Raw genomic sequence first — 128,644 nt, 5'->3', positions numbered from 1 at the left:
CTTCTGCCTGCCAAGCAGAGGCTCTGCCCCTGAGCCAGGGTCCCAGATCAAGGCCTTCCCCATCCCCTCCTGCCTGGTCCTTTGACTGGAGATGCCGGGGATTGAACCGGGGACCTTCTGCCTGCCAAGCAGAGGCTCTGCCCCTGAGCCAGGGTCCCAGATCAAGGCCTTCCCCATCCCCTCCTGCCTGGTCCTTTAACTGGAGATGCCGGGGATTGAACCTGGGACCTTCTGCCTGCCAAGCAGAGGCTCTGCCCCTGAGCCAGGGTCCCAGATCAAGGCCTTCCCCATCCCCTCCTGCCTGGTCCTTTGACTGGAGATGCCGGGGATTGAACCGGGGACCTTCTGCCTGCCAAGCAGAGGCTCTGCCCCTGAGCCAGGGTCCCAGATCAAGGCCTTCCCCATCCCCTCCTGCCTGGTCCTTTAGCTGGAGATGCCGGGGATTGAACCTGGGACCTTCTGCCTGCCAAGCAGAGGCTCTGCCCCTGAGCCAAAGTCCTTCCACAAGCCCAGTGGACCTTGCACCCACCTTGTCCAAAATGTGGCAGTGGCAGTTCTTGCCCACCTCAGACAGGGTGAGCATCGCCCATTGCTGAACTCCCCCATGGCAAGGCGTCCGTAGTGCAGGAGGGCCAACCACGGCACCATGATGGTGTTCAAAGTTGGATGAGGCTTGTACAAACCTTAATGGTTCCCATCCCCTTCCCAGAACTTCCTATACATGAATATCCCCCCTTCCCCCCACCCGGTAACCAAACTTCTGCTTTCCCTTTGCCATTTCTCAATGTGGGGGGGGGCTTTCTCCCCTCCCTGTGCTGCCTCAAGTCACATTGCATGTGCCGCTGAATAGCCCTGCCCCATCCCACCCACCCACCTCTCTAACTGAGACATAGCTTTAAAAACAAAAACAAAGGACGTCGGGAAGAAGAGAGCCACGCAGACTATAATATCCCATTTCTTCCTCCGCCTTCCGCATCTGACAACGGGCTACGAAAAACTCACGCGGAGGCGCTTTGGAGACCAGTTAGTTTCCAAAGCGTGACGTTTTCTACCCCGGGGGAGTTTTAAAAAAACACACTCCGAAGCCCACAAGGCTCCTTCTCCCTCTGACAGGCAGTGTCTCTCTGTCTCTTCTTCCCCAGCCGGGAGGGATTCTGGGTTATTTCATTTCGCCACCGTTTAATTCCTTCTGACACGACTCAGCCAACATTGGCCCCTGGTGGTGAAGCGATGTGCCAGTGCGCCCGGGTGTGTTTAGTTCCCTCACAGCCGCACAACCTCTGACAGGATTAGCCGGGCCTGCGATAACATCCTTTTCTTCACCGCCGTGCCGAGGCAGAGGACGGACGTCAGAGCAGATTCCGCACCCTGTCACTCGAATGGACCCGCTTCTTTAAAAACAGAAGACGGGGGGAAGAAGCCCACAAAACGGAGGTTCATTCCAGGGCCTTGTGTCGTCTAGAAGTCTGCCAGGGCAACCTCCCTCGTTAATCTTGGAGGGATGCCAACCCCCAGGCGGCGACTGGAGACTTCCTGTTATGACTTGGGACCCCCAAGCGACAGAGATCAGTTCCCCTTGCAAAGGAATTTCAAAGGGAGATTCGGAAGAGGGACTGCTGCATTGCCGCTGAGAATGAAGCTTGAGGCGACGCGTCCTCCTGGACTGAATCAAGACCTAGGTTTTCTGCCTCAGGACCCATGCTTTTTTCTCCATGCTCACTGCCCTTCTGCATGTCACGCCTCATCCAGTCATGCCTGCTATTCCTCTGCCTGCTATTGTCAATTCCTCTGCCTGCTATTGTCATTCGGCATCTGAAACCACTCCACTCTCCAAAATATAAGGACAAACGGACTCCCGCCGACTTCTTGACATATCTGAAGAAGTGAGCAGGGACTCACAAAAGCTCCTCCCCTGCCACAATATGTATTAGTGTTGTATGGCGCTCCTTCAGTTCTCTGCTGCTTCCGACAGACCAACATGGCTACCCATCTCCTTCTGCCCCCTCCTTGGTCCTCCCTTTCCCTGGGATGCTCCAGCCAACGTCTAGGAACTGGCAATGAAGCCGAATCGTTCTGCCTGCAGTTTACACAGGTCGTTGTGTGCTGTGCGCTTCCCCGTTTCCCCCTCCCGAGAGGAGAAGAGAGGCCTGTGTGTTAATTAAAAAGACATCTTTGCTTGTAAAAGGAGATCGAAGACACTACGCACAAGGACACAGCAAAGCCCGGGCTGGAGAAAAAAGTATTTCTATCTCATTAAGACCCATTTGAGGTGTATCCTCCTTCTATTTTAATGCTCTCTGCCTCCGGAGAGAGATGGAAAGATGGCAGACGAAGAGCCAGCCAGGAAGAGGTCTGCGAGGCGTGTCCACCAGGCCGGCGAAACCACACTTGGGAGCGGTGCTAACTTAGCAACCGTGTTGATTTCTACCCCTGTGGGAACTTCCAACTCAAAGAAGCCAAGCAGAACGGCTTCTTCCAGCATTCCCTTCTGGAATTTTGCTCTGCATTTTTACATTCCAAAATACCAGGCTTTGTATCTGAATTGGAACCAAGGTACGGGGGGGGGGGGGGGGTAGAAGAATCTGTGTTTTTATTTTATTTCCCCCTTTCTGTGGGCAGAGTTTAAATAGGCAAAAGAGGGATACAGCACCAGCTGCTTAAACAACTTTGTGAAGAAGAGAGGAGAGAGAGACAGTCCTAACAGTCTAACTGACCGTTGTTTTGGAAGCAATCAACGTAGCGGGAAGTCGCCACACGAACCAATTGGGGCTTTCCTAATGGAGCGATGCTAAATGCACATCTCCTCCTCTGCCCCTATTTGTCATATGCCTCGAGAGTCAATGGCTCCCAATGACTTGGTGCCAACGACTTCCTTCCTCTCTTGCTGATTGCGGCTGGCTGGTGATCGCGGCCCCTCTCGGGGGACAGGTGACGGTGGGATCCTGAATGCGGCATTGATTGCAATCAGGGAGAAAATGCCGGAAAGTGACGATCGGAGGGGACATGAATTCTCCCCAATTGACACTGTTCCAGCTACAAGGGAGCCTTATGGAGGCATAGAAAAGGAGGAAGGAAATTGGCACAGGTGAGAATGCATCAGTCACTGCCATTGCGGGCAAAGGGGCATCCTTCTTCCTAAAGATGGGCACATCGCATGAACAAACACAAGCATGAAACTGCCTTCCATTGAATCAGACCCTGGGTCCATCAAGGTCAGTTTTGTCTACTCAGCCCAGAGTCTCAGATAGAGGTCTCCCCATCCCCTCCTGCCTGAGCCAAGATCAGGGTCTTGGACGGGAATGACAAGATCAGGGTCTTTTCCCATCCCCTCCTGCCTGATCCTTTAACTGGAGATGCCGGGGATTGAACCTGGGACCTTCTGCCTGCCAAGCAGAGGCTCTGCCCCTGAGCCAGGGTCCCAGATCAAGGCCTTCCCCATCCCCTCCTGCCTGGTCCTTTAACTGGAGATGCCGGGGATTGAACCTGGGACCTTCTGCCTGCCAAGCAGAGGCTCTGCCCCTGAGCCAGGGTCCCAGATCAAGGCCTTCCCCATCCCCTCCTGCCTGGTCCTTTAACTTGAGATGCCGGGGATTGAACCGGGGACCTTTTGCAGGCCAAGCAGAGGCTCTGCCCCTGAGCCAGGGTCTCAGACCAAGGTCTTCCCCATCACCTACTGCCTATGCATAGCAACCCAGGGTGTTCTTGTTGGTCTCCCATCCAAGCACTAACCTGGCGTGATCCAGCTTAACTTCTAAGATCAGGTGAGGCTGGCCTCACCTGAAACTGGCCAGTCCTATAACCACTATACAAAACTGTATTTGAGGGACTAATTTGGAATAATCTTCTCTCCTGGCACATCTGAGAAATTATGCTTCTTTGTGATAAGCTCATTTTTGCCACCTTTTAGACAATTGTAATCCTACAGTGGGGTGACCGGTTCAGGAACTTGCATATTTTCCCTTCTTCTTCTCTTTTTTTAAAGACATATCGCTGAATAGATTGATCAACGCAGCACATCCCACAACTTTCCTTGCGATACATTGAAGCGCTTTTACACGCGAGGATGAGCAATTGCCCATGTTCTGTGCGGGGAGAAATTATTGCCATTACAACCATCGGTAATCAGCTTGCATTGTATACTAAAAAGCAAATTTTTTTTGCATTTTCAACAGCTAACAATACCTTGTTTCCTTGATGCTTGCAATACTTCCACAAGGTTGATTAGGCCCAGACCGGAGGGCCACCCAAGAAACTCCATAACCGCTGCGGCAATCAAAACTCTCAATGTCGGTTAATAAACATGATGTGCGGAACCTTGGGAACAAATGAAGCTGGACCCACTTAGCTTCCCAGCTCTGGTGATATTGGGCTAGCCTGGGCCATCCAGGTCAAATGATCTATCCTGGGTGTCAATTGGCTAGCGCCCGTGAGCTCAACACACCTTATTCTTTCCAGACCCCTGAGATGACCTGCACACACACACACACACACACACACCAATCACAAAGATTCATAACACATAGAAGCAAGCTTAAAGATGGGAGAGCAATAGAGAGAGAGAGAATTCAGCGTCTTCGGGCTGCACCAGCGTCCTGCTTGCTGCGTGTCATAACAGAGCGTACACGATGTGTCCGTTTTCTCTGCATGCGCCTGTGGGCACCGTGCCTTTGTTTTACAAGGCTCTGCTTCTTTCGGTATGCTGCTGGAGTAATACCGTCTGGCTTTGGTGGGGAGGATTTTATAGCTTCCTTATAAGAGGCTGGCTCATCCCAGGAGGGAATGGAGAGGTGGGGTTGGATAGGAGCATGTGGAAAACGCTGTTTGGACCAAGCTGCTTTTGACAGCTTCCTTAGGGAGACAGAAATTCTGCACTTCTATGTCGGAGGAACGGAAAGGACTGAAATAATAAAGTCTGAGGTTCAATCCTCAGCACCTCCATTGAATATAAACAGAGAATAGGTGCCGGGAAAGACCTTTACCTGAGACCCGGGAAAGGGGCACACAGCCTTGAGTATGTAATATTTACCTTCGGGGAATGAGGACCGGATTCAGCATAAGCCTCTCAACAAATCAGAGACCACCAAGGGCCACCCAGTGGTCTTAAAAACCACACCCTCCTGGACAGGTGCCCCTCCAGTCTACTCCACTGGAATCTGCACCAACTTCTGAGGCAGATTATTGCATCTACGGACATCCCTCACCCTCAGAAGATGCTTTCTGATATTTGGGCGACCTCCTTTGCTGTCATTTGAACCCCTCGTTGCATGGCAGAAGAATGCAGAGGAGGGGGTCGAACTTAGCTTAGGGAAGTACCCCGGGACAAGGAAAGGGAACGGTAGCTTGATCTCGCCACATTGCAAAATCCCTTCTAGGATTCTATGGATTATCCTTCTGGTCTTGTGAGTCCACCGAGGAAGCAAGATGTGCCGAAACGGAGGCTTACCGGGTCTTCGTATCAGTGGGAAACCTGTAACATTTCGGATTATACTTGAACGTTCTTACAGGAACATACACATTCTTTTTGACAACTCCTGGGCATGCATGTTCAATTTCGTTGAGTTGGGCCAACTTACGCAGTGATTTGTGCCTGCTGTGTACCTGCTTGAGGACCGGCAAAACTAGGAGATCCCCGTACGGCCCATCCGACTTCCTCAGAGGCCGGCATGCCCGCCCCAGAGTTGGAAAATTTGCAATTTGCTTGCGTTTAGGTCCGCCATCACGGTGAGCTCAGCCCCCTCGGCTTTTTATAATCGCTTTGCAAGTGGAATGCTCTTTAAAGCGGGGAGAGAACAATGGGCAAGAAATCATTTCTGCGCAAATAAACAGCGAAAAAGGCCGGCCTTTTTGTCAGCCCCCGTACCAAGCACACAGCCCGCGCACGAGGCCTTCTCTCCGTGGCTGCGAAGGAATTGCCTCCAACTCCGGGTATATGACAAATGAAGGCGAGAGACGCTTGTTAAATCAGCGAGGGTTGGAGAGAGCGACAAAAGGCATTTTCCAGCACTTCATTAAAGTGGCAGCTCCCGTTCCGTTTGGCACTTTTCACACCCCCTCCAGAGGAAACCGGGGTCGCGGGAAACAGGAGCAAAGTTTGGGGAGGAAAGAGAAGAAACAGGGCCTGGTATAAATGGAGAGATCCAATCAGATTCCACCAGTCAACAAATACCGTGTGTAAAATGTCATGGGGACTATTGGTCAGTGGCAGAGCCTCTGCTTGGCAGGCAGAAGGTCCCAGGTTCAATCCCCAGCATCTCCAGTTGAAGGACCAGGCAGGAGGGGATGGGAAAGGCCTTGATCTGGGACTCTGGCTCTGCTTGGCATGCAGAAGGTCCCAGGTTCAATCCCCATCTTGCTTGGTTGTGGTCAGTATCTGGATGGGCGACCCCCAAGGCAGTCTAGGGCCTCAACGCAGAGTCAGGCAGTGTCTCACTACCTCTGTTCCTCTCCTGCCGTGAGAACCCTACGGGGTTGTGATCACTTAGCTGCGATTTGCCTTATGCTTCCCACCGCCCCCCCCCCATAATTCCTGGGGGCTGTTACTTAACAGCGCCTTCCCCCCGCGTAAAAGCGCTCCGAGTTATTGTTCTCATTAAGCACCTCAAAGAAAAGAAGAACTGGGCTCTCTAAAATACATATTAAAATATGCACCGCGCCATTCACGAGACCGCAGCCGGGGAAATTAAGGCGGTAAAGCAACCTGAAAATGACACCCCAGCTCCGAGGCCTTAAAATCGGCTCTTTAAGCGGCCTTAATAAACGGATCGTTTCCGTGGGCCCCTTAGGGATCTGCGCCTCTCCCCTTCCTTAAGGGGAACCGTCCGAGTTCTGTTTAGACGGGGGAAACATTTCCGGCGATGAAATCTCGGCAGAGACGTTAGCGATTATTTTCAGGTTTGAGTCGCTTTTATTACGCCGGTTGGCATTCCGATCGGTGGTTAACGCGTCCGGGACATATTTCTTTCTGCCCAATTTTACCCCCCTTTAATACGCTGGAGCTGGTCTCAGATTTGGCTCCTGGCGGAAGACCCACCGAATGTGAGTGCGAGCTTGACCTTTACAAAAAATCAGTCTGAGCTAATCTCTCCACGAGCTGCTACATCCAGTTTGGAATTAACAGGGAGGGCTGCCAAGTCCTGTCAGAAACTTTCGGAGAGGGGGCAGGAAGGAAGGGTAGATTTCCATGAGCCCTGAACGCCAAGAAACCACATCGTCTGTCCTGTGCTGGGCCTGCAGATCTCTAACAGAGCGTTTAAGATAAAAGAAAGGAGGGCCACTGAATCGATCCATTCCCCTGGGGCGGGGGATTTAAGCAGGGACTTTCTCCCAGGTGCTGGGATCATAAATCCCCGAGGAAGAAATGCCTGGTTGATCCCTGCCAAATAGCATTTGGAGAATCAAGGAAGATGGAGTTGGGAGGTGTCTCACGAGCTGTCGCTTCACACCCCCTTCTCAGGATCCAGGCCGAGGGCAGGAAATGGCCTGCCAATCAGAAGGAATTGTTGTCGTATTGATCGGAAGCATCCAATCGAACGCCTGATATTGAGATTCCCAACTTCTTGGGCTTGGTATGATGTATCTGATGTATCACCCTCACGGCGGCGGACTCAAAGAGGATGGCGACCCCCCCCACACACACACACCCAAAACCCACAGTGCTTCAAGCACAAGCCACTCATCTCGACACAACCCACACGGACACGGCGCAAACTCCCCTGCGATAACCAAGAGTTGCACAACAGCATTCCGAATCGGCAAAGGGAAAGCGGCACAATCGGATTTTCTATAGTCCCGAGATTTATTACAGGAGGCATTTGCTAAATCTCACATTCCAGCGTTGAACAATAACGAGCATGACGTTTTAGCTGGCGGATCTGCACGGTGCGGGGAACAGGTTTAATTCCGCGGCGCTGTCTTCTCCAAAGGAAAGGCGTGTTGAGAGCTCATCTTGATGTTGCAGAATCTCCTCTGTTTTCATAAACCTGTTCGGAAGAACGGCATTACCTCCCCTAGCTCGGCTGGGGATGAAGATCATAGAATCATAGATCAATGGACAGAAGAGAAATTCATCCGCGGCAACTTCCGAGGGCAGCCATGTTGGTGCACAGAGGAATTCAGGCCCAGTAGCCGCTCAGAGAAGTAGAAGAATCTCTAAGTGGCTCGCAATTGCCATCCCTTCCTCTCCCCACAACAGACACCCTGTGAGGGAGGTGGGGCTGAGAGCGCTCTGAGAGAACTGCTCTGTGGCTATCAGGACTGTGACTAGCTCAGGGTCAACCGGCTGGCTGCATGTGGAGGAGGAGCGGGGAATCAAACCCGCTGCTCTTAACCATGACACCAAGTTGGCCAACAAGATGCCTGGGTGTCAACTTTTGAGAATCAAAGTTTCCTTAGTCTTGGGTGGGTGGGTGGATGGATGGATGGATGGATGGATGGATGGATGGATGGATGGATAGATAGATCTTTATTTTTCTAATCCATCCTTCCCATTTGGCTCATATACCTCTTGTGTCTGACACAGGGAGCTTGAACTCCTGGAAGATCATACCCCACCCCCAAAATATCAGTCTCTGGGGCGCTACCAAATGTAGCCAACAACATGCCACGCGGATGTTAAAACGCTGACATTGGGTGCCGTCCGTTTCTCTGTCTTCCCTCCTCCCCCAAAATTGCAGGTGAAATGCAGTCGAAAGTCATCCTGAGGCAGGTGCGTAATTAATTGCATCTTTAACGAACCCCGCCGTTAATAGTATGGCACCCAGTGGCGGCTTATAGACATCCCTGTCAGGGAACAACACGCCAGGCAAAGAAGGGAGGCAGGAAAACCCAGGGGAGATCGTCCCCCTCGCCTCTCAGCAAGGAGGGAATCTGTGTTGCGGTTTTCTGCCGCTCAGCCGTCTCTGACAGCTGGGTGTCAAATCAATATTAGACTGTCAATGGCACACCGGGAGAGGGGGGGGATGATTCTATTACTGGTTGCAAAAATATTTATATTACCTCCTGCTTTCTGAGGCGCCGGCTGTTAATGGCAAGGTCTGGGCCTGCGGAACCCGGTCCGGAATCGACCGGTCGTATCACGATTCAATTGGGCGAGGCCGGCCCTGAAAATGGGAGGGGCCAAACTGGTGGGAAAGAGGGACGTGAAAGACCCGGAGGGTCCCGGGAGCATCAGTTGACCCTGATATGGCTCTGTCAGGCTTCCTTGGCTTCCCGTTGGACACTTTGCCTTCAAGGTCATGGTTCTTTAAGTTTCGATTCTCTCTTGTTGCATTTTGAGCAAGTTGTGGTGCAGGGAAGGGGCTGTGGCTAAGTGTCTGAGATTCTGCTTGGCAGGCAGAAGGTTCCAGGTTCAATCCCCAGCATCTCCAGTTAAAGGACCAGGCAAGAGGGGATGGGAAAGGCCTTGATCTGGGACCCTGGCTCAGGGGCTGAGCCTCTGCTTGGCAGGCAGAAGGTCCCAGGTTCAATCCCCGGCATCTCCAGTTAAAGGACCAGGCAGGAGGGGATGGGGAAGGCCTTGATCTGGGACCCTGGCTCAGGGGCTGAGCCTCTGCTTGGCAGGCAGAAGGTCCCAGGTTCAATCCCCGGCATCTCCAGTTAAAGGACCAGGCAGGAGGGGATGGGGAAGGCCTTGATCTGGGACCCTGGCTCAGGGGCTGAGCCTCTGCTTGGCAGGCAGAAGGTCCCAGGTTCAATCCCCAGCATCTCCAGTTAAAGGACCAGGCAAGAAGTGGTGAGAAATACTTCCATCTGAGACTCTGGAGAGCAGGGCGTTGTCTGGAGATTTATTGTAGCAGCAAAAGGACTCCAGGCACCACCTGGAGGCTGGCAACGTCACCCCCATGCCGGCTTTCCCCCATTTCTCCTGTTGGTGCTTGGGAGATATCCGTTCCCCACAACCCATGTGGCTTCTGACTCAAAGCCTCAACAATAACATCCTAGGCAAGGGTGCCGGGTAGGAGATTTGCTTATATGTATCTTCCCTATCGAACCGAAGGGACCTCCTGCTAAGACAGCAATCTGGCCTGCTGCGAGCTGTTTAAGCCTTACCGCATATCTTAAGCCCCCGCAAGCTAACCTCTCCCAGGCCCGACCGAAAGGAAGAGCGGGAAAGAATGTCGGGATTAATGAAAGAGGAAAACCCATGCTCTGACGTAAGGAGGGGTGGGGAAGAGGGGCCTTAATTAGGCTGTTCACTGCAAGGCATAAGCCCCCCTCCCTAATGGGAGTTCAGAAAGCGAGGGAGGGGGATCCCACCCTCTCTCTTCTTGCTGCAGGGTCCCCTTCCCAGAATTTTCTTTTTTCACTGTTCAAGTACAGAAAGTGTGCCCAGAAATTGGGCCTCTAGGGAACCGGGCCTGTTTTGCCTCAATCTGACTTTTTTTTTTCCTGTTGTGTCAGTGTGCTCCAAGCACTGTTTTTAATCCCCGGAGAAATCCTGTGCGGAAATTTCATTTCGCTGCACTCTAAGGAAATGGAGTGAAGAAGAAGAAGAGGAAGAAGAAGAAGAAGAAGAAGAAGAAGAAGAAGAAGAAGAAGAAGAAGAAGAAGAAGAAGAAGAGTCTCATACCAACTTACTATCACCTTCCCTTCCTCTCCCCACAACAGATACCCTGCGAGGGAGTTGGGGCCGAGAGAGCTCTATGAAGACAGCTCTAACAGTACTGTGACTAGCCGTAGGTCACCCAGCTGGCTGCACGTGGAGGAGTGAGGAATCAAACCCAGCTCTCCAGCTTAAAGACTCTTAGCCGTGACACCTAGAAGAAGAAGAAGAAGAAGAAGAAGAAGAAGAAGAAGAAGAAGAAGAAGAAGAAGGAGAAGAAGAAGAAGAAGAAGAAGAAGAAGAAGAAACAACTTTGTAAAGAAAGAAGGGGAGAGAGAGAGGGCCCTAACTGTCTAGCAGGAGCACATGGGCATTGTCTATGGACATCTGGAGAGCCCATGGCATTACACCTCTCTGAAGTCCCTCCGCTCCCCAGATCCCCACCCCCAAATCTCCAGGTATTTCTCAAGCCTGGGCTATTAGCTAGGGGCCCTTTTTCCTCCATGCTCTACTCCTGATAGAAAACTCCCACCCCAGCACTGGCACCAAGGAAGAGAGAAGAAGGCTTTGGAAGTTATCGCTGAAGAGCACGTAACCGCCGGAGAATCTTAGCTCGCTGTCTTTTTTAATTAGAGAACGTTTCAGGATTATGGATGAATTCCTCGAAGCGTGGAGACGGTCTTCGGAGAGAAGGAGGCTGGGCAGAAGTTCTGGTTAATTGTAACGGGGCATGGCTGGCTCCCGTCTTTCCCACCCTCCGAAATCCAGTACGGATTCCGCCAGTTTGTCGAGATCTCGGCACGGGTCAGCTGTTGTGTTTGAGTTTAATTCAGAATCGTGGTGGTTTCTTTTAAACCCTGTCCTGGGACCAAGGGGATTCTGGGAATGGGTCTAGGCTCAGCTTTAGAAGATCAAGACCTCCCTTTGAGGACGGGCCTAGCAACCCTAGATCAGACAGGCAAGCGTCTCAGTTTGGGCCAAAGTGCGTGTGGCTCTTAGCTGGTGGCTCTCAGTGGCTTTATTCGGTGGCTCCTGCCCCAGCCCTGGAGTAAACACCCTTCTTTCCCATTAGCTGCTTCGAGAGTCTGTGTTTGCCAGTATTTTACTCAGCAAATGCCGTTTTGCTTTGCATTGGCCAACAAGGCCTTCCTGGCAGCTGGAAGACACACAGGGTGGGGCAGGGTTGAAAAAGGCTGCCACAATGGCTAAAAGGGAGCCTCCAGCTTCAGTAGCAGTAGACCTCAGTGCTCCTGAGGGAGAGCCCTATGCTATCTTTATGAGCATCGTGCTGAGATAGAAGAACCGTCTGATCTGCCGAGTTGGGTTTTCCATTTGTAACTCGGAACATGGTGGGGTTTTTCGAAACCAGCATCATAGCGCTGGTTCTCTTCGGAGGCTCTGCGCCAGCCGCCAGCAGCCTGCCCTCCCCTGTGGCTCCTCCCTCCTTTCCAAACCTGTAAACAAAAGGCATTTTCAAAGGCAGGCCACGAGTCTCCGGTGTCCTCCCCTTCAAAGGGCGCTGCATCCCGAGCAGCCTGGCTCAAACTCCCCACCTACAAAAGAACAAACAAGAGAGACAGGGAAAGAAATCCATGCTACCTGTTTCAGAACCCGTCCATGTATTATTGGGAGGCCGGGGAAAGAACCGGAAGAAAGCACCTAATTGCGGCAAGCCTGGCTCCCCGAATCGCGTTAGGGCCAAGAGTCCGACAGGGGCGCATTAAAATTTGAGAATTTCCCCCGCTCCGGAATCTTTGAGACAGCCGGGAGCACGAAAGCTGTGCGGCACGGTTTCGGCGGCAGCTCCCTGGAGGTCTATCACTCAGCAATATGATAATATAGCGGGCGACGCCAGAAAAAAAAAATAATGTGACAAGGCTCAGGAGAGTTCTGGCTGAGCTCTCCGTGTTCTATTCCCTGTTATCTCTACCCTGGGGCCTTGTTAGACCTCGGTCGAGCCAGCTGGGGAGAGAGGAGGCTTCAGCCGCAAGAGGAGGGGGCAACCGGGGGTCCATCTGCCACAAGAGCAGCGGGAGAGCTCAGGTGACACCATCCTGCTCCCCGCACTTCCGTGCAAGGGAGCCTTCTCAGGTGTCGGGTGGGGGAGCAGCTGCCGAGGAGGACGGAGAGCCGTGAAGCGTGTCGGCAACAGAGGTGTGTCCTGCCAGGAGCGGCTTCTCCGAGAATTCCCCCGGTGTCCACGTCAACAGACTGTGATCCGCATCAGTCCCCGGCTAGGTGACAAAGATGTACCTCCGTGGATCGCCGGCGTGTGGAAAACCAAAAACACAGGGGCCCTCTCTCTTGAGTGGAAGCGTTGTGAGAGTTGTGAGGCATCTTGCACCTGCCCCGCCATCCCATCAGGGACGAAAAGGTGATTGTAAGCTCCTTTGGTACGGAGACTTCAAACTTCTGCAGGCCTGTTTGTGAAGCAGGAGCATCAGGGAGCTGATCCTGCCTGGTTTCGGATGTCCAATAGGAAGGAGATTTCAGCTCACTTTGCATGTGGTTGCATCATCCTTCAGCTGCTTCGACGCTCGAGATGAACAATATATTAGAAAGGCAGTCTTTGGATCAGAGAGGAATAATAGCTCAATGGAAGAGCCTCTGCATGGCAGCCAGAAGGTCCCGGGTTCAATCCCCGGCATCTCCACTTTAAAAGGGCCAGAGAATAATAATGAATTCATAATAATAATATTGTGGTTATTACATTTTATATTCTGCCCTATCTCTGAAGACCAGGGATGCCAGTCTCTGGGAGGAGTCAAATGCAATGAAGTCCCTCCCTTCTAAGCAGCCATTTTCTCCAGGGGACCAATTTCTGTCGCCTGGATTATGTAATACCGGGGGATCCCAGTTCCCTCCTGGGGGCTGGCATCCCTGTAATATTTGAGGAGCAGTGCCTCTTCTTTGTTTTGCTTTGTCACAATATTGAGATGTCCTTTTCCCCCTACTAACTCAACGAACACAGCTGAAGAAGCTACGGTGGTTCTTTATCGCGGTTTTCGGCGGTGTAGCTTTAATGACGTTTATTGTGATCAAGTGACTGCTGAGCGTTTTTCTTACACGGTTGGAATAAAGGAGTCTCAAGGTCTATTATATATTTTTGAAAACCATTCTATCTCTCAGAACTCACGTCCCTGGGAAGGGAAAGTAAAGAGATTTATGATCTCTTTTTCTTCTGGGTAGCGAGAGCATGGGCCCACCTTGTTCGGAAAATATGCATCGGTCTACCTGGAATATGGGTGTTGTGAGAAAGTTACTGTACGTATAAAGAACAACCTTGAAATGGTCTTTGGAAAGTTGGGAGGGGGGTTCTACCACTGAGCCACTCGTATAGTATCTGAATACAGCTGCTTTTTATTGACTCAGACCATCAAATCAGTATTGGCTACTCAGGCTGGCATCAGCTCTCCAAGGTCTCAGGCAGAGGTCTTTCACAATCAATAGCTGCCTGGTCCTTTTAGCTGGAGATGCCGGGGATTGAACCTGGGACCTTCTGCCTGCCAAGCAGAGGCTCTGCCCCTGAGCCAGGGTCCCAGATCAAGGCCTTCCCCATCCCCTCCTGCCTGGTCCTTTAGCTGGAGATGCCGGGGATTGAACCTGGGACCTCCTGCCTGCCAAGCAGAGGCTCTGCCCCTGAGCCAGGGTCCCAGATCAAGGCCTTCCCCATCCCCTCCTGCCTGGTCCTTTAACTGGAGATGCCGGGGATTGAACCTGGGACCTCCTGCCTGCCAAGCAGAGGCTCTGCCCCTGAGCCAGGGTCCCAGATCAAGGTCTCTCCCATCCCCTCCTGCCTGGTCCTTTAACTGGAGATGCCGGGGATTGAACCTGGGACCTCCTGCCTGCCAAGTAGAGGCTCTGCCCCTGAGCTACAGCTCTCCCCCCTCACCCTGAAGCATTCTTGTCCTAAACAACTGCTCATTGGATAATACAATCCTGGGCTCCGTCAGCCAATCATATGAGCCACTATAAAGGGGCCTCAGAGGTCTAAGGGAGAATGGTGACTCATCTTATGGGGGGGTGGGTTGCACCAATGCAACTCCCCAGCTGGCGCTTTTTGGTCAAATGTCACCTCCCATTAAATTTGCGAGGCAAAGGGAACGTTTCCTTTTCAAGGGCGGTGGCATGCCAATTAATGAGGCCCATTTCTCTCCGCTCTTCGTAGTCAAGACCTTATTACCCTTGCTTGGCTCTGGGGGCTGCCCCACGAGATGGTTCAGCAGCTTTCCCGGCCAGAAACCTGTTCGCCTCTGTGACACCGCCAGGGATCGAGTCGAGGCCTGCATTAGCGGCGTGCCTCATTACCGGCTAGAATCAACCCAGCCAACGTCGGAAACAAAGCCTTACAATTGCATTAGGGAGCGCTGCAGATAAGGAGCCGAATTCGTTGCTGGGGCAAAGAGGCAGGAGGCAAGGGAATGCATGTTTTGCAGAATCTGGGCAATGCGGTTCGCGCACTGCTGAGCATGGGGAAAGGATGCTCGGGAAAAATGCTTGCTGCTTCAGTGTTCACCCAGCTGGGCTGAGCATTAATGGCATTAATGATCCCAAATCCTCGTTTCTTAGTTTGGAATGCGGTGTTGAAGGAGAGTTGTACAGACACAGAGCCAGCTTGGCGTAGTGGTTAGAAGCACCGGCTTCTAATCTGGCGAGCTGGGTTCGATTCCCCGCTCCTCCTCCACCAGCTGGGTGACCCTGGGCTGGTCACAGTCCTGTTCGTGCTGCTCGGACGGAGCAGGGATATCAGGGCTCTCTCAGCTTCTCCCTGCTTTCTGTACCCACAAAACCAAAACAAATCATACAAGATATTCCTATGGGAGCAAAGAGGATGACGCTCACCGGCTCATTTTTGCCAAAGTTACACAGGTTGCAGAAGCCTGCTTTCCCCGCTGGAGAATTTGGCATGCACGGGTTCCAAATTTAAGGCCCTTTTGGCCTTACTTGGACGGGTCTCCTTTCCCGTTCAGTTCATCTTCCTTGGTTAGTTTGTGCTTAGCTCTCCAGCTCCCTCTGGAGGCCAAAGGCTGCACTGCCGGAGGTTCCAGAGATGCTAGTTAATGGATAAGGGGCGGGAGGAGGAGGTGGAGAAACCCGAAGCTTTATTTATTACGATACTCCCTAAAACGCAGCTCTTTCCTAACCAACCCCCTTGCAGCCTGCGCTGGAAAACACGGCCTTCAAAAACAAGTCCGCAGAAAGTCCGATTTGGGGACGCTGGCGCTCGACAGCTGCATCCACGGGCTGCCCAGAAGCTCCAGATTTTTGAGATTGGAAGGGCCATTGCAAGGCGGAACGCGATTGAGGCTGGATCCGTTTCGGGACACAAAAAGCTCGAAAAGCGAATGCACATTTTTCGCAGGGTTCGTTTTCTCTCTGGTTAAGCGGCCTGTCGGAGGCCTTGAGAGCTCTGTTTACAGCGAAGGTCCCGCCAGGTCCAGCAGGAGACCCCCCCTGCTCTTAGGAAGCCCACAAAGAGGGTATCTACAAGAGCGTCCTGCAGTCCGTACAGCCCAGCAACTGGTAACAGAGAGAGGGGAGATCCATGGTGGCATTTGGTAGTCCTCGTCCTCCCTGTGTTTGCCCAACTCCCCTTTCGAAACCTCCCAAGTGAATATAATAAGAAAATAAGAAGAGCCATCCTGGATCAGACCAAGGCCCATCAATTCCTGCGGTTTGTTGACAGAGCGGTCGGACAACCACCTCGGGGGAGTCCATGCGCAAGGTGACAGCAAAAACAACGTCCCAGCAACTGATGTAAGAATCTCAGGAGAGCCCTGCCAGATCAGACCATGGAGGGTCCATCTGTTCCGGCATCTTGTCTCACACAGGGGCAGGTTAGTCCCACTGGAGGGCCGACAGCAGGGCAGAGAGGCCGAGGCCTTCAGAATACAGGGAGGAGTGAGGGATGAGAGCCTCTGCTTGCCAGGCAGGAGGTCCCAGGTTCAATCCCCGGCATCTCCAGCTGAAAAGACCAGGCAGGAGGGGATGGGAAAGACCTCTGCTTGAGACCTTGGAGAGCGGCTGCAAGCCTCAGTAGACGACACTGACCTTGTTCAGACGAAGCCTCTGACCAGACCGAGGCTCTGATTCGGTATGAGGCAGTCTCACGTCTTCTTCAATCGCTTACTAAAATGCAAAGGCGACTGGGGGGGGGGGCAGAAATCCCCGCTGCATACGAGAATATCCTGTTCAAGATGCATCCACTGGGTAAATGTGAAATGGAAGGGAAGGGGAGATTGATTCTGAGGACCACTTGCTGTATTTTTGCCTGCCTGTCGGCTTGTCGCAGGGGATTTAAAAAAAAAAAAAACCCGTAGAGCCGGCCATCTCTTCTGGCTGAGTCAATAGTTTCCAAAAATCAATCGCTGAAGGAATACTGCCTCTTCTCCCAGCCTGGTGGTTATCTGCAACTTCTCTCTCCCTCCCTCTTGTTCGTCTCTCGTTCTCAGCCATTTCATTCTGTCCAGGGCTCATTTCTCTGGATCAATTTTGGGGCTGCAAAGCGCTCGACAGTCCAGAGTGTGAACCGTGCAGGGGAGACGTCGCTGGTTGGAGGAGAAACGTCTCCTGGTACATGTTCTGTGGGCTCCGATAGGAACTGTCTGTGGGTGAGATCGCATGTAACGCTGCAGGCTCCTTTATGTGCCTTTCAAAAACTGTCCGGGAACAAGAATTGGTGCAAAACGAGGCCACTCTAAGCCCCTGCCTTTAACTCCAACAGCAGTTTGTTGGGATGGCTAAGAGCGTCGACCTCTAATGTGGAGAACTGGGTTTGATTCCCTGCTCCTCCTCCACATGCAGCCAGCTGGGTGACCTTGGGCCAGTCACAGTTCTCCCAGAGCTCCCTCAACCCCACCTACCACACAGGGTGTCTGTTGCGGGATGAGGAAAGGAAAGTGATTATCAGCTGCTTTGAGACATGTGCAGGCAGCTGGGTGACCTTGGGGCAGTCCCAGTTCTCTCAGAGCTCTCTCAGCCTCCCCTGCCTCACGGGGTGTCTGTTGTAGGGAGAGAAAGGCAAGGTGATTGTCAGCCGCTCTGAGACTCCTTCGGGAAGATTCTGCCTGATACCCGTATGACAAAATGTAAATGTCAGGCATTGAGAGTACACAAAACCATGCAATGCATGCAGATGACATAAAGATACTGTTCTTAAAAAACTGTACAAAAAGAAACAAACCCACAAACATTTGCTTATTTTTTTACTGGAATTCCAAGTTGGCCAAATAGAGATAGGCAGACCAGCAGTCTGAATAGGGACGTGCACGGACCAGCTCACAAACAAAAGTTCATGATGAAGTTTGACTGGTTCATGGTTCGCAAACTGGAGATAAACTTCCAGAAATTTTAAGGCCGATCACAGCGGTTCGGGCTTAAAGGGCTTGAGGCCAACCTCCCACTTCCTGAAAGAGGATGTCGTGAACCAATACGAACCGGTTCGGTTTGCGAACCAACCTCCCTGTTTGTATTGGTTTGTCGTTCGTGCCGAAATCCGATTCGGCACGAGTTTTCTTGAACCGTCCATGAGACTCATAACTGGGGTATGCAGCAGCCCTTCTTCCCCACCAGGCAGGACTGCCTGTTACCCTCAAAGAAATCAGAGCCTTCTTCTTAATTGGAAGACTACTCTCTAACCCCATTGCCGAGCCCAAGGGGTCTCCGCGTATCTTTTGGTGTCTCCGCGTTATTAACATTGGAGATGTGCAAATTGGATTGAAAGCAGTTATTTTGAGTTCAGAAGCATAATTAACACCCCCTTAAATAAACAGAAACGCCCTTTAATGAGTAGAAACTTCCTCTCAAGTTGCCGTCCACAATTTACACGCGGTGACGCCGTCTGAAGCAGGGGACTGCGACATGGATCCAGTTAGGAAGGCCTCGGCCTCTCTGCCCTGTGGTTGTCCCTCCAGAGGAACTGGCTGGCCACAGTGTGAGACAGGAGGCTGGACTGGATGGACCCCTGGTCTGACCCAGCAGGGCTCTCCTGAGGTTCTTAAAGAGATGGGGTGACTTCTTCAGGAAATCCCAAACTGCACAGTTCTACAGACCCACATATGCCGAAGGGCAAGCAATCAAAAGACCCGTGCGTCCACCTGGCCGTTTCAGCGGCAGGCTGCCTCTCTCCCCACACCCCGCTAGCTTTTTGACGTCAATCTTCCTTTTATGCAAACTGATGCCTGTCAGATGCGGTCGTTCAATTTCCATCAGCCAGACAGGGCCCACATCCCCGGCAATGACATTAATTTGCTTGCTTGAGGCCTGTGGCTTTACCCCTTCCTAGTTGTGCTGCAGAGGGGGAAGGGCGGCTTTCTACAAGTTGCTTTTGCATGCCAAAAGGGTGGATGGGTGGGTGGGTGGGTGGTGGGGAATCCCCTGTTTTGGTAGGGACAGAAACCGGTAGGAGTGTGTCAGGGAACAAAAGGCTCTTTGACGGCCAAGGAGAGCGTGTGCGCGAAAGAGAGAGAGAGAGAGAGCGCGCTTCTATGCGCCAGGGACAAAGAGATGCTGCCTTGCGTCAGATCTGTTTGCAAAGTGCATCCTGCCTACAGGGAGCGATGATTACCAAGAAACATCATGCTGAAATGAAAAGGCAACTGGAGCACCAGCGGAGAAACAGGCTGGAAGCAAAAGCCCTTGGCAAGGAGCTAATCACGGACGAGGAAATGGCGTTTTTGTGCGGGCGCCAGCAGGTGGCGCACTTCCCCGCTGTGGCTTGGAGGGGCAACGGAGGATAATGCGCTCTGGCAGGGCCGATTTTGTTTTCTCCGTTCCGCGATATCTCGGCCGCCTGTGTTTATACGAGCGCCTGTTATGCCTAGCGGAGAGAAAATGGCACAGAGAACTCTTTTCCGGCTCCTGCAGGAAAGATCTTGTGGCCCCGGGGGAATGTCGGATAAACACGAGCCATCTGTGTGGCGCTGCGGCAAAAAAGGCGAAGGCGATTTCAGCATCACACCCGCGCTGCAAGATGTTGCGGTCGCACTGCACACTGCGTTGATCTAACGGATGGCTTATCCCTCACCGGCTCAGCGGAGGACTGGCTCGATTCAGAATCTGAAACCTCGGAGCCCAGTTCTGTAATCGAGACACGCACCCCCCCCCCCTTGCATCTCATATTTCTTGGCTCTGAAGTGGGAAATTTCTGGACATTTCAGGCTGGAGGGCAGGATTGAGGAAGAAAAGGGACCTCGGTGGAATATCAATACCATGGAGTTTGCAGCCATTTTCTCTAGGGGGACGGATCTCTTTGGCCTGGAGATCAGTAGTGGTTGCAGGAGATCCCCAGAGCCCACCTGGAGGTTGGCGACCTGACACGAATGTGTCATTTTGGGTTCCACCTGCAAGCCTCTTCTGTTGTCACACAGCCCCCCTCTCACGCATGGGCTGCAGCCACACTGGGCGGACCTCAATAAAAGCCTACCACCTCGCTCTTCAGTGGCTCTCTCTGCTTAGGATGGCTTCTAGAACACGGCTGCAGCCGTGGACTCTGGGAAATGTAGTTTTCCCAGCATGGTGTTCGTCCCGGTGATTCAAATAATGGGCAGATGCAGCATCAACGTATCTCAAGGTTCCTTGCATCTGGACTCCTGCCAGGAAGCCTTCGAACACCCCTAGCTCTGTCCTGCCAATAGGGATGCCACCGTCCAGGTGAGATCTTTGGGAATCCCCCGGAATTACGCTTCATCTTCTAGCTACGGAGATCAGCTCCCCTGGAGGGTGGACTCTGGGCCGCTGAAAGCCCTTGTCCTCCCCAGGCTTCATCCCCCATCTCCAGCCTCTCTCTTGCCACCCACGCAACCCTCCCCGTCACTGTCTTTTTGCCAATTCCCGGCGCACAGAAGGAGCAACAAAAGGCTACAAGCAGCAAACTGTGCGCTCCTTCTCTTCCCTTCTCTTCTCTTGCCAGCTGCCTGCTTCTAGCCTCTTAGGTTTGGAGAGGGGTTTTGAAGCCGTGGAGAATAGCGGGCCCTCTTCCTGAGCTACTCCAACCCTTTCTCTCTCATTGTTCGGCCCGTTTCAGCACGACGGAAAGGACGCCGGTGAAAGGAAGAAGGAGGGGTGGGCAGGAAGGTCGGCCCCAGAGGCAGAGAGCTCACCTTGTTGCGGTGAGAAGCCCCCTTCTTCCAAGGCCGAGCGGCTCAAATGCCACTTACGGGGAGGAAGAGCTGAGAGGCCACGCAAGGAAAGAGAGCCGCTCACAAAAGCTCTCTGCCTCTCACTCCGGGGGCTCTGAGAAGTATCAAACGGCATCCATACCTGCGTAAAAGGGACGAAAGATCCAGCCCCCGGTTGCCGTGTCGACCCTGGGAATATTCCAAGCACCTCCCAAGCAACTTCCGCCCTTCCGGTTTTATCGTCTCATTTTGTGGAATCCACATTTTATTTCCAGAGAGTCACCAGGTTGGCCTGCATTCGTTTCATGTGCATTAGCAGGTTAAAGACCTATAGAATTTGGGGGGGGGGGTGTTTTCAAAACTCGGTGCTCCCTCCGTGACAGCCTAATCTAAAAAGTACTTTCCGTGTCACCAATGAGCAGCTTGTCTGGTGTCATGTGTGTTGGAGGATGAGGACTTTATATCAATAGGAGAGACCTGTTCTTCTGTGGAAGGCCATGTGGAGAGGGGAGAGAGACTGAGCTGGGAAAGAGAGAAAGAGAGGAGGCAAATGGAAGCCGCTTTGAGACTCCTTCAGGTAGAGAAAAACTACATCTAAGAACCAACTCTTCTTCTTCTTCAGTAATCTCAAGGCAGTCTCAGCCTCCCCTCCCTCACAGGGTGTCTGTTGTGGGGAGAGGAAAGGGAAGGCGACTGTAAGCTGCTTTGAGACTCCTTTGGGTAGAGAAAAGTGGCATCTAAGAACCAGCTCTTCTTCCTCTATGCCTTGTACCCTGCTCCATCGCAAAGCAACAGCTGCACCCTGTTCCCAGAAGGCATCAGCTCCCCGTCCGCAATTCCACTCACTCAAACGCAGGCTGGCAGGTAGCAGGCAGCGAAAGAGACGGCACGAAGAAGAAGGGAGGAGAGACATACGGCTTCATTTCCTGTCAACTCATCCAACGAACGAGCGAGCAGACGGACAACCTGCCAATTTATTATGCTCCGTGTATCCGGAGTGGAGATAAGAAGGGAGGGATCTCAGCTGCTCTCGCCAAGAACTCGCTGCCGTCGTGGGTTGAAAGGGTTTGAGAAGCCCTTTTGCTGAGGCTGCAGGTCCTTCTCGCCCTTTGAAGACTTCCCAGGTAGAGTTAGCTCGCTGGCAGTTCTGGGAGACCTGCAGCAAAGACACAGCTGTCTAGTAGGGTAACATTCTCCGCAAAACTCTCAAGTCATAAGATCATCAGGAGAGCCCTGCTGGGTCAGACCAGTGAAGGACCATCTAGTCCAGCCTCCTGTCTCACACAAGGGCCATCCATTTCCTCTGGATGGCCAAGAACAGGGAAAGGAGGCCTTCCTAAGAACATCATGAGAGCCCTGCTGGGTCAGACCAGGGGTCCATCCAGTCCAGCCTCCTGTCTCACACAGGGGCCAACCAGTTCCTCTGGAGGGCCAACAACAGGGCAGAGAGGCTGAAGAACCTCAGAAGAGCCCTGCTGGATCAGTCCATTGAACCTCAGAAGAGCCCTGCTGGATCAGTCCATTGAGTCCAGCACCCTGCCTCACACAGTGGCCAACCAGTTCCTCTGAACATCCAACAGCAGGGCACAGAGGCTGAGACTTTCAGAAGGACATCAGAAGAGCCCTGCTGGATCAGACCAGTGAAGGTCCATCTCATCCAGCCTCCTGTCTCACACAGGGGCCAACCAGTTCCTCTGGAGGGCAAGTTGTCCCTAAATTTTCCAGGAGTTTCCCAGCATGGAGCTGGAACCCCTAAAACGTACGTCACATGATGCATCAGGAAATAAAAGTGCAGATAGCACTTTGGGGAGACGGGGAGACAGACTCTTTGGAGGTTTCTTTTGGGACAGCTCTGCGCTGGCACGAGCCACGTTAATCTTTTTGCCGAGGCAAGATGCTTCTGGCTTGTTCCTCGAGCTTGTTCGTGATCGTTACATTCCACCCACGACAATTCCTCACTTAAAAAATAAAATTGTACGCGGTAAAGCGTTTCCAGCTGAGCATGACAATGCGCCATTGAGGCACCATGTTCTGCTCAAAGGCTGCCAGATGAGATCCGGCTGAACTCTGATTGCCAGCAGGGGCCATCTTGCAGGATAAGGGGGTGTTCGTTGTTCGGTTCCTCCAAACCTCTAACCAAAACATTGTGCGGGTCTGAACTTTCTGACTGGTTTCCTGCTAGTAACATGGGATAGCCTTCCCCGCCACCACGGATCAAAATTGGAAGCTACATTTTAAAAAATGTGGCTAATTAATACCAGAAACACATAAATGCTTGAAGCTGCCTTACACAGAATATGAAACCCCTGGTCCATCAAGGTCAATGTGTCATCCCAGATTGGCCATGGCTCTCCAGGGTCCCAGATCAAGGCCTTTCCCATCCCCTCATGCCTGGTCCTTTAACTGGAGATGCCGAGGATTGAACCTGGGACCTTCTGCCTGCCAAGCAGAGGCTCTGCCCCTGAGCCAGGGTCCCAGATCAAGGCCTTTCCCATCCCCTCATGCCTGGTCCTTTAACTGGAGATGCCGGGGATTGAACCGGGGACCTTCTGCCTGCCAAGCAGAGGCTCTGCCCCTGAGCCAGGGTCCCAGATCAAGGCCTTCCCCATCCCCTCCTGCCTGGTCCTTTAACTGGAGATGCCGGGGATTGAACCTGGGACCTTCTGCCTGCCAAGCAGAGGCTCTGCCCCTGAGCCAGGGTCGCAGATCAAGGCCTTCCCCATCCCCTCCTGCCTGGTCCTTTAACTGGAGATGCCGGGGATTGAACCGGGGACCTCCTGCCTGCCAAGCAGAGGCTCTGCCCCTGAGCCAGGGTCCCAGATCAAGGTCAAGACCACCTTCCCAAGCAGCCCTTTTCTCCAGGGGAACTGATCTCCGTCATCTGGAGGGGAGCTGTAATTCCGGAGGATCCCCAGGCCCCGCCTGGAGGATGGCATCCCGACCAGGGTGGCTCCCTCTCAATTCTTATTCAGCCGCAAAATACAAGTGAGAACACAGAAGGGCTGCACATCCCATTGCGCTAATGCAATATATTAAAGTCCCCCGACGTGTTTATGGAGAAGTCCCGTTCAAGGTTCATTAGCAGTCTCTCTCCGAGCCAAAGGATCCTGTGGCTGGGCTCGATGCTAGCTCAGCGCTTCTCCAGCCTCGAAAAGGAAAATTCAATACCATCCAGTCGGTGGTTATTCTCTTCGGCTGTTGCTGGGGAAAGAGAGGGCAGAATTATTATTTTTTTTCCCCCTTGCGCAGCAAGGTGAAGTGCGTCTCCGTCAACGCAAAGGCAGATGGCGTGCAGGGGCGGAGGAAGGGTCTCCGTCTGGATGGGACCCAAGAGAGTAACACAGGCTGTAGCTACTGGACTAGCAGATAGGCTGGCCAACTTCCAGACGGGGCCTGGAGATCTGCTGCTTTTACCACGTATGGGGTGTTTAACTGGAGATGCCGGGGATTGAACCTGGGACCTTCTGCCTGCCAAGCAAAGGCTCTGTCCCTGAGCCAGGGTCCCAGATCAAGGCCTTTCCCATCCCCTCCTGCCTGGTCCTTTAACTGGAGATGCCGGGGATTGAACCTGGGACCTCCTGCCTGCCAAGCAGAGGCTCTGCCCCTGAGCCAGGGTCCCAGATCAAGGCCTTCCCCATCCCCTCCTGCCTGGTCCTTTAACTGGAGATGCCGGGGATTGAACCTGGGACCTCCTGCCTGCCAAGCAGAGGCTCTGCCCCTGAGCCAGGGTCCCAGATCAAGGCCTTCCCCATCCCCTCCTGCCTGGTCCTTTAACTGGAGATGCCGGGGATTGAACCGGGGACCTTCTGCCTGCCAAGCAGAGGCTCTGCCCCTGAGCCATGGCCCCTCCTCGACCCCTTTGCTCGCGTGCTCAAAGCTTATCAACAAACCAGGCTTATTAGTAAAGCATTCTTTAAATAAGGAGGCCGCCCCGGCCCCCGTCTCCCCTCAGTTCACCGCCCCGCCCTCTGTAGCCCCGTTGTTCTTTTCGAGGCATTTATTAGCACCTGCATGAATGCGCTTTTCACTCCTGACAATGGAAATGACGGACTGCGATTGTGTCCATGGCTCCCAATTTCGGTGCCAAGCAGATAGGGATAATTACTAGCACTCTGGAGCAGAGCCCTGAATGGCTGGGGGGAGGGCAGGTTATTATATTTTTAAAGGTTATGACAGCCGGTTCAATATCAATTTAATTTGCTTTTTTATTTTAATTTGATTTTCTTATTAAATGCAAAAATGCGAAACCCATGTGCAAGTGAGTGTGTGGAGGGTGCGCTTTAAGTGCTGTTGAATCGCTTCTGACGCACAGCGACCTTATGAATTTACGTTCCCCAAAACCTCCTGTCTTTTCCAGCCCTGCTCGGGTCTTGCAGACCGAGGGCCATTGGCTTCCTTGTCGGATTCCGCCCATCTCGTCTTGGGTCTTTCCGCTTTTCCTGCTGCCTTCGAGTTTACCTTGCCCTATTGGCTTTTTCAGTAATTCTCATCTTCTCATGATGTGACCTTTTTGGCTATGCAAGATCTGCAAGAGGCATGACTGAGCAGGGTATAAAGAGTGTCCTGCAGGGGGCGTCGGAAGAGATGTGTCTTTAGCATAGTGAGATCGGGAACTTCCTGATATTGTTCAAATTATCTCCTGATTGGGTCGACGGGATATTTCCTCCTCCTTTGAGCTCACTTCCCCCCTGCTTGATTCCAGAACAACAGAGGTCAATTGTGATTCCTGGTGGCTGTTGTGGGGAGAAGAAGGGAAGGTGATGGGGAGCCACTTTTAGGGTCCTTCGGGTAGTCAAAAGCGGGGTACAAAAAAACAGCTCTTCTCCTTGTGGAAGGGCAACCCATGGAAAGGAAGGAAGGAGCATGGGGGAAGCTCCTGTATTTGTTTGTCTGCTTATTTGTTTAATATTTCTATAATTATTTATGATTTAATTCGTTTGTCTCCTGCCTTTCACCCCACTGAGGAACCCAAATCGGCTTACTTGGTTCTCCTCTCTTTTGTTTTATCCTCACAACAACCTTGCAAGAAAGTGTGCCTGACCCAAGGTCACCCAGCGAGCTTCCATGGCACGAGTCAGGATTCGAACCTGGGTCTTCCAGATACTTGTCCGACACTCTTAATCACTGCTCTCACACCGGCTCTCAGATTTAGGTATGGTTTTTTTTAATCTTGCCGTGTGTTTACATGAAACACGAGTTTCCCATTTTGGATTCACACTGAGGACCCACTCTGGCTTTTGAGCACGATTGTCTTATAAGATCCTGAAAATGGAATCTCATGTAAGCCACCTTGATTAATAGGGTTGCCAAGCTCCAGGTGGGCCCTGAAGATCTCCCACTGTTCTGATGGATCTCCAGACGACAGAGATCAGTTCCCCTGGAGAAAATAGCTGCTACGGAGGAGACTCCAGGGAATTATACCTGGGTGAGGCCCCTCCCCAAACCCCACCCTTCTCAGGGTTCATCCCCAAAACCTCTAATTCTTTCCCAAACAAGAATTGGCAAGGCTAACTATTAGCAGTGGGAAAGTGACGGTAAGTAAAAGTAGGGAACCCAGATTCAGAGACATCAGCCCTAAAATGGCTTTTTAATGGCTTTTAAGACGAGGTTTTAATTTGCACGTTTTAATTTGTTAGCCCAAGGAGGGCGGGAAGGCAAGCAATCTTATAAATAAATGAAAGACGCGATAGGAAAACAGCAGATTCAGCCCAGAATCCACACAGTAAATGATACCAAGGGATAGCCAACTGGGAAGGGTGGGCTAGAAAAATACAATTATTATTATATTAGATATTTACTAACCGTAGGGTTGCCGGCTCTGGGTTGGGGAATACCTGGAGATTTGGGGAGTGGGGCATGGAGAGGGCTAGATTTGGGGATCGGGGAGACCTCAGTGGGGTAAAAAGCCATAGAGGCCACTTCCCAGAGTGGCCAGTTTCTCCAGAGAGAAACCCATTGGGCAAAACCGTCCATCCTGCTCCCTGATGCTCCAGGAAAGAACTGCGGGGAGCATAATGGATCGGTGACATCTCCTCCTGTAGACTGAACCACGTCGTATGCTCCCCTGTCAAACTGAATTACGAGAATCCCTGCGTAGGGCGAGCGCGGCTTTCAGATCGGGATGCGAGGCAGATGGCTTACGAGAACCTCGTTCCTCCGTTGTCGACAGCTCTGGCTAAAACTTCCCACCGTCGAATGCTTGCGAGTACCCTCGATTTGGGAGGGGGACTGCTTCATCCGGAGAGGTCGCCCTCAGCCACGTCTGTCAACAGGCCAGACTAAGAAGGGGTTGATGTGCGGCGCTTGTCTGTAATTAATTTGGATGTTACCCTCTGAATGCAGGAGACCGTGTTCTTCCCCTCTTTTATTCTCGTCCTGGGAGGACTTAATAAGAAACTTTCTCCCTTAAGAAAGAAAATGCTGCTTCCGGGCTTCCTATAGATGTGCGCGTTTGTTAGTGTTAATTCTCAGAGAGAGGCCCGGAGACAATAGCATTAAGTGGGCTCCATCTATAACATCAGCCCAAACAGACAAAGCTTTCTGACATCTGAGCTACCCTTTGGCGCATGGATAGGGAAGTGCGCTGCTGATCGTTGCTTGTGATTCACTCACAGTTGTGCTGGGGGCTTCTGTTATCTCCTCGATTCAAATCGGACCGTGAGATAACAGTGGCTCGCGGCCGAGGGTATTTTGTCCTCGTGCGGAGGCAGTCGATGTGGCACATCGGCGCAATGGCACACATGTGCATTCCCACATGGCCGGGTGGGATTCCTGGTCTCCCAGCCCTGCTTGCCATTACTTTGCTGTGCACCTCGGGCAGCTGCGTAAAGAAAGCAAACTGGCTGCGTTCGGTATTTATGAATAAACACTGCGGGTTTTCTTTTGCAAAATTCAATGCGCGTCGTCGTTATCTCAATTGTTCTGTGCCGGTGGACATGTGCAGAGCTTTGTGGCCAGCAGAATCTCATCACCGCTCAGTTGGTACTTGGATGCGATGCCAGCAAGGAAGTCCTGGGCGGCTACTGCACTTTCTTCTCCCTGCCCTGCCCTGCCTGGCCCGGATGAGCCGCATCAATCAATCCTGGCTGTTTCTCGGTAGAAAGGCGGCAGCTTGAGATCTTAGAATCACAGAATCATAGAGTTGGAAGGGGCCATACAGGCCATCTAGTCATAGAATCATAGAATCATAGAGTTGGAAGGGGCCACACAGGCCATCTAGTCATAGAATCCTAGAATCATAGAGTTGGAAGGGGCCACAAAGGCCATCTAGTCCAACCCCCTGCTCAACGCAGGATCAGCCCTAAACATCCTAAAGCATCTTCTAGGACTGCTAGTTCTTGCCCGGGGACAGCAGTCAGTTCCCCTGGAGAAAGTGGCCACTATGGAAGGTGGACTCAGGAGCACAATACCCCTTCCCAAACACCACCCACCCACCCAATCCCACCCACCCACCCCAGACTCTGCCCCCCAGATCTCCAGATATTCCTCAAACTTCAAGCTCCTGCGTTCGAATCTAGCTGTCCTTAAAACAGGTCCTTTCTCAACATGGAGTCCAAAGGAAATGACTCTACGGGAAGATGTCTTTTCTTATTATCATGGCCTCCTCGTCACCAAAGGGGAGACCGTCGTCCCCAACATGGCGCCCCTCCGGCGCCAGCGGGAGGTAACAGCTGCAGAGACATTTCGGCGCAAAGGACTGGCGAAGCAGGCAGGGAGAGCGTGACCGGCTAATTTCTTTCCTCCCTCTTGTCTCTTTTTAATAAGGTTTTAGTCAGTGCTTTGGGGAAGGGGGGAAAAAAGACCGAGAGGGGAGGCGGGAAGGAAGAGGTGGCCCAGTTACGCCCACGCATGTGTGTGTGTGTCCCCCCAAAAAAAGACCCAAATTGAGTCCGTATGCTCTTCCCCGAGGGGACCGGCTGGTTGTCATGGCAACAGCAGGGAAGGCGATGGAGGGAAACGGTGGCGAAAGGAGAATCAGGTCAGAAAGCAACTTTCCGCACGGCAGATGCTGGAGTAGGCCTTGGAGGGGACTCTGGAGGCCACAGCCTTCACCTGTCTGCCGCGTCTCCATGGAAACCGCATCCCTGGACCGGCTGGGTTCGGGTGAGGCCTGGTCCGTCATTGGGGGGCTCGTGAGGAGCTAGGCAGCAGATGCAACTGGATCGGGCTCTTTTCGCCGGTCTGCTGTGCAAAGGGGGATGGGGCAGAAATCCCGAGCAGGGGTCTCTAACGCAGTACCTGCATGCAATATTGCGCCCGCTTCATCTTTGGAGAAAATGGGCTGAGCCAGATGGAGCTGTTCCCCAGCAAGGCTTCTGATAGGCCACTGGAGGTTATATGGGCATTTATTTGGCAGTAGCGGCCATCCTTGCACAAGGATCTCCTTCACTATGTGACTGAAGGTAAGCTGCGGCAGCCATTTTGTGCCTGGCTCCTCCTTTGTGGGCAGCCATTTTGTGCCTGGCTCCACCTCTGTGGGCAGCCATTTTGTGCCTGGCTCCACCAATGTGGGCAGCCATTTTTGCCTGGCTCCACCTCTGTGGGCAGCCATTTTGTGCCTGGCTCCACCTCTGTGGGCAGCCATTTTGTGCCTGGCTCCACCTCTGTAGGCAGCCATTTTGCCAGGCTCCACCTCTGTAGGCAGCCATTTTGTGCCTGGCTCCACCTCTGTGGGCAGCCATTTTGTGGCTGTGCCCACAACACCACGTCAGAATTCCAAAGGCATGGGCTCAAAGAAATTGGATCTGAATGTTGGACTGGCATCTGGGAGACTCAGTTTTGAATCCTCACTGTGGGAGACTCAGATTCGAATCCTCCCTGCCACGGAAGCTCCTTGTGTGGCCGGCAGCCATGGTATAAATTGGAGTGTAAGACCTGGGAGACCCGAGTTCAAATCCCCGTACTTCCACGGAAGCTCAGTGGGTAATCATGAGCCACTCACTCAGTCTAACCAACCTTGCTGGGCTGTTGTGAGGACAGAACGGAAGAATGTTGTGAGTAGCGTTGCCAGACTCCAGGTGAGGCCTGGAGATCCCCCAGATTTGCAACCTGACCTCCAGACAACAGAGATCAGTTCCCCTGAGGAAAAAATGGCCATGTTGGAAGATGAATTCTGTGGCTTTCCACCCTCACAAGGTCATCTTTTCCCCAAAATTCCCTTAGCCCCATTCCTTCCCAAATACCCACACAACACTAAGCCACCTTACAAAAGCAGGCTATAATATCTGGGGGGGGGGGGATGAACTTGATTTGGCTGTCCAGAGATCCGAATATCTGCATAGACAAAAAAAAAACCCTCTAACAACTCAACTTTGAAATTTAATATCATAGGGAGAAGCGTTCAGTTCATTATTTCATTGTCAAAATGCCAGCTCAGGAAATGTCTAGCGATTAGGGGGGGCCGGAGTTTGGGGAGAGTGGGGTTTGGGGACAGAAAAGCCACAGCAGCCCTGTTCTCCCAGAGAACTGGTCTTGGTTGCTTGTAGATCGGTTTCCAAAGCAGGGAATCTCCAGCCCTCGCCTGGAGGTTGGCAAGCCTAGCACCCCACCTTTCCCTTTATTTAGATCATGTCCTTGTCTCTCCAAGCTACCAGCTAACAAGGCACTATAAAACAATGAGAGATGCAGATTCAAAGCCATGCAAAATAATTTTTAAAAAAGACCCTTCTCTGAATCCGTTTAAAAAACAATTCATTAAACTCTCCCCTGAGCAGTAAAGCCATCTAAATACAGGAGCTGAAAACCGGCAGCCCGTAAAACGATCATAAAAGCAGGCCATAAATTAAGACTACCGCAGGGGCCTACAATAGGACCCTTTAAAATGACAGCACAACAATCATGTAATCAAACCGGAAACCAGAGAAAACCTGCAAATGGTCATGCCCAACCCCGATAAAAAAAGGAACAGAGCTGCCTAGAAAGCCACCAGGGTCGGGAACAAGACAGAATTGGAGGGATCGCCATCGTCAGATGAGTCCAGATGCCCGGCAAAATGCCCAGTCGTTTTATTTCTCAAACCTTGGAAGGAAGGGGGCCAAGAAAACATCCCTAGGGAGAGGACACTAAGAAGGCCCTGTTATGTACACCCAACAGAGGAATCTTCTGTCATTGATTAGAGCCTTCCCAGAAGACCTAAAATGGGTCTGTAGATGTACTCCAGAGATATCTCTCATCATGTCTTCATTAGATTCAAATGGGTAGCCCTGTTGGTCTGAAGTAGCACAACACACCTGAATAAATCTTTGTTGGTCTTAAAGGTGCTACTGGACTCTGATTTTATCATGTCTTCATTGGACATTCAGTGCATGAAGTTGTCATAGCTCAGGCACGGTGCCCCTGGACGGGGTGTTCAGGACAAGAGCGGTTCAAAGGTCTTTTGCCATGGCCTGCCTCTGTACAGGGACCCTGGCCTTGCTGCTGAGAGAGAGAGAGAGAGAGAGATGTCTTTTTGTACCCCGCTTTTACTACCCAAAGCGGTTTACAATTGCCTACCCTTCCTCTCCCTGCAACAGACACCCTGTGAGGGAAGTGAGGCTGAGAGAGCTCAGAGAGAACTGGGCGTGGCTCAAGATCAGCCAGCTGGCTGCATGAGGAGGAGCAGTGGGGAACTGAACCCAGTTCTCTGAATTAGAGGCTCACAGCTAGCAGGGAAGGGCAGGTGAACAGGGGGGCTCTGCCATTTTCTACCCCTGCATAGCAACCTTGCCTGTCTCAAAAAGGCACTTCTTCAAGAACCAAAAAGGCTGTTTCCACACACACACACACACACACACACACACACACACACACACACACAGTGGAGTTGGAGCCTCTTTAAATTCATGACCGTGAGCCGAAAAAGCGAGGAACTTCTCCCAAATCCGTTTGCAGGTTTTGCGTACGTGAAATGGAGATTTCACAGAGGGCTGCTGGGGTTTGCTGAAGGGGGGGGGGGGGAGCCGTGCTTTGAGCTGTCAAAAGCAACGCTTCTGGCCTTCCATCCAGGGCTTTATGAGATTCACAGCCATTTGCATAAATCCCAATTAACAGCCCGCAAAGGCGGAAAACCAGGCTGGATTTCCATTCTGTAGCTGCTCTCCCGCTGAAACGGCCATTCAGTGAAACAAGGTTGCCTCGCTTTTTGTGTAATTACCCAAATTTAAACATTAGTTATACTAAAACAGGCACTAATGATTTTGTGGGTGGAGCGGCAGGGGTCTTCCAAAAAAGACCAGAAGAGCCCTGCTGGATCAGACCAGGGGTCCATCCAGTCCAGCCTCCTGCCTCACCCAGGGGCCAGCCAGTTCCTCTGGAGGGACAACAACAGAGCAAGGAGGCCGAGGCCTTCCTAAGAACACCAGAAGAGCCCTGCTGAGTCAGACCAGGGAGGGCCCATCCAATCCAGCCTCCTGCCTCACCCAGGGGCCAACCAGTTCCTCTGGAGGGCCAACAACAAGGCACAGAGGCCGAGGCCTTCCCCTGACGTTGCCTCCTGGCTCTGGGACTGAGAAGATTAATGCCTCTGAATGTGGAAGTTCCCCTCAGCCACCAGGACTAGAAGCCCCCCTCCCCAATCGTGATACCTTTGGCACCTTGAAAGCCAACAGAGTGATTCCGGGTATAAGCTTTCGCGTGCACGCACACTTCATCTGTTTCTGTCGCTTCAGACCAACCAGCAATTATTTATGAAAGGCAGGCAAATGAATTTTCGACTGAGAACATCAAAGTAAATCTCCGCTCCCAGTGCATCCGTCAAGGACTCTAGGGAGAAGCCGAGTCGTCGGTGTGCCTGTGTCCTCTCCCGTCAGCCGGGCAAGCTTCCTGTGATACTGCGGACGTCTGTTTGTGTGCAGACTGTACAATTTTCCGATGCCTCCAGACCTCCATCTGCTCACAGGTCAACCGCCATGCAATTTTAGCAAGCCCCGGCCTGAGAAGAGGGGGGAAAAAAACCCTCAAAGTATCTGTCACAGCTACAGCTATATTATTATTAGAAATTGTCTTGCTTAAGGAAGGAGGGGGGGGGGGCTATGAGCTGGGCCGAACCGAAGCGATCCGCACAGAATGAAGAGTCTCACGTCCGGCCAATTTCCAATTTGTTGCCGGCCGGATCGCTTCGAATTTCATTCCGGCGCTTGACCTTCCCGAGCGCCTTATAGATGATTTTCCAATTCGTGGCGGCTGGTGTCAGATCCAGAAGCGCCTGATATTTCACGAGGACTTTGCCTCGTTGAGACCTCTGGTAGACCTGATCCATCACTGTCTTTCCCCTGTCGGCTGTCGTAGCCCTGAGAGATACACACCGGCACACGCGCAGACAGAGAGACCCTGCCGTTCAGGCATCTGCACACCTGCACAAAGACAAAGAGGCCGCATATTCCATTCATTTACTTATTCATGTATGTATTTGTTGCCTGCCTTTCTTGCTGAGCGTCAAGATGGATGAAAACAGTGCAAAGTCTTAGCTTAGGCCCCACCTATCTGCAGAACCACCTGCCTCCGTATTCCCCCCTCCCGTATTCCCCCACGCTGTGGGTGCTAATCTTCTAGAGCACCCCGGCCCAAGGGACGTGTGTCTGGCCTCGACCAGGGCCAGGGCATTTTCGGTCCTGACCCTGACCTGGTGGAATGAGCTCCCGGGAGAGCTAAGGGCCCTGACGGAACTGTCGAAGTTCCACTGTGACTGTCAAAAGGAGCTCTTCCGCCAGGGCTTTCCCGCCAGAGCCATGAAAATCGGGGTGCCCTCCTCGGGCTGTGCCAGAACATCAGGCGATCCCCATACCCAGAGATGGAGGGTTTGTCTGGACAGGTTGGGTGGGGCATGGGGAAATTTTGCCTGTTTTTTTTTTGTTTAGTTTTGTGTGCGGTTTTAGTGGGGGGGTTTATATTAATTGTTGTTTCCTACCAGGGGTTGTTCCAGAGAGGGGTGAGATAAAAATCAAATAATAAATGATTGGATGGATAAAGATAGAGATAGAGATAGAGATAGAGATTGTTGTTGTTATGTGCGAAGTCGTGTCCGACCCATCGCGACCCCATGGACAATGATCCTCCAGGCCTTCCTGTCCTCTACCATTCCCCGGAGTCCATTTAAGTTTGCACCTACTGCTTCAGTGACTCCATCCATCCACCTCATTCTCTGTCGTCCCCTTCTTCTTTTGCCCTCGATCTCTCCCAGCATTAGGCTCTTCTCCAGGGAGTCCTTCCTTCTCATGAGGTGGCCAAAATATTTGAGTTTCATCTTCAGGATCTGGCCTTCTAAAGAGCAGTCAGGGCTGATCTCCTCTAGGACTGACTGGTTTGTTCGCCTTGCAGTCCAAGGGACTCGCAAGAGTCTTCTCCAGCACCAGAGTTCAAAAGCCTCAATTCTTTGACGCTCGGCCTTCCTTATGGTCCAACTTTCGCAGCCATACATTGCAACTGGGAAGACCATAGCCTTGACTAAACGCACTTTTGTTGGCAGGGTGATGTCTCTGCTTTTTAGGATGCTGTCTAGATTTGCCATAGCTTTCCTCCCCAGGAGCAAGCGTCTTTTAATTTCTTTGCTGCAGTCCCCATCTGCAGTGATCTTGGAGCCCAGGAAAATAAAATCTGTCACTATCTCCATTTCTTCCCCTTCTATTTGTCAGGAATTGAGATGGCCGGATGCCATGATCTTTGTTTTCTTGATGTTGAGTTTCAAGCCAACTTTGGCACTCTCCTCCTTCACCCGCATCAACAGGCTCTTTAGTTCCTCTTCACTTTCTGCCATTAGAGTGGTATCATCTGCATATCTGAGGTTGTTGATATTTCTCCCTGCAATCTTGATCCCAATTTGTGACTCCTCTAATCCCGCATTTCTCATGATGTGCTCTGCATACAAGTTAAATAGGCAAGGCGACAGTATACAGCCTTGCCGAACTCCTTTCTCAATTTTGAACCAGTCAGTGATTCCATGTTCAGTTCTCACTGTTGCTTCTTGACCTGCATATAAATTTCTCAAGAGACAAATAAGATGCTCTGGTATTCCCATCTCTTTAAGAACTTGCCACAATTTGTTGTGCTCCACACAATCAAAGGCTTTAGCATAGTCAATGAAGCAGAAGTAGACGTTCTTCTGGTACTCCCTAGCTTTCTCCATGATCCAGCGTATGTTGGCAATTTGATAGAGATAGAGATAGAGATAGAGATAGAGATAGAGATAGAGATAGAGATAGAGATAGAGATAGAGATAGAGATAGAGATAGAGATAGAGATAGAGATAGAGATAGAGATAGAGATAGAGATAGATTTTTTTTAAGAGCATGAAAGGATGAGACAGAATTCCCTGATCCTTTTTGAGCTTTTGAACACTTTTGGAATTCTGAGAGACAGTGGTGGGCAGCTTGGCAAAATGGCTGCCGATAACAGTTAAATAGTTAGTTAGGCCTCTCCTCTCTCTTCTTTCCGTACACACTTTGAGTCTGAGGACCAGTGCATCCCCACAAAAGCTAGTATCTCGAATTAAACTCGATTGATCTCACAGGTCCCCTTGGGTGCCAACTTTATCCTGCTACTTCAGACCATCACGGCACCCCACCTGCACCGTTCCTATACCCAGTTCTTTCTCTTCCTAATAAAACTGTTTTATTCTTTTAAGCCTCCCGGTGCTGCGCAACTATTTTGCAAATTTAAACCCTGACAACATTTATAGCCCTGCGGGAGGCAAAGCCAAATCCAGTATTCACGATCGAGACTTCACGATGCCTGAGGATAGATACAGACACTCAGTCTCAAAAACCAGCTGGGCAGTGATGGATCTGGACAGATTGGAGCAGAAAGCATATGGCAACGGGTTTCTTCGCCTTCCTGTTCATGCTGCCTTCCCGGTAACGGTGGGCATTCGTTATCCTGCAACCGGCGGCTTGATATGGAGAGCTTTGGAAGACCCCTCTGTCACTTAGATTTTCTCTTCCTCTGAGCGAAGAGCGTCCTCGGGCCGGATGAAACGCACCATCTGGTAGGAGCCAACGGCCGGCCGGGGGAAACGCTAGACAAATGTAGAACCAAAAGCAACAGACGCCACAAAAGTGGCTGCCGTCATCCACAAAGTGGCCGAGGGCGGGAGGAGGGAGCTGCCAGGCGCGGTGTCGTGGTTCAGGGCAGCAGACGCGGATCTGGAGAGCCAGGTTCGATTCCCCGCTCCTCCACACGCGGCCTGCCGGGGGACCTTAGCAGGGTGTTTGGTTCATCGAGAAGAGTTTTGCCCAGTTGTCAGAATTGCAGCTCCTCTCTAGACTTCAGAGATCATTTCCCCCTGGAGAAAATGGCTACTTGGGAGGGCGGAGTCTATAGCGTTCTACTCCACTGAGCCCCCTCCCCAGATCCTGTCCACTCAGATCCTGCAGCCTCAAAGTCTCCCACTGTGTCTCAACCCGGAGCTGGCAAACCTGTGCACAGACACAAATCCGGGTCAACTGTGTGCAACAATCCCATCAGGACTCAGAGAATTCCTTCTCCTTCTGCAAGTTTCTAAATCTTGGGGAGGAGGAGGAGAGAACCATCTCCAGCCACAGTCTTGGTGAGTGGCCAAAATGAGTCCCTGGGGAGGCCAGGAGAGCTGATAAGCAGCACCTTTAATCAGCGGATCCGCATTTGATATCAAGAGGTGTCATTAGCTCGGCCAGGCTGACCGGCTCCCCACCACCACCACCCTCTCAGTCCCGCTTATGCAGAAGAAAACTCATTTTAATCGTTCTTTGTTGGGGCTATTGGACTGGAGAGCGCCTCTGGAATATTAAAGCCGGCGTAATGGAATATATATATTTCCCGCCTTAAATCAGATGGCGCCCATGGCGAAAGAGCCTGATAAATCCCGCGGAGAGTGACAAGGCAGGAGAAGGGGGCCGACAAATTTAATTACTTCTTATCGGTTCTGATTGATGCCCCCGGGGAGGGGGGGGAGAAAGAGGGATTGCTCAGAGTCGGCTCAGAGCCTTCTCTTTGGGGAAGTCTTGAGGATGGGCAGGGGGGAGAAGGAAATGTTGGGGTGCCAGCACTAAATGGGGGGCTGTTGATGACAGAAAGCTTAGGAGGTCATCAATGCACAAGGTCACCGTAAGGGTTCCTTCCTTCCTTCCTTCCTTCCTTCCTTCCTTCCTTCCTTCCTTCCTTCCTTCCTTCCTTCCTTCCTTCCTTCCTTCCTCCTTCCTTCCTTCCTTCCTTCCTTCCTTCCGCCTATTCTCCTTCCTTCCTTCCTTCCTTCCTTCCTTCCTTCCTTCCTTCCTTCCTTCCTTCCTTCCTTCCTCTCTTTCTTTCTTTCTTTCTTTCTTTCTTTCTTTCTTTCTTTCTTTCTTTCTTTCTTTCTTTCTCCAGTCCGGCCCACCCCCACCACCACCCCCACCGTCCCTCCCCATTAGCCCCTAAGAGCAAAATTACTTATTGATTTTTGGAAGGAGCTGGCCCTTATTGTTCTCCATAGTCGCCGCCTTCCATGCCCATAAATATGTGTGGAGAGGAGACAGTGGGACACGAGACACGAAGCTGTTATCGTAGGAAGGGGTCTTGCATATATAGAATCCTAGAATCATAGAGTTGGAAGGGGCCATACAGGCCATCTAGTCCAACCCCCTGCTCTACACAGGATCAGCCCTAAGCATCCTAAAGCATCCAAGAAAAGTGTGTAAAGCTTGCTGAGAAACAACTCCGCAGTACCCCCAGCCTGCCTCTGTCTGGAGTCTGTCCGGTCCGTTCAACGGGAGATGCCGGGGATTGAACCGGGGACCTTCTGCACGGAAAGCATTTCCACTGAGCCAGAAGTGTCCTCCTCTAACCATTCTTCCCTGCTGCCCTGTAGAGCTCCTTTCGCCCACACCTCCCCGATCTGGGCCCTGGTTGGTTAAGTCTCCCAGTCACTCCGAAAAGAAGTTCCTTTTTTTATTATTATTACCAGTTTTAATGAATCACTCTTTTAAAATGTTTTGCATCATAAACCTGAGATAAGAGTCTGGGACGTGAAAGGACTCGGGCAATTATTCTGTCAGTTTCCCGAGGCTGAGACAACCCTAAAGTAGGGAGGTTACCCACAATCCTTCGGCTTCTCTCCGGGATGTTTTGACATTCCGCTGCTCTCTTTGGGGGTCACCCTGTTCTCGCCTGGAACAAAAGCACAGATCTTTGCTACGACGGTGGCTTTGAGCATGGTTTTCTTCTCTGAACACAGAGTTCTCCAGAAGTTCTTTTTCATTTCATCATTTCTTCTCGCTTTGAAACCAGTGGGATTCTTCCCCCTCCCACGTCAATTAAGCGTGGTGAAAAATTGCACACGCTATAGGTTACCCTTGAGCCACAGAACGTAATAGTGGTCCATCTGGTTCAGTATCCCGTCCCACTGAATGACCAGCCAGTTCCTCTGGAAGGTCATCAACAAAGCACAGAGGCCAAGATCTTTGTGAGAACATTCGAACCCTGCTGGATCAGTCCAGGGGTCCATCTGGTCCCCTCTCCTGTCTCATGCAGTGGGAAGGGGAGGGACCTCAGCTGCTTTGAGTATCCTTCGGGTAGAGAAAAGTGGCATATAAGAACCAACTCTTCTTCTCCAGTAATATCAGGGCTCTCTCAGCCTCACCTACCTCACACAGTGTCTTCATATAGTGGCAGAGGATCTATCTTCCCTTATCTCCTGTTATCTCCGATGTTACTACATCGATCACACCCCACCTGGAGTCCTTTGTGCAGGTCTGGAGGCCTCACTTCCCAAAGGACATAGACAAAATGGAGAAGGTGCAGAGGATAGTGATGAGGGTGGTCCATGGCCTGGGGAGCGAGCCCTACAAGGAAAGGCTGAAGGACTTGGGAAGGTTCAACCTGGAGAAGAGGAGGTTGCAAGGGGACAGGATGGCTCCCTTGAAGTATCTGAAAGGTTGTCACTTAGAGGAGGGCAGGGAAAGGTTCCTGTTGGCAGGAGAAGATAGAACCCACAGTAATGGGTTTACATATAGAATGATATCGGCTAGATATGGGGGGGGGGGGAATTCACAGTCAGAGCAGCCCCTCACTGGCAGTCTTCGAGCAGCTGCTGGACAGCTCCTTATCATGGATGCTTGAGGCTGATCCTGCCTTGAGCAGGGGATGTGGGACTAGATGGCCCAGATGGCCCCTTCCAATTCTACAGTTCTATGATTCTATGATTGTCCTGAATCCCACACATATCTAGCCCTGAAAACCCTGCAGGCTCTCCATGAGTCAGCTGTGGCTTGCTGGAAGAAAGGAAAGGGGAGGGGGGATTTCTCCCCCCCCCAAAAAAAAAGATATGAATCCCTCCAAACGTGTGATGTAAGGGAAGCATCAGCTGGCAATCTTTACGAGAAGGCAAATCCCATTTGTCACCTTCTGCGAATCACCTGGATTTGCCCTTTGCGGAGCCGGCCGGATACCCCTTGCTTCGGCGTTTACGGAACCCGGGCAGATTTTTATAATAATTTTCCATCACGATCGAGCTAATTACATCCCTGTCTCTTTCCCTCCCGCGTAAAAACACTTCAGACTGTGACGCATTCATCCGCTAGATAAATAATGACTCAGGGGGTAATTATTGTTGTTATATTCCCCCCCCTCTCTCTTAATTATTGTTATTATAGCTCTTTTGTCGCATTGGGTCATGATTATTGTGCGGCTCGTGTTAATCGGTTATTACTCCAAATGCAGATTTTTAAAAAATTGTTTTCTGAAAACACAGTTTGGGAAAAGGTCGGTGTAAAATACTCAAAGGAGAAGAAGAAGAAAAAAACAGTGGCGGTTTTGGATAGCAAATCTGTGTTCTAGGAGCCCAATTGTGGATGACATTAATATTATTATGAATAATTGAGTACATTTTAAAATTCCCTCCTCTTCCATTCAGGGTTTCCCCAACCTGACCCAGATATCCCCAATTGCATCAGATTTCAGAAGCTAAGCGGGGTCATCCCTGGCCAATAGTTGGATGGGAGACCACCAAGGAAGTCTGTTCAGAGGAAAGCAACAGCCAACCGCCTCTGGTCATCTGCTGTGACCTTTATGGCCCTGGCCAGCCCAATTACATTGGATCTAGAAAGCTACGCAGGGTTATCCCACTGGTCTGATCCAGCAGGGCTCTTCTAATGTTCTTATGAAGCCCTCAGCCTCCTTGCCCTCTAGGCCCACCAGAGGAACTGGTTGGCCCCTGTGTGAGACAGGAGGCTGGACTGGATGGACCCCTGGTCTGACCCAGCAGGGCTCTTCTGATGTTCTCAGGAAGGCCTCGGCCTCTCTGCCCTGTTGTCGGCCCTCCAGAGGAACTGGTTGACCCCTGTGTGAGACAGGAGGCTGGACTGGATAGACCTTCACTGGTCTGACCCAGCAGGGCTCTTCTGATGTTCTTAAGAAGGCCTCGGTCTCTCTGTCCTGCTGCTGTCCCTCCAGAGGAACTGGCTGGCCCCTGTGCGAGATCCATCAGGACTTTTCTAACATCCTTACTGAGAATCTCACCACTGAGTGACCCACAAATCTCGCCAGCTTTGTATCCGTCCTGGTTTGGATAACGTCCGGTCTGTCCATCCTCCTGACTAGCCGCAAGCCGCGTGGCACGGGCAAAATACCAAGGGAAATCTGTCTCCTCTCACCCGGCATCCTTTGCCCTAACCTCCTTTCTCAGGGATTCCTTGCTGCCTTGAAGATTTAAGCAGGTGAAGGATTCTGGCCTCGCACATATATAACAGCTTTAAGGCTAGGGTGAGTATATTTCCAGCCGATGGCTGGACACGGGCATTTATTTGGCCCAACGCTGCCTTGCCCAATTTGAGCTGATCAACGACTCACTAAATCTACCACTAGACCTTTGGAACAAATCCCAGCCTTGCCGGAGAGACTTTGTCTTACTCCTGTTCACAGGAGGGATCGTTGAGGAGTCAAATGGCCTTTCAATCACATCCCGGAGTTCAGAACCAGCCGATGGTTGGGTGTTCCTTTTTTTAAATGGAAGAAGCAAAAGGGCTCTGAAGATTATTGCGGAGCTAAATAACCCACCGCCTGGGTCCTCTGGGCTGTTTGCAGGAAGGAATTCACTGCAGGACACCAGGGAGCAATTTATGGAGCGGCGTTGCAAGGTTATGACCCAGCCTGGCTAGCCCAGGCACGGCTGATCCCGTCCGATCTTGGTAGCCAGGGAGGACCAAGCTGGCTAGCAATCAGAAGGGCGACCTTCATGGGATACCTGTGCTCAATGCGGGCTTTCTCCGGAGTAAAAGCTACGGCCACTGGGATTCCAGCCTAGCATTTCACTGCCGCTTCCGTGGGCAGCCAGTTATTCGCTGCGTTTTGTACTGTTTTTGGAAAGGGGCATGTTTACCTTTGCGTCGGGGGCATGTCTCTTTTTTTTCCTGTTCGCCTTCTGCCGCCGTCGAAATCTGCTAGGAGGGTCAAGCGACATCAAACAAAACAACAGCCGATGCAATATTTATTACACGGTGCCCACACGGGCAGAAGTTATAAACGTCCAGCGGGCGAACGTCAGACTGTAAATGTTTACATAAGCTGCAAACATTTCCCATGCAGAGTTGACGAACGTGTCCAATCGCCCATGTCAGGCCATGCATGTACACGATGCAAATAAATCCTTGATCCGTTGTCCACTTATTTGGTGGAGCTTGACCCTCTGAGCAGTTTTAGCCCTTTCCTTCATGCGCTTTGGGGCTTCTTCCTGCCTAAGATAAGCTGGCTGGCTCAAGCCGTGCGCCTTTGTGAAATTCTTCTACGCTTGTTTCCTTTGCCACAAAGTGAAAGGACCCGGCTCACTAAACAAATGGAATTCCCCCATTTCTCCTTCCTTCAGCAGGAATTAGCAAAGCTCTGCTGCTTAGAGAGTTCTTGAGACCCAAATGCTACCTCCAACCACTGGACTATTTGCTCGGTGTTAAAATTGGAACTGAAATTGTGCACTGCCTCGAATGGGCAGAGAATAATTTGTTTGCCAGGGTGAAATGGATCTGGGGGGGGGGGGGGCGTGAGGGGGGGTGAAACAAAAGGCCTGTGCTGAGTGGATGCCCGTCATGCCGTTTTGTCCTTGGGGCTGACCCCCTTGGCTCTCCGCCCTGTGATAGCATCTCGTTTTAATTGCGCGACTACATTCCCGCCGGCCAGCTGGAAGAACATCAAGGTTGGCCCCGTGACAAATCCAGGACCGAATGCCGTCCTGCACTTTCAATGCTGGGCCTGCCTCTTGTAAAGGCAACTGGAAGTCTTCAGGCTTTTCCACGGCAGAGTTTGGAACTGGGGAGGGGGAGGGAGATGCTTAAGAACATCGGAAGAGCCTTGCTGGATCAGAGCAGTGGTCCATCTAGTCCAACATCCCATCTCACCAAGTGGCCAGCCAGTTCCTCTGGAGGGCCAAGAAACAGGGCAGAGAGGCCGAGGCCTTCCTGAGAACATCAGAAAGAGCCCTGCTGGATCAGACCAGGGAGGGTCCATCTAGTCCAACATCCCATCTCACCAAGTGGCCAGCCAGTTCCTCTGGAGGGCCAAGAAACAGGGCAGAGAGGCCGAGGCCTTCCTGAGAACATCAGAAAGAGCCCTGCTGGATCAGACCAGGGAGGGTCCATCTAGTCCAACATCCCATCTCACCAAGTGGCCGGCCAGTTCCTCTGGAGGGCCAAGAAACAGGGCAGAGAGGCCGAGGCCTTCCTGAGAACATCAGAAAGAGCCCTGCTGGATCAGACCAGGGAGGGTCCATCTAGTCCAACATCCCATCTCACCAAGTGGCCAGCCAGTTCCTCTGGAGGGCCAAGAAACAGGGCAGAGAGGCCGAGGCCTTCCTGAGAACATCAGAAAGAGCCCTGCTGGATCAGACCAGGGAGGGTCCATCTAGTCCAACATCCCATCTCACCAAGTGGCCAGCCAGTTCCTCTGGAGGGCCAAGAAACAGGGCAGAGAGGCCGAGGCCTTCCTGAGAACATCAGAAAGAGCCCTGCTGGATCAGACCAGGGAGGGTCCATCTAGTCCAACATCCCATCTCACCAAGTGGCCAGCCAGTTCCTCTGGAGGGCCAAGAAACAGGGCAGAGAGGCCGAGGCCTTCCTGAGAACATCAGAAAGAGCCCTGCTGGATCAGACCAGGGAGGGTCCATCTAGTCCAACATCCCATCTCACCAAGTGGCCGGCCAGTTCCTCTGGAGGGCCAAGAAACAGGGCAGAGAGGCCGAGGCCTTCCTGAGAACATCAGAAAGAGCCCTGCTGGATCAGACCAGGGAGAGTCCATCCAGTCCAGCATCTTGTCTCACCTGCTAGCCAACCTGTTCCTCTGGAGGGCCAACAACAGGGCGCAGAGGCTGAGGCCTTCTCCTGATGTTGCCTCCTGGCTCTGGGATTCAGTCACCATGGCCAGTAGCCACTGATAGACCTTTCTTCAACGAATCTATCAAATCCCCTTGAAACTTGGTCTCCACAGCCTTCTGAGCTATGGATGTAAACTTCGAAGGAGGGACTCAGCTTAAGAGGACACTCTCAGTGGAGTGACTATTGTTCAGGCCATGCCACTGTCCTACCTTAACTGAATTCAAGCATGCTTTGCAAGTTAACCGGTTCGAGCCTCTCTGTCCTTTCCTCCAACCACTCCCATGGACCCCTTGGTAACAAGCGACAAGAGGGAGGAAAAATCCCTCCTCCTTCTGTTTTAAATGTTGTCGCCTTGCCAAAATATACCCGTCCAGCCCGTGCCGACGTCTGACATTTTTAAAGAACGGTACACGACTCCCTTCAATTCACTAAAGAGAGGGGTGATGATGATATACAAGTGGAAGAGGAAAGAGCCGGAGGAAACAGGGAGACGGCAGAGTGGCGGATAATTGAATGTCAAGGTTGAGATGTCTACTATTTATTTTAGGACCGGCACATCTGTAACACTCAGCCCTAGCTTTTTGTGACTCATAAAGTCTAAAAGGGAGGGGGAAGAAAGTAATGGGAAAGAGAAGTTAAGAGTTACATATATATTTTTATTGAGGCGTTCGGAAAAGTAAAGATAAGAGGAGAGCAGAAGCGTTTGAAATAGAAGAATGGGATTTAGGAAGTCAGGGTGGAAAGAAGGCTGGTGGAAGAATGAGATTTCCACCTGGGTATATCTGTGTATAAAGAGTTGAGGACCAACATCGGAAGAACAGATCTGAAGGTGTCCCTAAATGCTCACCTGTCAAGCTCGGCATGCACTTAGATCATTGCGTGGATGGATTTGTCAAGCTCCAGAGTGTGGCTGAGGGTGACAACAGGTAACAGAGGTCAGTTAGTGCTGGAGGACATGGCTGTTTTGGAAGACGGACGCTTTTGGCTTTCTGCTCCGTTGAAGACCTTCGCTTCTCAGCCTTTTGGCTAAGGGCTTGCTCTCGGAGCTGTTTGACGGCCGTCAGACATAAACCGGTTCTAAAACTGAAGAGAACTTTAGAGAGAATCTCCACTCGATCACAGCGGTGATAATTCTCAAGTCGTTCAACCCTTCGGGTGAAGTTGCAAATTGCCCTGCCTTTTGACTTCACCGTAGTAACGAGACGATTTCCGTTTTCCCACTGGCGCTCTGGCATTTGTGTGAAATAGCTTGTGTCCCCACTGAGTCGAAGAGTGCATGCCGGCAGAGCGTGGCGTGTGTCTCTTTCGAGAACTTTAGGAACAGCATCCCAATTTTCTATCTAGGACTTCTTGAGGATGTTTTTATCCTCCGAAAAAGCGGTAGAGGAAAGCGTCGTCAAGACCCTGGACAATTTATGACAACTCGTAGGGTTTTCAAGACGGGAAACTCTCAGAGATGGTTGGCTATTACCTCCCTCTTCATAACCACCCCTGGACTTCTTTGATGGCCACCCAAATGAGGCCCAAACCTGATTTTGAGCTAGTCTGGTCTATTCAGGTCAAGGTCAAAGAGACCAATCCGATTCGACTCAGCTTTGTGGGGCCCAATATTGAGTCAAGCCAGGGAACAATTCACAATTTCTGATTTTATTGGTATTGTACCAGCCGTAAGTGTGAGTCCTCCTGTTGTCTCGTCCTACCACCACTGGGAAGGCCATAGAGATGTCTTTGTCCTCCATGGCCACCACCACACCTGACCTTCTGTGCTCGTTTTGTGGGAATGTGATTATCCTCCCTAAGGAACGTGGAGAGAGCTATAAAACCACACAATGGTGGCTAGATCTCAATGGCTCTCCAGGAAGTTGAGTGTGCTCATTGCAGAAGACAAGCTGCTCATGGGGTAATGGCTTCTTTTGTGGCCAGAACGGGAGGGAAGGCTGGTCCTTCTCGGCACTGAAGTCGAGAGCTGTTTTCCAATCCCCCCACCCACCCAAAGTGCTTTGGAGAGATCATTCCTCTTGAATGCTCAGAGGGAGCCGTGCTAATCACGGCACCCTCCTGTCCAAAGGGGTCTCTTAAAACACCGGCTGTGCCTCGACCTCTGTTAAAACAGTAGCAAGAAGGAATTTTGGATTCCCAACTCCCGGTAAACACCCTTTATGGGAGCTTAATTCCATTAGCCAGGTTTGTGATGGGCAAGAGCACATGGCACAATGTGACGAGCGCATGGAGATAAGGAGCACCTTCACGCAAAACGGGGGCTTTCGCCGATTCTCTCTCTGATCCATCCTGCCATCCTCATGAGCCACTGAGTTACTGGAGGTCTGTTGCAATGGGAAGATGAGCCACGGTGTTTTGTATGGGGTTATAAGATTCCTGCGCTTCCTTCTAAATCATCTGGGTCGGGATTTGGGCTTGCAGCAAATCCAGACTCTGGGTCTTGGGGGTTGTTGCAGGGGGTCAATCGGAGCTTGTCCTCTGGCCAAGAAGCCAAATTGCAGCGTCCAGTCTGACATCCGTCCTCTGTTGTTACATGCTGCTGATAAAACATGGCCCTTACCATGGAGACATGGTTACTAGTGGTGGCTTCTCTAGACAGACTCTCTTTCCTTCTTGTTCGCCTTCGCTTCCCTCCTGTCTTCCTCGGGACGTTCGCTTGGAAACCTGCTGACAGGGCTTGTATTGTTTGGTTGCTAATCTAATAAATCTATTGATAACAGCCCGTTTTCCTCCCAATTGTTATAGTGGCTCTCAGGGGTGGGGGGTGTCGTTCCGACGGAGCGGTGTTGACAGACACAAGCTGTTGATAATCGAGAGTAATTTCCCGCTACCCGAGGAGTCACTTCTGAAAGCTGAATGGAACTTCCTAACCTCTCCCCTCCTCCTTCAGGGACAGCACCAGGAGTAAATTGGGGGTTCATGGTGGAGGGGGGGTAGGAAACCAGTGAGAATTGCCCCCCCACACCCCATCCACTGGAGGAAAATTGCTGCTAGATCCTACCAACCATTGCAGTAATGCCATGAATTAATGTTGCGGGTGACTAACAACGTCGAGGTGTACAAGACTTGAGCAAAAGGAGGTTTTGCGGGACTTTAATGCATAGGGTCATTGTAAGCTGGAAGCAACGTGCCAGCCTGTAAGACACACACACTAACAGCCATCAGAGTAACAAGGCCAAGGTGGAGCAGGTCATACTCCCTAAACCTCCTAAAAGCTGCCAGGTCAGGTTTGCTGGATTGACAAACCGGGCCATACTAAGGAGAGGCACACTTTTTGAAGTCTGTGTGTTTTGAGAGACTTGGTTAGGAGGATTCTGACAGATGCAGTCTTGTTGGATTCTCAGTTGTCATCTCCCCAATCCTGCCAAAATTAGACAGGTGCCAGATCTGCCATCTGAACAGGTTAAAGGCACATAAAGCTGCCACACTGAGTCAGACTGTTGATCCATCAAGTATTGTCTACTCTGGCTGGCAGGAGACCGAGGCCTTTCCCATCACCTCCTGCCTGGTCCTTTAACTGGAGATACTGGGGACTGAACGTGCAGCTGCCCAGGCAAAGCGATTGTTTTTGGAAGGGGGGATGAACAGGGGGAAGGAAGCCCAGTGGCTCAGAGGAATGTAAATATTCATCGGAGAATTGATCGTCTTAGGAGATGAGGTTCCCTGGGGTTTGAAGGTCAGCTGGATTCCCAAGCATCTAGCGTGGGGCTGAGCGTAAATTGGGTATAAAAAAACCTTCTATCCAAACAACACGCGATTTGAGTCTCCCTTGCAATAGGAACATTTGCATGCCGAGATCATCGACATAACAGGTCCGTGCAACTGAGCTGGCGTGGCAGCAGGGACCTTTCCACAGAGCCCACCTTTCCATCATCTATTCGCTCCCACACTGTGGATTTATGTGTCCTCGTCTCTTTTCATCATCTGTTCGTCCCCACACTGCGGATTTATGGGTCCTCGTTGCGTGAATCGGCACCGGAATCTGTTAGGAATGGTGGCAGACCTCGTAAGAGTTTATTACACACTCGCCGTATTTTCAACAAAGTTGGCTCCCCAAGCCGCGTGTGGGAATATTTTTAAAGGCAGTATAAATGGCGTGAAAATTTCATCAGAGTGCTTCTTGAGCCGTGATTCTGGGCAGAGCTGGAGTGAGGCTCGAGGGCAGGCTGTATAGGCTTGCCAACCTCCAGGTAGGGCCTGGGGATCTCCTAAACTCACGATGGATCTCCAGACCAAAGGAATCCATTAGGAGAAAAAGGCAGCTCTAGAGGGTAGGTTTTATGGTGTTGGACCCTGATGACATGACATCTCTCCCCAAACAGCACCCTTCCCAGGGTTCATCCCCAAATCTCCAAGGATTCCTCAAACTGGAGAAGACAATCCTAGGCAGGCACCTACCTGGCTGCTGCCAGCTCTCTCCCTGAAGCTCTCTTGAATCACACACAGTTCTCTCAGAGCTCTCTCAGCTCTCACAGGGTACCTCTTGTGGGGAGAGGAGAGGAGGGCTGCTTTGTAAGCTGCTTTGAGACTTTGTACCACCTTTTCACCACCGCCCGCAAGTAACAGTTCTGGGATTCCCTGTTCTGAGGACGTGGAGGAGAGGAAGGAGAAGAAGAGTTACTTTTATACCCTGCTTTAGGCTACCCCAAAGAGGGGCTGAGAGAGCTCTGTGAGAACTGTGATTAGCCCAAGGTCATCCAGCAGGCCTCATGGGTCTCAAAGGGGCTTTCAATCACCTTTCACAGTCAGAGTAGTTCAGCAGTGGAATAGGCTGCCTAAGGAGGCGGTGAGCTCCCCCTCACTGGCAGTCTTCAAGCAAAGGTTGGAGACACACTTTTCTTGGATGCTTTAGGATGCTTAGGGCTGATCCTGCGTTGAGCAGGGGGTTGGACTAGATGGCCTGCATGGCCCCTTCCAACTCTAGGATTCTGTGCTTCTATGATTCTATGATTCCTCTCCCTACAACAGACATCCTGTGAGGTAGGTGAGGCTGAGAGAGCTCTGAGAGAACTGGACAGCTCTAACAGGACTGTGACTAGCCCAAGGCCACCCAGCTGGCTGCATGTGGAGGAGTGGAGAATCAAACCCGGCTCTCCAGAGTAAACGCTACACCAAGCTCGCTCTCGTCACCGTGTCAGTCCGGTTTTGGCATGACCAACGTGGGAGGCGATAGGATGGAAGGTTTCCGGAGCACCGCCTGATGGGACCATCCATCACCCAAACATCCTCCAAGATTACAGCTGCAATCATGTTTCCTTGCCTTGGAATTTGCATGCAGAAAGAGGGTCGCTTTGTGTGTTTCTGTGTGATTGTGTGTGTGTGTGTGTGAGTGCATGCGTGCAGGCTGGCCCCCAGCAATTATCTAAACTTATGCAAATCGAGACTAAGTGAAGCCGCGAAACGAAAAGGATGCCAAACCTGGGATCATTTATCAATAAGGGGGAATGGTGCCAACCCGAAAAACGGGGGAGATAAATCTAACTCATATCACCAGGCTGTGTTTCTTTCGGTTTTTGTTTTTTTTTAAAGGGCTTCACTGTCAGGAGCTGCAATCTCAGCTTACGTCTAATTGCTTTCTGCCAAGGAAAAGCCCGCTGACCCGGTGGAGGGAATAAGGGATATTCTTTTTATTTCTGTGCCGATCCGAGTCCTGTCTCTTCAGAGCGGGGTGGACAGACCCAGAGACGCAGCCATTTAAACCCAGCAGCCGTGATTAAAACCAACTAAAATGCAAACAGTATTAAAACACCCATCCGGCTGTCCCGGAACTGGGTGTGGGTGGAGAGCCTGCAAATTGCTTCTGGATTCTGGAGGCTTTAGGAGTCAGTGCCCTCCAAAACATCTCTCAGTTCTTGCAGACCGGGGGCCGTGGCTTTCTTGGCCAAACCCATCCATCTCCTGATCCTGACGATTTCAACTTTCCCAAGCAACATCGTTTGATCTCCAGAATGCGTTTTCCGTTGAGAAAATGGCTGCTTGGGGGGGGGGGACTCTGTGTCATTGTACCTCACTAGGGACTCTGTCCTCCCCAGACCCCATCCTCAAACCTCCAGGAGTTTCCATGACCCTCATTGGGCAACCCTATCCCCTCCTGGTAGCCAAGGGGGACCTTATAGTTTCAGAAAGGCCAAACGGCAGGAGAAAAGCAGCCGTGAATGAGATCAGGTGAACTTCTTTGGCTGAAGCCGAACAGAACACTAAATATTGAATTCTTTAGTGCTCACCTGTGGGCAATAGTGGATTAAGAACACGATTTCTATCACATCAAGCCCCTCGTATTTATTGTCTGTTTCCTGTACAAGCTCTTTGGAGAAATATGTTAGGACAGAGAACGCGCAACTCATACGGATTTATTCTTTCCAGTTTCTGTCTTCGACGCCTCTCGACACCGCTGGATCCTGAGTGTCCCTGGCAGGACCGGAGAGCAAGCCCTGGCAATAAACCCTCTGCAAGATCTGGCTGCCGGTAAGTCCTGTGCCATGATGCCGTGACCTTTTGCCCTGTGGTCCATTTTTCCCCGCAGTTGCCGACTCCCCTGGCTGGCAGTTCTGCCTTTAAGAGCAGATGAGGCTTTTCATGGTGTAGAAGAGAGATAGAAGCAGGGGACAGGGGCCTATGTGTCTTTAGGGGCAATACACATGGGAGGAAAAAAGTGGCAAGCAACCACTGGCCATGGCTCACGGGCAGAGCCTCTGCTTGGCAGGCAGAAGGTCCCAGGTTCAATCCCCGGCATCTCCAGTTAAAGGACCAGGCAGGAGGGGATGGGAAAGGCCTTGATCTGGGACCCTGGCTCAGGGGCAGAGCCTCTGCTTGGCAGGCAGAAGGTCCCAGGTTCAATCCCTGGCATCTCCCGTTAAAGGACCAGGCAGGAGGGGATGGGGAAGGCCTTGATCTGGGACCCTGGCTCAGGTGCAGAGCCTCTGCTTGGCAGGCAGAAGGTCCCAGGTTCAATCCCCGGCATCTCCAGTTAAAGGACCAGGCAGGAGGGGATGGGAAAGGCCTTGATCTGGGACCCTGGCTCAGGGGCAGAGCCTCTGCTCGGCCTGCAGAAGGTCCCAGGTTCAATCCCCGGCATCTCCAGTTAGAGGACCAGGCAGGAGGGGATGGGGAAGACCTTGACTTGGGACCTTGGCTCAGGGGCAGAACTGAGGCAAACACACAACACCCCCAAGCCCAGTGGTTGGTCATTAAAGACTCCCCCCTCCTGGCTCGTTCCGTCTGGATCCTTGCCTCCCCAAGCCAAGCGTGTTTCGTTTAGCTGAAACCAAACTGCAGGCACTTTGCGTTCGACGGGGGCTGCGCTCGAGTGGAAACAGATCCAGCAAACGCTTGACTGAGAGGATGCTTTTCTCCGTACGTTCGATCAGCAGACCGTTTTGTTTGCGGCTGGGTTTCTTTGCGGCAGTCGGATCTGCCCCGGAAACATGCCTCCTCCACACTCACTGCAGTTGCTCTGCCCTTCCTTCCCCTCGCTCTCCGGCCTGCTCCGCTCCTCCTCCCCCGGGGCTCTTGTTCTCCGGCCTCCTCTCTCTTGTCGTCTCCAATCACGCCATTGGCAGGCCACCAGAATGTGACATCCAGCCGTGTAGTTGCCCAGGTACGCCGTGTCCTGCCTGGCACGATGGATCGTTGCAGAGCTCGCTGCCAAGAGCTGAGAGGCCTCCCGACGCCTCTCACTCCCCCGGCTGATGTTCAAGAGGCGAGCAGAGGTGTTTGGGTTTTGTTTTGTTTTTTTGGCAAATAGCTCTCTGTTGCTTTTTGGGCCGTCCGGTTTTAACTGCCCATCTGCAGGCTCTAAAGCTTTAAATGGGCACGGTTCGTTATGGCTTTGATAAAGACTTGGGTGCAAAGGAGCGCTTTGGGAGAGAAAGGGAGTGCAGCTGGTTGGGTTGGGTTTACGCAAGTGATCCCCACGGAGTCAACTTGTTCCCGGAGTCCACCGAGCGTTTTGCAAATCAGGTGGGGCCGAGTGGCCTTTTGGCCCAGGGAGGCTTCCGTCTGGTCCCTGCAGAATTGCTTTGGCTGTGAAGATTCTTAAAATCCCCACTCCTCCTCTGCCAGCGGAAGCCATTTTGTGTCTGCCCTCCCAGTCTGGGTCAGAATTACAAAGGTGTTTGCTAGCTTCAAAAGAGGATGCCAGCCTCCCGATCATTTCAGAGGGCAGCTTCAGAAGAGCTGGATTCAAGTCCAGCTGCACCTTAGAAACCAAGAAGATTTCTCAAGAGTTTATCCCTCCCCAAAGTTCTGCTTCAGTAACCGAAGAAGGGAGATTTGACCCTCCAAGGCTTCTACCTCCCCCGCTCTAAGACCTTTCCCAGCCTCTAAGATGCCACCAGACTCCAATCTAGCCGCCCTTCCTGGGACTGCCTGGGGCACCTTCCGTGAAAGCGCCCTGTGCAGAAAACACACTAGAGCCGCGCATGTCACTAAAATCTTCCAGTGCCACTCATGCATGAAGCATCGTCTCCCCCAGCCCCCCTTCCCTCTCCCTCTCCTACCCGCATGCCGAGGAATGCACAAATGAAAAAGAAACGGTGCCCTTTGCGTCAAGGGGGACAAAGGAAGTGGATGTCAGTGCGCCATAACAGGGATCCCACAGGGAGTGTGCAGCAGCCACAGAGAAAATGGATGGGGCAGCGCACAGACGAAAGGGCTGTCAGTCCATAGGAGGCAGAGGCGCTGTGTGGGCGACCCCCGCCCCTCTGTGATTCAGCCCCCAGGCGGAACGCAGAGGTCGGCTTCTCTTCTTTCCCCTGGCAAAAGAACAAACAGTGTGCCCCAGAAATGAGGTTTTCCCTTGTGGCCCGCCAGTTGTTTCTCTCTTCACAAGGCTTGTGTGCTGGAACAAAGAACGGACACGTTTCCTTCCAGAAGAAAGGGAGAAAGAACTGAGGCACAGCCGTTCTGGGGAGGGGGGGGGGAGGCAGGAGTTTGGGGAAGATCTGAAGGAGATGTTTGTGTGTTACAAAGGAATGAGAGGGGGTGGGCGGCATTTGAATATGCAAAGGAGCGGAGCCCCAGGCTGCTTAAAGAATAAAATAGTTTTATTTAGAACAGAGAGAGAGAGAGAGAGAGAGAGAGAGAAATTCCGAACTGTCTAACTGTTGCCTGCAGCAGTTGCCTGCAGCCATTCTTTCTGTCCCGCTGCTAAGGGACCCCTGGGCTCGAAGAAGCAATCTAGGAGTTTGGGTTGTGGCCTACAAAGGAGAGATGGTCAGAAATCTGGTCAGCCAAAGGTATTCTTCATTCTGACCGTGTCCATTGGCTTCGGCAGCGCTCAAAAAGAAATGAACGGAGGGCAGCTTCATCAGAATGCATTGGCCATCGTGGGGCTCAATGGAACCTCCATGTTCAGACGCAGTGTATCTCTGAATACTAGTTGCTGCGGGTTCCTAGCAAGGGAGGATTATTGTGTCTGCGCTCTCTACCTGTGGGCTACCCAGGGGCATCTAGTTGGCCCATGCTTTTCCAACCACGGTTTCATGAAACCTGCCCTCCCCCCCAGAATGGCCAATGATGGGCTCAGTGGGTAAGGGAGGGGTCCCAGGTGTGCTATGGTCCCCAACCACATTTTGCATGATCCTGCCACTTCTGGGGTTTCTCGAAGGCTGAAGAATTTCTTAGGGGTTTCTCAACAATAAAAATATTAAGAAAGGCTGGGTTCGCCCCTTTGGCGGACCTTTGGTCTGATTGAAGGGGGCTCTTTTTCATATCCTCGCAATAAACCCAGGATAAAAGATAAAGATCTTTGCAAGAGGCCACCTAAACTGGCCTCCGCCCATCCCGGGGGCGAAACACGTTCAAGTTCAAGGGCCCCTTGCCACTTATTCACCCGATTTGTCATCGGCGTTAATATCGGGCGGGTGAGAGAACCGTGCGGAACGGCCGGAGCACCGGTTCCATCAAAGCTATGATATAATCGGAGGTGAATTAAGTCGGGCCTCCCTTCCGTAAATCACGCCCTAAGACGTAAAACAGATTGCCAGAGGCGGCGGCGGCCTCATTTGTCTTCGGCGGTTCATCAAGAAGGGCAAGAAAGAGCCGTTTGCAAGATTGGACATCAGGCTGCGATGGAGCGTCTGTGGGAAACCTGGAAGGCAGGTGATTCCATACCCCCATGGAGCTACCTTAGACTGAATCAGACTCTACGTTTATCAACCTCTTCCAGGAAGCATTTTTGCGCTGGTCTACAAGTCTCTTGAGAGCCAGTTTGGTGCCGTGGTTAGGAGTGCAGACTTCTAATCTGGCATTCTAATCTGGTTTGATTCTACGCTCCCCCACATGCAGCCAGCTGGGTGACCTTGGGCTCGCCACGGCACTGATAAAACTGTTCTGACCGAGCAGGAATATCAGGGCTCTCTCAGCCTCACCCACCCCACACGGTGTCTGTTGTGGGGAGAGGAATGGGAAGGTGACTGTAAGCCGCTTTGAGCCTCCTTCGGGTAGGGAAAAGTGGCATATAAGAACCAACTCTTCTTCTTCTTCTTCTTCTTCTTCTTCTTCTTCTTCTTCTTCTCCTCCTCCTCCTCTTCTCCCTCCAGAGCCCCCCAATTCTCTCCCACCCCATTTCTGGAGGCAAGCTTGCTTCCCTCACCCCCTTCTCCCATCTCCCATCTGTGCTTTTGGTCCTTTCCACCACGCGGACCCACGTCCTTCTTTACGATGACAGTCACAAGCGGAGGCAAAAAATACAGCAGAGGAGGAAATTTTGCGCCCGTCTCCCGGAGAACGGCTCTATTTGTGCCCTCATCACCGGCTGACAGGGCTCCCTGACGCCTTGGTGCTGGTGGAGCTGAAACAGCGAAGCCCTCCTCCGTAAGGAAATTGGGGAAGGGGGGACAAGCATGACCCTGGCTCCGCTCTGGGGCCAGGGAGCTGCCACTCTGAGTGACACGTTTAATACCACTCTGATCACCGGCGTGGCTGTAATGAGATATCAGACATGCTGCTTACCCAACCGGTTCCAAAACAGTGTAACAGAAGTTTCTGGGAGGGGGAATCTGGAACTGATTGGGATTCTGGTCTTGTGTGGCGGTTGTCAGAGTCCTCAAGCTTGAATGTCTGTTGTCACTGGGAGCCCAAGGCCCTCCGAGCCTCTCCTGGAGGTGGCATAGTGGTAGATTATCTGCTTGGCGTGCAGGAGGTCCCAGGTTCAATCCCCGGCATCTCCAGTTAAAGGACCAGGCAGGAGGGGATGGGGAAGGCCTTGATCTGGGACCCTGGCTCAGGGGCAGAGCCTCTGCTTGGCAGGCAGAAGGTCGCCGGTTCAATCCCTGACATCTCCAGTTAAAGGACCAGGCAGGAGATAATGCAGAAGATCTTGATCTGGGACCTTAGATCTTCTTTGGTAGTCTCCCATTGAAGTCCTAACCAGGGCTGACTCTGCTTAGTTTCCAAGACCTCAGGCTGACACGAGAGCCTCTGACACAGAGGCTTGCCATGGCCTGCCTCTGCGTAGCAACCTCGGACTTCCTTGTTTGTCACCCATCCCAGTTGTGACCAGGGCCGACCCTGCTTAGCTTCTGAGATCCGATGAGATCAGGCTGGCCTGGGCCACGCAAGCCAGGGCAGGCTGCCAGATGAGTCGATATGCCCAGCCCATCTTTCCTGCTTTCTCCGCTTTTGATTCTTTCACTCAGCCACTAAGTGGGGCATTTGTCAAGCGCCTGCAGATCGGAGGGGGCTCGGACTCCCTGCCTCCTGCTGTCTCCCGAAATCAGCCGTGCCACTGGGGGAAAATGCAATGGAGTTAAGATAAAAGGCAGGAGGAGTGAGAAGGGGGGGGAGAGCGGTGCTTTATTTCATTAAGACAAAGCACTAGCAAAGGTGAGGTTAGAAGAAAGATCTTTCATTGCAGTCCCTGCCTGCACTCCTACTCAGCCTGGCCCCCCTCCTGAAAGTGGTGGCAAAGGAAGCAATTTTCTCCCAGGTAGGGTTCACAACATCCAGTCGGTAGCTGGAGATTTTCGGGGATTACCACTGATCTCTAGGGGAGAGAGATCTGTTCCCCTGTTGGAGGCTTTATTGCTCTTCACGCACGGGCATTTCTGGACGTGGCCCCAATCTGTAGGTTGTTTGATCCACGCTCCACGCTTTTTCTTTATTGCGTGATAGGACCATATATCAACCATATATTGATACCCACCCCTCCCAAAATGGCCCGTGATGGGCCTGGAGGGGGCAGGAAGGAGACGGGCCCTGGGTGGGCATGTTTACAGTGGTACTTCCCAAATATATTCGGTTTCTTGAAGCCTGAAGAATATTTTAGGGTTTCCCGTTGGTGAAAAAGTTGAGAAAGGCTGCACTGGAGGAAAGGGGCACTTCGGAATTTGGACTCTGTGGGTTTATTCCCCACGGAAGCCCCACTTTCCCCAAACATCTGGAGACCCTCTGGAATTGCAGCTCACCTCCAGATGACAAAGATCAGCACCCGTTGGTGAAAATGGCAGCTTTGTTGGGTGAACCTTCTGGCATTGTAACCCCACTGAGTTCCCCGGCCCACCCCCAAATCTCCAAGAGTTTCCCTTCGAATCAGCTTCTCTTTTCTCGCGGTCCACCCATCGCTCATCTGGACAGAAACCTCTTTCCAAAACCCTGACAGGGCGAGTAGCATCCTTATCTCCAGCCCTTGTTCTCCAACGGGTCTCTCTTGTCCGTCCCAAAGCCAACGCGCGAAATACAAACGACCTGTCACTCTCCCAGCCCTCCAACGGCCAAGTGGGGGCGGACGGTTGAAGAGGGGCTGTTTCAGGTCCTGTCTCGGGAATGGTTCTCCTCGGCCACCGGCACGAGGCCCAGATTCTCCGGCCTGGGAACTTGCTTGCCTGGGCGCGTTTGCTAATTCGTCCAGCTGCCCGTGATAAATGATTCTGCCGAGAAAGTGACAACTTTCTAATCCGCCCGAAGACGGATGGGTCCCTCGGAGGAGGCCGGAATTCACCGGTGAAACCTGGACAGGAAGGAAACAATGACAGGAGAGCAGCCTGGGAGAGAGACAGAGAGAAGGAAGGAAGGCAGACGTCGACTTTGAAATTTTGTCTATTCCTTTTCCTCTTCCAATTAAAACTCGGGTGTCATTTAAAGATGCGCAGAGGAAGGGCCGGCGGGGGGAGGCGGGGAGTCGGGTTGTTATGGGCCGTTCTGGTTCGGAACATCAGAGATTCCATCTGCCTCTCTCCCTCGGCGCCCCCCCTCCCCGCCCTCCCAAAACCCTCCGGATAATTGGATAGGCCTCCGTGTGGAAAGACGAGGGCAGGTTGTCACTGGTGTTGCAGATGATAAATTTGAGACGGGAGCAGTAGCCGCCCAAAACACCTAAATGGAGCAGAGGAGTAACAGCAAGACGCTGCGTCTTTACTAAGGGGGGTTTCAGCGTCTCCCAAATCTGGGTTGCCAACCTCCCAGCGGGGCCCAAATTGTTGGCGGGATTTCGATACACAAGAGAGGAGCAGCAAGCAGCTCGAAAGAATAAAACAGATCCATTGTGAAGAGAAGCAACTTTGGACAGAAAGAGAAGAGAGAGTGAAAAGGCCTGAGCTCTGTAACTTTCCCTTCTAGGGAAGGTGCGCCAACGCCCTTAACAAACAGGCTACGTTCGTAAATCCCGAGTTAGGGGTGGGTTTGCATTTTGATCATCCCCTTCCCCCCCCCAACACCCATCAGCTTTCATTTTAATCCCCTTCCTGACTCCCTGGTGTTCCTTCTCCCCAAACTGTTGATGGATTGTCGCCATTACGCCCCCATCTGCTGCCTATATAAATAATGAGGGATACGGTAATGTCTCGTGGCATTTCAACATGGCAGCTAGGGCCCCTTGCCAAGCGGGCGAGGCACAGTCATAACCGGCACGCACCGATCAAGCCCAGTGTGATGAAAGGGCAAGGTCAGCTATCAGACAACATCTGCTCCGGGCAGTCAATCGCCAGCACCCGTTTAATTCTCAGACGACACCGTCTGTGCTTTATTGCCAATGTGACGGCCGTGTTTCTCTTTGCGGCATCAGTAGGCCGCTTTTCAAAGCAAACTCGTCGTGGCGGGCGGCCCAAACATCAAAAGTCACCGAAAGACGACCCGTCGCAAGCCATTTGGTGGTTTGCGAAAGACGTCCTTTGAACAGCAGGTCGATAAACCTGCGTATCTAATTCTCAACTCAGCTCTGGAGCGCGGATCAAACAATCCACAGATTGGGGCCACGTCCGGAAGTGCCCGTGCGTGAAGGGCAATGAAGCACAGATGACTTATGGTGACTTCATGGGGTTTTCAAGGCGAGAGACGTTCAGAGTTGGTTTACTCTTGCCTGGCTCTGCACTGGGGAGAAGAAAAAAAGGATTTTCTTGGTGGTTGCCCATCCAAGTTCTAAACCAGGTTGACCACCGTTAGCTCCCAAGATCTGGTAAGATCAGACTAGGCCATTTTGGTCCGTGCAAGAGACAAAGGCGGTTTCCATTGCTTGCCTGCACTTCGTAACCTTGGACTTCCTTGGTGGTCTCCCAACCAAGCATTAACCATGGCCAACCCTCATCTGGGAAGGTTGGACTAGCCTGGACCTTCCCGGTCAGGGCAGAGAGGAATAGCAACCTTTGCTGGTCTCCCATCCTATTAGTCATAAGCTCCAACCCAGCTTAGCTTCCAAGATCGGACAAGAGCAGGTTAGCCTCGGCTCTGGAGCGAATATTTCTACAAACCGAAGAGTCCTCAGGTTTGCAGAATCTACTTAAAAAAAGACAAGGGGAAGTTAGCCCCCAAAGCTGCTGAATTTACAGGAAAAAATAAGATCCCTGAAAATACCCTGGAAATTTTGTTGGTCCCTCAGAGGTTGCCAGGCTGGCCGTCACTGGTCTCAAGTAGCTGGCTTTCTTGAACCCACAGGACTTTGCCAGTTGCCGGACGCTGACCTCAGACACTGGAACGGGAGAGGGAGGCCTATATTGCAAGCTTCTCGGTCCCTTTTGGATTTACATTTTAGAGTCGTCCTGCCCGTTAGCTCCTCGTCGCTGCTCGGAACTCTAGAACCCGCGCCTGGATCGATCCCAAGCGGCTGGCTGTAAAGGATATCTATGCCATTGCATTGATATCCTAGCGGCATATGCCTTAACCCTCCGTGGCGTTTTATCGACTGTTTCCACCGAGACGAGCATCGGAATATGAAGCTCTTTGCCGTTTCCACTGCAGAGAGCTTCCTCGTTATGGGAAGGAGGGGGGGGCATTTTATGGACCTACATATGTCTCCTCTCCACTGTCCTTGGTGCCCGGCCAGATATTATCGATCACAGTCAAGCAGCGGGCGGATCTTGGAGGTTATTTTCTCCCTTGTCTTCCCACCTGGAAATTGGGAAGGTTCAAGTCTTCATGCAAGACAGGAAATCTCCCCCACCCCTGGGTGACCTGGGGCCACGTATTCAGTCTGTGCTTCAGGCTACCTCGCAGGGTTTTTGAGAAGGTCGCGGGAAAGAGAAGGGGGCACATGAAAATGGTATCTATAACCCAGCCTTGTGATGGTGGAGGAACCCTTGAAATATCTTTCAGGCTTCAAGGGAACCTAGAAGTGGGGCAGAAGTAAGAGGCAGAGCTGTCTGATCCATCGATCCGATCATTTGCTGTTTCCGTCGCAGAGGAAGAGACAAGGCCTGTAGAGCAACAAGGAAAGTGGGTTCCAGTGATGCCTAGTGATGTCAGGGGCCATTCGTGCTTCTGGGAAGGGCCACGTAACCCCTGGGGAGCTCTCGTGGACCCCAGGGGGTTTCCAAGAAGTAAGAAGCTCGGAGGTAGTTGGCCATTTCCTGCCTCTTCCTCCTGACCTTGAGATTCCTCGGTGGTCTCCCATCCAAATACTAACCGGGCCTGACCCTGCTTAGCTTCCAAGATCTGACAAGACTGGGCTACCTGGGGCCATCCAGGTCAGGACCAAGAGAAGAACTTAGAAAACTTAAAATGTGGGTGGGGCATTCCACAAGCGAGCGCCTCCGATTGGCCGTTAAAGATTAAATCAGCTCTGCGGATGATTATTATTATTTTTAAAAGACATGACTTTGGCAGCCACCACAGCACAAGGCTCTTCACTGTGCGGGTGAAGCAGGCTTGCGGCAGCCATTTTGTGGCTGGCTCCGCCTCCTCCGGCAGCCATTTGCACAGGCCTAGAGAAATTATGCACAGGACGCATGCATTGCATAGGATGCATCTTTTTCTGCGCAGCAGCGCCGTGCAGTTCCCAGGGCTTCAGGCATCCCCCCCACTCCCTCATTTCCCTTCTGTGCTGCACGGCCACCATCTGAAGAGCGCAAGAAGCAGAATGCGCTAGAGAGGCCCTCGCCAGTCGATCTGTGGGAAATGCAGTGCAATGCTGCCCCCAGCTGGACAACACTTGCCACTCTGCAACTAAAGCTGACTTTCTGGCACAGGACCGAGTCTTCTCTCCTGGGGTTGGGGAGCTGATCTCTGTAGTCTGGGGGTGAGCTGTAAATTCGGAGGATCTCCAAGTACCACTGGGAAGTTGTCAAAGTTTATGTTTCATTACTGGCCACTTTCAAACTTCCTGTGCCTTCCGTTTTTGGAACTGGCTGCTAATGGATGTTTTCTGCCGTTTCAGGCAGACCCGTTTCAGTAACTCAGAGTGGCCGACAATCACGTTCCCTTCCTCTCCCCACAACGGATGCCCCTGAGGAAGGTGGGGCCGAGAGAGCTTTGGGAGAACTGCTGTAGGAGAAGAGCTCTGTAGGGACTGTGACTAGCCCGAGGTCACCCAGGTGGCTGCAGGTGGAGGAGCGGGGTACCAGATTAGAAGCCGCTGCTCTTAACCACGACACCAAGCTGAAACTCTCAACTTAGAACGTTCCAAAAAAAAAAAAAAAACCAACCCTCCAAGGAAGATTGCATGGGAGGGGGGGGAGGGAGTGGCCCTGATTGAAATGACCACGGTGCTTCAGAGACAGCTCTCCAATGGAAAGGGATTTGCTGTATAAAATCCCCATCCCTGTCTCTCTTCCCTCGGAATCAGGCTGGCAACAAATAGCATCCAGTAACGCAAACACCTTTGTCGTTTAGCGCAACGGTGTGGCAGACCATCCCGGAAAGGCCCATATTGGGGTTCTGTCGATTCTGAAGCCATTCCCAGCACCAAGGGCCGAAATAATTCCTTAGTATAAATATATATATATTATAAGGGTACATCAGAAAGGCAAAGAAGGACAGAGACTCAGGCCGGGAGCGCAATCAGAGTCCTGACCCGGCAGTCCGAAGGGAATCTTCCGAGCCAAGATCCGATGACTTACGCAGGAACCCTTTCTTGGCAGAGACCCCACCCTGGCTAAGGGGACGAGCCTCTTCCAAGTGGGTAACGCATTCGGCACGAGGCCCCTGTCTCCGGCGGCTGGTGTCCCGGTGAAACAAGGCCTCCCCGGCCACGCCACGCACTCAGTCCTTGATCAGGCACACCGGAGGCGTGCCGTGGGAGTATTCAGAGTGGCGGACCCCCAGGCTGAAGCGCGGGGCCCTGGGCTTGTGTAAGGTGACCAGCTCGGCGTTGTAGTCCGGGGGCCCCGGCGTCTGCTCCTTGCTGGACACCTGGAGCCGCTGGGACAAGCTGTAGGCCGGTTGGCAGTGCAGGTAGAAATCGGGATGGGGCAAGGTGTGAGCCGCCGGGCCGGGCCCCTTGACCCGGTCGGTGGCGTAGCCCCACACGGAGGCGCTGGTAGCCATGGAGAGGCAGGGGGCGGATTCTTTGACGGGCAGCTTGGGGCCCAGGGTCTTCGGCAGGGTGTATTTGTTAGGAGCGGGGTATGGGCTGCTCTCCCAGTACTGTGTGCGTAGGCCTATAGTGTACGCCGGGGCGTTCGGCTCTTCCGGAGGGTGTATTTTCTCGACGTAGTACTCGTTTGGGGCTGGGGTCGGTATCGCACCTGCAAGTCGAGGACAGACAGAGAATGGGGATTTAGCCCTTGCTGCTCCTTCCACCCGCCCGGTAGATTCTAGCCACAGGCAGGGGTCGCCAGATCCAAATTGGGAGATTCCTGGAGATTTGGGGATGGGGCCTGGGGAGGCCAGGGACCTCTCTGTAGCACAATACTGCAGAGTCCACCTTCTGAAGCATCCCTTTTCTCCAGCAGAACTGCTACGTAAGAACGGCGGTCCACCCAGTCCAGCACCCCGTCTCACCCACTGGCCCACCAGTCCCTCTGGAGGTCTAAAGGCCAAATGTGGCCTCCAGGCTGTGGATTTTCAGAGGTTGACTGCCTCTGAATATGGAGGTTCTCCCCAGTCACCCTGGTAGATTTCCCCTCCATGAATCGATCTAATCCCCCTTTCCGGGTGTCTAATCCCGTGGCCATCACTACATCCTCTGGCAGCAGATTCCACAGTGTAATCACCCTCTGCAGGGAGAAGTCTGGGAATGAGCTGTAATTCCCGGTGATCTCCAGGTCCCACCTGGAGGCTGGCATCCCAACCGGGCAGGCATCTTCAGAAGTCACAGTTACCTCCATGCCGCAAGTCCGGCAGGTTGTCCCGCCCCTTTTCCTACCGAAAGCTGCTTGCAAATGTGTGGGTTTCTCCGCCCGCCCTCCCCGTCTAAAGAACCGCTCCCACTTTGCACCCGGCTCCCTGAGCGGCGAGGTCTTCATGCCTCATTACCGCTTCCCCCGCGGAGCCCTGCTTCCTCCCGAGGAACAGTTTGGTTCTCCTAACAATGCCGCCGGCTTCTCCTCTCTGGGTCACGGCAAACAGAAGCCGCTGGGGAAAAGGAGAGTTTTGGACAATGTATTCTCAGCAGAGAGTGCCGGTCCTCCTCGTAGGAGGTCAAGCGACGTCCTATGCATGGCCCTCGATGGTTAGAAGCAACTGTACAAGGGGCCCCGTTGGTATTTGGCCCTTGGTGAAGGGGCAACGTGGTTTTTCTCCCTTCCCTCTGACATGGCTTTCTCCACGCGATCGTAGCCAAAAGGCCGAGAACCTGGTTTCTCTGCAGATCACGGCTTTCTTGACCGGCCGTGGTCCTGTGAAGACAATGTTGCATATTTTGGCACCATAACTTGGCACCCACTGACCCCTTTCTTGAAGGCCATCAAAGCAGGCAGAGCTTGGGCCTAGTGCGTGCTTCTGGTTGGCCGTTAGAGACTCGATTGGCCGGGCAGGTTTCTTAAAATGTCGCCTTGCCAGCAACACAAAGCTCTCTACTGCGTGGCGGCCATTTTGTGGCGGGCTCTGCCTCTGGGGGCAGCCATTTTGGGTCTGTGCCCGCCACACTGTGTCAGAATTTCAAAGGCGCCTGCAGACTTGAAGAGGTTAGGGCCTCTTAGGGGGTGTCCCCTTGCTCCGAACAGGGGAATCGTTCAGTCTGACCCATAGAATCCTAGAGTTGGAAGGGACCTTCAGGGTCATCTAGTCCAAATCCCTGCACGGTGCAGGAAATTCACAACTACCTGCCCACCCACAGTGACCCCAATTCCCTGCCCAGATTACGCCCACCCCAAAAAGACCAAAATCCCTGGCTAGGGTGGCCTAGACGAAATTTGGATCAGGCTACCAGTTCAACTTGCATGGACGGGCGTCAGGTATACCCCACCGCCGCATAACCCCAGAATTGGGGTTGCCTCTGTCCATGTCCTCTCTGCGAGACCGAGGCCGTCCCGCTCTAATCTGCCCTCTCTGATTCCCACCCAGCCTCCTTTTCTAAATCGAGTACCTCTCTCGTTCAGTTAGCGCTGCTGCCATTAAAGCCCCGAATGAGATCTTAATGGGTAATTCGCCGTCTCTTAGCATTAATTCCCTTGCTCGCCTCTGAGGCATTTTACTAGATTATGGCTTTAAAGCTGCATAACCCCCCTTGTTTTCCCTGATGTTATTTCAGTGGCTTTACAGCCTGTTCGTTCCAGCGGGCGCGTCGTCAGTGGCACAGGGTCCCTTCACTTGGGGAAACTGAGGCCTTCCAGGAGGATGGGCCGAAAAGACGTTGGCTCTTCTCGGCCCTCCTTCTGAATTTAGCTCAACCTCGGCCCTTGATTTGAAGCTCAGTCCAGGTGCTAGGGCGGTCTCTAGGGTGCCATTGTGTTTGTGTATGCGTCTGGTGGTGAGATCACTCTGTGCTGGAAGGATCCAGTGAATTTTGGAGGTGATCTGAAGGACTCGGTGACATATGTGGACACACAAAACTATCTTAAGAACTTAAGAGCTGAAGAAGAGCCCTGCTGGATCAGACCAGGGGTCCATCTAGTCCAGCCTCCTGCCTCACACAGTGCCCAATGAGTTCCCTTGGAGGGCCAACAACAGGGCAGGGAGGTTGAGGTCTTCCTAAGAACCTCAGAAGAGTCCTGCTGGATCAGACCAGGGGTCCATCTAGTCCAGCCTCCTGCCTCACACAGGGGCCAGTCAGTTCCAGGGCAGACATGCTGAGATCCTGCCCTGTCGTTGGCCTAGCAATTCAAGGGTTGACTGCCTCTGGATATGGAGGTTCCCTTTAGCCACCATGGCTAGCAGCTACTCTTAGACCTCTCCTCCACGAAACGTTCGCTTCCTCTTCTAAAGCTGCGGCCATCTATTCATTTACTTATTTATGTTTGTCTTCCTTTTCCCCCCTCTCTCCAAAGACTCAGGGCGGATTCCAGCAGAAATAATATTACATATATAAAAGTCCCAATGCAAAATAGAAATGTGTAGATGTTAAATAAGGTTTTAAGAATCTTAAAAGGATAAACATTACTGCCCAAACTCTACTAATTGGGGGGGAAGGGGGGGTCATTCAAGAAACACTTTGATTTAAGTTTAGTTTGGTGGATTCTGGAAGGGAGGCCATTAAATGTCATTTCAGGCCTCAACCACAGGCCTCTCCTCTTGCAGTCCCAGCGGAGCTGTCTAAGGTCCTGAAGGGCCTTGCTCTCAATTGGCAGAGCATCAGGCCAGGGGGCCAGGGCCGAAAAGGCCCTTCTGCATGCCAAGCGGATGTGCTATTATTGAACCACCGCCCGTCCCTGTAGTACTGAACGTTGGTCCATCAAGGTCAGTAGTTCAAGGTCCTTCAAATCACCTGGTTTTTTCAGCTGGAGCTACTGGGGATTGAACTTAGAGCCTTCTGCACGCCAAACAGACGCTCTGCCCTTGAGCCACTGCCCTTCCAGATCGGGGAGACCAGCTAATTTCCAGCTTATGATCCGTGTCTTCCACCTAAAATAATCCTGACCAACACATTGTTGACAACAATCACTCCCTCCGTCTTGTACTTACTTGTGCTCTTGGACTCTTTCGCCATGCGGTACGAGACAGGTCTCCATATCCCTAAGTGGGAAACGCTCGGGTCTACGTAATAACAGGGACCGGGACTCTCCACGACAGAGATCACTTGTAAAAGAAAAGAAAAAGAGGCCCGTTGAGCGGCAGAGGGATTAGTCATGTTCTGCACCCTTCTTTCCACCATTGCCTTCCCCGTGCCCAATTGTAACGACATCTGGCGAATATCCTCCACGGGGCACGGGAGAAGAGGTATATTTAGCATAGTTAGAATACGAATGCCCTGGGATTTTTTTTCAAATCACCTCCTACTGTGCCCTGAGTTGGCAGCTTCCTGCTGCTCAGAGCCCACTTCCTCCCTGCTTGCCTCCAGAACAGGAAGTAGGAAAGCAGAACAGCAGTTAGAACACTCTCTCTGTCTCCTCTTCTACTCACAACATTTGTGCCCCCGTCATAATGACTCTATGATTCTATGATTCTATGATCATAAAACTATTTTAGCTTGGTGCTCCACTCACTTGAATAAACTCTCCCAACGCTCCATACGGAGTGTCCCTCATGGCAAAGCACAAGAGAAAAGCATTGTCTGCCAATTTTTCACGACACAGCCCATAATCGAGAAAGTACAAGCACTCCGGATGTCGAAGCGGCAAGCAAGGGGGTCGGCCCGTGGTCCGAGGATCACGAGAGTGGTTTCGGAGTTGTGCCATGCCCCTTATCAAAGCTAGCAACTTGAACGTGATTGAGACCTTCTGGAGATAAGCCCGAGGAGGAGACAGATAGGGGCTTATCTTCGAGACCCGCGTGACTGGAACCCAGCATCCAGGAAGCGTCTGAGCGCAAGAAAGAAGTCTCAGTAACAGGAAGTCGAGGCTGAGTTATCACTGGCGTCCCTTCAAGGGCAGCTGACCAAGGCAGAAGGAAACAAGTGTGTCACGGAGCGTAGGCCATTGGGCTACAAACTCAGAGATCCAGGCTCCCCCTCTCTGGAAGTCTTCAAGCAAAGGTTGGATGCACACTTTTCTTGGATGCTTTAGGATGCTAGGGCTAATCCTGCGTTGAGCAGGGGGCTGGACTAGATGGCCTGCATGGCCCCTTCCAACTCTATGATTCTAGGATTCTATGACTAGATGGCCTGTATGGCCCCTTCCAACTCTATGATTCTAGGATTCTATGACTAGATGGCCTGTATGGCCCCTTCCAACTCTATGATTCTATGATTCTAGGTTCGAATCCCCTTGTGGTGGAATGGGCTTGCTTGGTCCTACAGGCCCTATTACTCCACTCCACCAACTCCAAGTGGCATCTCAGATATTCTTGTGGCAACGAACATTACCGTGCCCTGGAGCATCTTCCAGTCAAAAGCTTCATCCATCACAGCCCCCAGCCACAACCACCATGAAAGAGAGTCCCTATCTGCACCCAGCTTTGGATTATCGCCCAGATCTGTCAGGAGCTTTAGAATCCATAAGGCACATGATCGGCCTTCAAAAGATCCCAGAGCCATCTTCAACCATCCCCTGCCCCCCCCCTCCATTCTGCCTTTATCCAATGCTCTCCTTCGTTCTCGATTCCAGCGGCCGATCGACAGCCCAGAAAACTTCAAAGAATAGTTTCCACGCTTCTCTCGTTAACGCCCCGCGTGGAATGTCGGCGGCGGCCCGTCTTCCAGAGAAGCAGGTCTTTCAAAGACGTGTCTCCTTCAAAGAAGGGATGCTGCGTGGGGCATTCCCGGTTCACGGACTTCTTTGGCAGCGGCGTTGGAATTGGTTCTGTGGGTCAGCATCGTCCGACTTGCAGTGGTTTGATGTCCCTTCAAAGGGATTCGCTGGGCATCAAGATGACTCTTGCTCCGTAGCTTTTAAGTCTCGTGTTCACTTTGAGGGGGAGCGTGTGTTTCTATGCTGATGGAGCTGGAACGTCTACGAGGCCACTGGTGCTTCTGGGAACTTGTGGTGCTGCCTATTCTTTTCTAAATGAACGCACATGAAGCTGTGCTGTGCTGAGTAAGACCCTTGGTCCATCAAGGTGAGTATTGTCTACTCTGATGGACAGCTGCTCTCCAGGGGTCCCAGATCAAGGCCTTCCCCATCCCCTCCTACCTGGTCTTTTAACTGGAGATGCCGGGGATTGAACCGGGGACCTTCTGCCTGCCAAGCAGAGGCTCTGCCCCTGAGCCAGGGTCCCAGATCAAGGCCTTCCCCATCCCTTCCTGCCTGGTCCTTTAACTGGAGATGCCGGGGATTGAACCGGGGACCTTCTGCCTGCCAAGCAGAGGCTCTGCCCCTGAGCCAGGGTCCCAGATCAAGGCCTCTCCCATCCCCTCCTGCCTGGTCCTTTAACTGGAGATGCCGGGGGATTGAACCTGGGACCTTCTGCCTGCCAAGCAGAGGCTCTGCCCCTGAGCCACAGATCACAGGTGTGGCCTTACACTGGAGGAGACAGGGTGAGGCCTGGGTGTACCTCGACTCCTGCTTTATTAACCTGCTAAGGACTGCCCATCCATGCCTGCTGTCAAAGCCAGGATACCACAAATCTCCGCTCCCAGCCCAGGAACAGCCGCATGGCCCATCCTCCCTTCTCCCCCTTACATCTTTCCGAGGATTTCACACGCATTGTGAAGGCCGGCTCAGCATACTTCGTGAAATCATGGCCTCTAATGCCGGTACAAGGCTGACGGCTGTATTTCCCAGGCCCAGGCCCTGAAAGGGAAGCAGAAGAACCACCATGAAATGAAAACAATTTGGACTGGTGTAGAGCAAGGTTCCCCAACGTGGTGCCCCTGGGCACTATGGAGTGTGCCAGCGTCCCCCTTTTCAGAAAGTGGGTGGGGCCTTTGTAAGGGAGGGCTTGTTATTGGCTGAAAATGAAGAGGCCTGAGGAGGAAGGTGTTCCGTTCAGCCCCGCCTCCTGCAGAAGCCATTTTGGTTTGGGCTCCACCTCCTCGGACAGCCATTTTGGGGTGCCGCTCACCATCCGCCCTCAAAATTCCAAATGTCGAGGACCCCCTGACTTAGGGGGAGATACACCCTGCCACAATGGGTACAGGTCCACAACGTACCTATCAATATCACGTCTGTGACATCCTGGGATATTGTCTTATTTGTGGGATCTTTTTCACCCATCCCACCAGGATCCAACTCACCTTTATATTTTGCACTGATGGATGCGTATTGCCTGCTGCTTGGAGGTGCAGTGGATGGAAGTTTTGGGAGAATGCGGCCGTACACAGGGATCTTATGGCCTTTCTGTTTGGCAGCTGCCATTTGAGTAAACCCAGCTTTGTTGCAGGAAGTTGCTGCCCTCGTGGCCACCGGAAACCCTGGAGATATATTAGATGAAACATGTTGAAGCCAAGAACCTCCCCTCCCAGAGGCAGTCAACCTCAGAACCCCAGTACCAGAAGGCAAGATTGGCCCTCCAGAGGAAGTAGTTGGCTGATGTGTGAGATGGGATGCTGGACTGGATGGATCCATGGTCTGACCCAGCAGGGCTCATCTGATGTTCTTGGCCCTCCAGAGGGACTGGTTGGCCCCTGGGTGAAAAGGATGATGAAGAACAGGGACGCCTTGGAGGGTGATCCCCAGGGCATTTCGCCCCACTCTCCTCCCGAACCTCCTTCCCCAAATCTCCAGAAGTTTCCCAATCTGGATTTGGTGACCCTACTCCCCATCCCACACCAGAGACCAGGAGGAACGTGGCAACTGGCAGGAGATTTGGAGATGGAGTCTGGGGAGGACAAGGTCTTCAGAGGGGTCCACCCTCCAAATCAGCCATGTTCTCCAGGAAAGCTACCTCTGTCCTCTGGAGATCAGCCGCCCTTCCAGAAGAGCTCCAGCCCCGACCTGGAAGCTGGCAACCCTAGGGGCTGGCTCATTTCCCCTCCTTGCCTATTCCAATGGGGCTCATTTGCCTCCCTCACCGGCCTCTTTCCTGCACAGCCGGCTCCAGGAGAAGCGGATCCAAATTTCAAGCCGGCCACCCAGATCCTCCCCAGATCCGTCCTTCGAGATGCTTTCCTTTCCTGGAATGTCCACGGCTTCCCAGCTTCCCGTTGGCTCCGGGGTTGCCAAGACAACCGGGCCCATCGGTTAGGAGAAACCAGTGTTTATTTCCCGATCGCCATGGTTGTGGAGAGAATATAATGAAAGGTCTTTCTTGCCAGGTCAGCGTCGGTTCTCTGCCTCCAAGAAGAGCAAACCGCCCGGGGATCTCTTGCTGTTCTGCTTGATCTCAGGACCACGGGGATCCGTCCCCCTGGAAAAAACAGCTGCTGCAGAAAGCAGACACTCTGGCATCCTCGTCAGGATGTTTGATGAACTGAGCAGAGTTGTGCCCGGTCATAGATGCGCGATCCGGAGTGCAGGAAATAGATCTCCCGAGAAGGATATTGCAAAAGAGGCACACCGGCATTCATTCCAGGAGATCCAGCCCAGGCTACAGCTGAAAGGAGAGAGAGAAGCATGTTTTTCCCTATCGCCGATGGCCAGCATTATGCGGGGAGAAGGAGGAGAACACTGGCTGTACAGAAGACTGCCGGAGACTACCTGGAAGGCCTTGTGGAGATTGAGGGGAGAGGGCCCCCGGCAGCTGCAGAGACAGGTGTCTCCTTGGAAGGCCATGTGGAGAGAGGGAGAGGACAAAGAGAGAAACAGGAGTGATCAGAAAACAGCAGCTTTGGAGAGTGGAGTTTGGCTCACCACATCCAATTTGGGAAATATCTGGAGTTTTGGGAGAGTGGAGCCTGAGGAGGACAAACTTTGAGGAGGGGAGGGACTTCAATGGGGTCTAATACCACCTTATAATGTGGCCATTTTAGCCAGGTGGACAGAATAGCTTGCAGACTGTCGCCTGATGATCACTTGTAATCCCAGGAGGTCTCCAGTCATCACCTGGAACTTGGTAACCCCTTAGAGGAGTCTGGGGCATCCCATGCTGACTCAATTCCCTCCCCAAGCCACACCCTTCCCAGGCTCCACCCCAAAATCACCAGCCCAGAGCAGACAAACCTGCCTCTCATCCCGGTGCCAACCAGCTCCAAAGGGCCTGGTCTCCGGCATCATTTTATTTGGGTGATTTATAGGCTGCCTCTCGAGCTCAAGAACTTCCCAAGGTGGCCAGTCCCAGGACGGCGTAATTGCCGGCGTGAAACGGCAGAGACAAAAGATCGCAACCAAATTGCTGATCCATAATTTAAAACCGGAGGAGGAATTAAAATTTAACAGGCCCTCTAAAACCGAACGTCTTTCACTGTCTCCCGAAGGTCTGTGGGATGGAGGTCGGCGGCACACGGCCCAAGGTCTGGGTCAGCTGTGGGGAAGGCCCCTGCGGTTGACCCCAGCCGGGAGCAGCTTGGAGAGCTGGCAACCTTGCCCTGCAGTCACAGCTAACCCCATAGGAGAAAAAGAGCTGCTTTTCACTTCCCGAAAGAGTCTCAGATAGCTGACAATCGCCTTCCCTTCCTCTCCCCACAACAGACACCCTGGGAGGCAGGTGCGGCTGAGAGAGCTCTGAGAGAACTGTGATGGGCCCAAGGTCACCCAGATGACTGCATGTCACCCCAAGCCCCGCTCTCCTCAGGCCTCACCCAACACTCCAGGTGTTTCCCAAACTGGAGCTGGAAACCCTATTGTGATTCCCACACCAAGCCCATACCTCCCACTACGTATCCATGCTGATTCCTGACAAACTTCTCTTAATCTCTATGGTAAAAGCCACAAAGATCGGGGTCCTAGAGAGTCCCCTGGAAGTGACATCACTTTCATCAGCTAAGGGTGCCAGTCCCCAGGTGGGACCTGGGGATCCCCTGGAATCTAGTCTAGGAATCATCTCTAGACTAAAGAGGCCAGATCCCCTTGAGAAAATGGCTGCTTAGGAAGGTGTATTCCATAGCATTAGACTCCACTGAGGAGTCTCTCCCTGGCCCAAATCCCTCCCACTCCCAGCTCCACCCCCAAAATCTCTAGGGATTTCTCTACCAGCGATGGCAACCCTCCCATCGGCAATGGAAAGTAATAACACATCCTCCATGCCACTCTAGGAATTTCCCCACTCTCTATGGTACCCATCCCCATGCCACTCTAGGAATTTCCCCACTCTCCATGGTACCAATCCCCCATGCCACTCTAGGAATTCCCCCACTCTCTATGGTACCCATCCCCATGCCACTCTAGGAATTTCCCCACTCTCTATGGTACCAATCCCCCTCAGTTACCACCCCAAAAGACTGCCAGGGCAGGGCTTGCCACCCTGTCCTTCTGCCACCCTTTTCCCGCTGGAGAAACACAAGACCAAAGCTGAGCCAACCCATCTGGGCAGGAACAGTCCAGCTGCCAAGCCAAATGTCCACTTTTAGACACTTCTCCAGGCCTCACAGTCTTTTGGCTGCCGCAAACCAACTATTTTCGGGGCCAACTATTTACGTCAGGCCAGAGTCTTCCCCTAGATGGCCATAAAAGGCACTTGGGGGTAGATACGTGACATAAATACATGCATTTTCTTTTTCCTCCTACAGCACGGGACTAGCCTGGAGAGGAGCTGTAATTCCAGGGGATCCCCAGGGCTAGCATCTCTTTCAGCAAGGTACAAGACCCTATAATCCCCCCTCCAAAGCATCCCTTTCCTCCAGGGGAACTGATCTCTGTCGTCTGGAGAGGAGCTGCCATTCTGGATGATCCCCAGGTCCCGCCTGGAGGCTGGCATCCCAAGTTTCTGACAGAGGTGCACCCCAGATAGCTGGAAGGAAGCAGAGTTTATCCAAATGGTGTAATTTTTTTTTAAAAAAACCACTATTTCTAGGCTGCTAAACCTCCCCCATGGTGCAAAAGGGGCTTCCCTAGGATGTCTGGGTGGAGGAATATCTGGAGATTGGGGGAGAGATGAGGCCTGGGGAGGGGGGGGTTGGATCCAGGAGCGGAGTACAGTTTTTTCCAGGGAGCTGGTCTCCATTTTCTTCAGGAGAACCGATCTCAGGAAATCCGTCGTAATGGCGTTAGACCTCCAGTCCCCACCTGGAGGTTGGCGACCCTAGATTTATACAGCCTCTACAGGGTGTGAGTCCTGAAGAGGGGGAGGGAGCAAAGTAAACTCAGCAACCGGTCTGCCGGGCAAAGAGGCTGGAGGCTGTCCCGCCACCCATCCACCCCCCTCCTCCCAGCATCTTTTTGCAGGGCGGTTCCCTTGGAAGGCCTCAAATGAATCGCTTTCATTCAAACAGGAAAAGGCTCCAGTTGACTCTCTCCCCCCCCCACATCGATCCAGATGTTGGGCTGGAAAGACAAACAAACCCACAGCTTCACTGAGCAAACAAAACGGCCTCAGCGGCTTCTCCTCGGGGCAGCCTGAGAACGGAGGGATGGCTCAGAAAGGAAGCACAGCCTTCCCTGGTTCAACGCTGAGTGTGCTTTGATTTCTGTTTCGCAAGACCCTGCCCCTAAATTCATTGGGGGGCAGCCCCTCTAGGGAGTGATACTAGCCCAACCTGAACTGTGCCCACCCCCCCCCATCCAGCTGGTGTAGGGGTGCCAGCCTTCAGGCGGGGCCTGGGGACCCCCTGGAATGACAGCTCCTCTCCAGACTGTAGGGATCAGCTCCCCTGGAGAAAAGGGATAATTGGGTGGGGGGACTCCATGGCCTTATCCTCCCCAAGCTGCGTCTCCAAATTTCCAGGAGTTTCCCAACCTGGATCTGGCTAACGTAGGATGGTGCAGGCCAGCCTTTGAGCACCTGTACAATAAATGACGAATAAACTCTATAGCACGGGTGGCCAAACTGTAGCTCTCCAGATGTCCATGGACTTCAATTACCATGAGCCCCTGCCAGCACGGTGTGAGGTTGGTGTGAGGTTTAAACCCAGGAGGTGAGAACAAGGCTCCCGGGAGGAAGAGGCAGATAAAAACGAGGCAGGCCGACAGCCGGAAGGACAGAGGGATAGATTCTGCGGAAGGGATGACCGTCCCTGGAACGGCTCCAAGTCTGAACCTGACATGCAGCAATCGATTGGCTCCAGTTCTGGAGAGAACCGCCAGGATCCATTTGGTCTCGTAAACGGTTGCAGAGGCAGCCTTCCTCTTGATGGATAGAGACCGCTTTGTTACAACACGAGATTAATCAGGGGCTTGGGGGAATCATGTGATGGAAGGGTGCTGAATCTCTGCGCTCTAAAGGAGACGAATTTCATTTTACGTGGGAGGAGGAAGAGGGGGATATGCAGGCGGAGGCTGATCGTGCAAACCGTCTCAGTCGTAAGAACAACAGAGAAGCCATGTTGGATCAGGCCAATGGACCATCCCGTCCAACACACAGTGGCCCAAACCGAGGGGCCATCAGGAGGTCCACCGGCAGGGCCAGAACTCCGGAAGCCCCTCCCACTGTGGCCCCCCAAGCACCAAGAAGATTCCTCTGGCAGCAATTCTCTGGACAGACATTTTTAAAAATTGGAGGTGTTGGGGATTGAACCTGGGACCGGCTGCATGCAAAACAGAGGCTCTACCACAGAATAAGGAGGAGGAGGAGGAGGAGGAGGAGGAGGAGGAGGAGGAGGAGGAGGAGGAGGAGGAGGAGGAGGAGAAGGAGAAGGAGAAGGAGAAGGAGAAGGAGAAGGAGAAGGAGAAGGAGAAGGAGAAGGAGAAGGAGAAGGAGAAGAAGAGCTTGTATCCCACTTTTGTCTAACTGAAGGAATCTTAAAGCAGCTGGCAGTCTCCTTCCCTCCCTCCTCCCATGACAGGCACCTTGTGAGACAGGTGGGTCTGAGAGTTCTAGGAGAACTGGGACTGGCCCAAGCAGGCTTCACACGGAGGAGGAACGGGGAATCAACCCTGGTTCTGCAGATTACAATCTGCCACTCCTAACCGTGCTGGCTCTCGGGAGAACGTGCATCCCGACAGCCTCGAAAGATGTATCCCCTGCCAGTTAGGTGGCTATCATGAAGCGGGGGCATTCATCCGCGTGAGTCTGAGCAGCCGTCCTCTGGAGTTTGTCCATCCGAGGATTCAGCCATGCATCACCACGAGACTCCTTTGAAAACTGACCCTTCAAAGGGTTGGGGCAGGGGGGCCTCCCAGCCGCTGGATCCTGTCATTTTGCTTGACTCCCCAGAGGCGCTTCCAGCTGTTTCTCTCATAAAAGGAGAGAGAGAGAGAGAGCTGCTGGTCACAGCAGAAGGAACTTGCTAGGCATGACTAAGGAGTGACTCAGCGAGGTCCAGCCGTGTGTTGCTCGCTGCTGAATTGGTCGGTAGCTGCAATCTGTCTCTGCCTGGAATGCTGGAGCAGGTCGGCAGCCGCTCGTGGCCGGCAGAATTTAATAATCAACAGTTTTTTGGGAAGGCTGTTCGGTCAGATCAGGCCTTTGCAATCCACCTTGCAGCTGCCACCGGCTGCTTAAAGACTATGTAAGAGAAACAACTCTGTAAACAGAGAGGAGAGAGATAGTCCTAACGGCTTAACCGACCGTTGCTCTTCGTTCATTCCGTCTGGGCCAATCGGGATGCGGAAGGAGATTGCTCGAAAAAGTCCCTCATCTAAATCTGCTAATGGTACCTCTGTATGATATGCTTCATATTCTGTTGAACCATGCACGCTACAGATCTCACAAGAACTGCTCCTGTTGCTCAGAAGCTTTTGACCATAAGGGAGCTTGTCCAGGGGCTCTTGCATGGCTAGTTCTTAATTGCTGGATGTTACGAGGCAGGGAGGGAGGAGGAGGAGGAGGACAGGCTGCTTGCAGGGCAGCCCTGCGTCAAACGCTATGCCCAATTCCGGCCTGATAGGAGCTGACACAGGGGACTCGGAGAATTCTAATAACAAAGAGGCTTGATAAGGAAAGTTAATTAAGGAGGGGATTAACACGGTCCGTCCTCTGTGCCGTGGTCCGCTTTGTTCGCGCCGTCCGATTAACAACTGTGAGCCAGCGCTTGAAAAGTCAGCAGGTGCCCCGGGCTAATGAAGATGTATTTTTAACTCCCTCAAAGACTATCAGAGCCGGCATCTGACTTCGCTCTGTCCCTGCAGTTCCGGCCTTTCGGTTCTCCTGCAGAGCCCTTGACGAAAATCAAGATTGTCAGGGGTGCCAATTGAGCCCTTTGGGCTGCAGGTCTCCAGCGCGGCACCCAGGGGTCCCTGTGAATTGTTTCTTTCCTGGTCGCTGTGAATTGTTTTTAAAAAGTGGGTGAGGTTAGTGGGGCTTTTGACCGGAAACCATGTCAGATCAGGCCAATAGTCCATCCAGTCCAACAATCTGTACCATGTAGGAGCCCACCAGAAGTCTGCCAGAGGGGCTACTGTTATGCCCTGAGCTCCAAGAGTACAAAAGCATGAGGAGAATATCCTACTCTTCCTGCTGTTTTTCTTCCTGTGTCCTGATTGGCTCCCCTGGAGACTTCCTGCTCCTTAGAGTACACTTCCTCCCTGCTCACCTCCAGAACAGAGAGAACAACAGTTAGACAGTTAGACTGTAAGGATTCTCTCTCTCCTCTTTCTATACAAAGTAGCTTTAGACTCCTCGTGTCCACTCCCCAATCCAAGTCCAGCCCTCTCCCAGGTCTACCTCTAAATCTCCAGGTATCTCCCAAACCAGATCTGGCAGCCAGGTGCTCAACTCTCTTGCAGATTTAAGCCCTCTCAATAACACCCCATTAGCTCTATCACTGCCCTGGTTGGTCAGTAGCCTTTCAATGGATTGGCCTTATATTCTTGAGCCAATGGTTCAAATATTAATTTCTGGATGCCTGCTCTTTATCAAAAGAAACCCCACCCCAACAAAACAAAAAATCAAAGAATGGCAAATTGAGAAACAAGACAGAACCCTCACGGGTCGAGCCGTAAATAAATCCACCCGAAAAGCCGGAACGAGACTATTTTGCAAAATTGAATCCGTCCAAATCAGCAAGCCGGGATGAAAATATGCCCCACCGTCCTAATGGAATGAGGTAATGAATTTACTGAGCCACTGGGACGCGGTCATAAAAGTCTACGAGAACCAGGCGTGTGCCAGATTTATCTGAATGTCTTTGTTAACGATCTGGAAGCCAGGAACACATTAATTAAATTTGCCATCGCTGCTAAACTGAGAGGCGTTGCAAACGGCAAAGGAGGAGTTGGAGGGTTCCGTTCTGGCAGGAAGCAAAACAAGCAAGGTTGGACTTCCAGAAGATGCCAGGTAAACAGAGGTCGGCAAAAGGCAGGTTCCACCGAGAATCTGGTTCACGGGATTAATAGGAAAGGTTCTGCTGCCCAAGCTGATGTTTGCCGTGGCTTGCCTCTGAAGATGCCAGCCACAGTTCCTGATGAAACATCAGGGACTAAAATGACCAGGCCTTGGCCCCACAGCCCCCGAAAAACACAACAACCCGTTGGCTCTGACCATGAAAGCCTTCCATAATTCCTTGGGTTCCATTTCTGGTGTCTCCAGTTAGAAGAATCAGCTGGCAGGAAATGTAGAAGACTTCTGCCTGAGGCCAGGAGAGCTGCTACCGGCCAGAGAAGTCAACACAGAACTTGATAGGCTCATGGTCTGACAAAGCAGAAGGCAGCTAGAAGACGTGGTTCAGGGGCAGAACTTCTGCTTGGCAGGCAGAAGGTCCCCAGCATCTCCAGTTAAAAGGACCAGGCAGGAGGGGATGGGAAGGACCTCTAACCTCAAAGAGCCATTGATGGTCTGAGTAGATAATAGTGACCCCGGTAGACCAAGCATGTGTTCAATATAGCAGTGTTTTGAGTTGTTTTACCTTTGCACTGTACTCTTCCCTAGAGAGAGGAATGAATGAATGAATGAATGAATGAATGAATGAATGAATGAATGAATGAATGAATGAATGAATGAATGAATGAATGAATGAATGAATGGAGGGAGGGAGGGAGGGAGGGAGGGAGGGAGGGAGGGAGGGAGGGAGGGAGGGAGGGAGGAGAACAGGACTCAGGGAAGGAAGGAAGGAAGGAAGGAAGGAAGGAAGGAAGGAAGGAAGGAAGAAGAAGAAAGAAAGAAAGAAAGAAAGAAAGAAAGAAAGAAAGAAAGAAAGAAAGAAAGAAAGAAAGAAAGAAAGAAAGAAAGAAAGAAAGAAAGAAAGAAAGAGAGGTTGGGGAAGGAAGGAAGGAAGAAAGTATACAGTGAAGCTAGCGCCTCAGAGACCTGGCCAGGGCCCAAAACAGTTATGACAGGGCGGGCGGGGGAAGAGAAGGAGCGGGACTGTGCAACGTATTTCAAAAGAGGAGAAGGATGGGGTGGAAGGGGGGGCCTTGCCCTTTAAGAAGGCTTGTAATCTGAGAGAGGCTTGTTTTAACCCGGCCCGGTTTGTGACTGGTGGGGAAAGCCGGCCCGCCCCTCCCTGGGCAGCAAAGTTTTATTAAATATAGTAGTAGCCGAACCCTCAATTGGAAACAGATCGCCTCTGTCTGCAGCTCCCGCCTCCCTTGCTGGCTTCGGCCTCGGTGCCCGGGGAATGATCAGAGCCGCTGGCCCACACTAGGCAACGCCATGGGGTCCAGGTCTCGGTTCAGCCCGTCGGCTCTCCGGCTACTCTTGTGGAGTCTTCTGGGCGTCCTGCCGTCCCACGCCAACCCAGAGTCCGGGGGTAAGTCTTCTCCCTTCTCTTTACCTCTGGAAGCTTTTCCCCATTTCTTTCGTGCGGAGGAAGGGAGAGGGAAACATCTGGAGATCTTTGCCAAGGAGAAGCATGGGCCGGGCGTGGACGGGCGTGGGAAGGACGGCGTGGGCTTCTGTGGAGAGAACGGAGAGGTTTCCGCTCAGCCGGTTGTCCAGAGTGAGGGGAAGAAAGGGGCTTCGGGAGATGTGAAGAGGCTGCGTCTCGGTGGGATGCAGAAGGTCCCCGGTTCAACCCCCAGCATCTCCAGCTAAAAGGACCAGGTTAGCACGTGAATAGGAAAGACCTTTATCTGCCTGCCGGCTTCCTGTGGCCATGGGTTAAGAAAGCTCATGCGTTGACAGATGTCAGTCAAAGCTTCTGAGATGCTGGAGGGCAGGTGAGACCCAGCCTGGAGCCATGCTTGGGGGACTCGGACGGAGGCACGGATTGGTAGAAAACACAAGTAGCTTACAAGTATTGCTTCTTTGGAAGGTCTGCTCTGGATGGGCTGGGTCCTGATGCAGATGTCTTTTTCTTGGTCCATAGAAATAGGCACTGTGTCAAGCAACCTTACGGGGCAGTTCCACGGGTGGGATGCAGCGTGGCCATGCCGAGCAGAATTGTCCCAGTGCAATTCTAGCTTTTGATGAATGTTGGAGGCGTCTGTGCTAGACTTTCACCTAAAAATGTCCTCCCCTGGCAAGCATCCATTGGGTCACCACTGCACACCCAGGTGGCTTTCCGAGGTGGCTCCATAGCAGACACCTGTGGGTGACAGTGGGGGCTGTCTCAGGACCACGTTCCCAAACCTCACAACCATATAGAAGAAACCAAAAGGTGGAGCAGATACCTGCTAATGATTTTGGCTCCTGGCAAGGCATCGTTGTCTTGCTGACCTGCTAAATGTTGGCGCAAGTAGCTCAGTGTGCCTGGACAGTGGGGGGCGCTACATCACTCCAAGTGGGCAGAAGTCTTTTCTCCTTGAATGGGATGCCTCTTTTTGGTGAGAGGGAATGCCTCTTCAAATAGTGCTCCTTATCCAGAGCCGGCTTGGTGTCATGATTAAGAGTGGCGGCCTCCAATCTGGAGAACCAGGCTTGATTCCTCCTCCACCTGCAGTCAACTGGGTGACCTTGGGCCAGTCACAGCTCTCTCAGAGCTCTCTCCACCTCACCAACCTTACAGAGTCTCTGTTGTGGGGAGATAAATTCAAGAGGCTTGTTGTGTTGGTCAGAAGCAGCGGGACAAAGTTTGACTCCGGGGGCCCCTTGCAGACCAAGCATTCAAGATATATAAGCTCTCAGGTGTAAGCTAGCTAACTCTTCCATTTTGAAGCTACCCGCCTCTCTTCTCCTCTCCACTTCTTGGGAGATTTGCAGTCTGCAAACCTCTTCTGTATTCACCAGATGTCCCAGTTTGCAGTTCTATGTGACTCTCGGACAGTCATAAGGAACTGGAGGAATGCCACAAGTCTGCCCGTCGCATTGCATGCGGGGTCGCAGCCCCTGGCTCTGATTGGCTGAGCTGCCACGGCGTCACGGAATGCTCAGCGGCTCAGGGAACAAAGCCGTCTGCAGTCCAGCATCTCTGCGAGGAGGGGAAGCTGCCAGGTTGGCTGGGGATGAGAAAGTCACACCTGGGTTTTGCAGCGGGCTGGTGAAAGTCCAAGACTGGGGAAGAATTCGGGGAGGGGGAGGGGGGCTTTCAGGGGCGCAGAAAAAGAAATGAGCTCTGGGAGGACGGGCAGAGGGAAGGGGGCGGAGGGCTTGAGGAAAGGGGCGGAAGAGAGGGGAAACGGGGGGGTGGGAGAGGCTCTTGACAGCAGTGGGGGGTGATGCTATGGAGCAGGACGGAGGCCGCCAGGAATGCCAGAGGTGTGTGGATGCAATGGCAAAGGACACCGTTGTGACGTCTGCAGTCTAGACCATGGCATGGGTGCCCTGCCCATTGTGGTTTCGGGTGTGACTGCCACATTGAGACCCGGCATTGCTAAGGGAGCCACAGGGAGTGGGAGGGACGGTGTCTCATTCTCCAATTTCAGCCCTGCGGTCACAGCTCAGGTTCTTTATTCCAACGTCCACCTTGAGAGGCAGGTGAGGCCGAGAGAGCTCTGAGAGAACTGTGACTGGCCCAAGGCCCTGCAGCAGGCCTCCTGCGTCCCAAGGCGGCCTGTTCGCCGGTATCCAAATTTGATGCACCTTCCTTTCCTCTCCCTACAACCCCCGCCTTGAGAGGCAGGTTGAGGCGGAGGGAGCTCTGAGAGAACTGTGACTGGAAGAGAGGGGCATCAAGCCCAGTTCTCCAAATTAGAAAAGGCAGAGCGTCTGGTACTGAGTTTTCTTCTCCCCATCCTCCGACCGTACATCAGGCGTTCTCAGCTTGATAAACGGGCAAAGAGTTCGGGAAGCATAATGAATCTGATTCGGCTGCTGATTCCTCTTTTAACAAATGGGTAATTGGTAATTCAATTGCTTCTCCCGGCCTGCCCGCCGACATCCAAGTTTGGTGCGCATTGTCTTCCACGGGGAAAGTGATTTGTGGGATATTGGGAGCGAAGGCCGTCTGGATGAGGAGTTAATATTTGACCCGACGGATTAAATACGTTAACACTTTGGTAAATGGGCTAATTTGCATGGCGGTTCTGTGGAGGGAAGAACTGGTAACTCGGCATAAGACTCCTTTTGCGTGCATGCGTGATTGGCGTGCATTAACAGGATTAATTTAATTAGGGTTTTCCTAGCACTGGCTAATTGTCGGAAGGGACAGAAATATTTCTTTCGGTTGCTGCGCCGTGACATTTCAAAGAACGGGACATGTGGCGCAGAAGTGGATTCGAAGGCTTTTGTTTGCTGTCCGTTTAATGAGCCCAATTAGCGGGGATTTCGTTTTTTTCGGCCCTGTCAGTGAAAAGGATGCTGAGTTGATAGGACCAGTGCGGTCGGGGAGCCGAAATCAGCTCGGTTGAAAAACTACGCCCCTCGCGCGATGTTTACGGCTGGGAGAACGTTATTAGACTTTCATCAGCTGTCATGTTCACAAAATATTTATTTATTGAATTTATACTCCGCTTTTCTCCTCAACATGCATCCAAAGTGGCTTACAAATATTCTTCCTCTCCTCTGTTTTATCTTCACAATTCCCAAGATCTGGATTCGAATCTAGATTTTCTCAGGGTGGGGGTCATTCCCTGCAGCCTGGAGATCAGCTGGCATTCCAGGAGATCTCCTGTCCCCAGCTGGAGGCTGATGACCCTACATGGCCTCCCATATTGCTGATCGGATCACGGTACCCGTTACGGAAGAGACAAGGGAGGAGTTTGCGTCTCCCCAGGCGACAGCAACGTGCCAAATGTGTCGGAAGAATGCTCTGGAAGCACGGGGCCTGCGTCTGACAGGGGCTTCTGTTATTCAAAGCGGAGAGTCGAGACTCCTGTTTAGGTTAGCCGGAGACATCGTGTGCTTGGGAGCTGGGCAGGCTGCCCATGACAGAACAGAATTGGGCGCTGAGCGTTTTGGGGCGGGGAGGCTTGTAAACCTTTCCTCCCAGAACTAGGCATCATTTGCAAGCCTGTATTTAAAAGGAAGAAACACACAAATTCCTTTCCGGCTCCGAGCAAGGCCGCATACCCAGCAAAGAAGAAGAAGAGGAAGAAGAGCTGGTTTTTTATACCCCACTTTCACAACCCAAGGGAGTCCCCAAAGCAGCTAACGAACCCCTTTCCCTTCCCCTCCCCACAACAGACCCCCTGTGAAGTGGGTGGGGCTGAGAGAGCTCTGAGAGAACTGCTCTGCAAGAACAGCTCTGAGAGAACTAGCCCAAGTTCACCCAGCTGAGAATAGGGAATCAAACCTGGTTCTCCAGATTAGAGGCCACTGCTCTTTAATTGCTACACCGCGCTGGCTCTCCCTTTGCTCCTTGCCAGGCAGGAGGGGATGGGAAAGGCTCAGGGGCCCTGGCTCAGGGGAAGAGTCTCTGCTTGGCAGGCCGAAGGTCCCAGGTTCAATCCCCGGCATCTCCCATTAAAGACATCAAATTATAGGTGATGGGAAAGACCATTGCTCGAGACCCTGACTTAGTAGCAGAGCCTATAAGGTCTGGCGTCATCTCCAGTTGTCACCTCTGTGACTTAACAGTGCTTTCACGCATGCTAAATAATGCATGCAGCGTCAATCTACTTTAGACTAGAAGCAGCTCTCCAAGGTCTCTGGCAGAGGTCTTTCCCATCCCCCACTGCTGGTCTCTTCAACTGGAGATGCCGGGGATTGAACCTGGGACCTCCTGGCTCTGCCAGTGAGCCCCAGCTGCTCCCCTGTGACCCACAACCTAGCAACCGCCCACTTTTGCAGGCCAAAATATTTCTTCACTTGCAGCTCGAGGCTCACAAAAAGCTTCGGTCAAGCTGAGAATGTCCTTCCTGGATCCAAAAGACAGGACAGTTCTGGCCCCCAAAACGGGCCGCCCAGCCAGTTGCATCTCCTCCTGCTCCTTGGAAGACTCCGAGTGATTTACGGCGCCTCTCTTCCCCTCCCTCCCTGCCCACCCGCCCCCTCAGCGCGCCATATGTTTCCAAGCCAGAGTTCTGTAGCATCCAAAAAAGAAAAAGCGTCCAGCTGATGGGAAACAGGGAGGGAACCAAACTGGGTGAGAGGCGCGGGGATCAGAGGAGATCACGATATCGTGGGAATCTAGCCGGAATAGATTTACCTCTTGCTATATTTAGTAGCGGCCAGAGAACGCATCCTAATGTTTTCTCTGGAGCAGGGCCGAAAAGGGGATGGGTCCTAGGATAAGAACCTGACCGTTACGCACAAGTTCACAACAAACTTTGAGTCCAGGGCTTTTTTAAGACCAACAATGCTGTAGGCACAGCAGAAGCTTCCATGTGAATGCGCACTGCCTCGGAGACTTCACGCCTCTGAAAACATGTGCCTGCACATGACATGCCACAAATAAAACTCGGTGGGTCTTTAAAAGTGCGCATAGACATGAATTCGGTTCTGCAGCTTCAGACCAAAACAGCAACCCAGCTGAATCTCTCTCAAGAAGCGTACCTGTACGTGAAAGCTAGTGCCAACTCAGCAGATTTCTGGTCCGCTTAAGAAAACGCAGCTTGATAAATAAAATTATGGGTTAACTTCCGCAATCGCCAAATTTGCTCGGGAATGCTTGGAAGGAGTCTGGCGGAAATACGGCCAAAGTTTACGGTGGCTCTGCGGTGATCCAATCTTAAATTTTAAATTTGAGTTGTGATTTACGATTCTTGGAACTTTCCTGTTTTGTGTTGTTTGGTACGTTTCAGTTTGTTTTATCTGCGTTTATTCTGTGTCCCGTAATAAATCCATTTGGAAAATTTAGACCCAGAATGATACTTGGATGGTCTTCAAGGTGACCCTGGACTCAGAGTTTGCTCTGTGCATGCTCATGACAGCTTCTACCCAGAATGAAACTTGGGTGGTCTTAAAAGGGGCCCCCGGACTCAAACTTGATCCTGTTGCTTCAGACCAGCGGGGCCACCCACCTGAATCTATCCACAAATTTACAAGTTCAGAATGGTGGACCCACCAGGACTAAATAGGGACACCGGATTGTTATCTCACAATGGATGCTAATTTTTCTGACCCCGGGAATTTCCTTTCTGTTGTCATCAAACAGATGGCAACGTGCGCAATGATTCGGAATCTGTTATTGGCAACCCCACCACAGCCTGAATCTTTCCACAAATTCACAAGTTCAGAATGGTAGACCCACCAGGACTAAATAGGGACACCGGATTGTTATCTCACAATGGATGCTAATTTTCTGACCCCCAGGGATTTCCATTCTGCTGTCATCAAACAGGCTGGTGCTCATACTTACTGATTCAGTTCTGATTGGTTGAGGCTGGTGCTCTCACTTCCTGACTCAGTGCTGATTGTCTGAGGCTGGTGTTCTCACTTCCTGACTCAGTTCTAATTGGCTGAGGCTGGTGCTTTAACTTCCTGACTCAGCTCTGATTGGGTGAGGCTGGTGCTCTCACTCCTGCCTCAGTTCTCATTGGCTGATACTCATTGGCTCTCACTTCCTCAGTGCTCATTGGCTGAGGCTGATGCTCTCACTCCTGCCTCAGTTCTCATTGGCTGATACTCATTGGGTCTCACTTCCTGACTCAGTGCTCATTGGCTGAGGCTGGTGCTCTCACTTCCTGACTCAGTTCTGATTGGCTGATACTCATTGGCTCTCACTTCCTGACTCAGTGCTCATTGGCTGATACTCATTGGCTCTCTCATTGGCTGAGGCTGGTGCTTTAACTTCCTGACTCAGCTCTGATTGGGTGAGGCTGGTGCTCTCACATCCTGACTCAGTTCTCATTGGCTGATACTCATTGGCTCTCACTTCCTGACTCAGTGCTCATTGGCTGAGGCTGGTGCTCTCACTTCCTGACTCAGTTCTGATTGGCTGAGGGTTAGGAGACTTCAAAGGAGCAGGGAGACTCCAAAGGAACCAATCAGGGCAGAGGAGGAGATACCAGAAAGTTCCAATTCTAACTATGCTAAATAAACATCTCCTGCAGTGCCCCCTGCAGGACATTCTTGATATGTTTCTGAATCATGCACAATACAGATTTTCCATATTTCATCCGAAAGGTCTCCGGAAGCATTTGAAGCTCCAGCCAAGCCCCAGACCCCATATGGATGTTCCTCTTGCACCCGAGTAATCCAATTACCATTTCCCCTCTGGCAAACAGCATGGCTCTCCCATCAAGGGATGCCATGTGAGGCCCCCATTTGCAGAAGACATTCTCTGTCGTCTCAACGCCAGCCAGATCAAGACCTCGAAGGGGGAGGGCCAAGGTTTTGGGACTCTGTGCATCATCCGTCCCCTTCTGGTTGAGTTTTTTTGGAATCTTCTGAAACCTGAGCAACCTCCCAAAAGGATGTAACCAGAACTGTCTCCGGAGGCAGATGTGGTTTCTTTGTAGCATTCTTAGCTTTCACTCACGGTCATTTGTGGTCCAAGCTATTTATACCCTCCATTCATAGCTGTGGCCATTCAATGGACATAATTTTTCACAGTGGAGGTTTTGCTGTGGAGCTTGGAAAGACTCTGGTCCCTAACTGTGACCACAAACCAAACTGTACTATGCCTGGTCTAGAGCCTTCTCTGGAACTTGGGTCCTTCGAAAAATCCTGAGATAGGCAGAGGGCGGCCAGTGGTTTGGGTCCCACATCAAGGTAATTCCCATCCCCTCCTGCGTGGTCCTTTGAACTGGAGATGCTGGGGATTGAACCTGCGACCTTCTGCATGCATTAATAAGATGAAGCACTTCTTTGAACTGGAGATGCTGGGGATTGAACCTGGGACCTTCTGCCTGCCAAGCAGAGGCTCTGCCCCTGAGCCAGGGTCCCAGATCAAGGCCTTCCCCATCCCCTCCTGCCTGGTCCTTTAACTGGAGATGCCGGGGATTGAACCTGGGACCTTCTGCCTGCCAAGCAGAGGCTCTGCCCCTGAGCCAGGGTCCCAGATCAAGGCCTCTCCCATCCCCTCCTGCCTGGTCCTTTAACTGGAGATGCCGGGGATTGAACCTGGGACCTTCTGCCTGCCAAGCAGAGGCTCTGCCCCTGAGCCAGGTTCCCAGATCAAGGCCTTTCCTATCCCCTCCTGCCTGGTCCTTTAACTGGAGATGCCGGGGATTGAACCTGGGCCCTTCTGCATGCATTAATAAGATGATGAACTTCTTTACAGGAGATCTGGGGTTCGTGGTTAGCAAGCCTTATAAAAAGGCCATATTCCTTCCCACCAACCAGCCAAAGGTGAGAAGCTGACACACAGATGGGCTTTCTGCCTTTGGTAGGTGGGGAGACCCTTAGGGATTCTCTCCGCCTCGTCTTCCCCTGCTTTTCCAAGAGAAAGAACACTTGCCCTGGCTCCAGCACGGCGGCCGTCAGGGGGTTTATATATCCTGTCCCACACAATCCTCGGGATCAGCGTGTCGTTTCCTCTGGGAACCGGGATGGGGGCGGCTGGACAGAAGACAATTTTGGGCCGAGGCGAAGACGAGTGGGAAAGAAATTCCCGCGGTTTTGGGAAGACTAGTTCCCTCCCGGAGAGGAGAGTCACTCCCAGGGTGTGTTTTCTCTGTCTTGTTCACGGATGAGGGGAAAGGAAGGCGTGGAAGAAGAGAGAGGAGGAGTCCTGCCCTTGAGAACGTGGCTAGCCCTCCCATCAAACTGCAGCAGCGAGGAGAGAAACGTGGGAAAGAGAAGGAATTAGCTTGCCCAGTTTAGTTCTGTGTATAAGCTTTTGGGTGCAAGCAAAGTTTGAGTCCTGGCCAGGTTTTCTTCTGGATGTAAGCTTTCTTCTGCACGCACAAAACAAAGTTTGAAACTAGTGGCCTCTTTAAGACCCACCAAGTTTTATTCTGGGCATAAGCTTTTGTGTGCTTGGACAGGACAAAGTTTGAATGCAGGGGCGCCTGGATGACTAACCAAGTTGAATTCGGGGTCTCAAGGTCGCTGCTGAAACGAGACAGTGCCGTGGCCAGTTCTGCACGAGAGCGCACAGCCCTGGGGGCCTCGGGACTGCAGTGCCCATGATGCAGTGCAACTGTGGGACGATGCCAAAAATTGTTTTTAAGGATCCCTAGGGCGTTGCATGAAATCTGAACCCCCGTGAAAACCTGTTGCTTTCCCACAAATCTGTACCGAACCCGAACCACGTGGCGCCCATCCTTCTGATTGTCCTCTTCCTCTTCTATCACCGTTGAATCGTTTTTCTGGCAGTCTTCCCGCCTGACAGTTTGCCATCCTCCAGGGAGATCGCCTCTCAATTTCTTCCTTTCTTACAACTTGGCAAGCACCTCCCTGTTTCACAGTCAATTAGGGAGATTGTTTTCTTCCCGAGGTGTTTCCCCCTCTTTTCCCGAAGAGCCTCACACCCTGCTGTGTCCTCCCTCGATGCCTGAAACCCCCAACCCTAATTAAAGTGGGCGGAAAGTTCACAGCTAACTAATGAGAGAAGTTCAGAGGTGGTTTGCCATGACCTGCCCCTGAGTAAGACTCTGATCTTTTAATTTTTTTGAGATCTACCCGATGGAGTCCCAAAAGCAGCTTCTAAGCCCCTTTCCTTTCCTTTCCCCACAACAGGTAGGTTGGGCTGAGAGAGCTCTGAGAGAACTGCCCTGCGAGAGCAGCTCTAAGATAACTGTGACAACCCCAAGTTCACCCAGCTGACCGCACGTGCGGGAGCGGGGAATCAAACCCACTTCCCCACCCTTAACCATAGAATCATAGAATCATAGAATCATAGAGTGGGAAGGGGCCATACAGGCCATCTAGTCATAGAATCATAGAATCATAGAGTGGGAAGGGGCCATACAGGCCATCTAGTCCAACTTCCTGCTCTACGCAGGATCAGCCCTAAGCATCCTAAAGCAAACATTACACCATGCTGTCTCTCTTAAGGGTAATTGATTGTTTAAGCACAAGGACACCTACCAGGGTGGATGCAAACCACACACCAACACGAGAAATGTTCTCCGGGGCTCCATCCCTCTCTTTCTCAAAGAAAGGACAGCAAAAGATTTCTGGATCCCGCCACGGGGACCCGTTCCGCACCTGCAAGCGTTTCAGGCTATTAATAGCTGTGAATCATACTTGTTTTTTCCCCCGCCCGGGCCAATTGGAGCACACTCCTCCGATGAGGGGCCAGGAACCTCTCTTTCTCTCCCCCTCCCACGGCCGTCACGACTCCAGGGCAGCTCACGAGGGCCGTTCGGACAGAGGGCAAAGCAGCTGCAGGGCAGCACGCCAGCGGCAAGCATGAGTGAGGAGAAGGAGCATGGGGAAACCTGTCCCCCAAGCGCTCTTTACAGACAGCCTATCTTTTAGGACAGGCCATCGACCCTTAGGGTCTGTGGGGTGGGTGGGTGCATCCACACAGGACTTCCGGCGAGTAAATTTCAAGGGGGGAAGGGTCGACGGTATAGAGTTGCCAACCTCCCTTTGGAACATTGACTCTGTGCTGTTGTACCCTTCTGAAGCTGCTGGCCGGAGCTGAGCAATGGAAAATGTTCTCTGCTCACCTCTCGCCTCGGAAACCCCATGAGGGGTCGTCGTGAGCGGACGCCGCCTGAGGGCCCGTTCCACCCCGATCCCCTAGTTTACTGCTCTTCCCAAACTCTGCCTCCCCCAGGCTCCAGCCCCCAAATTTCCAGGGGTTCCCCAGGCCCGAGCTGGCAGCCTTCTTTTGCAGTTCAAGCTCTTTCTCTCCTGCTGATACCCGTAGCAGAATCAGACTGATTTCTGCTACCTTAGCCGAGGAACTGCTCCGAGCTGTGCATGATGAACTCACGTAACAAGGATATCCTCTAGGGGGCATCAGAGGACAGGTGCAGTTAGCATAGTTAGATGGGGAACTTTCTGACGTTTCTCAGATAATCGCCTGATTGGCTCGCTGCCTTCTCCTTTCCCTCCAGAACGAATGTTCAGTCACTTAAACAGTTAGGGCTGTCTCTCTCCTCTATCCCCCACACTGTGTGTTTCATTCCTCCAGCAGCTGGTGCTTTGCCCCTCCTTTGCCTCTTTGCATATTTAAACAGGAAGAGCCCTTTTGGATTTGTTGTATACCTACATGGCCATCCCGCCTCCTTTCCCACACCCTCTTGCGGGAGAGATTGGGTTTCTGCCATTCCCCCAAGGAGGCAGGGGCCATGAGGGTCGGCCAAAGGGAAGTGTTGTGTGTGGGGGGGGAAGCTTCAAAGCGCAGACCCCTTGGGCTGATCTGAAAACTTTTAATTATTTCAGAATGCAGGGGGAAGGGGGGTCTATTCACAGAGCATGAGGCGTTCTCTTACCAGATGTCTTCTGTGATTCAAATCTTCAGTGTTTGGATGAACATCTGGAGTCACGACCTCTCCCATGGGAATAACCCCCCCCCACCCCCCCAAGCGTGGCTCCTATTGTCTGTGATAAGGAATGCTGTAGGGCTTCCGTGACAAAAGGGGAAGATCCATCTGTGGCAAAGCATTCGGGGGCTTGAAGCCAAACAGGCTTAAAACCCTGTGATTTGGATGAAGCGGCCTGATTCTGATACTCAGGCTGGCAGCTGCTCTCCAGGGTCTCAGGCTGAGGTCTGTCATATTGCTGACTGTTCTGTTTACATGGAGATGCCGGGGATTGAACGTGGGACCTTCTGCCTGCCAAGCAGAGGCTCTGCCCCTGAGCCAGGGTCCCAGATCAAGGCCTTCCCCATCCCCTCCTGCCTGGTCCTTTTACTGGAGATGCCGGGGATTGAACCTGGGACCTTCTGCCTGCCAAGCAGAGGCTCTGCCCCTGAGCCAGGGTCCCAGATCAAGGCCTTCCCCATCCCCTCCTGCCTGGTCCTTTTACTGGAGATGCCGGGGATTGAACCTGGGACCTCCTGCCTGCCAAGCAGAGGCTCTGCCCCTGAGCCAGGGTCCCAGATCAAGGCCTTCCCCATCCCCTCCTGCCTGGTCCTTTAACTGGAGATGCCGGGGATTGAACCTGGGACCTCCTGCCTGCCAAGCAGAGGCTCTGCCCCTGAGCCAGGGTCCCAGATCAAGGCCTTCCCCATCCCCTCCTGCCTGGTCCTTTAACTGGAGATGCCGGGGATTGAACCTGGGACCTCCTGCCTGCCAAGCAGAGGCTCTGCCCCTGAGCCAGGGTCCCAGATCAAGGCCTTCCCCATCCCCTCCTGCCTGGTCCTTTAACTGGAGATGCCGGGGATTGAACCTGGGACCTTCTGCCTGCCAAGCAGAGGCTCTGCCCCTGAGCCAGGGTCCCAGATCAAGGCCTTCCCCATCCCCTCCTGCCTGGTCCTTTAACTGGAGATGCCGGGGATTGAACCTGGGACCTCCTGCCTGCCAAGCAGAGGCTCTGCCCTGAGCCAGGGTCCCAGATCAAGGCCTTCCCCATCCCCTCCTGCCTGGTCCTTTAACTGGAGATGCCGGGGATTGAACCTGCAACCTTCTGCCTGCCAAGCAGAGGCTCTGCCCCTGAGCCAGGGTCCCAGATCAAGGCCTTCCCCATCCCCTCCTGCCTGGTCCTTTAACTGGAGATGCCGGGGATTGAACCTGGGACCTCCTGCCTGCCAAGCAGAGGCTCTGCCCCTGAGCCAGGGTCCCAGATCAAGGCCTTCCCCATCCCCTCCTGCCTGGTCCTGTAACTGGAGATGCCGGGGATTGAACCTGGGACCTCCTGCCTGCCAAGCAGAGGCTCTGCCCCTGAGCCAGGGTCCCAGATCAAGGCCTTCCCCATCCCCTCCTGCCTGGTCCTTTAACTGGAGATGCCGGGGATTGAACCTGGGACCTCCTGCCTGCCAAGCAGAGGCTCTGCCCCTGAGCCAGGGTCCCAGATCAAGGCCTTCCCCATCCCCTCCTGCCTGGTCCTTTAACTGGAGATGCCGGGGATTGAACCTGGGACCTCCTGCCTGCCAAGCAGAGGCTCTGCCCCTGAGCCAGGGTCCCAGATCAAGGCCTTCCCCATCCCCTCCTGCCTGGTCCTGTAACTGGAGATGCCGGGGATTGAACCTTCCTCATGCCAAGCAGGTGTTCTTGAGATCTCCTGCTATCCCACCAATCTCCAGACTACCAAGGTCAGCTCCCCTGGAGAAAACGGTCTCTTTGGAACGCAGACTCTGGGGCATTCTTCCCCAGACTCCACCCTCCTGCAGCTCCATCCTCCAAATCTCCAGCAATTTCCAAACCCAAACTGGCAACTGGGAAACTTGTGGGCATGCTGGACAGAGAGCGTTGGGCGTAGCCCGGAAACCCTTGCAGGGAAACCGAAAAGAAGGGGAAGGGGGAGGGGGGTGGGGGGAGAGAGATGGGTGGACGAATTTGGAAACCGCATCCTGTGGGGCTGATGCGATCTTTCCAGGCCGGTTCCTTTTGGCAGGCCTCGGCCTCCGAGCGCGTCTGAGTCAGACTCCGGAGGACATCACAAAGGCCCTATTTAGAGCCGTCCTTCTGCCCACCGTCTCCCCCACCCCGCCCCTCTCCCCTCCGCCCCCTGATTCAGCCGCTCCAGTCGCTTCCAATTCGGTCCCATTTCCTCATGCTCCCCCGGGAGGCCTTGGCCGAAACTCCCTTCGCTCCGTCCAGGCTTGCCAGAAGCGTTTTGGAGCAGAGGCGAGTCCAAAAGGGGATGGAATTGGGGCGTGCGACCTTCGCCCCCCTCCGGAGACAGTCCCCAGTTGAAGAGAACGTCTCTCGATGTGCAGAATAGTCAAAAAAGAATCTAACTGAATCGCTTCCACGCTGTCTGCACACATAACCAGTTTGGCTTCCCAGGTGCCGGCTGAGAAATTCCAGGGCGTTTGAGGAGTGGGAGCATTGGGATATGGGAGATCTGGGTGTGCATGATTGGGAAACGTATGGAATATATCCTCCAGGGGGCATCGGAGGAGATGTTTAATTTGCATAGTTAGATTGGGAACTTCCTGGGATTTTTCCTGTGTCCTGCTTGGTTCGGTTGGAGACTTCCTGTTCCGTTGAGCCCACTTCCTCCCTGCTTGCCTCCAGAACAGCGGTTAACCAGAACAAAGTTCATGTTCAGCAGCAACTTCAAAACCAACAAAGTCCTATTCAAAGTGTAAGATTTGGGTGTGTGCACATTTCCTCAGGTATCAATCCAGACCTATAGGTAAAAGGTGAGCAACAAGTTAACATGCGGTTTTCCACGCAAGGTGTCTCATTCCTTAGCATCTTGCAAAAACAGTTTTGCCCGTGTCTGAGGTCAGACCCAAAGGCCCACCGTCCCCTCTTGGGTGACCATTTCCATCTCCTTCCCAGAACACTCTTTGAATCTGGCCAAGCAAAGCACCGGAGGAAATGCCATCGACATTAGGTTTTCTACGATCCTTTTTTAAAAGAGCGTCTCGGGCCAACTGGGATTGTAAAGTCCTTGCCAAAGACCCTGATCTATGTAGCAAGGAGCACAGATGGCAAGTCAGAGGAGTTTTCACGCGAAGGAGGGAAGCGGCAAAACATGAGCTGTACGCTGGAAGATCTCTGTGGCATCCACTAAGCGCTCCATGATGCTGCGTGTGGCATTCACATCATGCCCATGCGCAAGATTCAAGTCAAGCGACGCCTTAAAGAGCAACATGTTTTTAATGGCATAAGCTTTTGAGTGTGAAAGCTCTTAAAACCTTGACAGGTCATACACCGAAAACCCTCAGAATTCATACAACGAAAACCTTGAAAGTTTATACAACAAAAACTTGGAAAATCCATACACCGAAAAGCTTGGAAGTTCATACACTGAAAACCTTGAAAGTTTATAACTGAAAACCTTGAAAATTAATCCCCCCCAAAACCTCGAAAGTTCGTCCACTGAAAATTTTGAAAATTCATGCACGAAAACCTTGAACGTTCATACACCGAAAACCTTGAAAATTAAACCTCCAAAAACTTTCAGAATTCATCCACTGAAATTTCATAAACTGAAAAATCTCTAAGGTGCTACCGGACTCGAACGTAACAAATTAAGTTTACTTCAGTTCCTTTGGAGTCTTTCCCTCTCTGTATTAATGACTAACGCACAGGGTGGGAGAGAGATAAGTTGAAGGCAAATAATCATTTACTCAATTAAGACGCCCATGTAGCCATCTCTCAGGTACGGAGAAGGGTCTGTTTAAATATGCAAAGGTCTGTTTAAAGACTAAGTAGCCTTACTGAGAAGGGAAACAAGTTTATGAAAAGGGGAGAGAGATAGTCCTAACAGTTTAACTGACTAATTTTTGTTCTTCTGGAGGAAGTGTGCTCAAAGGGAGCAGGAAGTCTCCAATGGAGCCAATCAGGAGGAGACTCTTTGAAAAAAAAAACAGGAAATTCCTAATCTGAATATACTAACTACACATCTCCTCTGATACTTCCTCACCGTACAGATCTTGCGCATTCTACCAGTCTGCCCTGCTCTAGATGCCCATACCTATGGCAGAGCATCCTATTAGGCTCTCGGTATGCACATGTGTATTCAAGAAGATCCTGCTTTTAGTTTTTGCCGTGTTATTATCTGGCGGTTTAATGGCTGGCTCCTCGGATTGTTATCGTCAGTTCCAGTTTTATTGTTTCCACGGTGGGTGCTAGAAGCCGCTTCCGGGGCCAAGTTGGCTGAGAGGGCGGGATATAAATGCTTGGATTGTAATAAAGTCGTAAATTAAACTCAAGGCTGCAGAGGGAGGGAGGGAGGGAGAGAAGAGACAGACAAGAGGTTACAGGGGAAGAATGTTCCATTCCGTGGTATGTTGCGTGTGTGCATAAAGTACCGTCAAGTCTCAGCAGACCTTTCCAGCCAAGCGAGAAGCAGAGGTAGTTAAGTACTCAGTTAGACTGTTAGGACCGCCTCTCTCCCCTCTCTTTACAAAGTTCTAAATAAAGCCATTTATTGTTTAAGCAGCTTGGTTCTTTGCATATTTAAATTCTGTAAACCATTTGACCCCAAACGTGTCAGGGGGACAGCTGGAAGCATTGGTCTATTGATTCTATGCCAGATGGAATCGCTCTTCTACTCCTTTGCATATTTAAACTCTTCTGACGCAAACTGCAGAAATTGGCTGCTTTGGAGTCTCTCCCCGCCCGCCAAATCCCATTCTCCCCAAGGATCCACTACCCCCTCAACTCTCCAAGAAATGACCGACCTAGAACCGGCTTAAACTGAAATAAAGACATTAATTAACCTCCTTATTCAGACGTCAAAAATACTGGGGAACAGCCCATCTGAAGGCTGCCCATACCTTGGTGCCGTGGCTAGGTGCAGCAGCCTGGAGAGCCAGGTTTGATTCTGCCCTGCCCCTCCACATGCTGGATGACCTTGGGCTAGTCACGGTCCTGTTAGAGCTGTTCTCCTAGAGCAGTTCTGTCAGAGCTCTCCCAGCCCCACCTACCACCCAGGGTGTCTGTCGTGAGATTCCTTCGGGTAGTGAAAAACGGGCTATAAGAACCAACTCTTCTTCTTCTTCTTGACATTAAGGGACTTGGCAGTATCCAACCCAGGAATAAATTTTGTCATGGAGAAACATACTTTGGCAGTAGCCAGACGCCCGACTTGGACGGCGGCTGGCCTGCCTGCAGGGTCTGTTGGGCAGCGTCTCACACGTGTGGCACAGACTGTGCCTGTCCCGCATGCTCCCGCACAACATGACGGCAAATTAACAGCAAGGCAATAAAAAGACCGGCCCAGCCTCCTGGACGGGGTTTGGCCTCTGCCCCTTTCCCAAAACCCGTCGTGTGTTTTGCCTGTTGTGTGTTCGCCTGTGGGTGGGAGGGGAAGAGCCATTGGTGGAAGGGGGACAGCCGTGGTAACCACAACAGTGCATCAACATGAGCGCTCAGAGAAACCCGCAAGCCATTCTTGGCCCGCTTCCCGGAATTCCCGGATTTTCCAACGGAACGACATCATAAAGCTTTTCAGCTCAGGAATTACCCGGATATTTGGGGGAGGGGCCTCCGCAGGGCAAAATGCCATGAATCCCACCAGCCCATGTAAACAATTCCTGGTTCCCTGCTAAGTTTCTTTGTAAACCACCCTGAGCCTCAGAGCAGGGCGGCATATAAATATAATTAATTAATACCTTCAGGGGAATGGATCTCGGCCATCTGGAAGCGGGTAACCTTCCTTTAAACGGCATCCCGATAAAGAGGGGTCAGGGTTAGTTCTACGTTCCTCCGGTCTCCGGGCAAGACAGCTGCCGTGCCTCGACTTTAAAATTGTTTCCCGAGGGTGAGCAGGATTCGAATCCGGGAGCTGTCGGGAGCCAAGTCTTGAGATAATTCACAAGTTCAGGACATAGTGTCAGCGGAGTTGAAATAGGCAAAGGAGGGGCGGAGCCACCGGCAGCTTTAAAGAAGAAAGTAGTTTTATTGAGACGAGAAACAACAGTAAGGAAGAGAGGAGAGAGAGAGAGAGTCCTAACAGTCTAACTGACTGTAAGATTCAAGGGAGTAGCAGTGTTGGTCTGAAGCAGCAGAATAATCCAGTGACACCTTTAAGACCAGCAATGTTTTATTCAACGAAGGTTTGCCTGGAGAAACCAAACAGACCGAGCAAGGCCTTTCAAGTTAACCCCCGGGGAGGGAGATAAGGGTGGCTCCCCCCTCTGTCCCCAGGGATTGAATCCTTTCCAAAAAGCAACGTTGTGAGATACAATCCCTCTTAATTTGGCACCCACCGTTTAATTTAGGGGACCGCGAGGAGAAAACTGGCAACAGGCAGGGAGGACGAAGCAAAAAACTTGAGGTTTGGGCCGGGGCCTGGCTGCTATTAGAGAGGGCGTGTGTGCACCCTCCCTCGTTCTGCACAAGAAAACAAATTTGGGGGTGGGAGGGGAGCGCCACTCACGAGGAGAGCCCAGCCAGCTTCAAAAGGCCCCTTTGAGAAGGGAGCGGACACAAATAACAACGTTTTGGCAGCTCGCACCAGGGCCCCGTTGGTTTCCTTTCGGGACCGCCGCGAGCACGCCCTTCTCCGGCAGGCTCCTGCAGGCCTCGCCCTCCTGCTCAATGCGGGCTTTATACCCCAGCAGGACCTGCATGGAGGTATGACGTCCCATCCAATTCAGCTCTCCACGGCCTCTGAATAAAAGCCCAAACACGGTAGGGAAAGCTCTCTCTTGTGTCCTCTGTGGACGAGAACTGGACGCACGGAGAACCACCTTGAAGGGAAGGTAGCACCCTTAGCTGTTAGTGAGGATGCCAGCCTCCAGGTGGGAGCTGGGGATCCCCTGGAATTCCAGCTCGTCTCCAGATGACAGAGATCAGTTCCCCTGGAGGATATGGCTGCTTGGAAGTCTCCCACTGGGCCACAGGAGATCGTTGGAAAAACACCAGGAAGTTCCTGTTCTAACTATGCTAAATACACATCTCCTCCAGTGCCCCCTGCAGGGCGTTCTTCATAAGCTCCTGAATCATGCACACAACAGATCTTGCATAGTCCAGCACAAACTGGAGGGAGGGATGCGGTGTGTGGCAGCAACGGAGAACCGATCACCATCGCTTCGGGGGAAATATTTCCCACCGACCTGCTGAAAAGCCCTATTCCGAAGCCCATGTGGTTGGCTATGGCATTTTGGCTCAGGCTTGCTAATAATGTGAAGCACATGGGTGTGACATCATTCCCAGCGTGAGGACCCCTGTTCCCACATTGTTCCATTTGTTTCATGTTTGCAACCCTGTGATGTCTCATCCCACGATTGTGGTCCCTGGGAGAGGAGAAGAGGGGAGAGGGGGCCCCTCTGTTCCAACCTCCTGTTTCTAGACTATGACTCATTTCTAGACTAAATGACTAAAGCCAGCAAGCACAGCAAGGTGAGGAAACGCCCCCCATTTCAAACTGTTCCCTTCCCATCTCCTGATTGGCTCATTAAGGTTTTTCCCAGTTCTTCAGAGAACTGTTGTCTCCTTCTCTCCCAGCTAGATTAGACAGACCGGCTTCTGTATTTCTCTCCTCTCTTTCCTATAAAGTTTGTCCTGTTCCATAATGAACCAATTTATCGCTAAGCAGCTTGTGCTCCCCTTTACTGCATATTTAGACTCCGCCGATACCCCCTTGTCTCACGGCAGGGCGATCTCTGATTCCATTCCCGGGGCCAGCGGCCCATCCTCATGACTTCCGTTCTGAGTCAGAGAGACGCTGGATCCGTTGGTGGTTTTCATGGATTCAGCGGACGGTTTCCATTTTCCCTTCTTCTTCCCCAAAGGCAGAAGGCGTAACCTGATACCCGGTCCACCCAGTCTGTTCCAGTCTGCCCTGGCATCCTGCAGGGATGAGCGCCCTTAAGATGAAACATATTTCCCTTGATTTCCCACATGCTTCTTTAAAAAAAAAAGAAAAGAAAAGATCCACCCTGAAGAAGAGCACGGAAGAGGGTCGGATGCTTTTTGCATTATTTTGTTGGTCGCTGATTGGATGATTTCTCAAACCAGTGCCCTGCAACCCTGGCCTGGAAGCCTCAGGCTAGCCTGATCATGTCCAATCCCAGAAGCTACGCAAGGTTGGCCCTCGTTCCTATTTGGATGGGAGACCATCAAAGGAGTTCAGAATTGCTACGCAGAGTTAGGCCATGGCAGGCAATTGGAACCCTTTCCTCCCCACCTTATAGCTGCCTCCGTAACCCCAGGGAATGCCCGTGAGATGCAGATTTCTCCGTGAATCGGCATCTAGCCAGCGCAATTGGGATTTTTTGTCTATATTTTACCACCTGTCCGTGCCCCATTGACCAGCCCAACATGGAGTCTGACCCGAGAGGACATCTGGACCACACAGCTTTAGGAACAAAGATGGCCTCCCTTCCCAGGGCTTTATGGTCCGAGACGTCGCAAAAGGATACATAATAGGCACCGGCCCGACTCTCGCTGTGAAAACGTTTTCTTTGGCATGCTCGGAGTGTATATTTTGAAGTCCCCATGGAAGCGACTGGCTCGCTTGACTGCTTGATTGCTAAAATACGAACTGTACGTTTGTACAGCACAAAACCAGGGAATGGATAATCCTGGAGAAATGTGGGATGACAGCATGGGCATGAGAGCATGAGGAAGTGAGGCTGCAAGAAGGGGGTTCCCTTTAGGAATCAGGACCCCAAAGATGCTATTTCGTGGGGTGACGGGCAGACTTCTGCCCCGGGTCTCCAGGTCACTGGGTCTCTTCACTCAAGTGGCAGCAAGGGGCAGAGGGGCTTCTTTCAATGACACTCTATGTTATGATGTCACTTCCAGGACACACCAGGAAGTGATGTCATGACTCTTTAGGAAGTTGCTCAGCTCTATGGAAAATACCATAGACACTTCTAGTCTAGCACATGAAAACATCACAAGAACCCTGCTGGATCAGACCAGGGGTTCATCTAGTCCAGCATCTTGTCTCTCACAGTGGCCAACCAGTTCCTCTGGAGGGCCAGCAACTGGGCATAGCTGTGCCATTGTTATGGAAGGAATCCCAGAGTGGTGACAAGCCCTGACGTGGGAACGCGCTGGAACCAGGCCCAGCTCAGACAATGCATGCCCCCTCCGTCTCTGAGCGAGTCCCCATGAGTGCCAGGAAGGCTCTGCCTTCTTTCCCTCGCTCTGCCATCCCGTCCGGGTGGGGCCCTGCAGAGAAATCACAAACAGAAGGATTTGGCTGAAGGCACGGCTGGCTAACAGCTCTGGGGAGAGTTTGCTGCCTTATAAAGGCATCCAAGAGGTCTCCGAGAACTGCTCCCTGACCAAGCCGCGGGACGGAAATTGTGGTGTCCCGGCAGAAAGGAGCAAGTCGAGAAGGGCAGCCCCAACTGACCCCAGGGCAAGCCCGGTCCTTCGTTCGCCTCTCACAAACATATGCAGAGGCTGCCGTCTCAGAGTCGCCTAAGGTCCATCTTGCTTCTCCGCCTCCCTTGCAAAAACGAATGGCCAGATGGTCTTCTAACGCCGTCGTTTCTTCTCCTATCCCAGTCCTGCACCGTCTTAAAGGATTCCAGCCTTTTAGGCCTGCTTCAGGACTTTAATCGCTCCCGTTCTCTCGGGAAACCTTGGATCCTTTTCAATGTAGGCCCCACGGGGAGCCTGTAGCTCTCCCAGAAGGACAACTGATTCTCCAGACCAGGGGTGGTCAACCTGTGGTCCTCCACATGTTCATGGGCTACAATTCCCATGAGCCCCTGCCTGCAAACATTGACCACCCCTGCTCCAGACAACAGAGAACAGTTCCTCGGGAGAAAATGGATGCTTCAGGGGGTGGGCACTGTGGGAACATACCCCACCCCAAACTCCACCCTCCCTGGAACATCCCCAAAACCTTCAGGAGATTTCCACCCAAGAGCTTGGAGTTGGGATTAAGAGCGAGAGCCTCTAATCCGGAAAACCAGGTTCGATTCCCCGCTCCTTCACCTGGGCGACCTTGGGCCAGTCCCAGTTCTCTCGGAGCTCTCTCAGCCCCACCTGCCTCATTGGGTAGTGAAAAGCGGGGTACATTTTCTTCTTTGGTCATCCCTATTATGGAATGACAGGTTCGAGCTGGAAGCTTCCTGAAATTTATCTTCCCAGTCTACAAGGCTTGGCACCTGTCCTGTGTTTCAAGGAACTCTTTCTTCTTGTTAAAATTATTACTAAAATTTAAACGTCCTCTTCTTTTCCACCTTAACTACCCAAAAAAACCCTCTTTTTCCAGAGAAACTGATCTTTGTAGCCTGGAGATCAGCCACAAATCCCAGGGGGACTCCAGGCCCCACCTGGAAGCTGGCAACCCAAAAAAAACACCCCCAATGCACAAATGCCCATACTGTCCAGGAACTGAAATCTTCTTCAGAACGGGTATTCTGGTTTTCGTCACGAACATGAATATCGCCGAATATGGCTGCCCGATCAGCGCATGGTCAGCGCATGGCCAGCGCATGGAAAGCGGCCATTTTGTTCTGAGCCTCTGTGGAATGTTCCGGAACAGGGGGGAGCGGAGGGCAGAGTGTGCCCCCTAGTGGAATTCCACGTGGTTGTGGTTATTTTGTCGATCGTTGGATTTTTTCTTCTATTTGTGGCTTTTATGGATGTTTCTGACTGCATTTGAAAACCCCTTCGGGGCCGGAGACCGGGACATGCATTTCCAGAAAAACAAAAGCTATGACCAGCCCACAAATGGAAACTGCCGTAAAAGATTATCTCTGCGTGGTGGGAAAAGATCATCCCCAGGTTTTGTGGGGGTTCAGGAAGACTCTCCGGAGAGGAATTTTGCAGTCAGCGTCTCCGGATAGATGAATGAACAGGAAGGGAGGAAGAAACGGGGGTGGGGGGGAGAGTGCTTGAAACCTCAAGAGATTTGGGGACCAAAATAGACCAGAAAACTTAAGAATGTCCTGATTTTGAGGGATGCTGACAGACCTGGGAAGGGGTCTCTTTGGGCTCTGGAATCCAGAAGAAGGAGCGGCCAGAATGCTCCTCAGTGCCGTCTAATGACAGAAGCGCACGGTTTGGAGATCTTGGGGGTGCAGCCAGGAGTGGGTGGGATTTGGGGTGGGGGGGAGAGACCTGAATGCTACAGAGGCCACCCTGCAAAGCCGCCCTTTTCTCCAGGACGTTCTTTCCCAGGATGCATAATCCTGAATTCTCCCGGGTTAAGCGCTGAATCACTGCTAACCGACACGGCCCTTCCTGCTTACCCTTCCCGACCCCCACGAATCCTGGGAAACGTAATTTCATGTCTGTCCCGAGCGTTCCTTCCGGTCTCAGCCTGCTGTTCCCAGGGATCCTCCGGGCCGAACAGGGTTCGTTTCGATCTCTGTTGTCCAGTTGACGTTTCATGGGACGTCCTCGGAGGTACACATTTCCGCCGCTGTTTCCACAATTCTCTCCCTCGTTTTATATGCCGCCTACCTTCCAGCAGGGATTGCACACCAGAAATTCTGTAGGGACAGAAGGGAAGCCATGTTGGATCAGGCCAAGGGCCCATCCAGTCCAACACTCTGTGTCACACAGGGGCCAAAACCCAGGGGCCCTCAGGAATTTGGCCCTTGTCACTTCATCCACGTGTCATCCAGCATTGGATCTGCACAAGAGCGTACGATTCATACCGACGTTTTAAAAATCCGAAATGCGCCCATGAACAGAAATAAACATTTGTCTTTTAACATTGAGTCTCTCTTCTGCTGCTCACCCCGAAGGTTCCGATCTCCCACACGAAGCGAAGCAAAGTTTCTTCTTGGGGGGCAAAGAAGAGCACGGGGCCCACCCAGACAGAGCGGCTCACGCCTGACACCCCACCCTGAGGGCGGGCTGCACCGGGGGGGGAGACAAGGCACCCCTTGTTCCCAGCTCCAGGTCGCCCCCTTCTTCCCTTTGAAAGGAGCCTTCAGATTCCCCCATTGCGCCTCCGGAAAGAATGGGGCAGCTCGCCTTCTGACCGCGTTCCACAAACACCAGCCGCGGACAAGAGCCCGGTTGTTCAGGGCAGGGGGAAGGCCGGTCCCTTCGGCCTGTTTTTCCACCTTAATAAAACTCTGCGGTGGGGGGCAGGAAATGACTGGGAACATATGGGACCTTTCAGGGCCTGCGCATGTGTGTGTGTATCCTCGTTGTTGACTTGGAAAGGGCGTTTTTAACGACTCCCTTTTCGCTCCCTGCACACTGGCTTCACTTTCCTGGCACACCTGCCTCCGCGTCTCTGGCGCATGCAGCCAGATTCCAGGCTGTCCTGGAGATCTCCCGCTTTGGCCGTCAATGGCCAGGCGACCAAGACCGTTTCAGGCTCCACCTTCAAAGCCTCCAGGCGTGTCCCAAACCAGAGTTGGCAACCCAAACTACCATGCCTGTGACTCTTCCCTTGCCGGTTCAGAGCCCGTGATTCTCACAGGAAGGTGGGCCTCTGTTTTTCGTCCAGAGCCATGCTGCCAAGCGCCGGGAGACGAAATGCCTAGCCGGGTCGTAAACGTCCACGAATGTATCTTTCCTTAAACTGTCCAGGGCCTCCTTCTCCATCCAAAGAACATCGTAAAACACTCCCAGCCAAGTCGTTTCCCTCCCACCCCTGTTCTTTTCTCTCGCCCGAGAGAGATGCCGAAAGGTGTGTGTTTATTCTGGTGGCGCTCCTTGGTTATGGTTAATCCAGATCTTGGGTCAGGACGAACAGAAGGAAAGACATGTTGAAATGCGAGATTTGCTGACAGAGGGTGGCCATTAGAAGAAACAGCTTGAAAGAGAGATTCACAGAGGATAAATCTATCCATGGCAGCTAGCTATGGTGACTGAGTAGACCCTTCACATTCAGAGGCACTGAACCTCTGAATCGCAGAGCCAGGAGGCAAAATCAGGAGAAAGTCTTGACCTCTATGATGTGTTGTTGGCCCTCCAGAGGGACTGGTGAGACAGGATGCTGGACTAGATGGACCACTCGCCTGACCCAGGAGGGCTCTTCTGATGTTCTTAAGAAGGCCTTGGCCTCTCTGCCCTGTGGGTGGCCACCTAGAAGAACTAGTTGACCAGAACATGAGACCAGAAGCCAGACTAGATGGACCCCTGGTCTCCGCCGTGCACTTGCCCCCCAAACCTCACATGTGTTTTTGATCGTGGGAGAGAAAGCGCCGTCCGTCCGAGGAAGCCGAGCAGGGAGGAAACGGAAGAGAGGGGAAGGAGGGAAGGAAGCCGTTCAAGCGCTGGCTGTCGAAGGCCAGGGAAAGGGGACGGAGCCGGAGGGATGAGCCGTTGGGGCTTTCCCTTGGCCGGGGGCTCCACAGCCATCTGCAAGCAATCGCTCTTCCCCGACGTCTCTGGCTGACCTTCCAAACGGAGCTTGGCTTCACCCTTTGTTTGACCCAGCTCGGTCCGCTCCGCCATCACTTCCTTCCTTCCGGCTGCGAGCCCCAGAGGAAGCCGGCCTTGCCCAGACAGGCCATACCGGGGGATACGTTGGCGTAGGTGGACGAGGAGAAGGAGTGCAGCAGCGGCCTGCAGAAAAGGACGAAGGGGGTTTATTAAGGAGAGGATGACTGTGTCCCAAGCAACCGTCGGGCTCTCGTCTGCAGTCATTCTGTTCTCTCGTTCCGGAGGCAAGCAGAGAGGAAGTGGACTCGAAGGAGCAGGAAGTCTCCCGTTCAGCCAAGCAGGACTCGGGAGGAGAGGATTTGGAAAAAAAAAAACGCCCGGAAGTTCCCAATCTTTGCTTTAATTCCCTCTCATTCTTTCCCAAAGTATTTTTGTAAAAATTGCTCCTCTTCTCCCCTGCATTGGGTCTTTGCTTCTTGTGCGTCCCCGCCTCCTGTTGCGGCCATTTTGCGGGTGGCTCTGCCTCCTGCCGCAGCCATTTTGGTGGCTGTCCTCCCCACCCTGTGTCAGGATTCCAAAAGCAACCACAGTTTCGAGACTGTGCTTTAGCACACACCTTAATCCTATCTGCGTGCATCAACCCAGAGATGTAATTCGGGTAGCCGAACAGTGATAATTTGGAGACAGGGCGTGTCCCCCTCCCAACGCCTGACTGTATCAGCTCCCGAACTCGAGGCGAGCAACCAGCTGCCACAAGCTCAGGGCTCAGAAATGCTCTTTGCCTTACAAGAATGCGGCTTCCGCTTGCCAGGAAATCTCAGACTCCAGGAGTTGCTCCAAGGCTCCAGTTTCTTAAAGAGTGACTCATCTCGCCAAGGGCCCGGAGAACAAACAACCAACCAACCAACTCGCCTCCTGACTTCTCCCCCGGTCCTCGTCCAAACAGCTGTGTGGCGGCCGAGACATGCACATAAAAGGGCCGGGCTGGAAGGGATCCCTCTGCGCCGCTATGGTAGGAATCTCCCAGGAGAACTCTGCCGCTGGAAGGGAGGCAGATGGGAGAGCACTTCGACTCTCGGAAGAAGGGAACCGTGTCTCCCGAAAGCTCCTGCCCAGCCACAAATCTTGTTCGTCTTCGAGGCGTTCCTGGACTCTGGCCCTCTTCTACTGCTGGATTGTGAGTCCATCTGTCCCTAGACCTTGGAGAGTGGAGCAGTTTCATATATAAGGACAGATGGAGTCTCCTTCTCGCTGTATCCGAAGAAGCGAGCAGGGACTCCTGAAAACTCCTCCCCTTACCCTGAATGTTGTGAGTCTTTCAGGGGCTCCTGGACTCTGGCCCTTTCTTCCTGCTGGATTATGAGTCCAAGATATGAGGACAGAGGGGTTCAGGTTATGGCAGCAGGAAAGAGCCAGCCTCCAGGAGTTTCCCAGCATGCACCTGGCAGTCTTGTTCCCCCATCCCTGTAGGGAGGCCAGCCTCAAAGGGGAAACTGGGGAGGCCTCGAAATTACAGCCTACCTCCCGGCTACAGAGATCGGTTCCCCCGGAGAAAATGGTTGCTTAGGAGGATGAACCTTGCTGATAGGGATGCCAACCTCCAGGCAGGACCTGGGGATGCCCTGGAATTACAGCTCCTCTCCAGACTGCAGAGATCTGCTCCCCTGGAGAAAATGGCTTCTTGGGGAGGGGGGTGACCTTGTCCCACACTGAAGTCCTTGCCTCCCCCCCCCCCCGTGCTCCATCCCCAAATCTCCAGAAGCTTCCCAGCCTGGGCCTAGCAACCCTGCCTCCCCATCCCCTGTCGGTGGCCAAGCTGGACCTGGCAACCCCCCCGAGCAAGATGCAGCCCAGCTGAAGGAGAGAGGAACATTTCCTGGCACGTCCGTCGTGCTGCAGCTGTCTGCACCCAAGGAGACCGGGCTGACAGGTGACCTTTACCGTCCTGGGCAGATGAAAGCAGTGGCCACTCGAGACTAATCTCCCAGGGACACAAAGAGCTGGGTGCGTTTCCAAGCGGCATGCCACACTCGGCTGTCAATGGCCGGGAATGAAGAGACGGCCTGGAGGTTTTCCGGAGCTCCCTCCGCAATGCCAGAAGGGAGCAGAGCGGATCCACAAAGGGGGATCCTGCAGGGTTCCTCTGAAGAATCGGTCGGTTTTTAGGATTCGGCTGCTTCGTCCCGTGATTATTTTGGGTGGAATATACAAGATCTGTAGTGTGGGTGACTCGACAGCGGGTGAAGTCTCTCCTACGGGAGTTAGCAAATTTAGAGGAGGAAACTCCTGGTATTTTTCAGATAATTTCTCCCTGAACCCTGATTGCCTGCGTCAGAGACTTTTGGCTCCGCTGAGCGCCCTTCCTCTCTGCGTACCCTCCAGTTAGTCGGTTAAACTGTTAGGACTATCTCCCTCCTCTCTCTTTACATAGCTGAGACAGAACAGCGGGGTCAGGCCGAATTAGCTTGTGGCATCGCCCCCTTCAGGAGGCGCATGCCGGAGTTCGGCGTTGCTCGAGAACAAACAGCCTTTTGGATCTGTGAGACGTGGGAAAAGTCAAAGCAGAAAGAGCCCGTACTCTCTTTGAAAGGCAAGACGGAAAAAGGCTGAGCTCTCTCCCCAGGCCGGGAAGCCGAGAGCGTCATCAGTGACCTTTTCCGCCCCCAAAAAAGATTTGTTTCAAACGTGTAATATTTACAGGGGATCTCTCCACAGACGGCTCGTTGTCTTGCTTGTTTTCGGCACGCTTGGAAACGCACCCTTTGCTGGTGGGCCTGTCAGTGGCCGACGTTTTGATTTCATCAGGGCTGCCTTCGATCTCAGAAGCTCCCCTGAAAGGTTGATAGAGACACGCAAGCACGGCACAGAGAGGACCGGCAGCCCAGTGGGGAAGGTCTGCGGGAAGTGCCCAGCATGGCACAGCCTGGCCTCTGCCGAAAACCCCATAGGTGGCCAAGTCAAAAGAGTTTATTCCAGGCGTTTTTCCATAGTTCAGAAGCGGCCGGCACAAAAGCCAAAGCATGTGCAAGACCTTTTTTTAGCCCGAAGGAAGGCAGGGAGGGAAATGGTGGGGAAGGAAGGAAGGAAGGAAGGAAGGAAGGAAGGAAGGAAGGAAGGAAGGAAGGAAGGAAGGAAGGAAGGAAGGAAGGAAGGAAAATAGGACTCAGGGCTATGGGAAGGAAGGAAGGAAGGAAGGAAGGAAGGAAGGAAGGAAGGAAGGAAGGAAGGAAGGAAGGAAGGAAGGAAGGAAGGAAGGAAGGAAGGAAGATGGCCAGGGGAGATAAAGGAAGGAAGGAAGGAAGGAAGGAAGGAAGGAAGGAAGGAAGGAAGGAAGGAAGGAAGGAAGGAAGGAAGGAAGGAAGGAAGGAAGGAAGGAAGGAAGGAAGGAAGGAAGGAAGGAAGGAAGGAAGGAAGGAAGGAAGGAAGATGGCCAGGGGAGGTAAAGGAAGGAAGGAAGGAAGGAAGGAAGGAAGGAAGGAAGGAAGGAAGGAAGGAAGGAAGGAAGGAAGGAAGGAAGATGGCCAGGGGAGGTAAAGGAAGGAAGGAAGGAAGGAAGGAAGGAAGGAAGGAAGGAAGGAAGATGGCCAGGGGAGGTAAAGGAAGGAAGGAAGGAAGGAAGGAAGGAAGGAAGGAAGGAAGGAAGGAAGGAAGGAAGGAAGGAAGGAAGGAAGGAAGGAAGGAAGGAAGGAAGGAAGATGGCCAGGGGAGGTAAAGGAAGGAAGGAAGGAAGGAAGATGGCCAGGGGAGGTAAAGGAAGGAAGGAAGGAAGGAAGGAAGGAAGGAAGGAAGGAAGGAAGGAAGGAAGGAAGGAAGGAAGGAAGGAAGGAAGGAAGGAAGGCATTTTCATCTTCTCTTCCTTGCAATCGTGCAGAGGTTTTCACATCTTTTTAAAACAGCGACCATTGGCTCTACTGAATTTGTGCATTCTGTGTGTGCCTGATCCAGGCCTTCGGTCCCTGCCTATCCAGCCCGGTCTTGCATATCCTTCCATCGTTCCCAGGCCAACTGGGGGATAATTTTAACCGGGGAACGCCGGAGGCCGGGCACACACAGGGCTCCCCACCCTCCTCCCGGCCACAGCCCTTCCCCACTGCCGAAGCCGCGCGTGGCTCTCCGTGTCCTGAGCCTGCCAAGAGTTCCTTGGCTGCGGGGAGAGAACAGTTGTGCAAATCCGCTCTGTTTCGAAGACGGAAAGATTGACTCGCTGAGCGAAAAGCCAAAACAGATGGAGGGAAAGGGGACGACCTCGGACACATTCGGCTTCCTTTCGTTTTTCAAGCGGGTTTTTCAGGGGCTGCGTGTTGCCGAATCAGTCCCTCTGTCTCCCAGTGGCTGACCAGTTCCTCTGGAGGGCCAGCAACAGGGCACAGAGGCCAAGATATTCCCCTGATGTCTCCTGCTGGCTCGCCACGAATCTATCTCACCCCTTGAAAGCTGTTTCTTCCCTGCGGCCGTAAGACCATGAGCTGGCCCTGAACTCCCGCCAGGGAGCAATTGCAAATTTGCACCTGTCGGAGCCCCCAGGCGCGTTCTGGATTCGACTCCTCCTGCGTGTGGCCGGCCAAGGCCAGAGAGAGAGAGGGAGAGAGAGAGAGACCCTTCCTGTGCGGTGGGACAAATGGATCCTTTCAACGGGCCGTTTGTATTCGCTCCGCCTGGCTTCCGTCCAGGAGGCTGACGGTGTTAATGCTCTGGAGCGTGCAGATGGTTTGCTGCTCCCTGCTCCCTTTCCCTTCTCCTTCTGACCCAGTTCCACTCAGCCATTCGACGTGTCACAAAGAGATGGAGCAAAGAGGCCGGCCCCAAGTGCCTTTGGGGGCCAAGATGCAAAGCTGCACAGCGCCCGTGCTCCCAAATGGTCATACACCGCCGGGACGGTTTTCTGGATAGAGGAGGAGCAGTCGGGGAGGAGAAGGCTAGCTGTGGCAGCCTGCGGGGATGAGTTAGGATTTCCCCTCCTGTTGTGGAAGCGGCAGAGGGATGCCAGCTTCCAGGTGGCACCTGGAGAACTCCTGGAATGACAACTGAGTCTTGGAAGTTTACGCCCTGGAAATCTTTAAGGGGTGATTCGACTTGAACCGAGTTGTGCGGTTTCAGCTACTCAGAGTGTCACGAATTCCCTTCTGCAGGAAGTCGTAGTGTTGGTGGACCACTTCAAGAGGGGATTGGAGAAACATCTGGAGCAGAGGTGCATCCATGGCTGTTAGCCACAAGGTCCAAATGGAACATCTGTCTGGGGAAGGGATGCTGATCTTGTTGGTGTTTGAGGGGGCAAGAACCAGAGGACTTCTGGAGTTCTGGACCTGCTGGTGGACCTCCTGGTGGCCGCTGGGTTTTGGCCACTGTGTGACACAACAATCTTGGACGGGATGGGCCATGGCCTGATCCAACAGGACGTCTCTTGTGTTCTCGTGTTCAAATGGGCTTCCTTTTGCTAGTTCTTCATCGGTATCATCTCTGCTCCTGGACTCCTTGAGTTGTACACGATCACAGACCCCTGCAGCACAGAAAAGAGGGAGAGGGAATGTTCCCGTTATCTGGGGCAGAGGATTCCGTGGGGCCAAGTGAGCCCTAGATGCATGGGTGATTTCCCAGCATTCCCCCTTCTCTCTCATAGGACGCCTGCTTTGAACGGAGAAGATTCACCCCCACTTTCCCCTAGCCCGTTTCCAACGCCCTAACCACGATTTGACATTAGCTCCTTACCGCTGGGCTGACTCAGCATAAGACATCTTTGTGTGTTCAACCCACTGGTAAATCCTTCCGTCCACTGCTCAGTCTGGCTAAACGGCGTCATGGGAAGGAACAGACATTCGGGGGTTTGTCGAGGGTGAACTCCCCCACCTAGCGTTGATGGCCGGTACCACAAGGTTTGGGTATGATCTGGATGTTTCATTATTGTTTTTGAAATTATTTTGGAACATGCACGAGCCGTCTTCCTTCCTTACGGTGCTCGTGGCAGCTTTTGGTTACAGATAAAAGACATACAAGAGAGTACATAAATAGTACACCATTTAGGACTGATATAATTTGACACAGTCCTAAATGTAGCCACCTTCAGCTGACGCCTAAAAATGGAAGATCTGTGGTGCACATGATTCAAACGCATATGAAGAATATCCTACAGCAGTCAGAGGAGGTGTGTTGTTCGCATATTCAGATTAGGAACTTCCTGGTGTTTTTCAAATAACCTGCACCCGTGCCCTGATTGGCTCTTTGGAGACTCCTTGCTCCTTTGAGCTCACTTCCTCTCTGATTGCCTCCAGAGCAGCAGTTAGTCAGTTAGGCTGTTAGGACTATATCTTGCCTCTCTCTTTACAATTTGAGGGAGCTGATTCATTGCACTGGGCAATCTTGAAGTAGTCCCCTCTGTTGTCTGTCAGCCAGAGACGCTACAAAAGGAACATCTTGCTTCCTAAAGGAAGTTGTAGGCCCTCTAAACGTCTCCTCTTCTCTTTCAGCATCGTTCTTTGGAGATGGTTTCGTGGAGATGCCCTTGGCGAAAGCTTACACTACTGTCCAACTCCACATCCAGTTCTACACCAGCCAGCGGAGCGGTCTCCTCTTCTTAGCTGCAGGGCAGACGGACTATCTCCTGCTGGAACTCCGCGGGGGCATGCTGCAGGTCAGCCAAGCCATTTTCCCCTAAGATTTTCCATCTGATCTTTCCATTGTACAATACCCAAGCCTGGTTCAGGGTATTCTTCCACACAGAATCATAGAATCATAGAATCATAGAGTTGGAAGGGGCCATAGAGGCCATCTAGTCCAACCCCCTGCTCAATGCAGTATCAGCCCAAAGCATCCTAAAGCATCCAAGAAAAGTGTGTATCCAACCTTTGCTTGAAGACTGCCAGTGAACTTAAGTCAAAGAGTCTGGCCACAAAATATCAAGATCTTGTCCACAAGTTCACTAGCTCTTGAAAGGTTTTTGATGTGAAAACATGTTATAGGGAAGATCTTTAAGATACACAACAGTTCTCTCTCTTATTTCTCTCCTCTTCTTTTTTTTGTAGGCAAGACTGGACTTAGGCTCAGAGGAAGTGACGGTCAAGTCCCCAGCGGGGACACACCTCAATAACCTCGTGATCCACGATGCTGACCTCCTGGTGGCCAACGGGTGGATGTCCTTGACCGTGGACGGCCTCTTCAACGCCTCCGTGGCGCTCCCAGCTCCTCCGCATCAGCTAGACATCGATTACGGCCTCTACGTGGGAGGGACGGGGAATCTGGAGCTGCCGTATCTCACAGGAGCAAGTCTGCCCTTCAGGGGCTGCCTCCACGCTGTGACTTTCAATGACCATGATGTCCTCTCCGCTCTGGCATCCAGCTCCGGTGCCAAGAGAGTCCACGGCATCCGAGAAGGGTGCAGTGAGGAATTCTCTGCCGGGCCCGAGGACCCCTTGGGCTTCCTGGGGCCAAATTCTTACATGGCGTTCCCCGGCTGGAGCGCGAGGACCGACGGAACCATTGAGTTTGTGATAACCACCAGCGTGAAGCAGGCTCCCCTGATTTACCAGTCGGGGCTGCAGAACGACTTCTTCTATCTGGAAATCTCTGACGGGCGCTTGAGGGGCGTGGTGGAAAAAGGGAACGGACCCGTCGTGCTGCACAACAACATCTACCTCAGCAACGATCAGGAGCACTACGTCAAGGTCCACGTGGACGTCCGCCGGTTTGAGATCCTCGTGGACTACTACGCCTCGCAGACCTCCAACAAGGGCATCCACAACTACCTCGACCTCCAAGGGCCGCTCTTTGTTGGCGGCATGAACGAGAAGGCCGCCAACCGGCTGAGGGAGCGGCGGCTGGCTTTCGCCTCGGGGAACGGCTACTCCAACAGCTCCTTCGTGGGGTGCGTGGAGGATCTGAGGATCAACCTGGAGAAGAGGAGCTTGCGTGATGCCCTCGTCACCCGGGACGTGACAGCCGGCTGCGGGTCACTGGAGCGATTTGCAGACTACGACGACGCCTACGAGCAGGACGAAGCTCCCACAAGCCCTCCTCCGGATTACTGGCAGGGGCCGGTTGTGGAACCCTGTCGCCCTGACCCCAACCTCCCTACGGTCTTTTCTAATTTCACCAAACTTTTGCACGTCAGCCCGCTGGTCGTTTCCGAGGGAGGCACCGCTTTCCTGGAGTGGCGGCACCTCCGGCCGACCATCGACATCAGCAGCGCTAATATCAGGCAGTCTCAGGTTCTCTTCAAAGTCACCTCCGATCCACGGCACGGCCAGCTGGAGCTGGACATCTTCAGTGCCAGGAACCGAAGGAAGTTTACCCTGTTGGACATAGTCAATCGGAAAGTCAGGTATGTCCACGACAGCTCCGAAGGCCCTATGGACCAGGTGTTGCTGGAGGTGACCGTCACTTCCCGGAGAGGGATTCCAGAGTGTTTGTGGCAAGGCCAGATTTATCTGCTTCCGATAAAGATCAACCCAGTCAACGACGCCCCTGAAGTTGTCTTTCCCCACGGAGACCTCATGGTCATTCTGGAGCACACGCGGAAGGCCCTCAACTCGGACATCCTCCAAGCCCTCGACGACGACACCCCTTGTGATAGTTTGCGTTTCCAGTTGCTCGGTGGGAAGCGGATGGAAGAAGGCTACGTGGAGTATGACTTCAATCCGGGGGTCCCGGTTGAGGAGTTCTCCTGCAGAGATCTGGAAGCAGGCCACGTGGTGTACGTCCACCAAAGTGGGCCTTCCTCGCAACTCATCTTCCAAGTCAACGATGGCATGGTCATGAGTCCGGTAGCTACCTTGAGGGTGGTCGCCATGGAGCCTGACATCCAAGTACGCAATAACACGGGCCTCTTTGTCTCGCAAGGGGGGGTCATTGCGATCACTACCGCCAACCTCTCCGTGGAAACCAACGCCGTCCAACAAAAAGTGCCCATCCTCTACTGGTTGACTGCACCTCTCCAGTACGGCGAGGTCCAAAAGCAAGGGGCTGTGGGCGGGGAATGGAAGAAAGTCGAGTCGTTCCATCAGCAAGAGGTCGAGCAGGGGCGCGTCCGGTATTTCAGCACAGACGCCGAGCACCTCACAGAAGACGTGATCGAGAAGGTGCATTTTGTGGTCCAAGTGGGTCAGAAGACCTTGAGGAACAACACGTTCCTCATCAGGGTCAAGAGGGCCACCATCAGGATGAAGGCAATGGTCCCGCTCCAGATGAAGAACGAGAGGCAGAGAAACATCACCGCCAATGAACTGGAGGCGGCTTTAGAGGAGACAGGTTCCGGCCCAGTGTCCTTCCACTACCTGATCGTTCAACCCCCCAAAAAGGGGAACCTTGAACTCCAGGGCAGCAGGCTGACCGAGGGCTTTGGTTTCACGCAAGACGATTTGCGGAAGCGTCACCTGAGCTACACCGCAACCATCCGAGACTCCAAGGAGAGCGAAGACTTCTTCCAGTTCCGTGTCATGGCGGAGGAGTACTACTCACCCGTGTACACTTACACGATACATATCGGGGGAGATCCGGACGCTCCTACACTGACCAACGTCCTTTTGTCTGTTTTAGAGGGAGGGCAAGCCGTCATTTCCAAGGACCATTTATTTGTCAAGACGGTGAACAGTATGGATTATGCGTACGAAGTGATAGAAGGCCCGACACATGGGAAGCTGATCTGGAGAGCCTCCGGGAGCTGGCCGTCCAGCAAGGAGCCGGTCACGAAATTCACCAACGAAGACATCCTCCAAGGCCGCCTTGTGTACCAGCACGATGATTCCGAGACCCTGGAGGACGACATCCCCTTTGTGGCCCTCAGACAAGACGAGGGGAGCCTGGATTCAGACGCCGAGGAAGTGAGGGGGGTCTTCAGAGTGTCCATCCAGCCCGTGAATGACCACACGCCAGTCCAGCTGGTGAACAAGGTCTTTAACGTGGTGCGCCACGGACAACGTTTGCTGACCACTGACGACATCGCCTTTGCTGACGAAGACTCAGGCTTCTCGGACGCGCAACTGGTGTTGGTGAGGAAGGACATTCTCTTCGGGAGCATAATTGCGGTGGACAACAGGAGCCTCCAGGTGTACCGTTTCACTCAGGACGACCTGAGGAAGAAGAAGATCCTCTTTGTCCATTCCGGGGCAGACCGAGGCTGGATCCAGTTCCAGGTCTCCGACGGCCTACACCAGACGGCCACGCTTCTGGAAGTGCAGGCGTCTGATCCTTATCTCAAAATCAAGAACCACACGGGCTTAGTCATCCGCCAAGGCGGCCAAGGGGCCATCGATTCTTCCATCCTCGGCCTGGAAACCAACATGGACATCCGTAACTCCGAAGACGTCCTCTTTCGCATCACAGCCCCGCCCCAAGGGGGAGTGGTTCTCCGCGGGGATCAGGAGGTGTCCTCCTTCACTCAGAAAGACCTGCTCTCGGGAGAAGTGGTGTACCAGCACAACGGGAGCAAGAGCTCTCAGGACAAGATCCGTTTCTCGGCGGAAGTGAATCAGGTGGCCGTGGAAGGGACGCTGGATATCACCGTGTCCCGAGGGCCCCGCCCTAGCCCCCTCAACTTTGTCCATCACGAGAGGATCCACATCCTCCAAGGAGAAGCAGTGGAGATCAAGAACGACTATTTGCTGGTAGGTGATCTTTTCCTTTGCTCGTGATCCTGCTAGCTCTGGGCGTGATAGGCTGTAAATATGTCGTTGAAAACATCCAGCCCATTTTTGAGAAAACTTATAAATTGCAGGCAGATTCTCAAGTCCAGGAGCACCTTAAAGACCGACAAGATTTGGGGGGTAACAGCTTTGGAGCTGCCTTTGATTCTCGAAAGCTTATGCTCCCCAAATCTTGTAGGTCTCTAAGGTGCTGTTGATGCTACCAGCACTTCTCCGTTCGAGCGCAGGCCCACTTTGAAACGGAAACAATGCTGTACAGACAATATCAAACGTACAACCGACAGCAAATAAAACTGCATTTCACAACTGGGGAACCAAATGCACTAAGAACAGCAGAATGCATACAAATCCGGCCAAATCAATGCATACAATGATTCAGGGCCGGATTTCAAAGTTTCATGGGTTTATTATTTATTCATTTATCTTATGGTGCACGTATCGTGCAGCCAGGAGATCTGAAGATAGTCTGGGAAGGGACGTTTGAGGGTGGTCTGCCATTTCCTGGCTCCACAGCATTGACCCCTAGTGTTCCCTGGAGGAATGACCTCCCAAATCCTTGGAGGTCTCCCATCCAAATACAAGTCAGGGTCGGCTCTGCTTAGCTTCTGAGATCTGACGGGTTTGGCCTTCTGTGGGCTACCCCTGACCTGGAGTTGCATGAAACCGCAGAATGATACCACATAACACAACACAATAACGACACAACTCTTTGCGTACGGGTTCAGAGGTTTCCCATTCTACAGGGCTTAAAAATGACAGCCTCGAGCGGCATCATGTTATTTCTATATCCACAAAGTATTTCGGCACCGGCAAAGCATCAAGGCCCAGCTTGCTTGCATCCTAACCATAACAATATTTAAAAGACAATCCAAAAAAGAGGAAAAAAATTGGAGATTGCCCAATTGGCCTCACCCAACATGGCTTCTCTTGCGTTCTTGATTATCTTTCCTCTTGACTGGTTGCAGCTCATTAGGCATTTCCTCTTCTCCAATTCCCCGCTCGTAGGTTCAACACGAAGACGTCCCTCCCCATGAGATAACGTACACAGTCACCGTCCCCCCTCTTTCGGGGTTCCTGGTGGCCCTGTATGAGGGCCCAAACTCAGATGAACCTCCAGACCTAGACCCCATCCAGTCCTTCACCCAAGAAGACATCAACGAAGGCCAAGTCCTGTACCTCCACTCCAACCCGGAGATACAGAGCGACCAGTTCACTGTTGATATCACGGCCAAGGGGGTGGACACCCTGGAGGGTGTGGTGGTGTCCCTGGAGATCCTGCCCATTTCGATTCCTCTGGAGGTCCACAACATCACCGTCGTAGAAGGGAGCACCAAGGCCATCTCCATGGACGTCATCAACATCCCCAGCACGTACTTCTCAGCTCTCAATGTGGACTTTTTGGTTCTGGACGGTCCAGAGCACGGGATTCTCCAGAACACGGAGAAACCCGAAGAAGGGAACCTGCGAGTCTTCTCCTGGTTTGAGGTAGGAAGGCATGAACACACAACACTTCCTTATACTGAGGCTTATCTAGCATTGAGCAGAGGGCTGGACTAGATGGCCTGCAGGGTCCCTTCCAACTCTGTGATTCTGTGAAGCAGACCATAAGTCTGTCAAGGCCAGCTTTGTGTACTCAGACCAGCACTAGCTCTCTGGGGTTTCAGGCAGAAGTCTTTCCCATCCCCTCCTGCCTGGTCCTTTCAACTGGAGATGCCGGGGATTGAACCGGGGACCTTCTGCCTGCCAAGCAGAGGCTCTGCCCCTGAGCCAGGGTCCCAGATCAAGGCCTTCCCCATCCCCTCCTGCCTGGTCCTTTAACTGGAGATGCCGGGGATTGAACCTGGGACCTTCTACATGCCAAGCAGAGGCTCTACCCCTGAGCCAGGGTCCCACATCAAGGCCTTTCCCATCCCCTCCTGCCTGGTCCTTTAACTGGAGATGCCGGGGACTGAACCGGGGACCTCCTGCCTGCCAAGCAGAGGCTCTGCCCCTGAGCCAGGGCCCCAGATCAAGGCCTTCCCCATCCCCTCCTGCCTGGTCCTTTAACTGGAGATGCCGGGGATTGAACCTGAGACCTTCTGCCTGCCAAGCAGAGGCCCTGAGCCAGGGTCCCAGATCAAGGCCTTTCCCATCCCCTCCTGCCTGGTCCTTTAACTGGAGATGCCGGGGACTGAACCGGGGACCTCCTGCCTGCCAAGCAGAGGCTCTGCCCCTGAGCCAGGGCCCCAGATCAAGGCCTTCCCCATCCCCTCCTGCCTGGTCCTTTAACTGGAGATGCCGGGGATTGAACCTGAGACCTTCTGCCTGCCAAGCAGAGGCCCTGAGCCAGGGTCCCAGATCAAGGCCTTTCCCATCCCCTCCTGCCTGGTCCTTTAACTGGAGATGCCGGGGACTGAACCGGGGACCTCCTGCCTGCCAAGCAGAGGCTCTGCCCCTGAGCCAGGGCCCCAGATCAAGGCCTTCCCCATCCCCTCCTGCCTGGTCCTTTAACTGGAGATGCCGGGGATTGAACCTGAGACCTTCTGCCTGCCAAGCAGAGGCCCTGAGCCAGGGTCCCAGATCAAGGCCTTTCCCATCCCCTCCTGCCTGGTCCTTTAACTGGAGATGCTGGGGATTGAACCTGGGACCTCCTGCCTGCCAAGCAGAGGCTCTGCCCCTGAGCCAGGGTCCCAGATCCAGGCCTTCCCCATCCCCTCCTGCCTGGTCCTTTCACTGGAGATGCCGGGGATTGAACCTGGGACCTCCTGCCTGCCAAGCAGAGGCTCTGCCCCTGAGCCAGGGTCCCAGATCAAGGCCTTCCCCATCCCCTCCTGCCTGGTCCTTTAACTGGAGATGCCGGGGATTGAACCGGGGACCTTCTGCCTGCCAAGCAGAGGCTCTGCCCCTGAGCCAGGGCCCCAGATCAAGGCCTTCCCCATCCCCTCCTGCCTGGTCCTTTAACTGGACATGCTGGGATTGAACCGGGGACCTTCTGCCTGCCAAGTGGGTGCTGTACCACTGAGCCAGGGCCCCTCCTCTGTCTTGAGTTACAATTTGATCTATTATACCTGTTCTAACCAACCATCCCGCAACTTCATTGCCGGAGAAGCCGGCCCAAGGCCCCTCAGCCGCTGTCTTCTCTGCACCCAGGTAGAGCAGCAGCTGATTCACTACGTGCACGATGGCAGCGAATCCTTTGCGGACGGCTTCACGGTGGTGGCCAACGTCTCCGAGGTCAACCAGCAGAGCCCCCCGAGGACAGTATCCATCGAGGTGATTCCAAGCAACGACGAGGCCCCGGTGGTGCTGGTCAACCAAGAACTGCAGGTAGCTCTTTGGGGTGCGGGGCAGGGGCGTATGACTCCCTCGCCGAACTGGGGGACGTGCAAGGATTTAGATGTGGGTGAGAGACGTGTGGACATGTGCAGCGGACCATCAATAGCACCCCATTGCACCTAGTTTGAGCTCAGAACAGGCATTTCTAGACCCCTGGTTGGCAGAATTTAAATATGCAAAGAGGGCAGAGATCCAGGATGCTTGGAGGAGGAAAGTAATTTTTGGAAAATACCTGGAGACTTTGGGGTTGGAGCTGGGAGTGGGTGTAGTTTGGGGTGGGGTTTGGGGTGGGGTTTGGGGTGGGGTTTGGGGTGGGGCCCACCCTCCAAAAAAATCAATTTCTCCAGGGATCTCTGTTGCCTGGAGGTGAGCTGTAAACCTGGGACATTCTGCCTGCCAGGGGATCTCCAGGTCCCTCCTGGGGACTGGCATCCCTGTTGATCCAGGGAGGAAAGAAGAGGTTGCCAACTTTCTCAAGGCCCCGCCTGTCCCAGATGGCAAGGGGGGTTTTGCCTCCCCCCAACCCTCCCCAGTGGCTTTCGCTCCTTTGCTGTCAGTTTGCAAAAACTACCAGTGAGATCGTTCAGGGTACAACATTTTGGAGGTCGTTCGTTCACAGAGTCGCTCTAAACTGGAAGGGCTCGAGGGCACTGAACACCCACGGGAGACCCCAAAAGGAAACGCAGAATGTCACACATCCCATGGACACAAATCTTTCAGGATGCCAAGTTTATTATAGCCCTGCAAAAAGTGGGTGTTCTGTCAACTTGCAATACCGAACAGTGGCCACAGGAGGGCGGCATCGCTCCACGGCAGCGCCTCCACGGGCTCCTTATGTAATGGCTGAGCTTAAAGCAAACTCCTAGCCAGGGGAAGCAGCTTTGGGGCTCCTTTGGGCAGTGAGAAATGGGGTATTTTAAAAATCTCTTCTTCTGCTACTAGGGGGAGTCGTTTGCTCAGAGGAGCATAGCTCACCTCCAGGCGAGAACAGATGCTCTGGAAGGGGGACTCCGTTGCATGATCCTCCACGGAGTTCCCTCAAATCACACCCTCTCCTGGCTCTACCCCAAATGTCTCCAGGGATTTCCCAACCCACAGCTGGCTGACCCTGGGGTGGAGGAGACCATGCTCACCAGTGGAATGACTGGGATATTGCCCCATTGCCTGCAATTCCGGGGGAGAACCGGACCTTCGGTAGCCCAAGGAAAAAGGCAAGGAGGGTGGGCCATCCCCCAGCAAGCTCCTTATCGACTCGGGGCCCTTGCGCCTGGGTTGCAACATGAGCTAAGAGTGATGGCCTGTGAGGCAGGGCTGGAGGCGCATGACCGCCCAGCCCACCGGGGACCATCGCCTCACGGCCGTGTTATGCAAGCTCCCTCTCCGGGGCCTGAAACGGATTCCAAAAATAAAACGATTGCAGCCAAGAAGACAGGCCGCACGGCCCACTGTCGGCCTGCGCATGATGCTCCAGCACGCTCTCCCCAGGGCGCTCTGGAGGCAGGGTCCTGTGAGGCAAGCCGATGGGCTTCTCGGGGAGGATGTGGGGCTATCGTTTCAGAGCGTCCAGCCGCAGAGAACAAGCCCCCCCAAAATGTAAGGAGGTTATCACGCAGGAAAGACGTCCCCCAAGTGACTAACTAGGCTAATGTTCTCATAGCGCATGACTTCATGGTGGAGCAGATGCTCAACTGGGATCACGGTCAAGTCATGGCCCTGGTGTCGAGTTCTCCCGACGACCTCACAGGGCCGTCCGGGGCGAGGAGGTGCTGTTCTGTTTCATGCTTCTGAGAAAGCCCAGCGGTTCTGAGTGTCTGGTCGCCAACTCCAGCTTGGGTAATTCCTGGAGGCTTGGGGGTGGTGCCTGGGGAGAGGAGAGCAAGCTGTTCTGGATGGGAAGCAGCATTGGCTCGGCCTCAACATGTGCTCAGAGGTAATTTCGGAGGCGAGAGCCCGACACTGAAGGTTTTCCGGGTTGTGTGGCTGGGGTCTGGTCCTTTTCGTCCCTGGTGCTTCTCCAGTGACTGGTAAGGTAAGACATGGTGAGACAGGAATCTCTCCATGGCCAGGTGTGTCATCCACAGGTGCTGTGGCTCTTGGGTCACTTTGGCACAGAGAGATCCATTGTCTCACTTTGTAATTTTGGAAGACAAGGCTGCGACAACAATATGAGAGACACAGTGGGAAATGGCCAACATGACAGAGAAAGACCATGAAACAGAGCCGTTCTACGATGCAGTGAACAGACTCACCTGTTGTCTTTTCCTTAATTTTATTTTGCTCAGAGTGACACACAAAAACGTCGTTTCTGTTTTCCTCTGTTGCGGTCTCGATAACGAAGGCTTAGAACACATCAATAAATACAAAAGGAGCTTTCCAAGAGACTCAGATTCTGAAAGTATGATGTTCTCTGTCAAGGCCGTACCGCGTTCCAGTTAAAGGTTGCATCAGCAGCCTGGCTCCAGCCGCTCCCCCCGAGAGGTTGGAATGTTTGTGGATGTTCCGCGCAAAACTCAACAAACTCCCCGCGAATTATAGAAGTCAAGGCCATCGCGTGTGATTCGGAAACAAGGGGAGGGAGACTTGGGAGCCAGCAGACGGCGTTTCAGAAACGGAAATTTCAGCAGAGGCTTCTTTACAAAAAACAAAACAAAACCAGCCACACTCTTTAGGCTTATTTTGGGATCTTGGGGCGGAAAATCTAAGCAGCCCTTGTGCCCTAGGACCGTGGAAGGCAGAGATGGCCGGAAATGTCCCTCCCGGTGCCAAAAGTTCTTCAAAGTTTCCTGTTTTAGAGTCTTCCAGGGAAAAGAAAATTCTTTGCGAGGTACTTGAGACACAGAGAAACTGAAGAGCTTTAGGGGAAATGTCACCCTCGAAAGACCCAAAATGTCACCAGTGACGCACTATTCTAGGGTTGGAGGGGCACCCCTGGCCACCTGGGGGGATGGGGGAAGGGAGGGTGGCCACATCCAGCTTGGGAAGCTCTGGATATTTGGGGGAAGACAAGGATCTCAGAGGGGGTACAAGGCCCTAGAGTCCACCCTTTCCAGCAGCCATGTTCTCCAGGGGAATTATCTCTGCAGTCTGGAGAGGAGCGGAAATCCCTGAAATATTTTTGTCATCTACAGCAGGGGTAGTCAACCTGTGGTCCTCCAGATGTTCATGGGCTAACGCTGGCAGGGGCTCATGGGTTTTGTAGTCCATGAACATCTGGAGGACCACAGGTTGACTACCCCTGATCTACAGGACGTTTGTTTACCCCCCCGGTGGGTGATGAGCGTGCATGTTTTGTGTGTTTGTGTGTGCTTAATCCCGAGGCCAAAGACTGAAATGCGTTAGGCCTCTGGATGCTTGTATGTTGTGAAACGACTAAGGATCCGTCCCGCTCCTGCCCTTCCTGTCAGATGCCGGAAGGCGGCACCGCCGAGATTACAGCGGATCTGCTCCGGAGCGAAGATGAGGACACGCCAGCCGAGGAAGTGGTCTATTCCATCCGGACCCCGGTCAACGGGAAAGTCGTGCTGAAGACCTCGCCCCGAAATGCGGCTCTCCGGTTCTCTCAGGCCCAGATAAACAGCCGGCTTGTTCACTTCATCCACCAAGGTGCGTGCTGGGATTTGGGGTTGGCGGGGTTTGGGGCGGCCTTTTTGTCTTCCATTTTTACCGTGAACCGCAAAAACAAAGAAAAGGAGATGGGCGGGCGGGACTTAAGAAGAAGAGTTGGTTTTTATACCCCGCTTTTCCCTGCCCAAAGGAGTCTCAAAGCGGCTTACAATCACCTTGACTTCCTTTCCCCACAACAGACCCCCTGTGAGGCTGAGAGAGCTCTGTGAGAACTGTTATGTGAGAACAGCTCTATCCAGAGTTGGGAATGGAACCTGGTTCATGAGATTAGAAGCTGCTGCTCTTAACCACAACACGCTGTCTCTCCTAATACTGGCTCCATACTCCATCTGTGCTATATTCCCTTGGACCAGTATAGGGAGTTCTACTGTCCAAATTGCCCCCAATTCCTAGCTCTCATCTCCCGCCATCCTTCCGTCTGCAGGAACCCTGCAAGGCGGGTTTTCTTTCGATGTCTCTGACGGTGAAAACATGTCCCCCGGCCACTTCTTTTCTGTGATCGCCCGTAAGAAGCCGACCATCACTTTGGAAAACAAGCAGGATTTAACCGTTTGTCCAGGTGAGCGACTTGTTCTGTTTTCCTGTTCTGTTTTCTTGTTTTGTTTTTTTTTTGTTACGTGGGATTGCTTTTATCGAACTGATCGTCAGTTATTTCGAGCCCAGATTTCAGCAGAAGCAAGGTGAGAGATTTATTGACTGATTGATTTGGCCTTGTTTGGAAGATTCCAGAAGCAGAGAAAACTTGCAATAGAGGTGACCTTGGCAGCAAGGACGCAAGGTTTCCGTGAGTCTTTTCTACAGTGTGACAAACAGCTTTTAGACATGCACAGATGTCTTTCGATGAGCACATGCATTCTTTCTTCATATCTGTATAAGCACATTTTGTCAAAGGTCCAGTATAACTATGTGACAGATTTATGGTTTTCTATAGGCTTTGCAAAACCAGGCTTTTGCAAGAAATACTTCCCCTCATCTCCTTATATCAACAGTTCTCCTTACTTAGCTAGTTATATCACCTTGCTCTCTTACCCAATTTACCGCCTCCTGTTGTGTGCAGGAAGCTTTGACTGAAATCAGCTAAAAAGTAGAAATGAGCTCATAAGCTCGGACTACACAACTTTAAAATGGCATCCGCTTTGCCGGACTTATGAACTCGCCTATCACCTCCAAACTCTTTCTTTTCAGGTTCTTCACAGCCAATCACAAGCCAGAGTCTGAAAGCAGTGACCAATGATGGATCAGAGGCTCGGTACATTGTCTACCTCATTGAACAGCCCCTGAAATTCGGCAGGTTGGTGAATGGCCAGAAGGACGATGATGGCGTGGGCCTGAAGAACTTCACCCAGGAGGAGGTAAGTGAGTTGCACTTATTTAGATTGTCGAAACGCTCAGTATTATGCAATTTCTAGAAAAGACAATCTACAAAATTTAATTGTCCAAGAGACTTTTTTTGATGTGGCAGAGTTGTACTATACGAAATGATCCACCGAATTCCTTAGATAAATTATTCGGGACTCTGGTTTATGCTATTGTTCATTGTCTGTTGTAAATTGGATCCTAATCTGGAATCTTGCATCATGCATGACACTTATGGTCTGCTTTTTTAAAATTTTCTGATTGGCTGAACAGCCCTAATTGTATTGTACGGGCATACCCCATCTTTCTGATTGTGTTGCCTCGCATGGTGTAATGTGCGTTGAGTCCAAGTGAGAAAGGGAAACTCCAAGAGATGCAAATCTTGAACTCGCTCCAGGGAAATATAGGGACACTTGAGGCTCAACCATTTCCGTCACAAAATTCTGGCGGTCTTTCACTCCACGGCAGCCCAAAATCACTGCATGCCGGTCACCTTTAAGCCGGGGCCAAATTCAGAGGAGCGAACGAAAAGGAATAGACGCGAATTTCACACATGCTAAATAAAGCCATTTCAGTCCCCTTCGTCAGGGGGGTTTTGCCGATTCACACAGTAAAATCTGGCCGGAAAGTGCATCAAAAGTGCTCTATTGAGTCTGCAGAGAAATGATCCATTTCTTCTTCTGTGTGTCGCGAGCCCAGGTGGATAACGGAGAGATCTTCTACCAGCATGAAATGCCAGACCAGCCTTTCTGGCTTCTTGAAGACGCCCTTCACTTCCGGATTTCGTCTCCGTCCGCGACCACGGACCCCTATGTCCTCGGACTGTCGGTCTTGTTTGAAACCACCTGTCCGCAGCGCACCACTCAGCTGTGGAGAAACAAAGGTAAAGAAAACCCAAGTTCGTAAATCACTCACCACCCAGAAAGCTCCATTTTTTCCCGGGGAGAAAGAGCTTGCAGTGTCTCCAAGAGAGGAACTGATAAACTATGCTGGAATATGGAAGATAGGTATTTTACTACTATCACAGTGAGCTGGGGGGGACACATCAGGGTCTGCCTTCCTTTGTTCAAGCTTACTAACACTCCAATGACTTATGTTTGAGTGATGGTGAAAGAAATCGACTCAGTTCTCATCCCATGAGCTTCATGGCAGAGTGGGGATTTGAACCCAGCTCTCCCCAGGACTAATACAAGCCACTATATGGCACTCGTTTGACTTTATGCATGTTTTATAGCTTCATTATTGGGAAGGACAGGTATTCCCAAAAATAATTCCAGTGCCAGTAATTAAATAACCCAAATATTTAGTAATCACATCTCCTTCCAGAATTCTACAGTCAATTTTCCAAGAAATTATGTATCATAAGACCGAATCTGACCAGAGATCTATCTTACTTAGTATTTTCTTCTCTCTGGTGATGGCTCTGCAGGGTCTCAGATGAGAAAAGTCTTTCCCAGTACCTGTTTCCTGAGATCTTTTTAACCGGAGATGCTGGGAACTGAACCCCGGACCTTCCGCATGCGGAGCCGGGGCTTGGCCATTAAGCGATGATCCTTTCTGACTTTCCTTCTTGTCGGTCCTCAGTTATCCTGATTTCATTTTCCCCCTCTTCCTTCTTTTTCCTGGCTTCAGAGGTTAGCCATATTGGTCTGCAATAGAACAACTAAACTCGGGTTCAGCGAGGTTACAAAAAAACCCACTCTTCTTCTTTTTCTTCTTCTTGTATAGAGTCCAAACTCTGTTCCATATTGCTAAGAGTTTTCTGCTCTGGTAGTATATCTCTAGGATGTCAGGTTTCCCCTATCACTTCATAGAATCATAGAATTGGAAGGGACCTCATGGGTCATTTAGTCCAACCCCCTGCACTATGCAGGACACTTATTATTATTATTATTATTATTATTATTATTATTATTACGATTTATTTCCCGCCACTCCCAAATGGCTCGTGGCGGGTTACAGTGTCTTAAAACCCCATTAAAACTCCCATTAAAAGACTTTAAAATGTCACAGCACGTCTGATCTTGAGACCCAACTGATCTTGAGACCCGTATTTGTTCTCATCGTTGATCCATGGTCCTTCGCAAAGGTACATATCTTTCTCGTTCAACTGCGTATCTTTCTGTTTCAGGTCTCGTCGTTCCAGAGGCGCAAAGCGAGGTCATTGACACCTCAATGTTGGACGCTTCTAACCTCCTTGCCAAAGTGCCCGAGTCCAAGAGAGCAGACTACGATGTGATATTCCTCGTTACGGAGCTACCCGATCACGGGAGCTTGTCCCTGCCCGACGGGCCGGTCAACAGAAAGCACCCCTACTTCCTGCAGTCCGACCTGACGGACGGGGGCTTGGAGTATGCCCACCATGGGTCTAGCACCCTCGACGATCATTTCAGTTTTAATGCTTGGCTCCGGCATGTGGCCGTGGAATCCCTTCAGCCTCCGCGGAAAGGAGAAGGATTCGTCGTTTCCGGAAGATTCAACGTAACGGTCAGCGATAGCGGTGAGATGCCCCCTCAGGTGGTCACTCAAGGCGTGGTGCTACAGGCCCTCCACAGTTCTCCCGTGGTGCTCTCTCAAGAACACTTGAATGCCGTGGATCCTGACAGCTCCCCAGACGAAATCAAGTATGAGGTCCTTTCTGGGACTTCTGATGGCTTTGTGGTAGATGTACACAACCCGCAAGCGCCTCTCGCCCAGTTTACCCAAGCAGATGTCAACGAGGGACGGTTAATGTTCATCGCAAATACAACTGATTCTCCCGGGACGTTAGAACTTTCCGTCTCTGATGGACACAGTCCAGCCATCTTAATCTCTCTGGAGGTCATGATCCTTCCAGCAACCACATGGGCCACCAACCAGACACCCTTGGAGATCGCCCAGGAGGCGAATAAGGCTTCATTATCCCAACACCACCTTCTAGGGGCTTCAGGCCGAGGCGAGCCAAACACATTTTATAGACTCATCCGAGATCCAGAGTTTGGCCAAGTCAGGGTCAATCAAAACCCAGCAAGAGACTTTTCACACAAGCAGGTCAACAACGGGGAGGTGACCTTCGCATTCACAGATTTCACTTCCCCCAGAGACAAGTTCCAGTTCATCGCGACGTCAGGAGGCGTGAATATTTCTGGAACGGTGAACGTGATAGTCAAGGCCTTGGTCAAAACTCAAGAGGACATCCTTTGGCCACGAGGAACCACCGTCGTCCTTGACACCAGCATTCTCGACGCGAGCGAGTTGGCCAACAAGACGAAGAGCGTCCCGGTTTTCAAAATCCTGCGAGCACCGCAAGATGGTCATTTTGTGAAGGTCCCCAAAGACAAAGGGGACCATCCCATGTCCATTGACGCCTTCAACCAAGAGGACCTCGAGAGAGGGTTGGTGGCATTAGAAATCTGGGATGGAGAAGACTCGGGGACAAATCTTCAGCAGGACAGCTTCCAGTTCGAGTTAGCGGCCGAGGGAGTACCACCCGCTCTGGCATCTGTTACATACACGACCGACACCTTCAACACCTCGGCGACATACGGAGCAAGGCTGCTCCACGTGCCTGATCTTCAAGACAACAGCCGCAGCCCGGCCACTCAAAGCATCACACCTTCTTCTGAGTCACTTACAAACGGGCCACCAGGGTCAGAGACCCCTGGGATAAGTTCCAGCGGGCCACCCGCACTCCCAACTGCGCGAGCCGGCCATGGCGTGACAACCAGTGCTTCTCCAGGAGAACGGGGCAGCTTACTCAAGTTCATCGAAGCCAACATGTTCAGCATCATCCTGCCCATCTGCCTCATTGTCTTGCTGCTGGCCCTGATCCTGCCCTTGCTCTTCTACCTGCACAAGCGTAACAAGACGGGCAAGCACAACGTCCAGGGGACGCCCCCCAAATACAAGAACGGGACCTTGGGAGACCAGGAGACCTTCCGCAAGACAGACCCCAACCAAGCCATTCCTTTGATGACGGTCAACACGCTGGAGGCCAAAGGGCCCGTCTCTAAAGGACCAGGAGGACAGCAGGATCCAGAATTACTTCAGTACTGCAGGACATCCAACCCGGCTCTAAAAAACAGTCAGTACTGGGTCTGAGCGGTGGAGCCAGGGACTCAAAACAACTATCTTCCAACGGAGAAGGATAGTCTTGTGGACATTGTAAGGGTCTTCTCTCCTTCATCTTCTTTCTCCTCGCCCTTCTCTTTGCCAAGATCCACGAGGCAGTCCCTGAGCTAGGAGAAACTCCCTATGGGGATATCATTCGTTCTGGGTGATCTCGTCTCTGTTTCCTCGAAGACTCTGGATCGTCTGCAAGGAAATCTTATGTCACGATGCGAGCAGGGTTCAAAAGGGACTCTGTGTGCACATGCGGGTGCGCAAGTGTGTGTGAGAGAGAGCGATTCCAAGAATGTGGTGGGGCCATGCTTCCTCAGAATCTCACCTTTCCCTTTTTTTAAAAAAAGTGAGCGGGAGCTTCTAATCTTGGCTGCAGAGAAAGGCAAGAAAATAGGCGACAGATCCAAGCTGTCAGACCCCAGAGAAGACCCGAATTAAGATTCCCAGAGGGTGGGGCGGGAGGCACCTGGGTGACTTGGAACGATTCCCCCCTATAACTAGCCAAACCAGGGAAAATCTGTTGCAAGACGCGGAAAGCGGCAGGATGAAATGGGTCGGCGTACGAGAACGCAGAAATGTTCTTAGTAAGATACGCAGGTTGCGGAATTCTGCTGTGCCAAGAGCAGGGGTTGAAATAGCACAGAGCTAACGCCGTCTTCGGTCCTAAGCCGTATCAAACAGGGGTGTGTCCCGAAGATGTGTAAAGCCTGCAGTTTATAGGGCAGATTCAAAACACCCGGAGGAATGCTTCCCCCCCCCCTCCAGCAAATATTTGGATATCTAAGCAATTAAATGCCAGTGATGCTGGGGCGGGGTCGTTGTTGCCACAGAAGATTGCTCTGAATCATCGGCTGCGTTCTGCAAGAGGAGTTCCCTGCACGTCGAGATTTCCACGGGTCTTTCCCCCAAATCTGGAGGATTAAAAGTCACTTGCACTGACTCGCTGGTTTCCCTAAGACTAGCCAGCACTTGGAAGCTACAGCGGATGGGAGGGAGGGTTGAAACTGCTCGCAACTCTAAAGTAGAAGGTGGAACTCGTCCGTACGCAAGGCGGGATAAGAAACCTCTGTTTTGCAAATTTGTTCGTACCGAGAGCCTAGGTTTTCTGAGATGGTCTTCCAACTTTCGAGAGTAAAGCCACCTCTGCAGGTGGAGAGATCTCCCCAATGTGGAGATCCGTCAGAACGTCAATAAGGTCCAGTTCTAGCAGCAGCCAGATCCTAAGACCCCCTAAAGATAATAGGCAGCCGCTGCTGATTGTATCAGTTCAGAATATCAGACTATTTCCGTCGCGATTGTTAACTCAGACGGGCCACGGTTCTCCGGAGATCTTCCCAGCACCTTCTTCTCAAGATCCTTTCTCTGGATGTCCCGAGGACTGGACGGAAAGACTTCCGCCTGCAAAACAGGGCCCGGGCTCTGATCCACAGTCCCTCCTGAGGAAGTTCCATCCTGAAGCTCCGCCGTTTCTTCCGGAAGAAGTCCAGGGCTACCAACTCCGTGTGAGGAAGTTCCTGTAAGTTTAGGGGCAGAATCTGAGGAGAGTCTGTTTTGAGGAGAGGCGGGAGTTCAGGGAAAGATGTGAGGTCGTAGAGGCCACCCTCCGAAGTGGTCCTTCACTCCTGGGGAACTGGAGGTCAGCTCTAAATCTCCAGGCTGTGCCTGGAGGCTGCTAGGGTTGCCACCTCCAGGCAGGGCCTGGAATTCTCCTGGGAGAAGAGAGCAGTTCCCCTGGAGGAAAGGGGCTGCTTTGGAGGGGGGTGCATGAGGGTCCCCCTCCCCAAACATCACGTCCTCTAGGCTCTTACCCCCAAGAACTGCCCAAGCTAGAGATAGTAAACCTATGGTCTCCTTGCCAACCTCCAGGTGAGGCCTGGAGATCGCTCAACATTATAATTCCTGGTGACATAAATCAGAGAAAATGGTTGCTGTGGAGGGGGGAAGTATACCTGTCCGGTGTCCCTCCCCAAATCTCCAGGAATTTCCCACACTGGAAATGGCAACCCCACTCCACATCCACACCCTGACTTAAAGCCCCCAAAACACAGCAGAGGGTCAGTACTTGGAAAGGAGACCACCGAGGAAGGCTCTGCAGAGGAAGGCAACGGCCAACCAAACCTCGCTTCTCCTTGCTTTGAAAACAAGGGGAGGTCCCCATAAGTCATCTGCAAAGGGGGGTCTCCATAAGTCAGTAACTAAGCAGTGTCAGAAAGAGAGGCCACCAAGGAAGGCTCTGCAGAGGAAGGTGGCGGCCAACCCCTTCTGCTTAATCGCTTGCCTTGAAAACAAGGGTGGGTCCCCATAAGTCATCTGCAATTTGACAGCCCTCTACACACCCGCAGGAGGAAAGGCCTGCTCCGGGGTAAGAACCGACTTGCGGGCAAGATAAGGGAGCCACGAAGGGGCGTGTCTGGCAGGATGCATATAAAAGACAGAGGAAGTTGGTGCTTTGGTTCTTTGGGAGGGACTGGGGAAGGATCCTGTTCTTCCGGCTCACGGTTTCCCTTTTCTCCTTTGTAGCTGCTCTCTGGCTCCTTCCTCTTGCGTTCTCTCTTTGCTGCAGGCCTTCTTAAAACCCTCCTTTCATTTGCTTGCAAGATGCACTTTGGTCTTGAATCATTCAGCCGATGCAGGGTCCTTTCTGCTCTAGGGAAAGCCTCTACTTCTGCTTTCAAGCTAAGTGCACAAAGGGGGTGCTCGTTACGCTGCATTAAACTGGGCTGCCAACTTCTCTCTTAGATTCATCTCCAGGGGACAGAACTCAGTTTCCCTGGAGGACACGGCCGCTTTGGAAGGTGCCTTCCTTATTCAAACTCCACCTTCCCCAGGTTCTAGTGGCAGAGTTTAAATGCGTAAAGGAGCCGAGCACCGTCCTTAAAAGAGTCAAGTGGTTTTATTGAGAAGAGAAGCAACCTTTGTCAGAGAGGAGAGAGATAGTCCTAACAGTCTAACCGACTAATTGTTGTGGAGGGATTGCGGAAAGGAAGCGGGCTCAGAGGAGCAGGAAGTCCCCAACGGGGCCGATCAGGACACGGGGGAGATTGTTTTTAAAATGCCAGGAAGTTCCTAATCTGATTCTGCTAACTACACATCTCCGATGCACCCTGTTAGGATTTTTCTCTTATGCTGTTAAATCATGCACCCTTACAGATCTTGCATAGTACAACAGTTTCTACTCCCCCCCCCCAAAAAAAATCTTCAGGAATTTCACAAGTTCAAGTTGGCAACGCTACGGATTACCATGATGTAGTTGTAAATTTCTTGGACTCTGCAGGGGGTTGGACTAGATGACCCGGAAGGCCCCTTCCAACCCTGTGATTCTATGGACTCCATGCTGGATGCCACGAAAAGGACTTGCTCCCATAGCCATAACAGTGTTCCAAGTTATAATTGGGTGTTTTGTTTTTGTTTTAAAATTTTACATGTCGCTCCGACGTTGCTTCACGCTGCTTGGGTAATTTATAGCAAGGTAATTGGGTAATTTGTCAAAGAGCGTTGAAATAAAACAAGCTATTTTTAAGGGCTTCTTATTGAAACCTCTGGGTGGGATACGCCGGTTTAAGGTTATGGTGTAAAATGGGGAAGGGGGGACGACGTTCTTCCCTGAACACGCCTCAGTTAGGTGCAAATTAAATGAGCAATATCGGAAGTCCTCTGAGTGTGTACAGAGGACTTTCCCTCATTGCTGTCCTGCTGCCACCAGTTCTTACCTGTTTCAGGAATCTGATTTCTTTTTCAAGAATATTAATTTGCAGTCTCTGTGGCACGGTTATTTCGTTCCGGCCCGCGCACGGGTAGGCCAAAACGTATAAGCATTGTGAATCCTTCCTTCCCTGTTCCTTCTTTGTGCTGATATTTAGACGCTTACTGAATATGGAGATTCAGAGCCAATTGCCTCCAGCAAAGGTGGTTTCCCGGCTCTTCCCCATACGCCCATTTTATCTTCACAACAGCCCTGCGGTTGGTGACGAGAGAGTGGCTAGCCTGCTGTAGGTTTTGTGGGAGAGACGAGGGGAGGGTTCTGGGGTCCTAGTCCAATGCTCTCCCCTCCGGTGGCCTTTATTCAGGAGGGAAGATGCAATAGAAATGTTTTAATAAACGCAGTAGATTCAGGGTTCGGAAATAGCTGGAGATTTGGGGGGTGGAGCCCAAGGAGGTCAGATTTTCGGGAGGGGAGGGACTTCAGTGCGGTGTAATCGCAGAAAAGCCCACCTTCCAAGGTGTCCACTTTCTCCAGGGGAACGGATCTCCGTTTCCTGGGGACCTGGACATCTCCAGCCACCACCTGCAGACTGGCAACCCTAATTAGACGAAGGCACCGCACAATCTGTTTCCTCTGAAATTCAAAGAAGCGCCCTTCTCCTTCCTGCATTCTTTGAATCTGTATGTCAGAGATGGGGCATTATGCCCTCTTTCAGCGATTAGGCGGAGGCCAGAGGAGAAAGCGGGGACTCCGGGAAACAAAGGTCCCACAGGTCAATGGGGCAATGAATAGCCTGTTTCTTCCCAGGGGCCCATGGGCTGCGTTGGAGCACGGGGGTCTTGTGGGGGCCTCCTGCTGCCTTCTCTTCCCCTGCCAAGAGGTCAGCGGCTAACGGAGGCCCAGGACGCTGTTTGATGGGAGAGAAAGCCATCTGTCACGTCTTTGAGAGCAGAATTCTTAGGC

At 52.4% G+C, this 128,644-nt stretch overlaps 2 protein-coding genes across 2 annotated transcripts; one reads left to right on the top strand and one right to left on the bottom strand.

The window, feature by feature from the left end:
- Window positions 1-60,072: 60,072 nt before the first annotated feature.
- CIMAP1C (ciliary microtubule associated protein 1C) lies at window positions 60,073-68,254 on the bottom strand. The gene is made up of 5 exons (XM_077317573.1): window positions 68,074-68,254; window positions 67,297-67,473; window positions 66,743-66,853; window positions 64,149-64,262; window positions 60,073-60,832 (listed from the first exon to the last, which is right to left on the bottom strand). The coding sequence occupies exons 1-5, from the start codon at window positions 68,237-68,239 to the stop codon at window positions 60,348-60,350; spliced, it is 1,053 nt and encodes a 350-aa protein (XP_077173688.1). The 5' UTR covers window positions 68,240-68,254; the 3' UTR covers window positions 60,073-60,347.
- An 8,168-nt stretch (window positions 68,255-76,422) lies between these two features.
- On the top strand, window positions 76,423-127,498 carry CSPG4 (chondroitin sulfate proteoglycan 4). Its single transcript, XM_077317574.1, has 10 exons — window positions 76,423-76,719; window positions 107,413-107,576; window positions 107,968-111,543; window positions 112,588-113,067; window positions 114,712-114,888; window positions 118,302-118,500; window positions 118,946-119,080; window positions 119,707-119,873; window positions 120,577-120,760; window positions 122,009-127,498. The coding sequence occupies exons 1-10, from the start codon at window positions 76,623-76,625 to the stop codon at window positions 123,955-123,957; spliced, it is 7,128 nt and encodes a 2,375-aa protein (XP_077173689.1). The 5' UTR covers window positions 76,423-76,622; the 3' UTR covers window positions 123,958-127,498.
- Window positions 127,499-128,644: the final 1,146 nt, after the last annotated feature.

The sequence above is a fragment of the Paroedura picta genome, chromosome 18 (genome assembly GCF_049243985.1).
Source record: "Paroedura picta isolate Pp20150507F chromosome 18, Ppicta_v3.0, whole genome shotgun sequence".
Taxonomy (NCBI): domain Eukaryota; kingdom Metazoa; phylum Chordata; class Lepidosauria; order Squamata; family Gekkonidae; genus Paroedura; species Paroedura picta.
This window is presented reverse-complemented; position numbering and strand designations above follow the sequence as displayed.

Coding starts and splice junctions, on each gene's coding strand:
- CIMAP1C (XM_077317573.1), bottom strand. CDS start 68,239: ATGGGCCCGGTTGTCTTGGCAACCCCGGAGCCAACGGGAAGCTGGGAA. Junction 66,854..67,296: donor CATCAGTGCAAAATATAAAG/GTGAGTTGGATC, acceptor CTTCCCTTTCAG/GGCCTGGGCCTGGGAAATAC. Junction 60,833..64,148: donor GAAAGAGTCCAAGAGCACAA/GTAAGTACAAGA, acceptor CTCGACTTGCAG/GTGCGATACCGACCCCAGCC.
- CSPG4 (XM_077317574.1), top strand. CDS start 76,623: ATGGGGTCCAGGTCTCGGTTCAGCCCGTCGGCTCTCCGGCTACTCTTG. Junction 114,889..118,301: donor TGGTCAACCAAGAACTGCAG/GTAGCTCTTTGG, acceptor CCTTCCTGTCAG/ATGCCGGAAGGCGGCACCGC. Junction 119,081..119,706: donor GGATTTAACCGTTTGTCCAG/GTGAGCGACTTG, acceptor CTTTCTTTTCAG/GTTCTTCACAGCCAATCACA.